This window comes from Pinus tabuliformis, chromosome 7 (genome assembly GCF_031772625.1).
Source record: "Pinus tabuliformis cultivar Carrire ecotype Pingquan chromosome 7, CPIR1, whole genome shotgun sequence".
In the NCBI taxonomy this organism is placed as follows: domain Eukaryota; kingdom Viridiplantae; phylum Streptophyta; class Pinopsida; order Pinales; family Pinaceae; genus Pinus; species Pinus tabuliformis.
The window spans coordinates 367,908,012-368,052,190 of record NC_142293.1 but is presented as its reverse complement, the minus strand read 5'-3'; positions in this window follow the sequence as shown (position 1 = coordinate 368,052,190).

The window sequence follows — 144,179 nt, the reverse complement described above, 5'->3', positions numbered from 1 at the left end:
GATAAGGAAAATAGATGGAAGCAAAATACCTCTTCTTGTGAATGGTCATTAGTTGAAGATATATCAGAAACAAATTTCAAGAGAGGAGTTCATTAAGATTTTCCAGAATAACTCTGAAATGAAGCTAGTGAAGAAGAATCCTTCTTCTCCACTAACTTAGCCTTTATTTTTCCTTAAAAAAATTATAAAAATAAATAAATTGTATGAGGTTGAAACCAGTCATTGATTGGCATACTTATACAGAAAATACAGGGTGAGAATCAGAGATTTCTGACATCCTATATTTTCCATTTCCTTTCTGTAATAATTAGTGACAAAAAGCTACATTAATTTGTGGTTTAGAGTTTGCAAATACATAATCTCATTCCATATCATTATGTTTTCATTTTATTTTACAGTTCCATTTCATCTCACTGTCATATTTCATTTACATTTTATTTTTTTACATATTTTACTCCATTTCACCCTATTTCACATTTTATCTTACATCTCATTCCATCTCACTGCCATAACCCATTTCTATTTCATTCTTACACTCATATTCCATAAGCCATACTTTACTTTTCCTTCTTTTCACATTCAGCAACTAATTCCATTCTGCAGCTAATCTGATTCTATAGCTACAACTTACTTATCAGCTCTGGCACAATTGTACAACTGACAAATAAATCATGAATGTGGGAAATTGAAGGATCAATTTTTGGAGACCAGCCATGCTAAAAGTACCTATGGATCAACACCAAATGAGTTATCAAGAAAAAGGTTAATTTCTAAAGGTAAAATGCAAAATTTATTTCAAACAGCAAGTTAAAAACATAATTCATGTATAATATGAATAATTGTATGTCTCCTTAACAAGTCATCATTTGATTTGACTGCCACTTCATTATACCACATCTCCACCACATCTTCCATACTCGGTACCAAACGGTCCATAATAATTTCTTCATACCACATATCCGCTACACTCTCCATACTCTATACCTAAACGGTCCCTAATAACTCCATCTGTTAATGGTTAAGACTACAATGTGACCAACTTATACATGCCTCTCCAAACCCTCACCGTCTACTTATTCCATGCAAGCCCGTAGTTCTTTTGCACCATACTCGTAGTCAGTCTATTTCATAAACTATGAGAGTAATTCTGAAGGTTAAAAAATTCTGTGAAATAGAAGCCATGGGACTCAATTTTAGGACAGAGCCAATAGGAGAAAAATATATGGAGGGATTCCCACAACTCAAGGAGATGCCACGGAAGGCTGGATGGCTCAAATTTGTTGAAAATTTTGATGGCTCCCACAAAGATATCACAAAACGTTTTGCTAGATCATTCGATGGTACAGAAGTAGAAATTGGAGACATTAAGTTTGCAATAACAGAATCCTACATAGCAAAGGCTACAAAATTGCCAAGACATGGTGAGAGATGGTTCAAAAACAAGGAATTCCACAGTGAATCATGGAAATTAATCCTTAGGAACCTAGGTATGGATGTCTCTATGTTTAGAAAAGGAATTTCTATTTCAACACTTAAAAATAAATGGAGAAGCATGCTTTTGATATTACAGAAATTCATTACCTGTGAGGGGAGATTCGAGTGCATGTATGTCTATCATATACGTTTATTGATGAACTTTCTAGAAAATGGAAACATCAACCTCCCTTTCTTCCTTCTAAATAGTTTAAGAAGGATGGCTTCAAATATACAGAAGAAAATAGAATTCGTAGACACAACCATGTACCATCATGGGTTGGTACAAATACTGGTTGAGTTTCATTTGAAAAGAATAGGAGATACTTGGGAAAATTTCTTGATAAGAAATTATTTCCAAGAGGCACTAGAATCACCTGAAGAGGGTAATGTTAGAAGGAGTAGGAGGAAGAAGACTGGTATAACCATTCAAAGCAAACCTGAGTCCTCCACATAGAAAAATGATGAAGAGCTAGTCTCTGAAAAATTGATAGAAATCAGGGAGCAAATAAAAAAAAAGGGGAAGGTGAAAAAGAAAGCTGGTGGAATTACTGGAAACAAACTAAATCTTCATTACAACAAGATGATGAACAATTAATCTCTGAAAAATTGACAGAGATGAGGAAACAAATCAAGAGAAAAGAAAAGATAGAAAAGGAGAAAAAGGGTACAAAGGAGGAGAACAGAAGCCCTCTACAACTTAGAAGGAGCTCTAGACTTAGACGTATGGTAAAGAAGGTATCATCAAAGGGAACGAAGTTCATAAATATAGAAGAAGAAACCCCAGTACCATCTCCTGATAATGTTCCATTTACACGCAGTCCTCAAAATTCTCCTGAACAGTATTTTGAAGGCAGCCCCAGGAGAGGATCTCCAGGCATAGACCCACTACAACAACAAATTTATGATTATATAGAATCACTGGAGAATAAAAGTGCCTCAATGGATCTAGAATCTTCAGCTAATACAGAATGCTCTGTCAATCTACAAGAACCTCTAACTGACTCTCTCAAACAAGAAATATATGAGTTAGAGATATTAAATAGACATATCAAGAAAGAAAATGAAACCCTGAGGGAACCAAGTAAATTGGATAAAGCTATTCATGATAATACAATACTGCACCTAGGGATATGGTACAAGAAGAATAGGAAGTTGAAGAGGAAGAATAGAAGCTTGAACAGAACAATCATCAACCTTAAATATAGGCTTCTAATGAAGAAACCCGGGATGGCAATCACTTCAAAGAGGAGCAAAAGAAGAAAATTAGATGTACTAGTAGTAGTGTCTAAACAAATGCAATAGGAAAGAAAAATTCACATTTTTTTCAAATTGCATGGGGACATGTAATGATTTCGTAGTGGGGGTATGTTGAACCTCAGTTTTACCCTCTCCTTGACAACTTTTCTCACTTCTTTCCCTCGTTTTTCCATAAGAATACAGATCCCCATCAATGATAAATGATAGATCTTGTCTTAAGGAGGGAATTAAATGATTGACATGTTATATTTTTATGTTTTGCTATTTGAATAAGTTTTTGCAAATTAGTTATAGAACGCAGCCTATTCTGTAGCAAAATGTGTATTTTATAGCTACTTCCATGGTGTGATAGGTTCCAGGTGTCAAACGAAGAAACTGTCCACATGGGCATCTCTGGAATCAGCTCCACATGAATCTAATCCTAATCACTCAGCTCAAATCGATAAGAAAGCTAGCGCAAGACCACAGTCAAAGGTGGAGTCAAACATATGAAACTCGGAAGAAATAGGACTCTTTGTCTATCCTCTCGTGGTTAATTAATAAATCCAATAGTTATGTTGTAACATTAACTTGTATCAGCCACCTGTGTTAATGGTTCTGTGCAACCATATTGCTTGAATTCAAGTCACCTGTAGCTGATCAAACATTTACATAGTCCTGTTGTGATACGTGTAGACCACCTGTAGCTAATTTTCCTCAAAGACAGTTATGAATATTTTCTTTTAAATACTGGTTGTACAAAACTGAGATTTAGAATTTCAGCTCTGTAATTTTGGACTTTTGTTCCTGTTTATAATATGAATCTATGTGTTTACCAATGATCATTTCAAAGAGCATTTTCAATTAGTTAGGAGCTCAACCCATTCAGTTATAGAGGGCCCCTGCACTGAAGAAGGCTTTTTGTTATGAAACCAGCTCAAGAAAAGATAGAAAAGAAAGATCAACGCCTTAGAATTCAGCCTCTTCGAGGGGGCAACCTCCTTTACATTACATAAATGAACAATTCTTGGATGATACAAATGACAAAACCTCCTTTCTATATATAGGAGTCTAAGGAGTCACAATATAATCCAGCCGACCTAACAATAATAATATAAAGCCACAAAAATAACAATAGAGGGATTCTATGTGGCACAGAAATAACAATATGTGGGTAATAGGGGCACAACAATATAAATAAGGGGTATAACTACAATAGTAATGGGGTAATCACTAGTATTATAGGGACCCAACATGCCCCTCTCCTTCAAAAAAGTGTTGTCCTCAACGCTTGAGCAGTTTTGGATACTTCTGCATAAAATTCTCATCCTCCCATGTGGAATCTTCAGCGGATAAGTTCTTCCACTTGATAAGATACTCTGAAATTGATCGATTTCGTAGCTGTCGAGTTCTTGTTTCTGTGACTGCTTCCGGTTCCAATATAATTTTTCCTTCTTCGTCAAGTTCTGGCAATATTGTTTGAACTGGGAGCTTGTCGCCTATAACCTTCTTTAAACATGAAACATGGAAAACTGGGTGCAATCGAGAAGCTGCAGGAAGCTCCAATTTGTATGCCATAGTACCAATCTTTTCAACCACCTTGTACGGACCATAATACTTTGGTGATAGTTTATTATCCTTCTTTGCTTGCTTTAGGGACATTTTCTTATATGGTTGTAGCCGTAGGAATACCCAATCACCTACATCAAAACTTCTTTCACTGCGATGTTGATCTGCCTGTTGTTTCATTCTATTTTGTGCCAACACGAGGTTATCCTTTAAGAGTTGGAGGACTTGTTGTTGATGTTCGATGTGATGTTCCACTGCCTGAACCTTAGAATTTTCTCTTAAATATGATGTGATTGATGGTGGTTGGTACCCATAAAGTGCCATAAATGGGGTCATTTTTGTTGCTGTATGGAAGGAAGTGTTATACCACCATTCAGCTAGAGGCAACCATTTGACCCATTGTGTCTGTTTATCAGATACAAAGCAACGAAGATATCCTTCCAAACATTTGTTTACTATCTCAGTTTGCCCATCAGATTGAGGATGATAAGATGAGCTATGAGCTAACTGAGTACCAAGACAAGAAAATAATTCTGTCCAAAAATTTCCAGTGAAAATGGGATCTCTGTCACTTACAATAATCTTTGGGTTTCCATGTAGCTTTTGAACTGTTTCCATAAATGCAGTAGAAACTGTACTGGCTTTAAATGGATGTGATAATGCACAAAGTGTGCATACTTGGTAAGTCTGTCAACTACCACCATGATGACACTCTTTCCCTCAGACTTGGGTAAACCTGTGATAAAATCCATTGAAACCTCCTCCCAACGTTGGCTTGGAATGGATAAAGGTTGTAATAGACCCGGTGTCTTAATTGTTTCAACTTTATTTTGTTGGCAAACCAAACATTCCGCCACAAACTTTTGAATATCTGATTTAAGGCCATCCCAAAAAAATTCCTTCTTAACCCTGTGGTAAGTTTTTAAAAATCCTGAGTGCCCTCCTAAGGGAGAAGTGTGCAATTCCATAAGAATCTTTTGTTTTAGCTGGGAATTCTTACAGAGGTATAAGCGATCTTTGTACCATAACGAATCATTTTTCCAGCTAAATGTATCAGAAGTACTGGAATCTTGTTGTAGCTTTCGAATAAGTGCCCACACTTCTTCGTCATTCTTCCATTCCTCCTTTGCTTCGTTTATCCAATCTGGTTGGATAATAGAAATGGCACACAACAATGCTTCCATATCCTCATCCTTTCTTGAGAGTGCATCTGCCACCACATTTTGCTTCCCTTTTTTGTAGATGATTTCAAAGTCATAACCCAACATCTTTGTGACCCACTTTTGTTGCTCTTCAGAGGATAATCTTTGTTCTAAAAAGTATTTAAGGCTATCATGATCCGTTTTTACCTTGAAGTGTCTTCCCATTAGGTAGGGTCGCCATTTCTTAAGTGCATGGAGTATTGCCAACATTTCCTTCTCATAAATAGCTTTGCTTAAAAACTTTCCCTTGATTGGACGACTTTCAAAAGCAATGGGTCTTTCATCTTGCATTAGAACAGCACCAATTCCATTTCCTGAAGCATCACATTCCACAATAAAGGTTTTTGTGAAGTCCGGTGTAGCTAAGACTGGTGCTTGGCACATTGCCTCTTTAAGATGTTTAAAGGCCTTTGTTGCTTCCGGAGTCCATGAAAATGAATCTTTCTTCAATAATGTTGTTAGAGGTGCTGCTATTCTCCCATAATTCTTAACAAACTTGCGATAATACCCTGTCAACCCAAGAAATCCTCGCAGATGCTTTATGGATGTGGGGATTTTCCATTCCTTAATGGCTTTAATTTTGCTAGGGTCTACCTTAACTCCTTCATGAGATACAATATGACCCAAATATTCCACCTCCTGGACTCCAAAGAAACATTTGGATCTTTTTGCATATAATTGTTTCTCCTCCAATAGTTGTAGCACCTTGTCAACATGTTCAACATGATCCTTCCAAGACTTGCTGTAGATTAGTATATCATCAAAAAATACTAACACAAATTTTCTAAGGAATGGTTTGAAAATTGAATTCATCAAACCTTGAAATGTTGAAGGTGCATTGGTAAGGCCAAAAGGCATGACCAAAAATTCATAATGACCCTCATGAGTTCTAAATGCTGTTTTCGGAATGTCTTCAATCTTCATTCTGATTTGATGATATCCTGAACGAAGATCCAACTTGGTGAAGTAAATTGATCCATGCAATTCATCCAGTAATTCATCAATGACAGGAATGGGGAACTTATCTTTAATAGTGAGCTTGTTGAGCTCCCTATAATCTGGACACATGCGCCATGATCCATCCTTCTTGTGCACCAATACTACTGGAGCTGAGAAAGAACTTTGACTCGGTTGAATTATACCAGCCTCTAGCATTTCTGCAACCATACGTTCAATTTCACTTTTTTGGACATATGGATATCTGTACGGCCTGATGTTTGGAGGAACACTTCCTGGAATCAGATGAATAGCATGATCATGATCACGCATAGGTGGGAGACCTTTGGGAGTCTCAAATACCTTGGAATGATTGTCCAGGACTTTTTGGAGATCTGGAGAAATAGATGATTCCAATGTGGAAACATCTAGCGAACATAATTGTGCAATTACACCTCTTTGCTCCTTTTTTAGAAGCTTTGTCATGCCATTAGAGCTGATTATCTTTCCTGGTTTCCCTGCAATACCCCTTAATTCAACTTCCTTTCCTTCCACAGAAAATTTCATGAAAAGTTCTTGAAAATTAAAAGCTATTGTACCCAAGGATTGTAGCCATTGGACTCCTAGTACAACATCAGCACCTCCCATTGGAATGGAAAGCATTGGGCTAGTCAATACATATTCTCCCATGGATAGCTTGATATTATGGCACTTTCCAGAACAATTTATTGTTCCTCCATTTGCAATCATCACTTGACACTCTGGTGCTGGATATAGGAAGCAATTCAATTCTTTTGCTACCCTACAATGAATAAAATTGTGGGTGCTTCCTGAATCAATCAACACTATTACCTTTTTCTTCTTGATTTGTCCTTCTATCTTGATGGTTTGAGGAGTGGTAATTCCTGCCAATGCATTACAAGATATGGTCGGATTTATTTGTTCTTCATCTAGGCTTTGTTCCTGGAATATATCCTCTTCTTTTGACCTTTCTTGCTCCTTTTCTTCTTCCTCTTCACAATCTATGTAGAATAATTTCTTCTCAGCACACTTATGACCTTTTGTGTATTTGCTATCACAATTGTAACAAAGCCCTTTTGCTCTTTTTTCTTCCAATTGTTGTGGTGTCAACCTTGTAGGTTGTGGAAGACTATGGGCAACAACACTTCCGTCTTTATAGTTGTGAATGGTATGCTTCCTAGTTGCCATAATTTTGCTTTCCATTTTTCTTGCTAACCTGAATGCCTTCTCTAATGAATCAGGTTCCCAAAGGCGCACATCATGTTGGATATTATCCTTTAAAGACCCTATGAACACATCAATCCTATGCTCCTCTGGAATATCTTTTACCCTTATGTTCAATTTTTGGAACTCCTCAATGTGCTCCATTATTGAACCCTTTTGTTTGAGACTTATCAATTGGCTAAAAAAAGTGTTGCTTTTTGTATCCTCATAATGTGCTATCAATTCTTCCGTAAAAATTGCCCAAGTGATAAATTGTTTACGAGAACAAAGCCATTGATACCATACAAACTGATTTGGTTCCAAATATAAAGTTGCCATACGTACCTTTTGTGTGTTTTGCACATTATTGAGATCGAAGAATTGCTCCATCTGTAATATCCATGTGGCGGGATCCTTGCCATCAAACTTCCTCATATCGATTTTTGGAACATGGTGAGTCTTCGATCCAACATTAGAGTCTATGGAATCATGATTAACATTTCTTTTGTTCTCATCATGAGTTTCCTTTAGTACTCTTTCACCCTTAGTGACCATTTCTTGTAGCAACTTATCCATCTTATCATCCATGCCATCAATTTTAGCGTCCATGCCATTCACCTTAGCTTCCATGCCATCCATCTTAGATTCTACACCTTTCTTTAAACCGTCCATCTTAGCTTCTACATCTTTCCTTAAACCATCCATTTTAGATTCTGTTGCTTTTTGTGCAAGTGACACTTGTTGCACTTGTTCTTGTAATTTTGATATATCATATAGCATTTCTTCTTCTTCTTCATGAGTCATGCTAGAGCTTTCAGGTTCCTTACTAGGTGTTTGCATTTTCTTTCCTCGGGGCATCGGTTACCGATAATAATTCTCTAATATGCCCTTTGAATTCCTTCAAAATAAATTTTCAAACCAAGCTTAAGCAAAAATTAAAGAAAATCTACACACCTTTTTTCACTTTGTAGGAGCTCGATATTGCCTCCAATGTATCTCTGTACTTTCTGATTATCTAGTTCTGAATTTATGCCCTGTAGCAGCCCTCTGTGTCCTCTTTCCAATGCCACAAGTCTGACCCAAATTGGATTCTCCAAAGAAGAGTTATGTGAAATCTCCCACAGTGACTTGATTATAGACTAGTTCAGTAGAGCGAACTTGTACGATGTGCCACGTGTCACTATTTCAACCTTTGACTCTAAAAAATATATAAAAGAAAACTACAGTCCGTCCTCTTTCTGTACCTTCTTATGAAATTTTAATCCGATGCTTAGAAAGAAATTTATGACGATTTTCCCTAGGTCACCTGTTTTCAGTGTAATTCAGGAGTCTGCAAAAAGACCAACTTCCTCAGATCATATCTCCGAAAATATCGTGCGAAAAACTCTGAAATTCGGACCCAAGGTTCAGCGCAACTTCTTCTCAAATGGGTTTTTTTTTCGACTTCTGAAACGTCACAGAAAAAAAGTTATAGCGAAAATTCCACGATGACCTGTTTGGAGCAGCGAAACCCTAGAATCCAAAGCTCTGATACCAAATGTTATGAAACCAGCTCAAGAAAAGATAGAAAAGAAAGATCAACGCCTTAGAATTCAGCCTCTTCGAGGGGGAAACCTCCTTTACATTACATAAATAAACAATTCTTGGATGTTACAAATGACAAAACCTCCTTTCTATATATAGGAGTCTAAGGAGTCACAATATAATCCAGCCGACCTAACAATAATAATATAAAGCCACAAAAATAATAATAGAGGGATTCTATGGGGCACAAAAATAACAATATGGGGGTAATAGGGGCACAACAATATAAATAAGGGGTATAACTACAATAGTAATGGGGTAATCACTAATATTATAGGGGCCCAACAGTTTTTTTCATTTGTTTTCTGTTCAGTTTTAATTTGACCATTTACTTTTAACAGTGTTTCTAACTTAGGTTGATTTCTTCTAGTTTGATTTCCTTTAGTTTTGATCAGTAGCATAATGTTAGAATTCAATTGTGCAGTCTTCTTTCTCCAATCCATTTCATAAAGGAAATGAGTTTGTTTCTAAACAAAGTAAGGTTGAAAGTAATGAGAATGCATTGCTCACTAGTTTACTCACTATTTTATTTATTTATTTTCTAGTTCACATTGTCACTGCACTGTGTTAACGAATGTTTTTGATCACCATTTCAAGCTGATTCCCATACTAAACTAAATGTTTAAACATTCACTTTACACAATGGTTGAAACCAATCAGTTACTTTCTGCATGTTTTATTTTGTTCTCTAGATCATAAAGTACAAAAAGTTTCTTGTATTCCATCTCAAGAAGGTCGTCTTTCAAAATTGAAGGTTAAAGTAACTAGAAGTAATTTAGTTAATTTAATTCTCTATATTTATTTCAACATGCCTTACAACTTCACCTTTTAATTTTAAGAATTTGACTCATGACTTAGGATTAATGACAAGATAGTACATATGCTCTGTTTTACCTTCTTTTAACCTAGATTTTGACTAGTCTTAAGCTCTTGGTTCACCTTTAGGAAGTTTAGATTCAGTTTCTCCTAGTTTAGTTTGTATCTCATTAGGAATCATAGAACAACAACCCCCAAAACAATATAAAAATATAAAACAACGAAGTAGGAAGGGTTAACTAAGGACATATAGTGCACTACACTTCATCAGCTTACAAACCTCGGTTGATAATTCATGCAAACAATTTAGGATACTAAATTGACTAAAAAACTTCCCATGGAGACTCGAGACAATATGGTATCAAAATCCCTCAAGGATAATCCATCTCACCTTCACTACACACTTCTTCCACTTAGCCAACTCTTGTGCATTAGCTATAGTTGGTTTTGGGATTTCTTGATCAATGAAATCTTTCAAGTCATTGTCTTCTAATACAGCTTCCATTCTATCCTTCTGTGTTATTTAATTTGAGATGCCTTCCAAGGCATACACGAGTCTCAAGCCATAAAATGCCATTGACCAACCTGAAGTATGAGATGAATTCGATTTGCACCTGCAACCCCGAACTTCAAACTTCGAATTCTCTTCTCAGTATTTTGTTCACAGGTCCGTTAACCTTTTCTTTGATACCATGTAGAAATTCTGACTATAGATTAACTTGATAATGCAATATAACTAAAGAAAAATACATTAATCTACTTCTACAATCAAACTTGCCGAAGATTAGCAGAATTGAGCAAGATCAAGCTGAACACATATAATGAGAAGAAGAATCAATGCACATGAAACACAAAAGAATGCTCAGGGGAAAGCCTCAGCAAAAAACCCCACTATCTATATTATCATACAAGTTGGAAATTTCTCAGAATTACACAAAGCCTTAGCTCTCACAGTTAGCCAGCTCTCAGTACAATCCTCAAAGATGATCACAGGAAAAATAGACTTCTCATAAGTCTTCCACACCGTCGTCCAAGCTCCTATTTCCTTGCGCATTTCTCCTGGGTGATCCTCTTGTTACCAAGTGTAACACTAATCACTCACACTGATCTCACACCTTCTAAAACTCTACAATCCTCAAGGAAAGAATTCCTTCTGCATGCATGAGTTTTCCTTATAGGAAAATACATGCAACTTATAGTACAATATCCCTGTCTTTAATCTCAACTGGGTCTTTCTCAGAATAGACATGCATGAGTTAATGATGAGAAAATATTAAGTTATTTGGAGTAAACTAGTTGGATGCATGCATGCATTAATTGACTGAACTCACAATTAGTTCCTCAAATAGTTTGGAACTAATTTAACTGGACTTAACTTAGTAAACTGAGCTAACTAATTACAACTCAAATATAACTCAACCTTAGCTCCTTAATTAAGGGATAATCTCCTTAATTCAAGGGATAATTGTTGCATGACTTCAGAAGGACTTCTAACTTGAATTTCTCCAACTAATTAACTCAAGATGAATTAATTAATTATTTTTCAAGTAGCTAGTGAGACTAAATTCAAGGACAAATTAAAATTGGAATTGTTCACTAGTTTCAATCCCACTTCTTCACCCCTGTGAGCATCACCCGATGCAATGAGTGCTAAGTGAACAATTCAAAAATCATGAGAAATTAGTCAGTTACGACTACCTCTCATGGAAATGGTCATACGTTAATGACTTACTTAACGCAGTTGAATCCCCAAAAAAAAACGATATCTAATATAATGCACTGTGTAAACCCCTAATACTTAAATTCAAAAAGAGTGAAGGGATCTCTACTTGAATGGTTCATGACGCACAATACTTGCTAAGGTTTTGCAAATGGGGTAGCAAGCTAAGTGGGCTTGATTGTGGGGAAAACTCCACAGTTAAGCGTGCTTGAGCCAGAGGAGATCTGGGATGGGTGACCTCCCGGGAAGTCCTGGTTACCGGGTGCAAGCCCCGGAAGTGACGATTGACGCTATGTGATTCATTTCACTAGTTTGAATCCCACTTCTTCACCCCTGTGAGCATCACCCGATGCAATGAGTGCTAAGTGAACAATTCAAAAATCATGAGAAATTAGTCAGTTACGGCTACCTCTCATGGAAATGGTCATACGTTAATGACTTACTTAACGCAGTTGAATCCCAAAAAAAAAACGATATCTAATATAATGCACTGCCTAAACCCCTAATACTGGAATATTCTTGTTGCCACATTTCAACATATTCTTGGATTCAGTTTCATTTTTACACAAGCTTGAAATGAAAAACTATGTTTGGATTCCGATTCATGTTTACACAAGCTTGAAATGAAAAATTATGCTTGGATTCATTTACATGCCCCCAAGATGATGATTCGATTCTACGTGCAAGCCCCCCAAGCTTCATAACATTCACCTAAGTAGACTACTCATGGCTACTAGGTGGATGGAATGAAGGTTCATTTACAAGATCAAGTGAAAGACTCAAATGGGATTTTACGAGATCTAATCAAATACTCAAATTGGAACTTTGTTCCAGGGGACCTTGTTTCATTTTTTAATGAGCTTGACACAAGCCAAGGAACTATGCTTTGGGACCTGTTTCATTTTTTTAATGAGGTTGACACAGTAAAAGAACTATTCTGATATTCCTTGTTTCAATTTTTAACGAGGTTGACATAAGACCAGGAACTATCCTGATGCTCTTTGTTTCACTTTTTAACGAGGTTGACACAAGACCAAGAACTATCCTCGTATTTTTTATTTTACTTTTTAATGAGCTTGACACAAGACAAGGAACTATGCTCATACCCATTGTTTCATTTTTTAACGAGGTTAACAAAAGACCATGAACTATCCTCATATTCCTTGATCATGACCCATAAGAGGTCATGACTTCCAAGAGGTTCTCATCAGATGGGAGAATAATGCTCTGGAAGGGATACACAGCAAGGTATCCATTAGAGGGATATGGTTCCAATGACCCCAGTACATAATGCACAACATCATGGAATTGATCGTCAGTTGATGTAGGCATGGAATGGGTTGCCACATAATTGACCCATGGCAGGGAAGATACCATTGGGACAAAAGGACCATTTACGTACGATATACTTACGTATGTGGAATGAGGTATCACACTCAGAATGTATCGCAAATAATTAACAATAGCTGCTATGTTTTACGATGCCGCAACACATTTCTACCCTAGAACCTCTAAATGTTATTCGTTAGGTGACAATGCTCCATTAGGTTAATTGAGATAACTTTTAAGTTGATCTTGATTAAGAGTTTGTCTTTCAGGTTCACCGCATGATGTGTTTGAAATTCCTAGAATGCAACTATAATGAGAAACATTATTTTCATTTGATTGGTACAATGAAAACCTTAACTACAAAGGATAGAACAATCAGAATTTTTAATCAAAGAGCAAAGAGCACATCTAATGCAATTTCCCTAAACTATTCCTATGAGCACACACAAAACCTCTAATTGCATAATGCAAGTTTTTATGTTCAATTCCCTTAATGCTGAGATGAAGAAAAGGAAACAATGAACATACAATCAATCAATATTTTGCAAGAACTAAGAATTTATGACCATTCCTTTTCGAAAGAAATGAAGACTTTATGGCACTTTCTTTTTAGCAAAAATTAATTGACTATAAGCTAACTTTGTCAATGAATTGATAATGATAAAGAAATAATTTAAGAAACACTAAACAATCAAGGCCAAAGTAGGGCTAGGAAGATAAATTCAAGTTGATTTCAAAACCACAAACATCATTGATCTTTCAGTAATCAACAAGAGAAGAAACTTTGGAAAAATTAGACCAAAGGTGGGTTTTTTAGCCTAGAAGGAATCAGCGCAGGCCAAAGAGGGAGATAGTGCGCTATAATGCACTGTCTCTAAGGGAGGGGTTGCTTTGCAGTGCACTGCGTCAAGACTAACACTGCGCTAGTGCCAGAGAGTCAATTCAAGGGACATTCAAGCACAATTTTTGACTAAAAACACTTCAAGAAGACTGAAATAAGATCAATAAAGCTAAGAAAATTCTACTAGGGTGTGATATGATGAGGGTAAGACACCAAGAATGATAGTCATTCCCCAGTATGGTCACCAATTCGTTACATAGAAGTTGCATCTATGGATAAACACATCCTCCCTAGGTGGGTGACTACACCTAGAACAACAAAATGAAAGTAGTTTAATCTTTTCTTATAGAAGATAAATGAGATGGAAGAACTTATTTGTTGCGTTTTGCTTCCTAAATATCTTTCAAATCGCTCTCGTCGCTCCCACTTGAACTAAATCATATCAAAAGGTACCTGCATTAAGAGGAACAGAAACAAGAAATGATTAATGTGACATGAAACTATCAACTATAAAACAATGGAATCGAATACACTGAAACACATAATCATCATAGATATGAGCAATCATATGAGAAAAGGCATAAGCTCTTTATTAAGGTATAAGGAAGAGTATCACCCAATACAGTTCGATCTTGTGCCACTCCTCTAGCTTTAGTTCAACCCTCACCACATCAAAAGCACACAACTCCAGCGACATAACATTGCCTAACATAAACTCAATCCTCAAATCAACAAAATTTCCTTAGAAACTTCAGATTCTAGACCCCTTGATCACCATGATGAGTGCTCAATTTATAGGAAATGGAGGTGGTTTTGTCATAAATGAGGGTATTGAATGGCTTTCCAATCTTGGAGTTAGTTTCCATGGAGCAATGGATGAGAGGATAGGAGGTTAATGGATCCTTAGCCTATCCAATTTCGAGCTCATAGGAGGGGATAAGAGATGAGAACATTATAGAATCATCTAGAGTGAAGGAATATTCCGAGAACCCTATGCAAATTTCGCTCAATCTCGCCCAGCGTAGGATAAAGAGGGCCTAAGTGCACTTCAGTGCAGGGCATAGTGGGCTTGCCTACTCTGCAGCACACTGTCTCAAGGCTTGGGCTACGCTGGTGTCCCAAGGAGGCATTTCAAGAAGGCTTCAGGCCAGGAAAATTACATATAAAGAAGCATTCAATGAGTTGACTGGTCTAGGGCATGTAACAACTGAATTAGGGTTTAATGAGCCCTAAAAGTACTAATTTGAATGTCGGGAGTAATGTGCCCAAATAGGCCTCTAACACCATTTTTGGAGTAAAAAAGTAAAAAGATTAAAAAATAATAAAATAATAAAACTACTTTTTCAACTTATCTCCTTGATGTTTTAGTCAAATTTTGGGTGGGGGTACCCATTTGATGCAAAATTTTATTCCTCATCCTAGTGGTACCCATGTTGCTAATGGCAGAAGTGTCCTTACACACGTAATTTTATTAATCAGGAAAAAAACAATTACGTATTTGATTTTTCAAGAGTTTACACCCGAACAACCAAACACTCTTGCAATGAGCTATTTATAAGCTCAATGTCCTAACTACCTCTAATTATGGATCACTTATTAAATAACAAGTGTCCATTTACAATAAATGCTATTCAAAACAACTAGCTAACAAATCTCCTAAAATAGAGCCTAAGATACGACACATTTGGAGAGTCATATCTTGCTACAGCAATATACTAATTCTAAATGTCTGCATTAATTAATTAAACATTCTAGAATAATAATTATTAATTTAATATCTTAAAGTAATAATTATTTTATTCCAACTTTATAACCTATGATAATATTTTATTTTTGGATCATCTAACATTCCCCCCTATGATCCAAAGATACATTACAACAGATACCAAGTTCACACCTGAACTTAGTAAATTTTATTCTGCCAAGTGGTTTCGTGAAAATGTCAGAGATCCGATCTTCAGAAGGACAGTAAACTGGCTTGAGGACATCTTTGGCAATGAGAGATTTTATATGATGATACTTGGTGTCCACATGCTTTGTCTTTGAATTAAAAACTGGGTTCTTGGCAAGTTTGATGGCTGACTGGTTGTTAATAAATAATGATGTAGCTTCTGCCTGAGAAATGCTTAAGTCCTGCAAAATTCTGCGCATCCAAACAATTTCCCATGCTGCTTCCCATGCTGAAATGTACTCTACTTCTACTGAAGAATTGGCCATTGTAGCTTGTTTCTTACAACTCCAAGATACTGTTGTTGACCACATGTTCATTAAATAACCTAATGTTGATGCTCGATCATCAATACTTCCAGCAAAGTCGGCATCAGAATATCCACCAAGTACAAAGTTCTTAGTCTTTGTGTAAAGAAGACCAAAATCTTTTGTGCCTTTGATATATTGAAGAACTCTTTTGGCTGCATTCCAGTGGCTGTCTTGTGGTTCCTGCATAAAACTTGAAAGAATACTGACTGTATAAGGTAGATCTGGATGAGTATTTGTCAAATAAATCAAGCTGCCAATCAACCATCTGTAAGTTGTACTGTCCACCTTTTCCCTCCCTTCAAATTTTGGAAGTTTCAAGTTTTGTTCCATGGGGGTGAGAACAGGCTTGCAATCCTGCATGCCAAAGAGCTAAAGAACCTCTGCTGCATACTTACTCTGAGAAATGAAAATATGATGTGGACATTGGAAGACTTCAACTCCAAGATAGTAGTGAAGTAATCCCAAATCTATCATTTTAAAACCTGCATGTAACTCCTTTTTCACTTGTGCAATATGATCATCATGGTTGCTTGTAATGATCAAATCATCTACATACATAACAAGAATTACCAGATATTTTCCTTGTTGTCGCACATACAAAGTATCATCAGATTCACTTCAATGAAAAGCAACTTTCTTAAAGTATTCATCCATCTTTGCATACCAAGCTCGGGGAGCTTGTTTTAATCCATATAAAGCCTTAATCAATTTGTAGATTTTATGTTCCTGCCCTTCAATTTCAAAACCCGGTGGTTGTGTCATATACACTTCTTCCTGTAAATCCTCGTTGAGAAAATCACTTTTCACATCCATTTGATGAAATTTCCATCCTTTCTGAGTGGCCAGTGCAAGTGTTAATCGGATGGTGTTCCACTTAGCTGTAGGAGAAAAAGTTTCCTCATAATCAATGCCTTCCTACTACGCAAAACCTTTTGCGACAAGTAGTGATTTATACTTTTCAAGTTCTCCCTTCTGTTATACTTAATTATGTAAACCCATTTGCATCCTATGGGTTTAACATTTGATGGACAATCAACAAGTTTCCAAGTGTTTTTATCAATTACTACTTGATATTCTTCAACCATAGCCTATTTCCATTCTTTATGTTTACTGCTTCTTTGTATGTGGAAGGTTCAATAAAATCATTTGCTATCAAGGCAAAATTTCCTTCACTTATATGTGCCCTTCTGGTGCCTGTTTTATTCTACTCATCAAGCTTTACATATTTCAAAAGTTGAACTGCCCATTTTGGTAGTTGGTGCTCACTTGTTTGCAATTCTGAAAAGTCTCCATCATTGTAAAGAGGATTAATATAAATTGATCTTCTTTGTTCAGGTGAAGAGTCTGGAGAATCACTGTCAGAAGAACTGTTGCTGCTTGGAGCTACAGATGAACTGCTAGAAGATCCAGATGATGTTTTTGAAGTAGATGGACTGGATGACTCATCTTCAGAGGAAGGAAAATCAAGTTCGTACCAATTTGGTGAAGTTGGTTGACTTTGCATTTTTCCTTTTCTTTTACTGCCCTTAGTTTCTAACTTTTGAAGAAGACTTTCGATTTCTTTAGCACTCTTACTTTCTATTTCATCAAAGATTACATCCCTACTCACAATAAACTTTCCATTGGTCAAAAGACAATACCCTTTCTTCTCATCAGAATAGCCAATCATTGTGCATTTCAAACTTCTTGAGTGAAGCTTAGTTCGTTTTTCTTTCAAAACTAAGGCATAAAATATTGATCCAAAAACTCTAAGATGTTTAACTCGAGGTTTGAAACCAAACCAAGCTTCATAAGGTGTGATTCTGTCTAAAGAAGCAATTGGAGATCTGTTTCTTAAGTAGACAGCTGTATGTATTGCTTCTGCCCAATATGTTGGACTTAACCTCTTGAAAGTTAACATGGATCTCACCATTCCTAACAAGGTGCGATTCATTCTTTCAACTACTCCATTTTGCTGTGGAGTGTAAACATTAGTAAGATGTCGTCTTATACCATTTTCACTGCAATAAGTTTTGAATTCATTTGAAGTGAATTCTCCCCCATTATCTGTCCTAAGAGTACCTATCTTTTCTTTGACTTCATTTTCAACAAGTTGGCGAAAAATTTTAAACTTCTCAAATGCTTCTAACTTGTTCTTCAAGAAGTAAACCCAAGTCATTTTGCTGAAATCATCAATGAATAGTAAGAAATATTTGCAACCACCAAAGGAAGTTTGGAGTGGTCCACAAACATCACTGTGAACTAGTTGTAAGCCTGTTTGCATGCGATGAACTTGTTGGAAAACTTTCTCGACTTTGTTTAACATAAATGCAAGCCTCACATTTTGCATTTTCCCTTTTGAAAGTGGGAAGTCCTTTAACCATTCCTTGTTTCTACAATTGAGAAATACTCTCAAAATTTAAATTTCCATATCTTACATGCCATAGTCTGATAGGTAAAATTCCTATAGTGACTGCCCCTGCAAAATCAGAATGCCTTGGAATAACTGTCCCTTTCATCCTTAATAGTTTTCCATCTTCATAACATGTCATGATAGTTTTCAAGCTTTGTTTGACTGAATTAATCTTGACTAAACCATCTTCCATAATTACCTGATGTCCTGCTTGTCGAATCATGACTAAAGAGAGAAATTTTTTCTTAACAGTTGGTACATACCATATATTGGAAATCATTTTTTCTACAATGCCAGCGAGAAAAAATTTAACTGCTCCTTTTCCATAAGGAGTATGTTTTGTATCATCAACAAGAAAAATGGAATTAAGTTGGAAATCTTGAAAATTCCAAAAAAAAATCATGTCAACAAGTCATGTGCTGAGTTGCCCCTGAATCCAAGATCCACACATCTTCATAATCACTTCTAAGATGGGATGAAAGTTGTGATGCTGGCGAGGAAGTAAAAACATATTCTGAGTTATCATCATCTTGATCATTTGGAAATTGCGCTGAGTGTTGCTGAAACTTAGGAATTTTATTAAGAGATGTTTGACAATCTTCAGCATAATGGCCAACTTTGTTACATCTTTGACACACAATTTGACCTAAGTCTCTTCCTCTTCCTGAAGATTTTCCTCTGCCTCTGCTTTGACTTCTATTTTGAGATTGTCCTCTACCTTGATTATTATTTCCTTGTCCTTGAAAATTGCCTCTTCCTTGAAAATTACTCCTTCATGAATTGTTGCCTGCATTAAAGTTGTTTCCTCTACTTTGGCTTCGACCTCAACTTTGTACATTATGTGCTACTTGATTCTGATTGAAATTCCCTCTCCCTCTGCCTTGAGAACTGTCTGTTGATGATTTAGTAGTGCTGGCCTTTGTGAAAAAAACATCTGCACCAACTTTCTTCTTCTTCCCAAAGGTTTTATCATGTTAGGTCAACATTTCATAGAGATCATCAAACTTTAGTTTCTCTAATTTCCCAGTCAATTGTAGAGTCTCCAAAAAATGCATGTAGGAAGAAGGAAGTCCAGCAATTACAATTGTTACCATAAAACTATCATCTATTGCTGGAAAACCAACGTTAATGATTTCTTGCCTAATATTCTTAAGTCTTGAAATATATTCAACAACATCACCTCCTTCAGTCAATTTTTGTTGCAAAAATTTTAATTGTATATCAACTTTTTTTGATTCAGGCTGAGTATCAAAGAGGTCTTTAAAAGTTTTCACAGTAGACCATGCATCTGTAGCACTTTCTACATGGACATACATTTCATCATTGACAGAAGATTTAATAAGAGCTAAGGCTTTGACATTCTTAACTTCCCATTTTTCTAGTGTAGCTGCATTTGTGGGTTTATTTGGCTTAATATCTCCATCACATATACCCTACCATAATTCATTATAAATGAGAGTGATTTTGACGAGGCGGTGCCATGTTTTATAGGATTTTGTACCTTTAAGTTTGTCGGAATCAGAGAACAAATTAATTAACTTGGACATTGTAGTGTTGAAGCTTCGCACCAAGAATCAAAAAAATGTCAAGATGGGCAACAAAACACACAACACACTATGCAAAAAAAAATGATCTATCCGGGCTTGGCCTTGACCCTCATATAGTCATTGAAGTAGGAGAAAAATGACTGAGCTTTGCACTTGGCTCTAGTCAATTTCTCAAAAATTACAAGGTAACTTTCAAAATTTGACTTTTAAAATGATGCTCTTGCAAAACTTGGTAAAAAAAAGTTAGCCCCCCTCAAAGTAAAATTACTTTGAGTTACACTTATCCCTTCAAAAAATTACAATTGAAATCTCCTTATTACTCCAAAAATTTACAAATCACCTTATTACTCCAGAAACAATAAATTCCCAAAATTAAAAAATCACCAGATCTCTCCAAAATACAATATGCATTATATTACAAAAAAAAGCTTTATGATCCAAGCTGACAGGCTTCACTCTGGCTTCTTGCTGACAGGCTTCTTACTGGCAGGCTGCCTCACTCTGGCTTCTTTCTCTTTCCATAACCTCTGCACACATTGCATAATTCGATCTATAGTTCTCAACTGGAATTAATGTATGTTTGGGATTTAACTTGCAAGAATGACATGTTTTAATCAATGCAACATTCCAACGCAGGTAGGATATCAACGCAAAGAGCAATAGCAAGAGTTTTTACAACACTCCATTCAATCGACGCTTCAACATTGTATTGACCACCAACAACACAAAACCCAACGCACAGAAAATTGACTATGCATGGAATTTTAACACAGTGTTTCAGGGATTATACGCACTAACAGTAATTGAAAATAATACCAACAAAATTTTTGGTTGAACCACTGAAATCCAAACTACCATTGCGTTATTTAACCACTAAACGATGTCAACTGGTCGTGCTACCTTGTTCAACTTCAAATGTGCAAAGTTCCAAACCTTGTTATATTTCCTTCATTTCCAATACCTAGCCCACACATGGAGGTCGATTTATTTATGCCCATCACATGATTTGTAGAGGACAAGGGTCCAAGCTATAATGTTTACAGCGGTGCCAATGGGTACCTTATTGTTACACATTCAATCGAGGGCACTAATTGAGAACTCTGTGGCTCCGATAAGAGAAATTATGAGAAATTACATTGAGGTTTCACGTAAGGCACCTGCGCAAATCACAGATCCATTTTCTCTCCACGATCGATTCCCCTTGATCGTGTTTAGCAGTGAACCCTATCAGTATATCCTCAACACATTATTCGCTGACTCCCCTGCACAAACTACAAGCTCCTTCAATGCAGATTAAACTCAGACTTCAATACAAATTTCCAATGTAAACTGGTCATTAAAATACAATGTCACAGACTACATTACGAATTTAGAATTGAATGCAATCTACATTAGAAATATGTGTCTATTTCCGCAGCCTTGAAGGGGGGATCGAGCTGTCCACGCTCTGACCAGGAATCGAAGGAACAGGTCCGAAATGTGTTATTTAAATGGGTTAGGCATTCAATTTTACAGTGCGTGATGGCAGCAGTAATTCTTACAATTTATTTCCAGATTTAAAGAAAACTAAAATCACTAAAATAATAAAATTTCTCTTCATTTGAACATAAAACTGGACAAATTCATACCAATCATTCGCTGATCAATTTAATGGAGTTTTCCAAAAACTTGTAGAGTTGGAATCTCCTCCTCACATCCACTGCAACATTACCAGAGCTCTGATACCAAAATAATGGAAAAAGTGTCCTGAGACACGTAATTTTATTAATTAGAAAAAAACAATTACATATTTGATTTTGCAAGAGTTTACACCCGAACAACCAAAAACTCTTGCAATGAGCTATTTATAAGCTCAATTTCCTAACTACCTCTAATTATGGTTCGCTTATTAAATAACAAGTGTCCATTTACAATAAATGTTATTCGAAACAACTAGCTAACAAATCTCCTAAAATAGAGCCTAAGATACAATACATTTGGAGAGTCATATCTTGTTACAACAATATACTAATTCTAAATGTTTCCATTAAATAATTAAAAATTCTAGAATAATAATTATTAATTTAATATCTTAAATTAATAATTATTTTATTCCAACTTTATAACCTATGATAATATTTTATTTTTGGATCATCTAACAGTTGCATACGTTCGATGGACCCTTCTACATGCAAAATGAGAAATACATAAAACAACGTGATTGCAAACATGTTTTCCATGTATTTCTCATTTTTGCTGTAGCAGGGTCCATTGAAAGTATGAAACGTGGGTAATCCCTGGATGAGGAATCAAATTATGCATCCAATGAGTGTTTCCTCTCAAAATTTGAGTAAACCCATAGGGAGATAAGTTGAAAATATGAGTTAAAAAATAGTTTTTCTTTTTTCCCTCTAAAATTTGATGATGTAATCTAATCTTATTTTATTATTTCCACTATTATTTTATAAATTCCTTAGGAGGCCCATTTTAGACCTCAAAACTCCCCTAATGTGTTCTAGTAATTACATTCAACCATCCTTGGTAATTTAATTCTCACCTGAAAATTGCACTATTGGAAATACAGATACCATCAGTATTTGTTTTCCTGATAGTTGTATTTCAATTGGATTACTGTAAATACTAACTATGCTCAAGAAATTTCCTTTTTCACTACTTGTTGTATGTTTTTAATGATATTAATACTTCTTAATCTCCTCTTTTCATTTTCTATCTATGCCTATATATGTCACATTGACTTATCTTTGATCATCATATTGTATTCTCCTCTCTTACTTAATCAATTTTCTTAGAAACATATAGAATTTTCTCAATTTCCAAATTACATTCTTACTTATCTTACTGTGAGAACCTATAATAGATTATGTGTGTTACCCAAAATTAGGTAGCATTAACTATATAATATTACTATTTCCCATTGTCACTTATTAATGATTCCTACATCTGATAGATTTATTATGCATTTCCAACATATTCCAGCCTTCATTTCTCCTATCGAAAATGTGTCCAACACACCTATATTGTTAAGATACACATTTTCCACAGCATATTTTATGGATTTGAGTGACTCTCTTCACTCTTTAACATTTGGTGCCTTCTATTCCTGACCTTTCAGCCTTACTCAAGACTGTAAGTATAATAAATTTAGCATGGCACATCCACTTTTGGTCAAAATTCCAACAATTTTTTTTATAGTTATATTTATTTATATCAAACAATGAGACATGCTTCCCTAGTACTAGTAGTAAAAGAAAATTCTCTAATCACCTTATGATTATAGAGATTGGATCATATCATCTAATTAGACAGATCCCTAATCAGTCAGAAAGAATAAGGATTATCATATTTAAGTTTTATATAAGAAATAAGAAGTTGTACTTGTATAATTTGGAATATGTGTGAATTAACTTCGTCTTAGTATAGCATGTATCTCCCATGTCATTGTAATCAATTTCATATATTTTCAAGTTTATCTCTGCGATCTTCTCAAAAACATTGCATCTATGGGTTTTTATTTAAAACTTTGGAGCTGAGTTCGATTTATTGCCTATAACATTTCTTAAATCTTAGTTTCCTTGTTCTTATACTAGTAATGGTCAATTGGTAGTGACAAGATAAATACTTTGTGAAAATACATTAACAATATTGTTTTCATCCAATCCTGACATCTTCACTCTATGCGTATATAGTAAGTGTAAAGATTCTCTTCCATGGTTTGTTGTATTATTTGCAATTTTGTTTCAAAGCTTTTCCATTTGATTAGATTAATATGGTAATTTAATCTTCTACTAGATTCACAATAACAAGTTCGAATCCCACAAAAATTTTATGACCCCTTTTCCTTAAAATTGATACTCAAGCCATGATTCTTTAACAGTTATGTGTTGGTCCGTTTACTTATTTTCTTATCAAGCTTATAATTTCTGCATTGATTTTGTACTAACTTTTAGTACCTTCATACTTGCTTAGTTCTCCTAGACATCAGTTTTACAATTTTCTCAGCATATATAACACATATTTACTAATTCTTTCACATAAGTTAATCAACCCATTTTCATGATTGTTATATCTCACCCATACTTCTAACATAAAATACTTCACCACAATCTTTTATCCGACAGATTTGAACTCCAACCTCTATTTATAAGGCTAGTTTTCAATAGAAATCCAACTAACCCTCTTTACCTTGTTATCTCAATACTTAGCTCACTGCTTATTAAAAGTATTTTTACTATATTTTACAACCCAAATGAAAATATATGTTGTTTAATACACCATGTCTTCCAAAGCCATGTATTTTTACAGCACTTCAAAGAAATATTGTTTAGTCTTTCAATTATGGGTTGAGATTCATCTTGAGTAAACCCTCCTTGTTGTTTAATTATGTATCTGATGTTGACTAAAATCTGCAATCCTTCCCTTTTAACTTTTATCTGCCAGGGTATTATATGTTAAAGAACATGTGTTCCATGTGTTTTTTTTAAGAATAAGGTGTGGAAATAAGTTTACTATCTCGTCACTTCCTTTTAGCCAACCTATGACCACAGGAGGTTCTCAATAAATCTTCATCTTAAGGAACCCCTTTTCTGAATGCCAATCATAATAAGGACTTAAGTAAGGCAGAATGTAACTTCACCAAAAACCAATCTAAAATGATTATTAGTGCCTCTGCTCAAACTTCCTTTGAAACCAACGCAATGGTCAATCCATGGACTGCCCTTACAAAAGGAGAACAACGAACTATTGTGGAACTTCAATAGGGCTTATCCAGTCACCTTCACAGGCTTGGATAAGTTTTTATATTCCAAAAAAAAAAAATTAATAGCCCATCTATTGGGTTTCCTAACTCTAAAATGGTATTCTTGCTGGTTATAAAATTGTCCCATCACTATTTAGGAAACCAAATTTCTTTGGCATCTAGGTGCATCTCTCCATTTGTGCTTCGTCTATAATTAAGAGCTGGATTATTTTTCCTTTCATCCATCACCCATGATATCTACTATAGGATATCTTTCTTACCCCATCTTATGATAGCACCCATTAGGCCCGGGAGTTGAGCCTAGGCTCTGATACCATCTGTCATATACCAGGAAATTCTTTCTTTTTTATTAGTATTAATATCTTTAATTTTTAGCATAAATATTAATTGAATACTCTTATCGTAAAAGGATTTTTTTATACCCTCTTTAAATATTATATGCCACTATTGATTTAATATAATTGTCGGTTCCTTATCCTCTAATTGAACAACTTAATATTGGACAAGTTACAAGGGTAAAATTACAAAATGTAGGGGATTACGTGTACTTATCATATATGCAAAGTTTGGCACTTGTACATGGATGTTTCTCTATTCTATGGTTTCCATCATATGTTAATTTATTCTTGATGTCCTTTCCATATGAATTTTCTTCGACCTTATTTAGGCGCACCGAGGAGGGTTAATCCTTCCACACAACTACCTAACAACCCATCTGCCAACCCATCTTATATGTTTCGTCCCATAAGTGGTTTCTACCATGTTGGTCCTTGTCACATGGGGGTCATGTGACAACCTTAATCGCATTGGGACTGCAGTAGGTAGTATACAAATGACTGGGAGAAGAGGGTGCTTCATCAATGGTCACAATTGATATGTATAACCCTAGATGGATTTTAACCCTAATTACTATCTCATTGCATCTTTTCAGTTGCACTTTATCCATTTCGTTATATCGCCTCTTTGTTTGTTGTTCCTTCTTTGTGCCTTATCTTTGGCAATAACACCAATGCCCTTGTACCCACAAATTTCACTTTCATTTACCATCTGCATGGCTGGTGTCTCTATAGGTAAACTACTATTTATTTTTAACGTAGATTGTTCCCTATGACCTTTGATTTCGATCTTATGGTGTGTGAATCTTACTATCTTGTTCATTGCTTAAAGATTAAATATTTAGTCCAATTACGCTCTCAGAAGTTTCAGTCTCTATCCTCCGGTGGAGAGTCAGTTACAAGGGTGTGTTTTCTTAGTTTTATGTTGAGGTAAGTTCTTCACATAAATGAAATTAAAGTGGATATTCTTTCACAACTTCCTGAATTATTACCATATCTACTCCCTGTGTGTAATCTAAAGGTAAGATGAATTTGATGCCCACCCCCTACTCCATGGTCTCCATTTCCTGAGAAGGAAAAGGTAAAATATTGGGTTCGTACCCCGATAATGTTTCCTAAGTTGCTTTTATTTATACTGTATTCACTATTGGATATCATCTCGTCGTACACCAGTTATACTGTGATCGTTTCCAGGTCTCTACATGGTTTATTATTCCTAATCATTATTGTCATAAATTCACTTCCTCAGGGATGATACGAGTTTCCCCTAGGTAATATCGAGTTTGTAAATATCTACAGTGCCGGCTAAATAGAATTCCCTTTTACTATTGCATCACCCTTATTTTACCTTGTCTTATTTGCCCTGCTTCTCCTTTTCTCTCTAATTTCGACATGGTAAATGTATGGCTCTGGAATGCATTTGGGGAATACTTGCTTCCCTCCTCCCAGATACTCTACAACTCAAAGCTAAGGTTTCATCTTCTATTTTTTTTTTTTTAGAATTTTATACTTTAATCATATTTTCATCTGTTCCTGCAACATTTTAAACGATGACATTTTTGTCTAAGGTATTGTCTCTCTGTTTCACAGGTATTTTCTCTTTTAATTTTTACTTCACCCTATTTACAAAAAGCAAGGGTCAACATCATCTTGATAGTCAACATTTCCTCTGGCTTATAGGTTTTTCACATATCCATCTTATGCTCAAATTGTGTGCATGTACTAAGGTGTTGTACTATGCAAAGTGTATTTGTGACGTGCGACCCCCACTACACAATTCCTGGAAGATGGTAGCCATTAAGTTTTTTAGTATATTATGTATATTCATTGTGCTTTTTACAGTCTACTACACTGGTTTTTTGGTCCGGTCTAAAAAAATTAGATATTGATTGTCCCCTTTTTTCCTTTTGGGTTCGCATCACTAGTGACCCATCTCTCTTAGATTCAAATTCGACACTATAGTGGCTCCCAACAGGTCTTTCATCCCACGTTTTAATCATTTCGTAGTAGCACTAAGGATAGTGTGCTTGTAAATGTTTTCATATCCTATTTATTTAGGAACGTCAGTGACTATGGTTGGCCTATAACATGTTTCAAGCCTTTTCCAATTTTTTTGAAGTTGAATGACAATGATAGAAGTTGGTTCCTACCTTATTATATGTGTCGGCACACATATAGTATCTATTTTCAACACGTATTGTGTGTCATTTCTAAAAGGATATTTGAATTTGCGATTTTTTAAGGTTTATGATGCTAGTAGTTATCCATGCTTATATTTCATTGCTATTATACATTGTCTCTATCATTAATTTGCAAAGAGAGTTTTAATGGTTTATAGATATTTCATGAATTCCTTTATATCATTCCCATCTCTTTTAAAATTTTCTAGCAGTGAGTTTCCTTGTGCTATAGATTCACTATTTGTTTCCTCTCAAATGTACTCCTGAGCATATCAATTTAATCGTGCATGCATTTCAAATGAAAAAACTATGGAATAAATCAACTAATTTCCTGTGATTTCTTTTTGGTATTTAATGTCAAACAAGCTAAATCTTTATTTTCGAAGAGATGCATCCTATATTGGTATGGACATTACCTTGACCACTGTACTTAATTTTATATGTTACATTAATTTACAACACATTAGTTTCTCTATTTTTCATTTGTCTACCTCTTGCACACTTGATTAATAGTCAACATGTGGTAAATTTTTCTCATACAATATAAAAATATGACATGCATCTATTATAATCTACGCCTGACATATTGGATTCACCTCCAAATTTTTGTTGTCCTGCAACAACTAAACTACTAAAAGAATATTGTTTTGCAATCTCACACCCAGTTACAATTTCTACACAGCAAAAATTTACATTAGGAAAAAAGTTTCCCCATAGCTAAGTATTCAATAAAAAAGATTATTAAATTCCATGCATCTCGATCTACATTGATGAGTCCATTGGTTTCTAATAGGTCTGTAAAAATTGTCTATACACAACTTCACCCACATCTATACATAACGTGAAATATGCCAACAATGTTAATAATTTTTAACACACAAAACGATCTACTGTAAATAGTTATAGTTTTATAGCAAAAAAAAATTGAATCACTAAAAATAAATGAAGAAAATTCTTACAATTGTAGATAATCCCACCAGAAAAACGTTAATAGTTGTGCACTTGATAACTCGTACTTGATCACCACCCAACCTGGAACTGCAGCCTCTCATTTCACCCCCAAACAAAGATATCCTTGCTTGGATATCAACAATCCTTGTTGATCTCTTCAGTAGGTATTTAATACATTTCTTTCATGATAAAGTTTTCGTTAGCGGTGTCCTACTTTTGTGGAATTTTTTATCCACTTTCCTAGGATTTTCTCTCCTGTGGTGCTTTTAGGATTTTCTAAGTTTAGCATCTTTCCCTAGCTAAGAGAAATAATGGATCTTTCTCTCCCATGTATTAAGCTCATATAGAATTTTATTTAGAACTCTTATCATGAAATAATTATCCAATCTCATTTACCTATGAGATTGTATTTTTTGTTTTGGCAAGAATCTCTTTTCTAGGTGTTTCATTCCAAAGTATTCCGTACCCCTTCTACTTATCTATTTATTCAAATTATTTATTTTCATAACATATCCATGTCTTTCCATAGCCTTTTACCATTATGCCCATTGACACAATGTTGTCTTAAATAATTCATTACATCCACGGAGAGATATTACATTTTCTCTTTCTGATTTCTCCACATGAAATTATTTGATATTGTAACTTTTAAGTGTAATTATATATTTACTTCTAATAATTATTGGTCAATAGAGTTAGTATCTATTTAAAAATTCTATTCATAGTTTGTAGGAGGATGTTAGAACTAAAAAGAGTCATAGGAGGCAACAAATTCTCTCAAAATACACATTAAAAGGGTATAAAAATGAAATATTTTCTCAACTACATGATCAGGTTAGTTTTTCTACTTTAAAGCAATAGTTTATGTATAAATATATACTCTATTTTATTAGATAAATAATTGTTTCAACCATAATTTTGATTATGATGTGTAATGATATGTAATCTCCCGTTCCCATTTTACTATTTATAAAAATAAGTATGTCCATAATTGGATTGGTTATGAGTAGTTTATGAATCATTCTATAGTTTATCGAATGATTTTTTCCAAGTATTCGGTTAGAGTATGTTCCTTTTTTTCTTTATATTTTTACTCTTGGAAAATAAATTACCCTAATTCCTTTTGTTTTTCCTAGTATTTTTACTTTAAAGCATTATTTTTAAAGCTCTTTTTTATTTAATGTAAAGAAAGAGTTGTGTAAATTATTAAATTTACAAAAGTTTTTAAATTACAATGTAAATTGAGATTATCCATAATGTTGAGGCTTTTTTCCTTTTGGTTTCTCCACATGAAATTATTGGATCTTGTCACTTTTACTTGTTTAAGGTGTAATTATATATTTGGTTGTAATTATTATTGGCGAGTACAATTTGACAAATTCTCTCAAAATACACATTAAAATGATATAAAATTGAAAAAAATCTCATTTACATCATCCAGTTAGTTTCTTTATTTTCTCATTTACATCATCAAGTTAGTTTCTATATATACTCTATTTTATTAGATAAATAACAATCTCAACCATAATTCTGATTTTGATCTGTAATAATATGTAATCTCCTGTTCCCAATTTACTATGTATAAAAATATGTGTGTCCATAATTGGATTGGTTATGAGTATTTTATGCATTCTTTTGTAGTTTATGCAATGATACCTTACAAACATTCACTTAGTGTATGTTCATTTAGTTATCAATCTCAATAATAATTGGATTGAGGAAATTATCATTAGTTGATATATTTTAATTAATAATTGATGCATTATAACTAGTATATATAGATATTACTAACCCTAATTTAAACTATTTGTAATTGTCTATGATACAGACTTAGTTCAAAATGTAGAGAATCCTTTAATTGATGGAAATTATGAATAATTCTATAAAGGCTCAAAGCAAAGATATTATAAATTAATGGACGTTTTCCTAATGTGTTTAAATGTTGTTGTAGATATCGATGCAAAGTGGTAAAGAACCAATCGTAAACTATCATGGGGCTTCTAATGAAAGACCTTAAAGACAAGGTCATATCTTCTAGGAAAGATTTAGTCTGGATTGAAGTATATGGAATGAACAATAGTATTGATTTGATTGCAAAAACACCTTTATATAGACTTCCCAAATTTATTAAAGTAGAGGAGATGAATCCATAATCTCCTTGTACTTTCACCTACCAAAAAATGAAATGCCCAAGCTCAAGTTCTTCCATGCAATATGAGGTGTAAGTATGTTATGCATGCATTATTTATATGTTGGTATTAATTAGGTTTTATTAATTGTTTTATGTATTTACATTTCAAAAAAAAATAATCCAATTATGCTTTCCCATATGGCCCTGAGGAAAAATAAGGAGAATAAAAAACGAAAGGAAATGCCTCATTGGTGAAAAGGAAAGGATGCCAATGTCATTTCAATGTAGGGGTACAAAGCTGAGAGATAAAGTTTTTAACATACAACATGTATGAGCATAAGGATGTGGAAGGATTGCCCCTTCATGGCCAACATGACACTTCAAGTGATGCTAGCACTCTAAATAAGCGAAGGCTTTCAAGGGACGTGCTTTCTGATGTAGAAGATTGTTTTCCTAGAAGTTCCTATTGATTTAATGTGTAAAATGCACATTTTTAAATATGTGGATATGGATGAGGAAAGTCAAGATAGGGACTTCTTCTTGTCTAGGAAATATGTTTTCATCATCTATAATCATCTAATGGAAGGAAACTATCAATTGCACAAAAAAGATGAAATGAGTGAACCTTTGGTATAAAAAAACAACAAGATTCTTTTTTATTTTACCAAAATCCCAATGGTGGAGAGATCCATTTTATAGATGGAAGTCAAACAAAGTGGATGTTGGAGACCATGGTTAATTTATCCCATAATAACTCAATATCCATCGATTCAACTTTAAATAAAAATAAATATGGGGTATATATATTTTCAATGTTTGATTTAGCTAAATAATTTGATTTGTAGTGATTTAATATGATTGATGACCTAAACTTCACTTAATATGTTTTTGAAATATGAAGTATTAGCTATACTGTTGGGTCCCTATCATACTAGTGATTACCCCATTACTATTGTAGTTATACCCCTTATTTATATTGTTGTGCCCCTATTACCCCCATATTGTTATTTATGTGCCCCAGAGAATCCCTCTATTGTTATTTTTGTGGCTTTATATTATTATTGTTAGGTCGGCTGGATTATATTGTGACTCCTTAGACTCCTATATATAGAAAGGAGGTTTTGTCATTTGTATCATCCAAGAATTGTTCATTTATGTAATGTAAAGGAGGTTGCCCCCTCGAAGAGGCTGAATTCTAAGGCGTTGATCTTTCTTTTCTATCTTTTCTTGAGTTGGTTTCATAACATTTGGTATCAGAGCTTTGGATTTTAGGGTTTCGCTGCTCCAAACAGGTCATCGTGGCATTTTCGCTATAACTTTTTCTTTGTGACATTTCAGAAGTCGCAAAAAAACCCATTTGAGAAGAAATCGTGCTGAACCTTGGGTCCGAATTTCAGATCTTTTCGCGCGATATTTGCGGAGATATGATCTGAGGAAGTTGGTCTTTTTGCAGACTCCTGAATTACATTCAAAACAGGTGACCTAGGGAAAATCGTCATAACTTTCTCTCTGGGGATCGGATTGAAATTTCGTAAGAAGGTACAGAAAGAGGATGGACTGTAGTTTCTTGTATATCATTTTCAGAACCAAAGGTCGAAAATTGTACACGTGGCACTTCATACAAGTTCACTCTTCTGGAAAGGTCTATAATCAAGTCATCTTGGGAGATTGTGCATAACTCTTTCTTGGAGAATCCAATTTGGATCAGACTGGTGGCATTGGAAAGAGGACACAGAGAGCTACTACAGGTCATGATTGAAGAACTAGATGATTGGAAAGTACAGAGATACATCAGAGGCAATATCAAGCTCCTACAAAGTGAAAAAAGGTGTGTAGATTTTTTTAAATTTTTGCTTAAGCTTGGTTTGAAAATTTATTTTGAAGGAATTCAAAGGGCATAGTAGAGCATTATTATCGGTAACTGATGCCCCGAGGAAAGAAAATGCAAACACCTAGTAAGGAACCTGAAAGCTCTAGCATGACTCATGAAGAAGAGGAAGAAATGCAACATGATATATCAAAATTACAAGACCAATTGCAACAATTGTCCCTTGCACAAAAAGGAACAGAATCTAAGATGGATGGTTTAAAGAAAGATGTAGAAGCTAAGATGGATGGTTTAAAGAAAGGTGTAGAAGCTAAGATGGACTGTTTAAAGAAAGGCGTAGAAGCTAAGATGGATGGCATGGAAGCTAAGGTGAATGGCATGGATTCTAAAATTGATGGCATGGATGATAAGATGGAACAATTGAAGATAAATATGAATAAGTTGCTACAAGAAATGGTCACTAAGGGTGAAAGAGTACTAAAGGAAACTCATGATGAGAACAAAAGAAATGTTAATCATGATTCCATAGACTCTAATGTTGGATCGAAGACTCACCATGTTCCAAAAATCGATATGAGGAAGTTTGATGGCAAGGATCCCGCCACATGGATATTACAGATGGAGCAATTCTTCGATCTCAATAATGTGCAAAACACACAAAAGGTACGTATGGAAACTTTATATTTGGAACCAAATCAGTTTGTATGGTATCAATGGCTTTGTTCTCGTAAACAATTTATCACTTGGGCAATTTTTACGGAAGAATTGATAGCACATTATGAGGATACAAAAAGCAACACTTTTTTTAGCCAATTGATAAGTCTCAAACAAAAGGGTTCAATAATGGAGCACATTGAGGAGTTCCAAAAATTGAACATAAGGGTAAAAGATATTCCAGAGGAGCATAGGATTGATGTGTTCATAGGGTCTTTAAAGGATAATATCCAACATGATGTGCGCCTTTGGGAACCTGATTCATTAGAGAAGGCATTCAGGTTAGCAAGAAAAATGGAAAGCAAAATTATGGCAACTAGGAAGCATACCATTCACAACTATAAAGACGGAAGTGTTGTTGCCCATAGTCTTCCACAACCTACAAGGTTGACACCACAACAATTGGAAGAAAAAAGAGCAAAAGGGCTTTGTTACAATTGTGATAGCAAATACACAAAAGGTCATAAGTGTGCTGAGAAGAAATTATTCTACATAGATTGTGAAGAGGAAGAAGAAAAGGAGCAAGAAAGGTCAAAAGAAGAGGATATATTCCAGGAACAAAGCCTAGATGAAGAACAAATAAATCCGACCATATCTTGTAATGCATTGGCGGGAATTACCACTCCTCAAACCATCAAGATAGAAGGACAAATCAAGAAGAAAAAGGTAATAGTGTTGATTGATTCAGGAAGCACCCACAATTTTATTCATTGTAGGGTAGCAAAAGAATTGAATTGCTTCCTATATCCAGCACCAGAGTGTCAAGTGATGATTGCAAATGGAGGAACAATAAATTGTTCTGGAAAGTGCCATAATATCAAGCTATCCATGGGAGAATATGTATTGACTAGCCCAATGCTTTCCATTCCAATGGGAGGTGCTGATGTTGTACTAGGAGTCCAATGGCTACAATCCTTGGGTACAATAGCTTTTAATTTTCAAGAACTTTTCATGAAATTTTCTGTGGAAGGAAAGGAAGTTGAATTAAGGGGTATTGCAGGGAAACCAGGAAAGATAATCAGCTCTAATGGCATGACAAAGCTTCTAAAAAAGGAGCAAAGAGGTGTAATTGCACAATTATGTTCGCTAGATGTTTCCACATTGGAATCATCTATTTCTCCAGATCTCCAAAAAGTCCTGGACAATCATTCCAAGGTATTTGAGACTCCCAAAGGTCTCCCACCTATGCGTGATCATGATCATGCTATTCATCTGATTCCAGGAAGTGTTCCTCCAAACATCAGGCCGTACAGATATCCCTATGTCCAAAAAAGTGAAATTGAACGTATGGTTGCAGAAATGCTAGAGGCTGGTATAATTCAACCGAGTCAAAGTTCTTTCTCAGCTCCAGTAGTATTGGTGCACAAGAAGGATGGATCATGGCGCATGTGTCCAGATTATAGGGAGCTCAACAAGCTCACTATTAAAGATAAGTTCCCCATTCCTGTCATTGATGAATTACTGGATGAATTGCATGGATCAATTTACTTCACCAAGTTGGATCTTCGTTCGGGATATCATCAAATCAGAATGAAGATTGAAGACATTCCAAAAACGACATTTAGAACTCATGAGGGTCATTATGAATTTTTGGTCATGCCTTTTGGCCTTACCAATGCACCTTCAACATTTCAAGGTTTGATGAATTCAATTTTCAAACCATTCCTTAGAAAATTTGTGTTAGTATTTTTTGATGATATACTAATCTACAACAAGTCTTGGAAGGATCATGTTGACAGGGTGCTACAACTATTGGAGGAGAAACAATTATATGCAAAAAGATCCAAATGTTTCTTTGGAGTCCAGGAGGTGGAATATTTGGGTCATATTGTATCTCATGAAGGAGTTAAGGTAGACCCTAGCAAAATTAAAGCCATTAAGGAATGGAAAATCCCCACATCCATAAAGCATCTGCGAGGATTTCTTGGGTTGACAGGGTATTATCGCAAGTTTGTTAAGAATTATGGGAGAATAGCAGCACCTCTAACAACATTATTGAAGAAAGATTCATTTTCATGGACTCCGGAAGCAACAAAGGCCTTTGAACATCTTAAAGAGGCAATGTGCCAAGCACCGGTCTTAGCTACACCGGACTTCACAAAAACCTTTATTGTGGAATGTGATGCTTCAGGAAATGGAATTGGTGCTGTTCTAATGCAAGATGAAAGACCCATTGCTTTTGAAAGTCGTCCAATCAAGGGAAAGTTTTTAAGCAAAGCTATTTATGAGAAGGAAATGTTGGCAATACTCCATGCACTTAAGAAATGGCGACCCTACCTAATGGGAAGACACTTCAAGGTAAAAACGGATCATGATAGCCTTAAATACTTTTTAGAACAAAGATTATCCTCTGAAGAGCAACAAAAGTGGGTCACAAAGATGTTGGGTTATGACTTTGAAATCATCTACAAAAAAGGGAAGCAAAATGTGGTGGCAGATGCACTCTCAAGAAAGGATGAGGATGTGGAAGCATTGTTGTGTGCCATTTCTATTATCCAACCAGATTGGATAAACGAAGCAAAGGAGGAATGGAAGAATGACGAAGAAGTGTGGGCACTTATTCGAAAGCTACAACAAGATTCCAGTACTTCTGATACATTTAGCTGGAAAAATGATTCGTTATGGTACAAAGATCGCTTATACCTCTGTAAGAATTCCCAGCTAAAACAAAAGATTCTTATGGAATTGCACACTTCTCCCTTAGGAGGGCACTCAGGATTTTTAAAAACTTACCACAGGGTTAAGAAGGAATTTTTTTGGGATGGCCTTAAATCAGATATTCAAAAGTTTGTGGCGGAATGTTTGGTTTGCCAACAAAATAAAGTTGAAACAATTAAGACACCGGGTCTATTACAACCTTTATCCATTCCAAGCCAACGTTGGGAGGAGGTTTCAATGGATTTTATCACAGGTTTACCCAAGTCTGAGGGAAAGAGTGTCATCATGGTGGTAGTTGACAGACTTACCAAGTATGCACACTTTTGTGCATTATCACATCCATTTAAAGCCAGTACAGTTTCTACTGCATTTATGGAAACAGTTCAAAAGCTACATGGAAACCCAAAGATTATTGTAAGTGACAGAGATCCCATTTTCACTGGAAATTTTTGGACAGAATTATTTTCTTGTCTTGGTACTCAGTTAGCTCATAGCTCATCTTATCATCCTCAATCTGATGGGAAACTGAGATAGTAAACAAATGTTTGGAAGGATATCTTCGTTGCTTTGTATCTGATAAACAGACACAATGGGTCAAATGGTTGCCTCTGGCTGAATGGTGGTATAACACTTCCTTCCATACAACAACAAAAATGACCCCATTTATGGCACTTTATGGGTATCAACCACCATCCATCACATCATATTTAAGAGAAAATTCTAAGGTTCAGGCAGTGGAACATCACATCGAACATCAACAACAAGTCCTCCAACTCTTAAAGGATAACCTCGTGTTGGCACAAAATAGAATGAAACAACAGGCAGATCAACATCGCAGTGAAAGAAGTTTTGATGTAGGTGATTGGGTATTCCTACGGCTACAACCATATAAGCAAATGTCCCTAAAGCAAGCTAAGAAGGATAATAAATTATCACCAAAGTATTATGGTCCGTACAAGGTGTTGCAAAAGATTGGTACTATGGCATACAAATTGGAGCTTCCTGCAGCTTCTCGATTGCACCCAGTTTTCCATGTTTCATGTTTAAAGAAGGTTATAGGCGACAAGCTCCCAGTTCAAACAATATTGCCAGAACTTGACGAGGAAGGAAAAATTATATTGGAACCGGAAGCAGTCACAGAAACAAGAACTCGACAGCTACGAAATCGATCAATTTCAGAGTATCTTATCAAGTGGAAGAACTTATCCGCTGAAGATTCCACATGGGAGGATGAGAATTTTATGCAGAAGTATCCAGAACTACTCAAGCGTTGAGGACAACACTTTTTTGAAGGAGAGGGGCATGTTGGGTCCCTATAATACTAGTGATTACCCCATTACTATTGTAGTTATACCCCTTATTTATATTGTTGTGCCCCTATTACCCCCATATTGTTATTTATGTGCCCCATAGAATCCCTCTATTGTTATTTTTGTGGCTTTATATTATTATTGTTAGGTCGGCTGGATTATATTGTGACTCCTTAGACTCCTATATATAGAAAGGAGGTTTTGTCATTTGTATCATCCAAGAATTGTTCATTTATGTAATGTAAAGGAGGTTGCCCCCTTGAAGAGGCTGAATTCTAAGGCGTTGATCTTTCTTTTGTATCTTTTCTTGAGTTGGTTTCATAACATATACACACTCATGGTGTTTAATGAGTAGAAATATGGGGTGTTAGTGGCATGGGTGTTGGCATCATATAACACATCAGAAGATATTGCACTATGGTTGGAGCACCTCATGCATTGGTGTTACGAACTTCACCCTAATTGGAAATTCAATGCCTTCATTGTTAATAATGCATTACTGAAATATTTTCTTTAAGGTAACTTTCATCATCTTGTTGAAATATTTGCGCAAGGAAATAGGAGGAGCATAAGGCCAAGATTTGGATAAGTATTTTCTAGAGCAGACTCAGGAGGAAGAGTTGAGTAGTGCAGTGTAGGCTCGCCTTCGAGGATTGAAGTTGTCATTATAATAGATCAATTTTTATCATATAATATAATACAAACAGAGGAGGGGATTTTCCCAGTTGGGTTCCCTAGGAAAAATACTAATTTCATTGTGATTGAATGAATTCATGTGTTTCTATTGTATTTCCTTTGCGCAGATTCAGTCGAAGAAATTTGCGTTTATTTTTTTCAATCTGAATTCATTAGTAGCCACAAATTTTGATCTACTTCTACATGCTATCAGCACTATTGAATACTACATAGAAACTAGGTTCCAAATCAATGTCTCAAGAAAGTTTGAATAGCATATTTGTGGTGTAGGAATTTTCTTCAGTGCATGAACAATTTCCTTCTATGGATTGAGGCTTGAGTATGCATTGGAGGGAAATTCAAATTTCATAGCTTGGAAATATAGAATTGAAGTCATGTTGGATAACAATGGAGTATTGGAGTACACACAAACTGATATCCCAAAACCTGCAACATCATATGCACATTAGCTAGCAAAGTGGAACAATTATACTACAAAATCCAGGAGGATTATCCTTGAGGGAGTCAAAGACCATGTGGTTTTGAGCCTTCATCGAAAGCATACTAATTATGAAATGTAGAAAAACTCACAGACTTATTGGAAAGCAACAATGATATTAGGAAATTGGCATCAAAAGATAAGCTTAGGAACATTCAAATTCAAACAAATGGAACCATTTTTCAATACCTATACAGATTCACTTAGGTCAGAGATGAACTTGGAGGATTAGGTGACTGTGCCACCATATGAACTTATGATGTTAGTACTCCTTGGTCTTCCTAAGTCTTGGCACAACTATCAAGATTCAATTAATGGAAGAGACAAGATCCCAAATTGGGAGAGACGTTTCTTTGACTTGGTGCAGGAAGAGATTAGAAAAAAAACTAGAGATGGAGTCTCATCCATATATGGTAAGGAATAAGATTATGTTCTAGTTTGAAAAGGAAAGAATACCAAAGGAAATAAGGCCCAAGGTGGGGAAGAATCTAGCCAGAATCATGGAAAGAAGAAAGACCTTAGTAAAATTAAATGATTTCACTGCCATGACTATGGACACTGTGAAACTAACTATTCAGACAAGAAATGTAGTAAGGATCCTGTAGCAGGAGTACAATGAGATGTTATCAAATCACATTTCAAGTTTCATTTCACTGTCATTGCTTACATGTCAAGACTAGTAAGAGGGACTGAGTGGTACCTAGATTCTAGTGCTCCATATCATATGACAAGAAATAAGGGAGCTCTTCAACAGCCTCGAGGAGAAGGACCTAAAATTACTCATAGAACTTGTAGATGATGGGAGATATAGTGCCAAAGGAATTGACATTGTAACCTTTAATATGGAGTCAGGATCCCATATTCACCAAAAGAATATAATGTATGTGCCTAGCCTGAAGAAAAATCTAGTTTTTGTAATTTTACTTCAAGACGTGGATATGATGTGATGCTCATTAAGGAGAAAGCTTATTTGAAGTATGTCTCTACTGGAAAATTAAAACAAATTGGTGGTTGAGTTAAAAATATTTACAATCTAGAGTTATATTTCTCCATGCATGCAATTATACCTCCAGGAGTGAGGTGAGGTGATATAGACCTGTAGTCCAAGAGTTGCAAAGATTTGGCTAGGGCCCATAGGAGAGAAAAAACAGTTGACGTATATTATTTTCATTGATTATTACCCTTCTGACAAGGGCCCATAGTATTTAGTAGCATAAGATCAGTGTCAATTGATGTAGTCAGATATTGAGCGATAGTTGTAGGCTAGTAGCAGTCAGAGGCTTAGGAGATAGCTGTAACTCATAGACACAGTTGATTCAATATTTTAGATGTTTCTCAGTTGCATTTGTTATAGTAGCAAGAAAAAGTGTGAGATGGATTGATAATAGTATTACAGTACATTCCTATAGAGGAACAATATTAGGGTTGTGCAGAACCCATTCCTTTCTAAGTGGGAGTGTTAAATTATAGAAAGAAAAGGATTCATTTGACTTGTGCCTTATTCAAATGGAGAAAATTGAAATTCCACATCAATGGGATGACTTGAGTTGCAGTTAGTAGGAGTGACATGAAAAAGTCACTTAGTTAAGTCAGTCAATTTGATTTTGTAGGCTAACAATAGAGTTGCGCATGATTTGGTTTCTAATATCTAGCAATCTAGTGGAGTTATAATTAGTGAAACTTAGTTATTGTGGCTCTATTCATGAATAAAGTCAGTAGGAGTTCAATTTAGTAGTTTTAATTGTTGTACTAGTCAATGCTAGTCAATTTACTAAAAAAACCCTCATGGAATTCAAGATGCCTAGTTGAGTGGAGGAAAAAGGCATGAATGTATTTATTATTGTATACTAGAGATTGTATACATTTTTCATGTAGCAAGGAAGGATTTCCTCTTAGGAATTACGTAGGAAAATAGGAGGAGAAGGAGGCCAAGTTTTGGTTATGTATTCACCATAACAGACTCATGAGGAAGAGATTAATATTGCAATGTAGGTTGAGCTTCAAAGATTTGAAACTGTCATTGTAATAGATAAATTTTTCTTATCTAATATAATACAAACAGAGGAGGGTTTTTTACCAGTTGGGTTCCCTAGGAAAAAAACCTGTGATAATTATGATTGAATGATTGCATGTGTTTCTATTATATGTTTTCCTTTCCGTGGATTGAGTAGAAGAACCGTCTGTTTATTGTTTTCAGTATAAATTCATTAGCAACTAAAAATTTCAAGCTATTTCTATAATCTGGCAGGAGAATCACAAGGTGTAAAGTTATCTTATATGTTTGGCATGTACGAAGGGAATGGGTAAAAAATATGAGCAAATCAACAAGTCAAACAAAAGAAAATTATATGTTTAATGAGTTAGGTTATATCATGAAAATTGTCCTAATGACGAAATGGTTAATGCAAATGATGGGCTTTTCAACAAATTTGCAAATCAAGAGAATTAAATGGACTATTTCCACAAGAATTGGTTTTTTGATGATAAGCTTCATAAGTTCACATACTTTTCAATGAACTTTTTTTGTTACATAAAGAGGATAGATATTCACTAAATTAATGTTTTACATTTAGGGATGTGGGTGAAAAGTTGTTGAGATTTTCCACATGCTAACGAGGAGACAAACAATGTTGTGGATTCATACCATAGTTATTTGAAGATTAACTTTCAATTTGATAGAAGAAAAAAATGTGCTCTTAGGATGGATTAGTTGTTCTATGTTCTCCAAAAAAATGTTGAACCATGTTATTGGTTCAAGGAAATTTTTAAACATGAAGGATATTTGAACAACTATAAGAAAGACAAGTACTTTGAATCATTGGTGGAAAAATAAAGAAGAATTCAAAATAATGACTGCAACACTCATAAGAGCATATCTCATGTTCATTGGATGATGAGTCAAAGTAAACTCATGAAGCAATATCAGGTCACTTGGCATCACACCAATTTCATAACTTGTGGTTGTCCATGGTCTATTTGTGGAAACATTTGCAAGCATTCCATAAAGGTTGATTAGTTATATTCCTCCTTAGTGGATTGATACCCTTTACTGAATCATGATACTACACCTGATCCATTCAATGGAACTCCTAAAATAAGTACATAGGCACTAAATGAAAGCACAAATGTTATGGATAGTCATAATCTAGATGTAGATGTTGAAAAACTTCACTTGGCTAGAGAAGAGTTTTTTGGATACTTAGACTTAGTTTGAAACAATCCTCATATTAAATTGAGAAAAAATGAATAATTGACTAGTTTTCTTAAAAAATTGTTGGATGATGCCAACAATCTTAATAATATGGATTATGAATGCATTGTTGGTTTGGGTGCTTTTGAATCATCTTTGAAGAGGAAGAAAAATTTCCATAGCCCCTAAAAAAAAAGTGACAATTTGGAAATTGATTTGAATGTTTCTCCATATTAATGTGAAACCTTTCATTTTAAACACCTTAACAAGCGAGGTCATCTTAACTCCAACAATGTATTATCTATTGTCCAAGGTGAGTCCAACATTGTATCCTTTGTTTTTGCAAGTGAGTTTTTTATAGTTATGAGATCAATATGTCTTTTATTGGTATATAGTAGATCACACTTTTTGATGAATATTGTGTGGGTTTTTGTAGAAGTGAAACAACCCATTGTCATGCCTTCAAGTCAAAGACATAGAAAAATGTAGTATAATTTTAGTTTTCCTACCATTCAAGGTACATTTGATGGGACTTCCAATTGATATAATCCATATTTTTATGTTTTTATTAATTTAAATACCAATATGAATTCTATTGAGAATTTCATTGTTATATTACAGATGTAGGGGTTTCTTCTATAGATCTTCCACCCTTGGAAGATGCTTGGCTAGTTGACAACCCTCTATTTTGTGTTTTTTTAGGTTTATTCCAATCTATTTTCTTTCAATTTGTTTTTATAAGTGTATTATATGTTTTTAATGTATTACTGTTGTGTTGATTATATTTATGCCAAGTAATTATGGCATGAAAGAAACATCCTCTTCTACTATACAAATATGCACACAGGAGGGTAACAACTCCAATATTTCCTAGTTTTATAGTAACATAGCTCGTCATCATCAGTAATCCATTATAGTGAAGGAAAAAACTCATATGTAGTACTTTTTAAAATTTCCACAATATCTTGTGGTTGTGGTATACAAAAATATACATTAAGCACAAAGAAATTTTGTAACAAAATATTAACAAAAAAAGCTTCATGAAAGCATGGAATGGTTTTCTAAAATTATAACAATTGAGGCTTATTGGAAATTTTATATGTATAGCTTGATGTGAACAAAGAACATTAGTGCGATATAAATGGTACTTTTATATAAATACATCTTTGGTTTATCTTTTCATTACTTTTTTTTCAAAATTTGACATCCCATGGTTGAAATAAGATGTTTTCTACCCAACTCAGAGAAATTGAGATTCCCTCATGAATGTTGATTATGGATTTTTACTTGCAAAATTTTACTCTTGAGACTCTTTACTATGTTTCTTTCCATTATTTTCAAGGGCTTTAGTCCAATGATATTCATAATAAAGGATTATGCTTTGGAATTGTATGTATGTACTTACAACAAGAAGCAAACTTTCATTACCTAGATCAATAAAGTCAGCCCCTAATTTTGTGCACATGTTTGGATTACATAGTTATCTTTGTACACAATTTTTTCCAATAAGAAATTTTGACTTATGAATATTGGCTCATTTGGGAACTAAATAATCAACCCAAATATATGTGAAAAGTTGAGTTTTTTCATAATGATAACATTTTTTCTTCAAAAAAACTATCATGCAGAATAAATGGCCTCTAACTTCATTTTGGAATCTATTAAATGGTGTTCAACTTTACAACAACTAAAATGTGCTATATTTGAAGACATTTAATCCTTAAACAAAAAAGTCTTCCATGTAATGTATAAACATTTTTAAAAAAATATAATAAGATTCACCTCCACTTAATCATGGACATTCTTATATTTGGTTATGACTTGTCAATATTATATGCCCAAAACTATGATTCATTTCATATAACAAGATTCATCAAGATTTACCATCACTTAACCATGGAGATTCTTAAATTTAATTTCTTACAATACTATGGACCAATACCATCACATATGACATACCCAAAGAACTATAATTCATTTCATAAGACACTTCATCATGGTTAACAATCACTTAACCACGCCCTAACCCTAGAGATTCTGAAGATTCATATCTTTTGTTACAATACTATGAATCAATATAACATTTTTTAATTAATTTATTTAATATAGGAGACTTTACTTTTAACATTCAATTTAGATTAAATATTTCATCTATAACTAGGAGAATTGAGAATAAAAGAGTATTTAATATTATTTAAATTAAATCTTTGATTTATAACTACTATAGAGAATATAAGAATATTTGAGATTTATTTAAATTAATTTTTTTGATCTATAACCACTACCAACAATATAAAAATATTCTAAAATATGTGTTTCATTAAAAACAAATCAAGAAATGTACATGAAAAACATACTTAAAATTCATAAATTTAGTAATACCAATATGTAAATCATTTTAAATTCATAAAATAGATAAATAACTATTTAAATCTACTAACTTGACAACTTCCATTTGCATATCTATTTTTATCATTTTTTTATCTTTATTTAAAAAAATTAAACCATCTATTTACACACATTATCTCTAAAAAAAAATATTCACTAAAATATTAATAATGATAGGAGGAAAAAATGGTCATTTGGGATGCCTAGGTGAGCTTGCATGCAACTGACTCTTCTGTCTAGGGACTGCATGGTGGGTTAAACCTCATCCAACATCAATAAAATATCCTTTGCAGCCTTTTTCTTGTCGAATAAGACCTACCCAACAAGAGCTTATGATGCCAATATATATTTACAATGTAAATGTACTAGTTATACCTGCCATTAGTATGACCAGTGTTGGATACCCTGTCACCGATATCAATCAATATATCATTGTCAGTGAGACAATTACATTCTGCACTATCTCTGATTCATCTTGTTCAATTTCCTATTGAATGGCCTAAGGTGTGTGGTTCCTGTAGTGTTGAGCAAAGTTGGTATCCCTCGTTTGGGCATGTGAGCTTTCTTGAGACCTATGATATGCAGTATCACATCTAACCCAATCCTATTGAAAAGGAATGAAAGGAACAATGGGGAGAGTATATGACATATAAAGGTCAAGTTAGAGCATGAGTACAAAAGGAGGTAGACAGAGATCCCAAAGAAACTTAACTTTATAATAGGGATAAGAGTGGGAGGGGGTTGAAAGAATGAGCATCTCATGAAAGGAAAGAGACACAAGCATAAATGAAAAGTAACAAAACTACTAGAAAAAATCAACAGATGAAGTTGAAGGGAAAGGAAGGAGAGTTTGAGTGAAGCTTCAACCAATGAAGGAGAGGCAGAGAAAAAATCAATAACTTATAGATCCACAGCAAAGAAATAGGAAGATAAGGGAGGAAAAATCTCCAGTAAACCAAACCTAAATAATAAAATAGAAAAATCACCTGCAAAAGAAGACGATAAATGAAAAAAACCTACGCCATCAATCATCATAGTGTCATATTTAGTGTACCATTTATGGGCAGAGGATTATGTCCCATGTCCAAATTAAGCACATTAAACCATATAATATAAATCTTTCACATGAAGTGACATAACATCATGAAATGTGCAACTAGGACAATGTTAAATAACAACCATTAATCGCTAGGAGTGTGAGCCATAGATTTGATCAATCTCCATCTACGTTGGTGCATTAACACAATTCTAAAACTTGAATTGGAAATCGGTGAACCACATTTCTTGCTCATGAGTAATCACGATGGGAGTGAGAGCTTTCTAATAGTCCTTGGGGGTCATATTTCCATGTCTGAACCCATAAATACATGGTGGGCCAATGATAGTACACTCCCCCACCTTTCTCCCATCAAAAACCCTATCTGAGGATTTTTATTTTTATTTTTATTATTAAAAATATATAATTCTTTATTTCAAAAAGAATTTATTTTTTTTTTCTTTAATTTAAAAAGGAATAGTGACATTATATTTACAATGTATATGTAGACACTAAACCAAAATGGATGCTATAATAAATTCAAGTGAGACACTAAAACACCAAAACACAAGAAATAAAAAATGACTTGAAAATACAAGGTTAATCAAAGAATATTTAGTGCCACCAAGAAGCTTTCAATGAGTCAAGTATACATGATTCAACCTGTATTAAAATTAAACAAATTAATCGAAACCAAAACACCACAAACCATACATGTGTGGGTGACGTAAGAGCCACAAAGGATCCAAGTGAAAAAGAAAATGAGTGTTTCCATTATACTACCAACAAATTCTATCTAAAAAAAAATTGGAATGAAACTTGATCCAAAACTCATCATAGATTAGGCACTTAAAGGTTAAAAGAGATTAATAACCTATGAGTCTTTGTAAATAAAACTATGAAGTGAAGCCTAAACCATGATCTAAGCCATCATCTATTATTGAACCATGACCTAAGGATATTTGTAAATTAAATTGAGAAGTGAAGCTTAAATCATGACTTAAACCCTCATTTACCAATGAACCAAACAACCCTAGGAATTATAGGCCAAGAGATACCACCTAAATAAAGAATTTATAGCAAAACCTATCAATGATAATTATAAACAAAAACCACGAGTATTAACTAGCTCTCAAATTGATGAAGATTTGGAGAAAAAGACCAAAATTTCATACAATTATAATGTTGCTCATCACTAACACCCAATCCCAAGACGTTGAAAACCAGAAATTATTTTCTTTACAAGAAAGGAACCTTTATAATTGATGAAAAAACCATGAGGTCTAGACCAATTGGTTTGTGTTGGGTGTAATCCAATCAAATCAAATGTTGAAATCTCATGGAGAAGGGTTTAGGGTGGGAGCTAATGGATGGGGATAAATTCCATTCTACAAGACATCCACGTTTGATTGAGACTTGCACAATATTAATGAAAATATCCTTTAATCAGGTAAACTGATATTCAATTCATATTAGTATTGGCTTAGATCTAACATCAACATCATTTAATTAAGAAGAAAACAAAGCACCAAAAAAATTGCACAAACACATCGAAAATTAGTAGGAACAAATATCGCTAGAATGATTAGGGTCACGTGGATTTGTGAAAGAAGGATAATTGTGACTACCTCCCATTGTCAAATATGCTTAATCAATTTACTGTGCATTTTTATAAGTTTTCATTTTATAACTTAATTTTGAATTTCAATTTAATTGAAAATTTTTGTTAATTTGTTTTTCTAATGAAATCATTTAAGTTGTCAAAACTGTCACTGCAATTTAAATGCTTAGAAAATGAAAGGTACGGAGAAAGAAACATGCAAGAGACCAAACCATTTAAAAATCATAAATCAAAAGATCAAGAATAGTATATATGCACATCTCTAAGGATTTTGAAATATCCAAATCCAATTTATATTCAACTCATAGTTTGCAGGCTTGGTTAGCCTAGTAAATTGAAACCTACCAAGTCTTCCTAGTTAAAATTCAAGTAATAAAAGGATACTTGGCTGATCAAACATGATAGAATTCTACCAGAGTTTTAATTTGGATTCATCCAATTCTCATGAAGATACGACAAATTCTTCTTCTTTTAATAACATTGAATATCATAATCCTTTGTTACTATTTTCTTTATTTCCATCCTTCAAATAATGATGGTAAAGGAGAAGCAGTAGCCTTATGTTGACAATATTGGACCTACCAACGTTTAAGGGGATCTCTCTGGTAAGAATTCCCAACTAGAGCTAAGACCATTTGGAGAAGGATTCCCAACAATGCGTGGTAATGTAAGCCCTTGATCGCGGTAGCGCGCAAAGATAAGTATGGTGAATTTGGTCGAAAGCAAGTGTGTGACCTTGCAGCAAGTTAAGTGAGATGCATGGGGGTTCTAACACATGGAGGTGAAAAATTATTGTGTCCCTTAGAAGTTTGTAATATTATGCAGCTTGAAATGAACACACAAGTGGAATGACATCAAAATATGCAATGCGGAATAGTCCATAAAACAATGTGACATTTAATCCAAAAACACAACTTCAACCTGATTCATTGAATTGCATACAATATAGTTCATAAGAAAATGTGTTAGTTAAACAACATACATTGCTAAAGCAATGTGGATATTCCAACTACAATAACAACATGTCCATGAAAATGTGTTGGATCAATTATTATTATTATAAGTGAGAGTTCCATCCATACATCCACCATTGACACCCACTAGCCCCAGTAGTGGAACATTATAGTCAAGAACACTTGCTCCTCCAAACAAGTATACTCGCTCTATGTTTTGGAGAAGCCAATACTCGTCACAATACCCCCAATACTTATCTAAGCCTAAGCCTAGCCAAAATCTTGGCTCGCAAAAGCTTGTTCTATGAGTTATGAGGTTTTATTTATAACAAAGGGTGGGGTGACCCTTCACATTTCCCTCTGACTCTTTGACTACCCTCATGACTCTTCAACTTCATTACAAATAACTCATTACATTATGTAGTGATTGTTCACATTCCACTAATGACACTTGGAATTTGACTTAAAACATATTTACAAGTAATATACATTTTCCACATTTACCCATGCGAGACAAAATGGGCTATAGAAAACCTAACAAGACAAAACACTATGGCTCAAAAGTTTGGGGAAATACCAATTCAGAAACATCCACTTGATGACTCTCAGTGACGTACTGATACCAAGCTCATCACTATGCTATGGTGTCCCCATACTACTTCATAGCGTCTTTATGATAGGAGACTCTTTCCTCCATATCTTGTGGGTATATGGTCTTTAAACCCTTGTCCAACTCATCCTAAAGCATGCGCAGCATGGTCTTGACCATGGCTGGACCACCAAATTACTTCATCATGTTTTCTATGCTCATCTCCAAGTCATCAGTTGTGGCCTCTTGCCTTAGCTGTTCCATGTGCATGTCGATCTCTAGTTGGAATTGGTTCTTCTCCTTCGGTACGATGAGGGAACCAATTGACGGGATTCTTTGCATTCTCACCAGGACATCCAAGCTCTTAAAAAACCATGCATATGAAGCTTGTATGTTACTAATGAATGGGGCAAGCTACTCATAGTTTTTTATTTGCATCTAGATCTTTGCTTTGTTTTGATCTCCCTGTGGCTTCATCATCTTGGGCAAGTGAAGTGGGGATCCCTTGTATCTCTTTGTCTATTCTTACACATGGGTGATAGCAATCTATATGTCTCCAAGATTTTGGACAATATTTTTCCTCCACCACTAGAAACCAAATAGATGGACAATCACCTTATGCACGGAGAAAAATATGTCATAGAGTTTCTGCATGGTGGCCTCAAGGGTTGATACTTCAACAAGCACCATTTTCCTCATTTCTACCATTATAGATCCTACAAATAGTTCTACTTTTTGCTTGGTCGCTTGCAATCTCTTTTCCATCTATTCATTCTCTGCTAATAAGAACTGACATTTGAGTTTGTGACTCCTCTATAAGCCATAGTGGCATTGATCATGGTGACTATATGCTTCCTAACAAATAGCACTATCACCCTTTCCTTCATCAATGTAGGTGACACGTGATCATCAGGGAATTTCTTTCTCTGTGTCTGTACAATCTTCAGTTGTAGCTACTCAAATGACAGGTTGTACGCATCCATCACAGGATCAACATCAAGGAGAAAAACCTCTCCTTGCTTTCTTAGGATTGGTCCTGATATTAGAGGTGGTGGAGACTCTGGAGAGAGCTCAAATTCTCTTGGCATGAGATTGGTATCTCGGTCATGTGGCTCCTTGTTTTAGGAAGTTTTAGTGTCTACGGATAAATTCTTAAACCTCTAGACTAGTAGCTAAGTCTATAACAACAGTGCAAAGTATTCTCTACTTTCTCAATAACCAATAGATTAAATAAGACAATAAAGAAGCATACTTGAAGCTTTTGCTTACTTCTTATCTCCCTTGACCAATTATGTTGCTCCTCCCTATACTTAATCCGCTTGAAAAGTACCTACACACAGACAGAAGACAAAAACTGATCAAAGCATATGATAATGATCTATTGATTAAACATAGCATGGAATCAAGTACATAATACACATATGAAAGTATCAATGGATAATACAAGCATATGGAAAAAGCTTTGAATACTTTATTAGTAAAAGGAAGAGTTACAACCCAATTTGATTGATTCAGTATCACTCCTCCAATTCAATCCCATCCTCTCCTCATGAAAAGCAAGACATTTTGACATCATTACAATACTTGAAATTAGCTCAAGTCTCATACTAATAGCATCTCCCTATAATTCAACGATTTCCGGTTGAGCCAGCCCCTGATCACTTAGATGAGTGGTCATTTTATAGGTGAATGAATGAAGTTATGACATAAATGATGATAATGAATGCCCTCCCAAACTTAGGATTTAGTTCCATGGAGGAAGGGATGAAGGGATTGATGTTCCTTAACTCCTCCCTCATCCAATTTCGAGTCCAAAGGAGTAGATAAACTTGGGAAGCTTTTAGATGCATCCAATGGATAAGAATATTCCCAAATCCCATTGAAATTTCACTCAAATTTGCCCAATGCACCCTGGTAGTGTACTGGGCTGCACTATAGTGCACCCTGGTAGTGAACTAGGCTACACTGCAGCGCACCCTAGTAGTGTATCTACCTGCAATGATCTTCTTAGAGACAATTTTAGTATGATTTCAGTCATATAACTTCTTGGGAAGCTAGGCATCCTGATGGTTGACTTCCTTAGGGCATGTAACAACTGAATTAGGGTTTCATGGGCTCTAATGCACTGATCTATAAGATGGGAGTGATGTGACCAAAAGGATCTATAACAGTTGCCCCCTAAACCATGAAGTTGTAAATATGTATGTCGAGTGAAATGCTTTACTATGTGGACAGGAGGTTTCGAAGTAGAAGGTGATCTGCATCAACTACAATACATGTATCATGACAATTTGATTTTTTCTAATGAATTCGTTGAGGGTAGGCATACCCATGCTCAACTTATAAAATCTCATTACATGGACAAATATAGTCATCCACAGATATAGACCCATGAATGGATGACCATGAATGTAAGGTCATTGTACATTTGATTTAGTACTCCTGAAAATATCGTAGCCCAGATGGATGAAACTAGATCTGGGTTCTTCATTCTCATTCAATCATTCGCTCAAGTATAAATCTAACCATGTGAATAGATGATCTCAAGGTGAACACGGGAAGACATCGTTTGATTACCAGCCAATGATGTAAGCCATTAACAAACATGAGAGGAATCATCGATAATGATAATGACCCACAAGGTACTACAATACATTTCACATGGTGTGAATAAATGATTTGATGTCAAACACCATACAGATTCTTTCGGTCGAAGGCCAATGATGTCAACCTATCGCTGAAAGCGAGAAACCTGCCATTGATGTATGCAAGCCTCAAGGTACTGAACAGGTGTTTCTAAGTCAACTTCTTGGATAATGTGCTGATGTTGACAAGAAGTGACTCATCACAGGAGGGCCTTGGTGTATCCCACATCAACGACACGAAACAAGGTAAATGATTTTGGAGATCAAAAACAACTGACGACAAAACGTTCAGGAATGGCAGTCATGAAAATGAATGTTTACAGTATTGCAAAGGATGAAGTTTGAACTGAATGAGTTCTCGTGAACATGTTGGCGACACTAAGATGAATTGGTAGCATTGACCAAAAACAAAGAAATGGATGGTATGATAGACCAACGATGTGATAACCATCAAGCTGAATGACCCAACCCACATAGTCATGGTGATGAGGTGAAAGTGTCATGTTCAGGAGCGACTTTCTATCATAAAGTGTTTTCTGCTTTTTCCAATTTTCCCTAGTCATTGCTAACTAGTGCCTCTTTATTTTTATCAAGCGTGAGGAGGATAACATATGCTTGTTGTATAATTCCACCCTCCAGGTGAATCCATCACTATTTGATGTTTTAACGAGTCTAGCGAAGGTGAAACTCAGTCGTGTCAAGATGGACAAGTTTGTTTCTGTTTGATGTTTTGAACGAGTTTAACGACAAATATAACTCGACCCTTTTCATGTTTAGAGAGTTTGAAAAGGGACAAAGAGAAAACCCCACAATTTTTTTTGTTGTAAATTGATCTCTCAAGCCTGAAAAGCGTAAAATAATACAAGAGAGATATCATTTCCAATCCGTTAATGAGCTGGAAAGGACAAGCACTCAGCAATCTTTTCATATTTACAGAGACTGAAAAGAGCTTAAAGAGGACTCCAAGGGGGTTGATTTTTCATTTTTAATAGAGCTCGAAAAAGATATAAAAGTGTACCCTGTTTTGAGGAATGAGTGGTGTCTAGGGTAGCAATTGGTTCCGGTGATGTTGGAACTTCTCAAAACATGTTGATTTATGTGAAGAGGCTGGCTAATAAGACCACTCATTGCAACTATTCCTCAAAAATTGTAAAACAACCAAGTGAAATTGTATGATTGGCCAAAGGGATGGTGGCGATGGGATGAAAACGACCAAGGCTCATTTGAAGAAAAAGGCTGATAGAATGGAAATCACGAGGGTTAAAAATGGAAATGGGTTCATTTTTAGACAAGATTGAACCATAGGGAACTATGCTTGGATTCGGTTTCATGTTTACACAAGCTTGAAACGAACAAACTATGCTTGGATTCAGTTTCATTTTTACACAAGCTTGAAACGAACAAACTATGCTTGAGATTGGTTTACATGCCCCCAACATGATGAAAGGGAGAGCCTCTTGTAACCAGACAGAAGTCACTGCGGTGAAGCAGGAGGGTTATCCAAAACCTTTTCGACTTCGTCCAAATAGGGACAAAGGTGAATGGGGTGATTCCCTTTACATAACCTATAGGGAAACTTAACTTTACCACTAGGTGCATGCCCCCCAAGCTTCATTACATTCACCTAAGTAGACTACTCGTGGCTATCGGGTGGATGGAATGAAGGTTCGTTTACGAGATCAAGTGAAAGACTTGACTGGGATTTTACGAGATCTAATAAAAGGCTCGACTTGGAACTTGGGACCTTGTTTCATTTTTTTAATGAGCTTGACACAAGACAAGGAACTCTACTCAAATTCCTTGTTTCATTTTTTAACGAGGTTGACACAAGACCAGGAACTATCCTCATGGACCTGTTTCATTTTTTAACGAGGTTGACACAGTAAAAGAACTATCCTCATGGGCCTGTTTCATTTTTTAACGAGGTTGACAGAGTAAAATAACTATACTCATATTCCTTCTTTCCTTTTTTAATGAGGTTGATGCAAGACTATGAAATATCCTCATGCTTCTTGATCACAACTCATAAGAGGTAATGAAGGAGAGATTTTGTTCTAATGCCCCCAGTACATGTTGTACAACATCATTGAATTGATCGTTAGACAAAGTTTGCATGGATATTGGACTTTGTGAGGCTTGATGGATGGTTTCTCATCAGATGTTGCATTCAAAGCAATGGTTGCTTGGTTGCCCCTCTGCTAAATTTGCTTCTTCTTCTTATTCTTCCCTTTCTTCTTCTTCTTAGCCACCTAGTTACTAGTACCAATACTTTCACCAGGCGAAGAAGAAGAAGGGGAGGAAGAAACAACTGAGGAAGAAGGCAAAGGGTGAACTTTAGGATCAACTGGAGGTTGATTTTTTCCAGTCGGAGGTGTACTCGATTGCGAAGAAATCACGACATTTTGAACCAAGGAGGTTGAAAACAACCATATTGGCAAGCCAATGGTAAGTCTCGGTAGGGATAATGTAGCCATGTAAGGAGCACCAATATTTCCAAAAGAAGGAAAAGAATTAGGATTTCGTTCAAAATGAATTCCTTCATCGGTGAACTACAGATTTTTCGCCATATGTTTCAACCTAAGATCAACTATGGAGTGAGCATGGAGGATGTTATCCACGGTCAATTAATTTTATTTTAATCAAAGTAACATAACAAAACAAAAGAGGGGTAATCTAGGCAAAAGGTTTACTAAGCAACTATGAATTGTAGAATGCCTCTAGGGGAACCAAGAAGTACGGGCAAGAAATCTCCCTGAATTCTGTGTTTGGTGTATCACAGTTTACAAGGTGGCTGACTTGCTTACTTAAGGATGGATAGAAACCTAGAGTTCCTCCCATATATAGCCGAAGTTAAGTGGAGGCCCAGTCCATATAAGCGTTGTCTAAACCGCACGATGAGAGCATTCCCATATAGTTTACGTACTATAACACTACTCTATATACCCGAGGGTACATGGAAGAGCTAAAATATATTCACGTACATGGAATGAGGTATCACACTCAGGATATATTACAAACAAGTTAGCAACAACTGCTTTTTTTTATGACTCCAGAACACATCTCTAGCCTAGACCTCTAAATGCTTTTCATTAGGTGACAATATTCCATTAAGTAAATTCAGATAAATTTTAAGTTGATCTTCTTTAGAATTTTCCTTTCAAGTTCACCACATGATGTATATTTGCAATTCCTAAAATTCAACTATCATGATAAGAATTTTTTCCATTCAATTTAACAATGAAAATCCTTAGCTAGTAGGGATAGAGTAATCAGATTTTTGACAAAGAGAAAAGAGCACATTTAATGCAATTTCCCTAGTTATTCCTTTCAATAATTCACAAACTACAATATCTATAATGCAAAATGCATGTATTTCTTTTCTATTTCCATTAATGTGAATGAACAAAAAGGAAAACTAATGTACAATCGATCAATAAACTCTTTTCATAAAAGTGACGATTTTGCAACAATTTCTTTCAAGGAAAGGAAGACTTTACGACACTTTCATTTTCAATGAAATGAGCAATTACAAAACTTTCAATGAAAAGACTAATCATATTTACACATCAATCAATTGATCTTTCTTGAATGAAGACTTGACGACAATTCAATTTTCACAGGAAAAGACGATTTTACGACACTTTCTTTCAACAAAGATCAATCAACTATATTCTAACTTTGACTATAGACTGATAATGACAAAGAAAACATTAAAGAAACATTAATCAATCCAATCAAAGTAGGGCTAGAAAAGGAGATGAAAAACTATTTTCTGAGACATGACATCCATTTACAATCAGCAAACAAGCAATCAAAAGAATTTTGGCAGAAAATATAATTCCAAGGGTGGGAATCTAACCCTAGGAAGATTAGCGTAGGCCAAAAAGGGAGTACCTGTGTTGCAGTGCACTGTCTCTAACTAGAGGGTGCATTGTATTGCACTGTCTCTAAGGCTAGCCTGCGCTGATTCCTATGAGGCCACTCAAGAGTCATCTAACCTCAAATTTTGACCAAAATTCAATGCAAAAGGTTGACTTTCAACAAGTAAAGTATGTCAAGGTGTCTAAGGAGGTGGATAAGCTACTAGGAAAGATGATTCACTCCCCAGTGGAGTTTCCAATTTGTTTTGGGAAGTTTTAGTGTGCATGGATAAATGCTTAAACCCCTAGACTAGTAGCTAAGTCTAGAACAATAGTGCAAAGTATTCTCTACTTTCTCTATGACCAATAGATTAAATAAGACAGTAAAGAAGCCAACCTGAAGCTTCCACTTACTCCTTATCTCCCTTGACCATTCCTGTCACTCCTCTCCTTACTTAATCTGCTTGAAAGGTACCTGCACACAGACAGAAGACAAAAACTAATCAAAGCATATGATAATGATCTATTGATTAAACATAACATGGAATCAAGTACATAATACACATATGAAAGCATCAATGGACAATACAAGAATATGGAAAAATATTTGAACACTTTATTAGTAAAAGGAAGAGTTACAACCTAATTTTCTTGATTCAGTATCACTCCTCCAGTTGAATCCCATCCTCTCCTCATGACAAGCAAGACATTTTGACATCATTACAATACTTGAAATTAACTCAAATCTCATACTAATAGCATTTCCCTATAATTCAATGATTTCCAGCCCAACCAGCCCCTGATCACTTAGATGAGTGATCTTTTTATAGGTGAGTGAAGGAAGTTATGCCATAAATGGTGATAATGAATGCCCTCCCAAACTTAGTATTTAGTTCCATGGAGGAAGGGATGAAGGGATTGATGTTCCTCAACTCCTCTGTCATCTAGTTTCGAGCCCAAAGGAGTAGATAAACTTGGGAAGCTTTTAGATGCATCCAATGGATAAGAATATTCCCAAACCCTAATTAAATTTCACTCAAATTCGTCCAGTGAACCCTAGTAGTTTGTTGGGTTGCACTACAGTGCACCCTGGTAGTGAACTGGGCTACACTGTAGCGCACCCTGCTAGTGTATCTACCTGTGTTGATCTTCTTAGAGATAATTTTTGCATGATTTCAGTCATAGAACTTCTTGGGAAGCTACACATTCTGATGGTTGACTTCTTTAGGGCATGTAACAACTGAATTATGGTGTGATGGGCCCTAATGTACTAATCTATAAGATGGGAGTGATGTGCCCAAATGGATCTGTAACACTCCTGTCCCAACTTCATGTCTGTTTCTTCAACCATTTTCTCAATCTGCTGAGCAAGATCTTGATCATGCATTTCCTCACCCTCTTCTTCATTTACTTGTTTTTATAACTCCTCAACCTTTATGGGCGTAATTTTCTCTATTATCACACCTTTCCCTTCTTCCTGTTCCTGTTTCTGCTTCTCTTCCCTCTCTCTCCTTCTTAGGTCATGTTCTTCTTTCAACTTCTTCTGTGTGTCCTCCAACTTCTTCTTTCAACTTCCTTTTTGCATCCTCCAATCTTTGTTTTTCTCTCTTCCTTCATTTTGCTCTCTTTATGCATTGTTTCCTATCTTCCTCCCCTTCCAAAGATTCTTTCTCAATGAGAGGATCTTCTTTGAACTTGTAGCTTTACTCAGCCTCTAGGTTCTCAGACATCTTCCTATTACCCTTGTCCTGTGTCAGCTTTTTGCTTATTTTTGTTGTTTTTGTTGCTTCATGTGGTGCTACTACCTAGAGAGTAGCTTCCATTTTGTGGCTATACTGACTAGTTCATTGAGCTTATATTGGTTGTAACAACACTTCCAAGGGTACTCTTTTTCCCAATGACATGCCCGTGGATCTATATATAATACACCCTTGCATAGTGGTTCTTGCAAATCTCATGGGGAGCATATGGATTGTAATCTCTGGTGCTGAATTCAAACTTCACTATCTCCTTAGATTAGACATCCACATATTTTAAACTCTTAATCTTGTACAATCCAATATGCAAAGGAAGAGTAGACCCTAGTGCCTTCTTCCTCCTATGAAGCCTTACTGGTAACCTTGTGAAGATGTGATATGCGACCTCCTGCATGACCAACTTCTCCATGGCATACCTTTGTAGAACATGTAGTGGATTCTCTCCACCAAACATCCTGATGAAGGTGCCACCCTGGAGAGGCATACTAATCTGCAATGTTAAGTATTTCCTCCATCGCTTCATGGGATTGAAAGGTGGATATTTCTCAAATATCAACTTCTACACTAGGGTAATGGAATTTTCATCTAGCTTCGCCATAACTCCACTGTAGTTGCACTCGAAAAGAAAATTGAAATAAATATTGGTGGCATGCCCTTGTGGTTTCCATATCCAATCAATGCCAGAAAACTTATGTTGGGCATAGATTGCATCAAGTAAATACGCGAACAGGTAGAATATCACTTTCTCATCCTTGGGAGGATTTCGGGCATTAGTCAGATGGACTTTCAACTAATGAGCCAAGAGATCCAATCAATTGAATGGTATTCCTTCATTCACCAATTGGTCAAACACAACCACCCAATTCTCTAAAAATGTCTTTGTGTTGTCTTGACCGTATAGTCAGCATGCAAAGATGATCAAGAATTGGTAGGCCTTTCTGAGTGACTTCATCTTGTAAAAATATTTTGGTGTTGATCTAAACTTTGTTGGCTCCTTCACCCAATGCTTTATAATATCTCTAGTGTTTACAAAGTTATGGGTGGCATAGAAAAATATGTCCATGCAGTTCACCAACTAAGGTAAGTGATACATCTCATGATATTTCTATGTCCTGAAGGTAGCAAGTTGTATCCCACTCATAGTGCTCAATGTCATAGTCTCAGGATCTTTGTGTGAGACAACCCAGTGAATGATGTTTGCACATGGCAAGGATGGGTACCTGCATGCAACCTTATGTAACCGTGACCGATGGATATTAACATACACCTACAAATCCTCTAGGTCTTCCTTGAAGTTCCCTGCAAAGATATCCTTGATTTTAAGACATATTAACTTCATTCCCTTCTGAATGAACAACTAAGTGTCCGCAAAAACTGGAAAATTAACTAACACCTGCTTAATTTCTTCCTCAATGCAACTCTCGATAGTATCCTTTGGTGCATCTATCTTGGAATCCATGCTACCTGTAATTATTGGAGAGTTGCCCAACAACTGTTGTACCTCAAGAGAGAGAGGACACTCTTGGCATGAAAATATTAATGTGAAACCAAAAGAAATTCAAGAACAGATCAAACAACATATTGGGAAATTGCTGGGAAAAATTGCACAATCGTGGATCATAGAGGAGAGGGATTTCCATCTGGTTATGTACATTGCACAGTCCCAACTGCCAGTGGGGAGGTGTTGTTGATAGGAACTTTGAAATGTGCAGTTCAGTTAGGCTTAGGCCAACTGGCACTATGCATTACACAATCCCAATGGCCAAGGCTCAGGACTGGCAACTAGAACTATGCAATGTGCAGTTGGAGCCAGGCCTTGGTAGCCTCTGTTGTACCTATGAGATATTATTAGGTCAGCTACCAATTCTAGAGCATCTAAAATAATTGTTTTGGGATTTTTGTTTTAGTTTTGGAAGACCAATGAATGAAGATAGATGTAGAATTGAAAAACTTAATCCTTTGGATAATATTAATATCTCAACAAAGGGATGCTATAAATCTTTACAGAGTGATATAGATCAAATAGTGGTGAGAAGAAGATAGAAAATAATATGATTATCACAGTTTCCAGACTATAAAAAAGAACAACCATAAGTATGAAGACCTTCTAAACTATGTTCCAAAGATTCAAGGCAATATACTTAAGCTTACAAAAGATGTTGATGATTTATTGATTAGAGGGGATTAGCTAAACATATAGTTCATTAATCCATTCTCTTAATAGATGATCACTTCATGAGCTTATAGGAATAAATTGAGACACAATTATTCCTACCTTGATATCTCTATAAGTCATAAGCATATGAAGAAAAACATAATGATTGATAACTGGAAAAACTTATAGGATAACACAAACTATGTAGAACCAAATTTAGAATCCTCTTCTTTGTATTAAGGTTCTAGAAAAACTGAGTACATAAAGTGTCTAGAAAAGCTTCCTTCAAAGGTGCAACTAGGTTTAAAGTAGAATGAACAGTCATGACTTTACAAGCAATGAGTAATGAACCTTGAACATTGAACCATTAATAACTCGAGAAGGGAGTTATTTATACAATAATGAAACCAGGAAAATATCCTAAAACTGATTAAGATTTATTCTAGGAAAGGAAAGATCTTCATGCAAGAAGATAGGGGTAGCTATTCAACTGCTTCTTGCTATCCCTTTTATTCAGGTTGTGCTGGCTTTTTTTTTTGATATTTTTTCCTTTAAGCTGGTTGATTCCTTCATTTGATCTTTCATCTGATACTCTTTAAACTCTGTGAATATCCTTTGACCCTGCTGAGTAACTTTTACTGTGTTCCATTTTACCTTTACTATGCATTTCAGGTTTTTACTGTGTCTTTCATTAGTAAGATCTTCATATTTCTCTTCAAAATATAAGCAGGCTTTTTTCTTTGTAAGCCTAAAATAGAAGTTTTTACCTACAAAACACAGAAATTGTTAAGAAAACATAGGCGACAGAGAAGGAAATCAATGGCTTTATTGACCTCGAAAGGATATTGGAAGGAATCTAGAGCGTATCGAAAGGTAAAACAATGGTTTTATTGGTCGCAGAGGCTTATGGAGGCTTTACTATGTAAATGGGCGAAACAAAGCGAAAATGGTGATTTTTGCATTAAAACAGAAAAATAACTTTCTTTTTTAAATATGGCGCAAAGTGAACAGTGGTCATTTTTTCATTATGCGGGTGGTGGTTTTGGTTTTCATCACACTGCTTATGAGGCGTGGGTGGTTTTGGGGGGGGGCACCCAATATAATCTGAGCCTGACATGTAGCAAGGGGAGGTCAATGGAATACCGCTTTTTGGGTAGGTAATGCTTAGACAGAGAACCAACCCGAAAACACTGAGGGTCATTGGATTTGAATGGATTTGATCGAATGGTGGTGGAGTAAAAGAGCAACGCAGAGGTAAGAGGAAAGACCAATGGAGGGGCCCAACGCTTAATTATGGTGGTATGGGCTTTATTATGAGTTAAAAATTGAGATTAGTGGAGTTTTATGGTAAAATAGAGGTTTAGGTTGTTTCTTTGTTTAAATCATAAAAACATTTTAACAAAGAAATCCTTTGCAAAACACAGTATGGCGGACTTGAAATATTATGAATTTCGGCTGATAAATGACGTCGGGTCTGGGTTCATCACATATCGCAATCACAATTTAGTGAAGGAAGGCCCATCGCAAAGGAATGTGATAAGGGATGGATGTGATGTGGAAATAAATCATGGATAATAATGCGATCGGGTCTAGGTTCCTATCGCATATCAGACATTGCAACGGCAGAGGGTTATGTTCTAGTCGGGACTTGCAATGAGGGGCAGATGTGAAATGGAAATGGTTTATGATATATATTTGTGTTGGGTCCAGGTCCATCATGCATTGCATATCGCAATGTGGAGGAGAGTGTGTTCATGTTGAAAGGCTTGCGATCCACCGATATGCAATGTTTTATTAAATACATAGTTTTATAATAAAACTAATGGTTTCAGGTTATTTTAATAAAGGGAGTTAATATATACGGGAAAGGACTTTTAGGGGTTTAATACGTTAAGTTAGCGTTAATATGAAATATGAGTGGAAAGGGGAAAAACACTAAGTTTAATGCCTTTTCATGAGTTATTTTCTTTTTATATATACATCAATACTTAGGCTAATCATATTTTTATGGGTTTTTTGGGTAAAAGGGGATTTATTATGGGGTTTCCACTTTTCCTAGGCAAAAAAGGGGTTTTAATGGAAAATGAATGAATATGAACTGTATGAAGGTGGAAAGGGGAAATTGATAAATATAGGGATGAATGGGGACGAGGAAATTTAATTAATTGATTTTGTAGACCTTCATTTTCTTTGTGTAATTGCCTCATGGACATAGAAACATATGGTAAAACATGATAAATGTACATTTTGTCCAATCAATCAACATACTTTTGCAACCTTTCTTCTACTTACCCTTTGCTTATCCTATCATTTTTTCTTCACTTAATGGGTGTATTTAAGCTAGCAAACCCTTTTCCTTTCTATTTATTTAAAAAAAAAACAAACTATCTAATTCTACCCTTATAACATCCAAGGGCTCAGATTAAACTGATGAGAACCTTATTATTCTCTGCCTAACTCTTGATCTACCAAGATTAAACAGTTTGGCCAGATCTTTATTCTCTAATTATAACATCAAATTTAAAGCATGAGGCAGTCAAGATTAAACTATTTGACTATCATGGGTTGTGGCATTTATGACAAGCTGCACACAACCTTTATTTTGCAGAAAAGTAGTAGTGGCATTTGGACTCACTCACTTTCAGGGTTTATTTGATTTCTTTTCTTTCTAACATAACATTTTCTTTTTTTCTTGATTTTTTGAGGACATCTAACCTAACATTTTCTTTGATATGGAAATCATCATCAAGATATTTTCAAAAACATTTTATTCAATATTGTTATGTCCATATCCTAACTTAACATTTTTTCAAATATTCTATCTTATCAAAACCAAAAAATACTACAACATTGGCTCCATCTGGGGACTTCTTTCTCCTATAGAATGTAGAGAACCTGCAAATCTATGTGCCTTCTCCTTGGACTATGCAGTCCTTGCTGAAAAAATCACACTACATCTTGAAAAGTAAAAGAAAACCAGAGTATTTACAATGAAAACTATTTCAAATTCTTAGTACTAAATGTAATGTTTGAGAAACCTTAAATTTACAGGATATGTGGAATATAGCCCCTCAATATTCTGCAGCGCACAAGTGTTGTTACCCTTCACTTCAGGAATTGCTAAAGGTCCAAACCATAGATTGTCAGATTTGCCATGCTTTCATTTTTCTTCTCTCCTGGCATCCCATCTTAGAACTAGATAACCTTCCTTAAAGTCCCTTTCCCTAGCTCTTCTGTCAAACAGTGCCTTCATCTTATTCTGATATTTCTTCAATGTGTGTTGAACTTCATCTCTGCTTTCACTAAGTTCAATAATCTGATTTATTCTTCTTGAAAAATCATCAGGTTCATTTGTTGAATCCTGCAGGAATTTTAAAACAAGGAAGGCCAAATTGGTAGGGAAGATTGCATATTTCCCATAGACTAATTGAAATGGATATTTTCTTGTTGATCTCTTTGGAGTAGTTCTATTTTCCCATACTGCATAAATCAAATGTGAATCCCAACTCTTTTTATGATCAGCTAGAGTCTTTTTGATTACCTTTACCAAAATTTCGTTTGATAACTTTGCCAGGCCATTACCTTGAGGGTAGTATGGCATTGAATGATGTAACAGAATCTGGTATTTCTAGCAAAAGTCAATAATTTTAACACTATAAAAAGTTACTGCATTATCAGTGACAATTTGAGTTGGGCAACCAAATCTAGATAAGATATTCCCCTCAATAAACTTAATTACTACTGAATCAGTATCATTTCTGACTGGAATTGCTTCCACCCACTTAGTAAAGTAGTCTGTTGCAGTGAGGATGCATCTATGTTGATTACTTGAAGTAGGGTGAATCTCTCAAACAAAATCTAATCCCCATTGAGAAAAAGGTGCTAAAACTATTGATGGAAGTGGAAGAGCTGATAATTTTTGTTTACCAGCAAACATTTGACAAGGAACACAACCTATGACCTTTGCCCCTACTTGTAAGAACAATGTGGGCCAATAAAATCCTCTCCTCAGAATCTTGTATGCTGTTGCTCTCCAAGCATAATGTCCCCCACAAAATCCTGTATGAAACTGATCAATGATTCCTTCAGTTTCTGATTTTGTTAAACATAACAACAAAATATTTAGTGGATCTTTCCAATATAATTTTGCATTTATAATGCAGTACTTGACTGATTTTAACTTAAGGGTTTTACATTGGGTTTTGGAGAATGATGCTGGACACTCAAAATGGATCAAGAAATTTCCAATATCTTGTTACCAGTTTAACAAGAAGAATTTTTCATCAATGTGTATAGGACTGATCTGCTCTGAAGGAAAAGGTTCTTGTGGGTTCTTTTCTTTAGGTTGAAGGGAAGGTTCTTGTGGATTCTCCCCTTCTGCAAGGTTAGAAGGTTCTTGTGTATTCATCCTTTGTATTTCTAAAACAGAATTGATTCCAAGTACTTTGCAGTTTCATTCATCTAGAATCTTGGCTAATCCTTGACCTTTTACTAACTTGGTAGTCTTGATAGTTAGATCAAACTCTATAGTTTGAGTGATCCATCTACCTCTTTTCCCATCAGTGTCTAGTTGGGTTAGGAGAATTTTCACAACACTATTAGGGACAAGCAGTAATAGGTGAATGTAAGACATACATTCTGAATGATTTCAGGGCATGAATGAGGGCATAGGCTTGCTTCTCAATGATGTCATACTTAAGCTCAACATCTCTCATAACCTTCCTGAAAAATGCTATGGTTTAGTCATGGGAATCTTCATCTTTCTGTAATATAATCGCAGCAAGGGTTGTTTCAGAGGCAAAAGAGAAAATACTAAATGGCTTAGTATAGTCAGGGTTGGCTAAGGTGGGAGCTTCAGAGATAGCCCTTTTTATTTTTTCAAATGCATGCCTAGAAGAGGTAGTCCATTTGACTTCATGGTTATTTCGGAGAATGTCAGTTATATCTTTTACAATCTCTGCATAATTTGGAATAAATCTCCTTAGAAAATTAATCTTGCCTAGAAAAGCTTGAATCCCCTTCTTGTTTCTAGGTAAGTTCAATGTTTCAATGGCAGATACTCGTTTGGGGTCAATTACTACTCCCTCCTTTGAAATTTTATGGCCCAATAGTTTTCCTTCTTTGATAGAAAACAAGAACTTCTTAGGGTTCAATGATATTCCAAATTTTCTACACCTATCAAAAACCTTCATCAAGTGCTTTAGATGTTTCTAATCAGATTTAGAAAAAATAGTTATGTCATCAAGATAAATAACCACAAATTTATTTACCTGACCCATAAAAGCTATGTCCATAGCTCTCTGAAATGTTGCTCCATCATTGGTTAAGCCAAATGGCATCCTAGCATACATGAATGTACCCCAGGGTGTAGTAAAGGTTGTCTTTTCTTTGTATGTTGTATCAACACTCACCTGATTGTGACCTGAAAAGCCATCAAGCATAGAAAGTCCTTGTGCTCGTGAAACCATTTGAAGTAACTAATCCATTTTGGACAAAGGATAATTATCTTTTAATGATGCCTTGTTCAAATTTCTAGAATCCACATAGAGCCTTATTTCTCCATTTTTCTTTCTAACAGGAACTAGGTTTGCAACCCAATTAGAATATCTAAGAGGGAGGATGATCTGAGCATCTAGAATTTTCTTAATCTCCCTTTCTATAGTTGGTAGAAGGGCTGGATTTATCCTTCTAAGTTTCTGTTGATGAGGTTTTGCTTCTGGCTTCAAAGGAATCTTATGTTGTATTAATGGAGTAGCATAGATCTTTAAATCAACATAAGTCCAAGAAAAAGCATCCTTATAATTTTGCAGTAACTTAAGATATTGATATTTAATCTCAAGGTCTAGATATGTACATATTTTGATGTTTTTGACATCATTATCAGTTCCAATGTTAATCTCTTCTATATCATCTCCTGAAGAAATGGACTGAGGGTTTCGGAGGACATCATTTTGATCAAACAATTTTTCCAAAGGAATGAGTCCTTTTGGAATAAAATTGTTAGATAATTGAATAATGTCATGATTAGCAATTTGGGTTTTAAAATCTGAAGTATCATTTCCATCTGCATTTTCATTTATTTCAGTTCTATCTTCATCAATTTGTAGAAATGAAAAGTCATCTATTACCTGCAGAAATGATTTCAAATCTTCATCATCTTCAAATATTTGCCAATGTTTTAGATTATCTGGGATAGATGGCTGATATTTGACTTGTATCTGATAGAGTACATCAATACGATCAGGAATTTTAAAAGAGCTAGTAGAGACAACTAAGGCATCTGCATGAATATTCTGATCTCTGGGAATATGAGTCAAACTGTTAAGTTTAGGTATGTTCTATGCTAGAGAAATTTATTTAATTTCTTTTCCATATTAGAAATCACATCATAAAGTAAACTGTAGATAGAACATAAATATAAATCGTAGAATGCATGCCAAGACAAGAGGACACAAGATGTGGCGTGAGCCAAGGACAAACCCTGCAATGTGTGGGAAAACCCTTTGATCAAATCTTCTTTTATCTTCAAAGTTCAGCAGAGAAAGTGAGAGAGAGAGATAATACATTTACAACAGAATTCAATAGTTTGAATTATCTAGATCTAGCATAGATCATTTCCTATAACGATGAGATCAGTTGAAGACATTCTACTTCAACTGATTCTCCAAGGTGGCTCCTTCACCTATCATCGTGTTGCATCTTGTACATTTGTTGCACCTTACCGTGAAGCACCATAATGCAACATCATGCATCATCATGTTGCTCATGATCTTATACATCACACTACCCATATATCATGTATCATTGTGCTGCCCAAGACTGCGTTATATATATGTGCTGAGATCACACAAGATTCTTATCTCTATGCCACCGAAGTTTATATACCTAGGCAATATCACTCTATGGACACTATATATAATCCCTGATGATTGTGTTCCATTATATATATGACTGTCTACATACAATGTACGTATATGACTGTGTACTATAGCGTATGTATATAATCCACGTTCCATACATCATTAATATTACTGCATCCCATAATGAATATTCCTTGTATCATGTTGCATTCCATACAGCTATTGTCGTTTCATAATATATGACTGCGCTCTTATATGACTGCATTTACATAATGAATATGACATATATACCTACGTTCCATTATCTGTCTACATACAACTGCTATCCAATAGCATATATATATTTGTGTTCCAATATCTAGCTGCTCTTACTGCCCATATATATCATCCATGACCTAGACTGTGAGAGTATTGACCCAATACATAGCTCACAGTTGCATCCTTATGACTGCACCTAATATGTTCTAGATATTTACAACATATATATTTGCCAGCGTATATATGTCCATTTGTTGCGGATTAACCAGAGTGAATGTTGTTGCCATGATAGCGTTATATATATCAGTCTCCACATATACATAACAATGTATTGCCATGACTGTGTTGTATACATGACATGCGTATATATAACAGAGTTGAGTTTTCCGCATATACATAACAGCATACGAGTTTCCATGACTGTGTGTATATAGTGCCTTCATTACAGTGTATACTTTATGTGGATAAGGTCCTCATTACAACGTATAGATTTTCCGCTTCACGTGTAGAGACTGCAACTTTACCATATTACAGTGGCTACCCTTCATGTAACTGTGGCTACCCTTTGTGACTTGTATGAACAACATATTAGTATTAGGGCTGCATAGGGTTGTTTCCAAGAACTGTGTATAAGGAGTCATCATGAACAACGTATGAACAACATATAATTGTTTTCCATGGACTGTGTATGTGATAGCATATAAAGAGTCTTTATGCCTTACCTATAGCTGTGGTAGGGCTCCTTCCAACTGTAGCTTCACCATGAACAGTGAATAAGGTTATGACTGCGTTGGATTTATGGCAACATCAAACTAGGTCAACGTATTCCTTTTTGTGACTCTCCTACTCCAAAAACCCAAGACGTGGAGAGGAGATCACATCAAGAATGTGTGTTGAAATGCCTTCAAGTCTTCTATATTTATACTAAAACATATATGATGAATAGTCATAACATTTGGGCTTCTTGAGCCTACATAAGAGCTAGTTGGCTAGATAATAAAACCATAATCTAAATAAATTCATATCTCCATAAATACATATCGGAATCGGATGATCTTTGGATCAATCCTACAGCTCTCAACGAGAAGGATCCAATAAAAATATTAGCTACCATAAATAAGCTGACCCACTTGGAGTTTAGCCCTAGTTTTCAATTTAACACTCCCTCTCAACTAGGGAGAACTCCATCTGGTGATCCATAAGTCTGTTTGTACTATCTCTGCCATCAGTGCCCTACACTGCTTTTCCCAACTCTGCTCAGCTCTGCTATCTCTGCTATGCTCTGCTCAACTCTGTTGGCTCTGCTTGCTCTGCTCTGCTCTGCTTAGCTCTACTAGCTTTGCTCTGCTTTGCTCAGCTCTACTATCTCTGCTCAGCTCTGCTAGCTTTGCTTTGCTCTACTCAGCTCTACTCAACTCTACTCAGCTCTGCTCAGCTCTGCTCAGCTCAGCTCTGCTGGCTCTGCTCTGATCTACTTAGTTATGTTGAACTATGAAGAAGAAGAATTGTTTGAGAATATCTCATACCATTCTCCACTGACTCGAAGTCAGTCTCAGAGTGTGTACCACTAGTCCTAGACCAGTCCTGCATTGACACAAAGTTAGTCTCAGAGTATGTACCACTAGTCCCAGACCAATCTCAACCGACCCGAAGTTAGCGTCATAGTATGGTACAACTCCTACCGCTGGTCCCAGACCAGTATTGCAGGCTTAGAGAGTGTAATATTGGTCCCAGACTAGTCTCAACTGACCCGAAGTCAGCGTCATAGTATGTACCACTCTCACTGGTCCCAGACTAGTCCTACACTGACACGAAGTTAGTCTCAGAGTATGTACCACTGGTTCTAGACTAGTCTCAACTGACCCAAACTCAGCATCATAGTATGGTACAACTCCTACCACTGGTCCCAGACCAGTAACATTGATCCCAAATCAATGGAGGTCATCCTAGCATAGGGAGTATGGTAGATACAATGATGCATCCATTGGTACTACCATGGTCCCTAACTTCATTTCCCTACTCATTGATTAGATGAGAGGTACTTCCCATGAGTCCCAGACTGCACGGGTAGGATGCTTCGATAGGAGAAATAATCAATCTTGTCCTCACAGGAGAACACATCAATCCTGCTACAATCACCATGGAGAACACATCAATCTAGGTCTCACAGGAGAGTTAATCATCCTACTACAAAGGAGAGTGAATCATCCTGTTCCAAAAGAGAGCGAATCATCTTGTTCCAACGCGCACCACCAGGGGAGGGCGAGTCACCCTTTGGTTGTATGTTGCTCTAGTAAGAACCACAAGCCCCCCAGAGCTCCCAGAGCTCAATGTATGCAACATGCAGGACCCTTTTACAATGGTCTCTCGACGAATCCAAGTCATTCGGGAAAATCACAAATTTGATCTTTCCCCGGGGCTCTGACCTGTACATCAACTCAGTGTGATGGAGCCTCCTTGCTCATTGACTTACCCTATCCCAGATGATGTTTATCTGCTGGAGCAATTGATGAATACATGATTCCTCAATAATTAAATCCCACCTCTGGTTGTTACAGAGAATCATAGTGGTATTCATCATGTGTTCTCACGAAATAGTTTCCCCAGCCAGGCAACTTCATACGAGGTCATACTCGTAGTTATGTATCCGGTCTCGATGGTACTTATAACAACCGATTTCTACTTCCTACTCATCCATGATATCGAAGAAGAATCCAAAGAGAACCAACACTGAGAAGTGCTCTAGTGATCCTCCACAATGCTTGCCCAGTCAACATTCGAATAATCATGCAGTTTTCATATTTTCGGCAGTGTATCTCAATCCATGAGAGATTGTGCCCTGAAGACATCTCAGAAGATTCTAGGCACCAATCTAGTGAGGCTCAACCAAATATGAGCTCCCCGTGCTAACTGCAAGACGTATGTTTGGACGAAAGTTCACCAAGAACTTCCCCAAGTCTGGTCCAACATAACTACCATATAAATTCCTCGAGGTAGTCACAGGTTTGCAGTTTATCATTTCACATCTGGAATCCAACTCCCTCTTACTTCTGCAAGTGAGAGGGTTTGCATAAGTTGTCCTCATAAGGTGTTGGTATGATAGGTCTCTCATCTGCAACCTTCGGATGGTTTGGATTGATTTCACTCCTAGTGAATCTCAGCTTCATCAAACATCTATTGATCCTCTCATACTATGCCCGGGGTGTGTTGTTTCAAGCCATAGAGGGCTTTCTACGACCTGCATTCATGAGTTTCCTAATCATGAATCTCAAATTCCTTGGGTTGTTCCAAAGCTGTGGACTTGTGGCATGAGGGGAATGGTCCCCTTATAAGATTTTCCTTTGGTACATATCAAACATGTACCTTCATGTTCTTTTTGAATTCAAGCATCCCTGTCAACATCTGACACACAGGCCTCCTTTCCATCAATGAGTGCCACCATGAAACATTTGACTTCCATTCCCTTTTCAAGATAGCTGGCATTGGCTCCAAGTGTAATCCAACGATTGTTTCCATCTCTACCAAATTAGAGAGTGCACCCTTCTATCCGATGAAGTGCCTTGAAACACTACAATTAATATGCCTGATCCCCAAAGAATCTGAAGGAGAGGGCCAATACAAGATAACACTTCTTTATCAGAAACAATATTTGATTCTTCTTACCTGGCTTTCCTTGCTTCTTTGAAGAGTCAGTCGTGTCTTTGATGACCTGCATCTCTGTCATTCGGACACTCCTTCGCATAAGGGCCAAACTCATAACCAAGACATTTACCTTTCCATCCACCCTTAGATCCGAACTTCCCAATGAAGTGATCTTTAGGTATGCCATTGGAAACTTCCGTTGCGTCATTCTAATAACATTCTCTGCTTCAACTTCACTCTAGGTGAATTATGAGGAACCCATTGATCCTTCTGTCTTGTCCCAACTGTCTTTGATGATTGCTCTTTCACTCTTTCTTGGGCATTTTCTTCACCTCAGCTCCGATTCCATGTTAAGTTTAGGTATGTTCTATGCTAGAGCAATTTATTTAATTTCTTTTCCATATTAGCAATCACATCATAAAGTAAACTGTAGATAGAACATAAATATAAATCGTAGAATACATGCCAAGACAAGAGGACACAAGATGTGGCGCGAGCCAGGGACAAACCCCACAATGTGTCAGGAAATTCTTTGATCAAATCTTCTTTTATCTTCAAAGTTCAGTAAAGAAAGAGAGAGAGAGAGATAATACATTTACAACAGAAATCAACACTTTGACTTATCTAGATCTAGCATAGATCATTTCGTATAATGATGAAATCAGTTGAAGACATTCTGCTTCAACTGATTCTCCAAGGTGGCTTCTTCACCTATCATCATGCTGCATCTCGTCCATTTGTTGCACCTTACCATGAAGCACCATCGTGCTGCATCATGCATCATCATGCTACTCATGATCTTATACATCACACTTCCCATATATGATGTATCATTGTGCTGCCCATCATGTTGATGCCATGCTCCATGTATCATTGTGCTGCCCATCCACAATATCTCATACATCATGCTGCTGCCCAAGACTGCATTACATATATGTGCCCAAATCACACAACGTTCTTATCTCTATGCCACCAAAGTTTATATACCTAGGCAATATCACTTTATGAACATTGTATATAATCCATGATGATTGTGTTCCATTATATATATGACTGTATACACACAGCATATGTATATGACTGTGTACTATAGCATATCTATATACTCCACGTTCCATACATCATAAATATGACTGTGTCCCATAATGAATATGCCCTGTATCATGCTGCGTTCCATACAGCTACTTTCGTTCCATAATATATGACTGCGTTCTTATATGACTGCATTTACATAATGAATATGACATGTATACCTGCGTTCCATTATCTGTCTACATACAACTACTGTCCAATAGCATATATATATTTGTGTTCCAATATCTAGCTGCTCTTACTGCCCATATATATCATCTATGACCTAGACTCTAAGAGTATTGACCTAATACATAGCTCACAGTTGCGTCCTTATTACTGCACCTAATACGTTCTAGATATTTACAACGTATATATTTTCCAGCGTATATACGTTCATTTGCTGCGAATTAACCAAAGTGAATGTTGCTTCCATGACAGCATTATATATATCACCCTCCACATATACATAACAGCGTATTGCCATGACTGTGTTGTATACATGACATACGTATATATAACAACGTTTAGTTTTCCGCATATACATAACAGCGTATGAGTTTCCATGACTGTGTGTATATAGTGCCTTCATTACAGCGTATAGATTATGTGGATAAGGTCCTCATTACAGCATATAGATTTTCTGCTTAACGTGTAGAGACTGCATGGATAGGGTCTTCAAGCGTGTAGAGACTATGGCTTTACAATATTACAGCGGCTACCGTTTGTGACTTGTATGAACAACGTATTAGTATTAGGGCTGCATAGGGCTGTTTCCAAGAATTGCGTATAAGAGGTCATCATGAACAACGTATGAACAACATATAATTGTCTTCCATGAACTACATATATGATAGCATATAAAGAGTCTTTATGCCTTGCGTATAGCTGTGGTAGGGCTCCTTCCATCTGCGGCTTCACCATGAACAGCGAATAAGGTTATGACTGCGTTGGATTTAGGGCATCATCAAACTAGGTCAACGTATTCCTTTTTGTGACTCTCCTTCTCCAAAAACCCAAGACGTGGAGAGGAGATCACATCAAGAATGTGTGTTCAAATGACTTCAAGTCCTCTATATTTATACTAAAACATATATGATGAATAGTCATGACGTTTGGGCTTCTTGAGCCTATGTAAGAGTTGGTCAGCTATATAATAAAACCATAATGTAAATAAATTCATATCTCCATAAATACATATCGGAATCAGATGATCTTTGGATCAATCCTACACCTCTCAACAAGAGGGATCCAATAAAAATATCAGCTGCCATAAATAAGCTGGCCCACATGGAGTTTTGTCCGAGTTGCCAATTTAATACAAATTAAATGCATCAAAGAATTTTTCAACTGAATCCCATATTTCATTTCCGTAGGACCTAAGTCTAGGGTGCTTGGTCTGGCAAATATTTCTTACTTGCTTAACAATAAGTTCTGAATCAGTAAAAACACTTAAGTTTTGAACTTTTAAGCTTTTCGATAATTGCAATCCTAAAAGGAAAGCTTCATATTCAGCCACATTATTTGTAACTTTGAAGTATAATTTACATGACTGGGTTATATTTCTTTTTCAGGTGAAATTAAAACTACTCCAGCTCCTGCCCCTTCTTTCGTGCAAGAGTCATAAAAGAACAGTTTCCAAATATCAGTTTGGTTTGGTTCAGGACTTTAAACTACCTCTTCAACTTTGACTTGAGTTCTATTTTGGTTTGAAGTGAGTTGAAAACAACCAAAGTCTTGATCTATTGCATACATTGTATGGTTCCTTGGCAGGTCAGTCTTACAAACAATATGTACAAATCTTACCTCTCTATATAATCTTAATTGCTCTCCTCCATAAACAGGAATAGTAGCATATGACATATCCATCTGTAAAGTTCCCCCTAGTTTGGCAAAACAAGACCTAGAAAGGAGCATTCCAAACTTGGGAGGAATATCTGTGACAACAATATCAAGTACTATGCTTTTCACTGGAATTTGGGCAAGCGTGACCACTAGATCCTTGATCAATCCCAAACAGGGCACCCTTTTAGAATCAAAGGTGTACAGGTCATGGTAGGATCTAGTTATGTTGAGTTTTAAATGGTCCATGATAGATTTTGGCATAAGGTCGTGTGATACTCCTGAATCAAGCATACAATTATACAACATGGATCATTTGTTTTAAGAGTTACATAGAAAGGAGGCACTATCTCATCCATCATGTCTGAACTAGGGCCAAAAACTACTATAGGTTTTTCATCTTACAGACTTATGACATCACCTTCAGCATCAACCGAGGTATTTTGTATCCATTTTGTGACTTGGATTTTGTAACCAAGGTTTTTAGAAAGTTCTAACAATGGAATTGGGATCTTAACCCTCTCTAATTCCTTTTCAACATTAAATGTGGTCAAAATGTTTTTACCCGTTTGGGTAGTGTTAATTGACTGATCTAAGGGTTGAATAAGAGTTGTTTGAGATTCAGAAGTTTTGGTACATGGTTCAATTATTTGAGTTTCCTTTGGAGGTCTCCCAGGACCAGGCCTAGGCCTAAGATCATACCTCTTGTTTAATTCTGCAATTAAAAATTCAGAGAAAGTGTGATATTTAGAGACCTGTGAAGCTTCATGATCTTCTTGAACCTGATTTTGTTGTGAGAGAGGAATGATGACTATTTGATTGGAAGAAGAATCCATACTATTGATACCTTCAGTAATTGTCATAGTATTATCATTAGGTTGTTGGTCATCTATCAATAGAGGAGTAGGAACCTATTGATCATTGCTAGGTCTCTAAAGAATTTGTAGTGGTCGATTTCTTTTATACTGACCTTGATTTTGGTTTTGGGGTCTAGTAACTGTTTGTTGTATTGTTGTAGGTTGATTCTACATATTTGAAATCCTATTTGATAGGTTTCTAAGAAGAGATGTTATTTCATATAATTTTGAGTCTTATAATTTAGTCTTAGACTAACTAGAGGCTTCTTGAACAATTTTGAGTTTTCTTTGGGCCTTTTCTTCCTTATGTTTTAAAGAAGTTGAGGCTGCCCTATTTGCTTCTACTTCTATAGCGTTTTTTTGCATATCTTCAAGAGTTCTTGAAATTCTCTCCTGTAGCATAATAGCAAAGTCATCATCAAAAGCTTTAGAAAAACTAGACATAGTTGCTCTTACAGGGGGCTTACAATCAGTAGGCATTTTGTGATAGAGTTTATTGAATCTTTTGATAAAATCTGGTACTGGTTCACTGAAGTTCCTTTTAAGCTCTTCAAATTCTGTGAGGAAGTAAAGAGGATCCTTTTTCACACCCCATTGATTTTTAAATATGGTTGTAAGCTCTTCCCAATTTCTAATGGAAGTTGCTGGTAACTTCCTAAACCAAATCCTCACATTTCCTTCAAGTGATTGTACAAAAAATCTCATATAAATGTTTTCTTGTTCAATATTCATGTTGTCTACAAAGTCTAGGAAATCTTGAAGATGGTCCTCAGCTAAAGGAACAGTTTCTCCATTATACCTAGGAAGGTATTTTAAGTATCCAGCTGGGAATGCATCAAGGTTATTAGGTAAGACTAAAGCAGCATATCTAGCCTGTACAATAGGTCAGAAAGCCATGATAGCAAGTGGTGTATGAGGTACTTAAGGTATATGAGGTTGTCCGGGTGGAGTATGAGGTGTTTGTGTGGATGTAGAGGATGAAGAAGAAGTAGAGGAAGAAGATGGTGATTCAAGGATTGATGAAATAGTTGGAGGTGAAGAAGGAAGAGATCTCTTGAAAGACTTCAAAGGAGTCTTAAGAACTAACTTTGGGACCTATAAAGGAATACCTTATTTTGTTTCAAAGAGAGGATTGGTATATATAGAGAAGGTCTCCTCAGGTTTTTCAGAAGAAGAAGCTTCAGGTCATTGAAAAATGGAAGGAAATGGATAGGTGGTAGGGGATATGAAATCTGGGGGTTTATATTCTGGTAGATTAACACCAAAATCAGATTCAGTTTTAGGTGATCCTGGTGGTAGTGTGGGTATTGGGTGAGATTCTCATGAATGAATAAGGTATGCTGATTTAAAATCGACTCCTCTATATAGAAGTTTAGCAACCCTAGGTGATAAATGGGAGTAATCAAGATTAGATGGGATATTATTATAGGGGTCAAATGATTCTAATTATTTAGACTGCAGGACTGAAGAGGAAGAAAAATATGGTTGGTGTCCCCTTTTAGAATTGGTTTTTCTCAGAAGCCTTTCAGGATCTGATAGAGGACTAACTATGTCAACTTCTGAATGAGATCTGATATGTTTAAAAGGTGCCAGCTTGGGAGTGTGGAGTCACCTAGGTGAATGATTTTAACCTTTCTAAACCCTTTAATCACCTTTAAAGGAAAATAATGAATGAATATTGTTGTCCCAAGTGAAACTTGAAAGAAATTCGAATCCCCGGCAATGGCACCAGTCTGATGTTGTACCTCTGAGATAGTAGTAGGTTAGCTACCAATGCCAGAGCATCTAAAAAAATTGTTTTGGGATTTTTGGTTTTAGTTTTGGAAGACCAATGAATGAAGATAGATCTAGAATTGTAAAGCTTAATCCTTTGGATAATATTAATACCTCAGCAAAGGGCTGCTATAAAGCTTTACACAGTGATATAGACCAAATAGTGGTGAGAAGAAGATAGAAAATAATATGATTATCACAGTTTCCAAACTGTAAAATAGAACAATCATAAATATGAAAACCTTCTAAACTATGGTCCAAAGATTCAAGGCAATATACTTAAACTTACAAAAGATGTTGATGATTTATTAATTAGAGGGGATCAGCTAAAAAGACAGTTCATTAATCCATTCTCTTAATAGATGATCACTTCAGGAGCTTATAGGAATAAATTGAGACATAATTATTCCTACCTAGATATCTCTATAAGTCATAATCATATGAAGAAAAACATAATGATTGATAACTGGAAAAGCTTACAGGATAACACAAACTGTGTAGAACCAAATTCAAATCCTCTGCTTTGTATTAAGGTTCCAGAAAAACTAAGTACATCAAGTGTCTAGAAAAGCTTCCTTCAAAAGTGAAACTAGGTTCAAAGTAGAATGAACATTCACAACTTTAAAAGCAATGAATAATGAACCTTGAACATTGAACCATTAGTAACTCGAGAAGAGAGTTATTTATACAATAATGAAAATAGGAAAATATCCTCAAACTGATTAAGATTTATTCTAGGAAAGGAAAAATCTTCATGCAAGAAGATAGGGGTAGCTATTGAACTGCTTCTTGCTGTCCCTTTTATTCAGGTTATGTTGGCTTTGTTGTTTGATATTTTCCCCTTTAAGCTGGTTGATTCCTTCATTTGATCTTTCATTTGATACTCTTTAAACTCTGTGAATATCCTTTGACCATGCTGAGCAACTTTTACTATGTTCCTTTTTACCTTTATTGTGCATTTCAAGTTTTTAGTATTCTTTCGATAGTAAGATCTTTGTATTTGTCTTCAAACTGTAAGCAATCTTTTCTCTTTGTAAGCCTGGAACAAAAGTTTTCACCTGCAAAACACAGAAATTGTTAAGAAAACATAGGTTACAGAGAAGGACATCAATGGCTTTATTGAGCTTAAAAGGATATTGGAAGGAGTCCAGAGCGTATTGGAAGGTAAAACAATGGTTTTATTGGTCGTAGAGGCTTATGGAGGTTTTACTTTGTAAATGAGCGAAACAAAGCCAAAACGGTGATTTTTTCGTTTAAACAGAAAAACAGATTTCTTTTTGAAATATGGCGCAAAGTGAACAGTGGTCATTTTGTTGTTATGCGGGAGATGGTTTTGGTTTTCATCACACCACTTATGAGGCATGGGCAGTTTTGGGCGGGGGCACCCGATATAATCTGAGCCTGACACATAGCAAGGGGAGGTCAGTGGAATACCGCTTTTTGGGTGGGTAATGATTGGACAGAGGGCCAACCCAAAAACACTGAGGGTCATTGGATTTGAATGGATTTGATCAAACAGTGGTGGAGTGGAAGAGCAGTGTGGAGGTAAGAGGAAAGAGCAATGGAGGGACCCAACGATTAATTATGGCGGTATGGGCTTTATTAGGAGTTTAAAAAATGTGATTATTGGAGTTTTATGGTAAAATAGAGGTTTAGGTTGTTTCTTTGTTTAAATCGTAAAAACATTTTAAAAAAGAAATCCTTTGCAAAACATGGTATGGAAAACTTGAAATATTATGAATTCGAGCCGATAAATGACATTAAGTACAGGTTCATCGCATATCGCAATCGCAGTTTAGCGAAGGAAGACCCATCGCAAAGGAATGCAATAAGGGCAAGACGCTATGTGGAAATAAATCATGGATAATAATGCGATCGTATCTGGGTTCCTATCGCATAATGTAGATCACAACAGTGGAGGGTTATGTTTCAGTCAGGACTTGCAATGAGGGGCGGATGCAAAATGGCAACGGACTATGATATATATTTGCGTCGGGTCAGGGTCCATCGCACATCGCATATCGCAATGTGGAGGAGAGTGAATTCTTTTTGAAAGGCTTGTGATTCGCCGATATGCGATGTTTTATTGAATACATAGTTTTATAATAAAACTAATGGTTTCGGGTTATTTTAATAAAGGGAGTTAATATATACAGGAAAGGACTTTTAGGGGTTTAATACGCTAAGTTAGCGTTAATATGAAATATGAGTAGAAAGGGGAAAAACACTAAGTTTAATGCCTTTTCATGAGTTATTTTATTTTTATATATACATCAATACTTAGGCTAATCATATTTTTATGGGTTTTTTCGGTAAAAGGGGATTTATCACGGGGTTTTCACTTTTCCTAGGCAAGAAGGATTTTAACCTTAGGAAAAGGGGTTTTTATGGAAAATGAATGAATATGAACTGTATGAAGGTGGAAAGGGAAAATTAATAAGTATATGGATGAATGGGGATGAGGAAAGTTAATCAATTAATTTTGTAGACCTTCATTTGCTTTGTGTAATTGCTTCATGGACATAGAAACATATGGTAAAATGTGATAAATTTACATTTTTTCCAATCAATCAACATAATTCTACAACTTTTCTTCTACTTACTCTTTGCTTATCCTATCATTTTTTCTTCACTTAATGGGTGCATTTAAGCTAGCAAACCCTTTTCCTTTCTGTTTATTTAAAAAAAAAACAAACTATCTAATTCTACCCTTATAACATCCAAGGCCTCAGATTAAACTGATGAGTACCTTATTATTCTCTACCTAACCACTGATCTACCAAGATTAAAAAGTTTGGCCAGATCTTTATTCTCTAATTATAACATCAAATTTAAAGCATGAAGCGGTCAAGATTAAACTATTTGACTGTCATGGGTTTTCGCATTTATGACAAGCTGCACACAACTTTTATTTTGCAGAAAAATAGTAGTGGCATTTGGACTTGCTCACTTTTCAAGGTTTATTTGTTTTCTTTTCTTTCTAACCTAACATTTTCTTTTTGTCTTGATTTTTTAAGGACATCTAACCTAACATTTTCTTTGATATGGACATCATCATCAAGATATTTTCAAAAACATATTATTCAATATTGTTATGTCCATATCCTAACTTAACATTTTTTCAAATATTCTATCTTATCAAAACCAAAAAATGCTACAACAACCTCTATGCAATTCTTGGATACAAGACGGGGCCTTGAGATCTAGAAATGCGCAGTGCATGCCTAGGAGGAGCTAAATCTGGATCAAGGAAGCCCAGATCTGCCCAATGACAACATGAAAATGAGAAGATCTGAAGGCGGAAGTGAAGGTGGGTGCGAATCTAAGTGAGTGTTGATGCATGCAAATAAAACAAGTGCAAGAATCAATCAAACTGAAGAAAAATGAAGCGTGTGGAGAGAGGCGCCGCAATGATGGCCGTTAGTGCAAAAACTATGTTATGCATGCGATAGTTGGTAAAGGCAATGAAAAAAATTTAAAAACACTTCTACAAGCTAAAAAAAATAAAAATTCCAGCGGTTGTTCAATAAAATTGGTAAAACAACACTCTCACAAGCCAAAGAAACAAAAGTGACAGAAAAAGCAACAAAAGACTAGAAAAGAAATACTTACTCGGAAAAGTTGCGATGATCATGGTGAAGATTCATAGATGTCCTCAGGAAAGCCATAGCTCCAAGATAGAATGTGAAAATGAGCTATGGTATTGTCCATTAAATAGATTTGGTCAATTTAGGTTTTATGACACGAAGGCCAGAAATCTAGGAAAAAGCAACACTTGGCGGCAATTTCCAAAATAACTCAAGTCCAACTATGACTGCTATTAATAGATCCCTATTTTTTAGGGATTCTCTTCTCTTTTTTATTTTGTCTTTTTTGGGAAAAAGATGCCATGCATGCCTCTAGATATTGCGTAGTTACAAGAAGAACTGGGAAACTCACTAGCTCATTCATCCGACAATTAGTGAGGGAAAGCTTCTGCACAATTTCTGGGTTGAGTGGCCTAGGATACCTCTCATGCTCTACCAATTTCCTAGTTGAAGGCAAGCTATCAGGTGGCTCTGCGCAGTTTTAGAGCTAAAGGCTCACTGTTAGCTTGGATTGTGTAAATCCAAAGAGAAAGGTTGGTTTCCCTCAAGGATTGCATAGTTCACTAAGGAAAGCCTGGAATTGGGTTGAAACTAAGTCAAGGGATCAGTTTTCAAGTTAAAAAGTAAGAGAAATTTAGAAAACACAAGTAGTAAGCATAATATAAATCTCAATCCAAGAACAAGTTCTTGGGTAAGGGTAAGATGAGCTGCTATGATTTTAGAAGGGAGGCTCCAAACTAAAGCATAGGAAAAAATTTGATGGGTGGTTGTAGCCGCTACAACATTGGCAACGCAATGGTAGAACTCCAATTCTCTATATGGACCTTGTCTCGTGTAAAGTGAGTCTAACCCATTCGAAAGTGTTGTTTGATTCTTCGATTGTCATGGATTTTTCACTAGCTTGAGTTAAAGATGTAGTTCGTACCATTCTCTTTTATTGATAGAACACATACCAATCCAAGTCAACTGAGTTGTTTTGATTAGGGATGTGGGGTATATTGATGCACAAATAATATAGACTTTCAGAGTTTTGGTTTTATCTCTGGTGTTTCTCCACTGCCAGTAGGCCTCGATAGTACCCTGACAGAGTCACTTTAGGAACATAAGCATTGCTCTGCTGCCCGCAAGGTTGGATAGTACCCCAATGGAGTTACTTGATTCACCTCTCTGCACAGGAAGCCTTTCTCTTCTTTTGTCTTCATTTTATTTTTTCATTTTTCATTTTTCAAATAACTGCAGATAGGAACTTATTTATTTCATGAGGTGAAAGAGGGATCCTGACTTATTGAGAGCATAAGAGGTTGTCCCTTTAGATAACGATGTTTATATATATCTCTGACATAATTTTCAAAATTTTCTCCCTCACCTTAGTCTACCTAACTGAGTTGACAAGGTTTAACCAAAAATAGAAAACCGATTAGAGTAGGTGGTACTAGTTAAGAGTGAAAGAATTTTCATTTCACTAAGACTCACTCTGAAACGAACGTATTTTGCATCAGGGTATCATTAACTAAAAGAAACGCAAGATCTTCATAAGGAGAGGGAATAAATAGATAAACAAATTTTGATATTTGTACAAGTCCTCTTGTATTTCACCCTCCTTGTCTCAAGAAGCTAAACATGGTTTCATTGGGAAACTAATCTTAAGGGTGAAAAGAAAAAACAAACAAGAAAAGGAAAGAAGCCAAAATAGAGTAAGAAAACAAAATAGAAAGAAACACTACTCCTACTCCTAAGCTATGGGCCAACTCACATGAAGTGATATTTCCAATGTAGCCACCAACACATTGATTGACCGATGTGGGTGATGCCATGGTTAACAAGAAAACGTGAAGAAGGAAGAAAAAAAAATTGCAACAACGTTGTCTATGTATGAAGCCTCCAACGCATCAGTGATGAGATCATGTGCTTCTGGTAGAGGCTGTGAGAATTGTGAATTATATTATTTTCAATATAAACAAGAGAGTGATGAGGAGCCTAGGGTGATTCAACATATTTTTTATCAGAAGTGGAACTGACCTCAAGGCAACGAGAACCTGACCTAAACATCAGTGCGAGCTAAAGTGCCTTGACATCTTGAGGGGTTTCGACTTCATCTGAAGATGGATCATCAAATATCGGTGGCTTAGAAAGATCAACAATATGTGAATCAAAATCGTGATCAAATGAATGGGTGAAAATATCATGACATGCACAATCAGAAAATTTGAGATGGACATCGACATCCTCATGATGTGACGAATCATACAAATGGGTTGATGGAAAAAAAAAATTCACCCTCTAAATTTCTAGAAATGACAGATGAGAGGTCAGTTGGATTAAGGAAGAAATATTTTTCCTCTCCACAATCAAATGGCAAATGAAAATCCTATGTGTTATGTGAATGATCGAAAGTGGAAACATCTGGGAATAATTTTTCACAAGGAAAATCAGAAATGGGAGAATCACAGAAGATTTCAGGATAAGGTGGATGAGGTGAAAATATAAGGAGGCCATCATTCACCGCAACTTCTTGTTTAGATTCCCACACATACTCATAAAAAATGATAGCATAGGTTGGCTTCTCAACACCAACTTCATCCATAACCTGATCCTTGTGAATATCACATGTGGAATCTGGAATGGATGAACACAAGACACTAAAGTCTAAAGGATCAACAAAACCAATGGACGAATGTCAAGGGGATGAGACCACGTGAAAATAATTAGGCTTGCAGTCCAATTCGTTGTAGAAATCTAGAGCAATTGGGGTGGGAGGAGGTGATAGTTTAACAGGTGGATTAACAACTTCCCCACCTCATCTTACGAAGCTAGAGATATTTGATCAGAAGAGGACAGAGGGTCACTTGTGAACGCAACCTTATCTATCTCAGATTTAGAAGCTCTAACACTGAGGTATGCTATAAGGGGTTGGAAATATTCTAAATCTTGTTTATTTTTTGAGGATTAACAGAACAAATGGACAGAGGTCAAGGGGATGAGACCATGTGACAACCATCAGGATTTCAATCCAATTCGATGCAGAAATCCAGAGTAGATGCAGTGGGAGGATGTTAGACCCCTATACTACTAGTGTAACCCCTTATTGTTATTAGTATAACCCACTTATTATATTGATGTACCCATGTAGTGCCCATATTGTTACTATTGTGCCACATAGAAGCCCACTATTGTTATTGTTGTGCCCTACAATATTATTGTTATGTAGGCTTTGATTGTATTGGGACCACTTAGACTCCTATATATAGAAAGGAGGTATTTTCATTTGTATCATCCAAGAATTGTTCATTTATGTAATGTAAAGGAGGTTGCCCCCTCGAAGAGGCTGAATTCTAAGGCGTGGATCTCTCTTTTCTATCTTTTTGTGAGCTGGTTTCATAACATTTGGTATCAGAGCTTTGGATTCTAGGGTTTCGCTGCTCCAAACAGGTCATCGTGGCATTTTCGCTATAACCTTTTTTCTGTGACGTTTCAGAAGTCGAAAAAAAAACCCATTTGAGACGAATTGACGCTGAACCTTGGATCCGAATTTCAGATATTTTTACGCTATATTTTCAGACATATGATCTGAGGAAGTTGGTCTTTTTGCAGACTCCTGAATTACATTCAAAACAGGTGACCTGGGGAAAATCGTCATAACTTTCTTTCTGGGCATCGGATTGAAATTTCGTAACAAGGTACAGAAAGAGGACAGACTGTAGTTTCGGTTTATATATTTTTTAGAGTCAAAGGTTGAAACAGTGACACGTGGCACTCCATACAAGTTTGCTCTACTGAACTAGTATATAATCAGGTCACTGCGGGAGATTGTGCATAACTCTTTCTTGGAGAATCCAATTTGGATTATACTTGTGGAATTGGAAAGAGGACACAGAGGTCTACTATAGATCACAATTTTAGAACTTAAAGATCTGAAAGTACAGAGTTACAGTCGTTTCAAGGTAGAGCTCCTAAAATCAAGAAAAAGCAAGATGAGGAAGTTTGATGGCAAGGATCCGGTAAATTGGATACTTCAGATGGAGCAATATTTTGATATACATGGTGTACAACTGTTACAAAAGGTATGTATTGCATCTTCATATTTAGAACCAGATCAATTTTTATGGTACAAAGGGCTTTGTTCTCGTAAAAAACTTGTTACGTGGTCAATTTTCACAGAGGAAATGATAGCACATTATGAGGATACAAAGAGAAACACCTTCTTTAGAGCAACACCACAACAATTGGAAAGAGTAAAAGGTCTTTGTGACATAATGGAAAGCAAAATTATGGAAACCAGGAAGCATACCCCTCACAACTATAAAGATGGAAGTGTTGTTTCTCCCAACCTTCCACAACCTACAAGGGTTACACCACAACAATTGGAAGAAAAAAGAGAAAAAGGGCTTTGTTACAATTGTGATACAAATGCACTAAAGGTCATAGGTGTGCTAAGAAGAAATTATTTTATATAGAATATGAAGAGGAGGAAGAAAAGGATCAAGAAACATCAAAAGAAGAGGATATATGTCAGGACACCACCCCAGAGAAAGAAGAAATGAATCAGACCATATCTTGTAAAGCATTGGCAAGAATTACCACTCCTCAAACTCTCAAGATAGAAGGACATATCAAGAAGAAAAAGGTGCAAGAAGTGAAAGATCACATCGAGAAAGTAGAAATGAATCCAACCATATCTTGTAATTCAATGGACGAAATTACCACTCCTCAAACTATCAAGAAGAAAAATGTTCAAGAAGTGAAAGATCACATCGAGCATCAAGAAATGAATCCAAACATATCTTGTAAAGGAATGGAAGAAATTACCACTCCTCAAAAGATAGAAGGAGATATCAAGAAGAAAAAGGTTCAAGCAGAGAAAGATCACATCGAGCATCAACAACAAGTTCTCCAACTTTTAAAGGATAACACCACTTCGGTGCAAAATCAAATGAAACAACAGGTAGATCAACATCGTAGTGAAAAATGTTTTGATGTAGGTGATTGGGTATTTTTACTACTACATCTCAAGCAAGCTACTTATGAGAAGGAAATGTTGGCAATACTACATGCACTTAAAAAATGGCGACCTTACCGAATGGGAAGACTCTTCAAGGATGAGGATGTGGAAGCATTGTTTTGTGCTATTTATATTATCCAACCAAATTGGATAAACAAAGCAAGGGATGAATGGAAGAAGGACGAAGAAGTATGGCCACTTATTGAAAAGTTGCAAAAGGTCCCAATTCAAGCAATATTGCCAGAAATTAAAGAGGAAGGAAAAATCATATTGGAACCTGGAGCAGTCACAGAAACAAGAACCTGACAGCTACAAAATCGATCAATTTCAGAGTATCTCATCAAGTGGAAGAACTTACCCGCTGAATATTCCACATGGGAGGACAAGAATTTTATACAAAAGCATCAAGAACTACTGAAGCGTTGAGGACAACACTTTTTGAAGGAGAGGGGAATGTTAGACCCCTATACTACTAGTGTAACCCCTTATTGTTATTAGTATAACCCACTTATTATATTGATGTACCCATGTAGTGCCCATATTGTTACTATTGTGCCACATAGAAGCCCACTATTGTTATTGTTGTGCCCTACAATATTATTGTTATGTAGGCTTTGATTGTATTGGGACCACTTAGACTCCTATATATAGAAAGGAGGTATTTTCATTTGTATCATCCAAGAATTGTTCATTTATGTAATGTAAAGGAGGTTGCCCCCTCGAAGAGGCTGAATTCTAAGGCGTGGATCTCTCTTTTCTATCTTTTTGTGAGCTGGTTTCATAACAGAGGACGTGACAGTTCACCAAGTGGATTCACAACTTCCCCAGCTTGTCTTGCAGATCTAGAGATGTTCGATGAGAAGAGGACGGAGGGCCACTTGTGACAACAACCTTGTCTATCTCAGATTTAGAAGCTCTAACATTGAGGTATGCTAAGAGAGGCTCGAAAGACTCTAACTCTTTTGTATTTTTTGATATGTGAAGAAGATACTAAAATCTTTCAGTCAAAAATTTTCAATCAACTCCATCTTCTGGAAATTCAAAACAGTAATGATGGAATCGTTCATAGAAGTGCACAATAGATTCATTAGGTGCTTTTTGTAAATCTAATATTTTGTGGTTAAGTGCTTTATGGTCATAATGAAGGAAAGCATGACCTAACTCTTTGATCATCTGATTGAAAGAGTGTATAAAGGCTACGGCAAATGTGAGACACTATTGCTTAACACGTCATTCGAACGTGTAAGAGAACAAGCCAAAGGAAATGTCATCCAAGGGGACTTCATTCCTATCACAGAAACCTTGAAAGGGATTCTCTGCTTTCACCATCATATTTAAGTTGTGACAAGTCATTTATAACATCCACCGGTGCATAAAATCATGAACGTGAGAAAAGAATGATAGGGTCGATATTGTGATGTAAGTCATGAGTGATGTGTGGAGATTCAAAGTAAACTTTGAGGACTCAACTTGTCATATGGCCCTCCTTCTAGCACTAGAAATGTTGATGGTGCTAGACCTACCAACATTCGAGGGGATCTCCCTAGTAAGAAGTCCCAGCTATACCTAAAATCATTTCGAGTAGGAGTACCAATAGTGGGTGGTAATGTAGTGCCATGACCGTGGTATAGCACAGAGATAAGTGTGATGACTTTGGTTGGAAGCAAGTGTGTGACCTTGCAATGAGGCAAGTGAGATGAATGGGGGTTCTAACACACGAAGGAGAAAAAGAAGTGTGTCCCTTAGAAGCCTGTAATGACACGTAGTCTGAAAGGAACACACGAGCATAATGACATCACAAGATACAATGTGGATTAGTCCAGAAAACAAAGTGATGGGTTAATCCAACAACACACCTTCAACCAGATTCATACAATTTCATACAAAATAGTTTATAAGAAAATGTGTAAGTTAAATAATACACATTGCTAAAGAAACCAGAATATTCCAACTACAATAACAACATATACATGAAAACATGTTGGCTTACTTATTATTATTATAAGTGAGAGTTCCATCCATTCATACACCATTCACAGCCACTATACTCAATAGTGGAACATTATAGTCAAGAACACCTGCTCCTCTAAAAAATTATACTTTCTCTACAGTCTGGAGAAGCCAAGGCTCATCACAATACTCCCAATCCTTCTTTAAGCTTAATCCTAGCCAAAAGGTTGGCTCCCAAAAGCATGTTCTATGATTTATAAGGTTCTATTTATAACAAGGCGTGGGGTGACCCTTTACATTCCCCTTTGACTCTTTGACTACCCTCATGAATCTTCAACTTCTTTACAAATAACTCATTACATTACATAGTGATTGTTCACATTCCACTAATGACACTTGGAATTTCACTTACAACATATTTACAAATAATATCCATTTTCCACATGTACTCATGTGAGATAAAATAGGCTAGAGACAGCCTAACAAGTCAAAACATTATGACTCAAAATTTTGGGAAAAGACTAAATTGGAAACATCCACTTGATGACTCTCGGTGATGTACTAATACCAAGATTGGTACTATGTTATGTTGTCCCTGCTCTGCTTGATAGTGTCTTCCTGATAGTAGACTCTTGCCTCCATAGCTTCTGGCTATATGGTCTTGGAACCCTTTTCCAACTTATCCTGAATCATGTGCAACATGGTCTTGACTACGGCATGACCACCAATGTACTTCTGCATGTTTTCTACGCTCATATTCAAGTCATCGTTGATTGGCTATTGCCTTAGCTACCCCATGTACCTATCGATCTCTAGTAAGACTTGGTTTTTCTCCTTAGCTATGGTGAGGGAAACGATTGACAGGATCCTATGCATTCTCTCCATGACGTCCAAACTCTGAAAAAACCATGCATACAAAGCCAGTATGTTATTGTCAAACGGGGTGAGCTGCTCATAGTTTTGGATCTACATCCAGATATTTGCTTTGCCTAGCTCTACCTACGGTTTCATAGTATTCGAAAAGTGAACAAGGGTTGCTTTGTATCTCATTGTCCATTCTTACACATGGGCGATAATAATGTGTATGTCTCTAAGAATTTGGAAAATCTTTCTTCTTCGCTACTAGAAACCAAATATATGGACAACTGCCTTATGCACGATGAAAAATCTGTCACAGAGTTTTTGCATGGTGACTTGAAGAGTTGATACTTCATAAAGTATCACTTTCCTCATTTCTTCCATTGCGGATCCTGCAGAATTTTCTGCTTTTTGCCTGGTCTCTTGCAAGTCCTTTGCCATCTATTCATTCTCTTCTAACAAGAACTTGACATTTGAGATCGTGGCTCCTGCATAAGCCATAGTGGCATCGGCCATGGTGAAAGGATGTTTTCTAATATCAAGCACTATCAACCTTTCCTTCATAAATTCTAGTGACACATGATCATCCAGGAGGTGCTTTCCCCATGCGTGTACAATCTTATGCTGAAACTCATCAAATGACAGATTACACAAATCCATCATCGGATCATCATCAAGGAGAACAACCTCTTCTTTCTCACTCAGGACTAGTTCTGATACTGGAGGTGGTGAAGACTGTGGGGTGACCTCGTATGGTCTCGGCATGAGGTCGGTATCTTTGTCCTTTGGCTCCTGTCCCAAATCCATGTCTGTTTCTTCCACCATTTACTCAATCTGCCAAGAAATCTGTTGATCCTGCATCTTCTCACCTTCTTCTTCATACGATGGTTGTTCTGACTCCTCAACCTGTATGGCCCCAATTTTCTCTATTATCGCTCCTTTTCCTTCTTCCTGTTCCCATTTCTGCTTCTCTTCCGTCTCTTTCCTTCTTAGCTCCTTTTATTCTTTTAGCTTATTCTGTGTTTCCTGTAACTTCCTTTATGCATCCTCCAACCTTTTCTCTTCTTGCTTCCTTCATTCTGCTCTCTTTATGCATTGTTACCTCTTTGCCTTTGCTACCAAAAGTAGATTTCTCAATGAGAGAATCTTCTCTGAACTTGTAGCTTTGCTCAACCTATGGGTTCTCGAAAATATTACTCTTACCCTTGTTCAATGTTATTTTGTAGCTTATTGTTGTTGTTGTTGTTGTTACTTCCTGTGGTGTTTTTTCCTACACAACAACTTTCCATTCTGTGTCTATACTGACTAGTTCATTAATCTTGGAGAAGTTGTAACAATACCTCCAAGGGTCCTCCTCTACCCATTGACATACCCTGTGGATCCATGGATAATACACCCTGGCATAGTATTTCTTGCAAATATTGTGCGGATCATATGCATTGTAATCTTTGGTGCCGAAATCAAACTTCGCTAGATCCTTAGCTTCAGCATCCGCATATTTCAAGCTCTTAATCTTCTACAATCCAATCTGAAAAGGAAGAGAAATTAATGTTTCCTTATTCCTCCTATGTAGCCCTGCTGATAACCCTGTGGAGATGTGATATAAGACCTCTTACATGACCAACTTGTCCATGGCATACCTTGGTATAACATGCGGAGGCTTCTCTCTACTAAACGTCCCGATGAAGGTGCCACTGAGTGAGGCATACCAATCTAAAATGTTAAGTATTGCCTCCATCACTTCTTGGGACATGAAAGGTGGATATTGCTCAAAGATAAACTTGTACACTGGGGTAATGAAATGGCCAGCTAGCCTTGTCATAACTCCTTGGTAGCTACACTCAGAAAGAAACTTGCAATAAATATTGACGGCATGCTCTCGTGGTGTCCATATACAACCCATTCCAAGAAACTGATGATGAGCACAGATTGCATAAAGTAAATACACATACATGTAGAATCTTGCTTGCTCATCCTTGGATAGATTCTGGGCATTAGTCACATGGAATTTCAATCGATCAGCCAACAAATCTGACTAGCTGAATGGTCTTCTTTTATTCATCAACTGGTCCAACACAACCACCTAATTCTCTGGAAAGGTCTTTGTGTTGTCTTGACTGTATAACTAAAATGCAAAGCTGATAAAGAACTGGTAGGCCTTTCTGAGTTACTTTGTCTTGTAAACACGATTAGGTGTTGATCTAAACTTTGATGGCTCTTTCACATAGTGCTTTATATATCTCTGTTGTTTACAAAGCTATGAGTGGAATATAAAAGTGTTTCCATGTAGTTCACCGACTGAGGTAAGTGGTACACCTAATGATAGTTATCTGTCCTAAAGGTATCAAGTTGTATCCCATAAGCACTGCTTACTGTCATAGTCTATGGATTTGTGTGTGAGACAATCCAGTGGATGATGTCCGCACATGGGAAGGCGGAGTACCTCCCTACAACCTTATGTAATCCTGACCAGTGGATATTGACATACACCTATTGATCCTCTAGATATTTCTTGAAGTCGCCTACAAATATATCATTGATTTCCTACCATGTTAACTTCATTCCCTCTCAATGAATAGTTGAGTGTCTACATAAACTAGAGAATTCACTGACACTTGCTCAACTGCTTCCTTAATGCTACTCTCGAAAGTGTCCTTTGATGCAACTCTATTGGAAGTCATGTTACCTGTAACTGTTGGAGAGTTGATCAACAGCTAATTTTCCTAGAGACAAAGAGGACACTCTTCTCATGCAAATATTTGTTCAAACCAAAATCACTTCAAGAACATATCAAACAACAAACCAGGCAACTACTGTGAAGAATTGCACACTCCTGGCTCTCATAGGAGATTGACTTCTAGTTTTTTCTATGCATTATGTAGTCCCAGCTGTAATTGGGAGGTGCTACTGATTGGAATTGTAAATGTGCAGTTCAGTCAAACTTAGGCTAGCTAGGACTTTGCATTTTGGAATCCCAGTGGCCAAGGCTCGGGACTGGCTCCTGTAACTATACAATAGATAGTTGGAGCCAGGCCGTGGCATCCTTTGCACAATTCCTGGAGCCAAGGCAAGGCCTTAAGATCTAGAAATGCCCAGTGCATCCCTGGGAGGAGCTAGATCCAGGCCAAGGAAGCCCAGATCTACCCAATGGAAACATGAAAATGAGAAGATCAGAAGCGGCAAGCAAAGGTAGGTGTAGATATGAGTGAATGATGATGCATGCAAATAAAATGAGTGTAGGAATCAATCAAACTAAAGAACAATGAATCATGTGGAGAGAGTCGCCACAACGCCGACTGTTTGTACAAAAACACAGTCATGCATGCGACATTTGGGAAAGGCAATGCAAAACTTAAAACAATAGTTCTACACGCTAAAACAAATCAAAATGCTAATATTTGTTAAATAAAATGGTTAAAATAAAATGCTCATGAGAAAAAGTAACAAAGGCAACAAAAGAAGAAGCAAAAGACTAGAAAATTAAGATTTACTCAGAAAAACTACGATGACCATGCCGAAGGTTCCTAGATGTCCTCAGGAATTCCATATATCCAAGATAGAATATGAAAATGATTTGTGGCAATGTCCATTAAATAGATTTTTTCGATTTATGGTTTGTGATGCGAAGGCCAAAAATATGGTAAAAAGCAATACTTGGCTGGAGTTTCCAAAAGTAACTCAAGTGCCACTCCGACTGCTAAAAATAGGTCCCTCTTTTTTAGGGATTCTTTTCAGTTTTTATTTTTTCTTTTTCGGGAAAAAGCTTACATGCATTACCAGAGAGATTGTGTAGTTCTAGGAAGAACTGGGCAACTCACTCGCTCATGCATCGGGAATTTGTTGAGGGCAAGCTTTTGCACAATTTCTAGGTTGACTGGCCCTGACCGCCTCTCATGCTCTACGCATTTCTAAACTCAAGGCAAGTTGTCAGATGGATCTGCACAGTTTTGAAGCTAAATGCTCACTATTAGCTTGAATTACGTAACTCCTGAGAGAAAGGCTGGTTTCCCTCAAGGATTGCAAAGTTCACTGAGGCAACCTTGGAACTGGGTTGAAACCAAGTTAAGAGATCATCTTGCGAGCTAGACTGTAAGAGAAAGTTAGAAAAGACAAGCCGCAAGAAAAGATAAAGGTCAATCAAAGCACCAGTATCTGGTTCAATGTAAGATGAGATGTTGTGATTTTAGGAAGGAGGCTCCAAAACGAAGCATATGCAAAAAAATTTAGGGTGGTTGTAGCCACTATAACATCTTCCTTCCCTAAAAAACCCCAAAATCTAAAACCAGTAGATTTATTTGAATGGGAAGCCATGGGTAGATCTTTGTACTACCTCCTTTGGCATCTGAATCCAAAGTTGGTAGTGGGTTCTTGTGAAGGCTACAATGGAAATGACTTTACTCATTCTTTCTGCCTAATCTATGGTGGAGACTCCTATAAAATAAAAGTGAAGAATAGGAATTTCACCGAAGAAGCCAATGACGGGTCCTTAATTTGAACTTATAGTGAAGCCCTGCATACCTCAATTTGCAAAGGCTGTAAATTGGTCATGCATCTCAAGAGGATCCTAATTTCCAAGGGACATGAAGATATCAGTTTTTTCATTGGAAGAAAAGAGGAGGCCAAGCTTACTTCATATTCCCCTGGCACCTTTGAGATAGAGTCACCCCATGAATCCATTATAGATGCAAGGGTTGTGAATCCTAAAATGTTGGAGAACAAATAATCCCTCAAGGAGCCATCCACATCCATACCATGTGGTCTCTCCTCCTCATGTTTTTCCTTGTTCTATTTTCTGGTTCCATCTTCTCATAGGTATCCTCACACAAAATTTCTCAATGGTGAATGTTAAAAAAAAACATTAATGGATAGGATATGAATGATAAAACATGGAATTCTTTACTATTCAAAATGATATACATCTATAAGTTTTCCATGACTAATGGATCTATCTTCGAAGGTCTCTTTGATTCTAATGAATCTTCATATTCCACACCCAAAATCCTTAGTGAATTAGGTGTCAAATATTCCTCCCCCACTTAATCCAAAGGGGTGTATACAAGTCCAAGAAGAGATATATAATACAAAAATACAATAATGTACGATAGAAATTGTCTAAATGTTCTCTCTAAAATGATAGTATAAGGTGGGAGAACTTGAGATCTCAACTGGTGGAGGTTTAAGGATGACCACTAACACTGGCACACTGAGTGTAGTTCCTGGAACTCTTCTAAATATGGAAAGAAGTTGAAGTATTCTGCTAAATGAAGTGCTCCCTCTAGTTTTAAAAGGGAGACCTTTGGGTCTCAACCTAGAATTCTTAGTATAGTTCTGAGAACAATTCCAAATATGGAGAGAATTTGAAGTCTTATGCTACAGGAAGTGTCCCTAATGTTCTAAAAAGGGAGGTCTCAACCTATGATATTTTAAGGAAGGCCACCAACAAAAGGCATGCTCATGGGATTCTCTGTCTCCAGCTACAACTTTGAATCTGTGTATGGTTGCCTCTAGCTGTAGGCCTAAGCAACAGGCTCAAGTTGTGGCTCACGCTCACATGATTTATATTTGAAGCTTGTAGATGACCATCAATTCCGTCCCTCTTATGTGGAATTTTTCATCTACGGATAAACACAATTTCCTTAGGTTGGTAGCTACACCTAGAACAACAGATTTAAAGAGTTTAACCTTTCCTGATAGAAGATAAATAAGACAAGGGACCTACTTGTTATCTTTCGCTTCCCTTTGTATCCTTTGAATAGATCTTGTCACTCCTCGAACTGAATCTACTCAATAAGTACCTGCAATCATAAACAGAGGACAAAAACCAATCAAAGCAAGATATCTATCTACTATAAGCAAATGGAATCGAAAGCATTTACACATATAATCATCAGACATAAAGACAAGAATATGGGAAAAGGTGTAAACAACTTTATTACGTAGAAGGAGGAGTTAAAACCAAGAAGTATGATCCCATGTCACACATCTGGCTTGAGTTCCATCCTTCATCACACCAAAAGCACAACACTCCAGCAACATAACAATACTTGCTTACAATCTCAAACCTCACACCAACAGTATCTCCTTACAAATTCTCAAAGTCAATCCCCTGATCACTGTGATCAGTTCTCAATTTATAGGGAAATGGATGTGGTTTTGTCATAAATTGGCCATTGAATGGCTTTCTAATTTGGGAGTTAGTTTCCATGAAGGAATGGTTGAGAGGATAGGAGGTTATTTGATTCATTTCCTATCCAATTTGGAGCTCATAGGAGAGGAAAAGAGGTGGGAATATTCTAGAATGATCTAGAATGAAAGAATGTTCCCATAACCCTATGAAGATTTCGCTCAATATCGCCCAGCGCAGGTCAAAGTGTGCCTAGGTGCTCTGCAGAGTAGGCTTGAATGGGCCTAAGTGCTTTGCAGTGCATTTACCCCTGACCAAGGCTACACTGGTCCCTCAAGGAGTCATTTAAGGATGTCTTCAGGCTAGGAAACTCTCAAGAATGATGGCATTCAATGTGATGACTTGTCTAGGGGATGTAGCAACTGAATTAGGGTTTGATGAGCCCTAAAAGTACTAATGTGAATGAAGGGAGTGATGTGCCCAAATAGACCTGTAACAGTTGTCCCCTAAAGCATGAAGTCGAAAATGATAATGTCGAGTGATATGCTTTACGATGTGATGAGGAGGTTCTGAAGCAGATGGTAACCTGCATCAATTACAATACATAATATCATGACATTTTTTATTTTTTCATGAATCGCTGAGGGAAGGCATACCCATGCTCAGCATATAAAATTTCATTATATGTACATAGATAGTCGTCTACAGATATAGACCCATGATGGGATGACCATCAATGTAAAGCCATCGTACATATGATTTAGTACTCTCCTGAAATCGCAGCCCCGATGGATGAAACTAGATCCAGGATCTTCTATATCGTTCAATCGTTCACTCAAGTAGGAGTCTAACCATGTGAATATGTGATCTAAATTCAAACATGGGACACCATCTGATTGTCGGTCAATGATGTAAGTCGTTAACAGATGCGAGAGAGATCACTGATAATGACAATGATACTCAAGGTACTGTAGTATATTCTGCATGGTGTGAATGGATGTTTTGTTGTAGAACACCATAAAAAGTCTTTCGGTCGAAGACCAGTGATGTCAACCAATCGCTGAAAGAGAGAAACTTGTTGTTGGTGTATGCAAGCCCCAAGGTACTGAAAGGATGTTTCTAAGTCAACTTCTTGGATAATGTGCTGATGTCGACAAGAAGCGACTCATCGCAGGAGGGCCTTGATGTATCCCACATCAACAACATGAAATGCGTGTAATGATTTTTGGACACGAAATGTGACTGACGACACAAGGTTCAAGAATGGTGGTCATGAAAATGAAGGTCTATGAGTATTGCAAAGGATGAATTTAATTGAGTGACCCCTCTTGAACATGTCGCGACACTGAATGAATTGGAAACATTAACCCAAAATCAAAGTAATGGATGGTATGATAGATCATAGGTATGATAACCATCAAGCAGATAACCCAACCCAGGTAGTCACAGAGATGAAGTGAAAGTGTCATGTTCAAGATTGACCTGCTGCCATTAGGTGGTTTACCCCTTTTCCTATTTTCCCCAGTCATTTCTAACTAGTACCTCTTTATTTTTATTAAGCTTGAGGAGGATAACATATGCTTGTTGTATAATTCCACCCTTCGGGTGAATCCATCACTATGTGATGTTTTAACAACTCTAGCGAAGGTGAAGCTCGATCTTGTCATGATGGACAAGTTTGTCGCTATTTGACATTTTAACTAGTTTAACAACAATGAGAGCTTGGTCCATTTCATGTTTAGAGAGTTTGAAAAGGGACAAAAAGAAAACTACACAAGTTCTTTTTCATAGATTTGTCTCTCAAGTCTGAAAAAGCGTAAAATAATATGAGAGATAACCTGTTGATCATGTTCGATCAATGTATTCCTTTTTCGTAAATAATCTATCTTAGTCCATAAAAGAGTTAAACTTATACTGAGTAGATGTCATTTCCAATCCATTAATGAGTTGAAAAGGACAAGCGCTCAGCAATATTTTCATTATTCGAGAGTATGAGGAGATCTTAAAGAGGACTCCAAGGGGGTTCCTTTTTCGATGTTTAACAAAGCTCGAAAAAGAGATAAAAGTATGCTCTGTGGTCAAAGTACAATTCACAATTGTGCATGTCAAATTCACTGTATCAGCTATAAATATGTTCAAAGCAACACCAAATGGATCAAACATACCTATTTTATTGGTAAAAATAGGTAAATACTAAATTTTATTCATTTAATGATCATAAAATAAACATAAAGAAAGAATTTACCATGTTATTTGTTAGGCCCCTATACTACTAGTGTAACCCCTTTTTGTTATTAGTACAACCCCCTTATTATATTGTTGTACCCATGGAGTCCCCATATTGTTACTATTGTGCCCATAGAAGCCCACTATTATTATTATTGTGCCCTTACATTATTATTGTTATGTCGGCTCTGATTATATTATGACCCCTTAAACTCCTATATATAGAAAGGAGGTCTTGTCATTTGTATCATCTAAGAATTTTTCATTTATGTAATGTAAAGGAGGTTGCCCCCTTGAAGAGGCTTATATCTAAGGCATTCATCTATCTTTTCTATCTTTTTGTGAGCTGGTTTCATAACATTTAGTGTCATTGCTTTGGATTCTAGGGTTTTGCTGCTCCAAATAGGTCATCGTGGAATTTTCGCGATAAATTTTTTTCTACGACGTTTCAGAAGCACAAAAAAAATAATTTTATAAGAACTCGCACTGAACCTTGGCTCCGAATTTCGGAGCTTTTCACGCTATATGTGCAGAGATATGATCTGAGGAATTTGACCTTTTGGCAGACTCCCAAATTACATTCCAAACAGGTGACCTGAGGAAGATCATCATAACTTTTGTTTTGAGAATCAGATTGAAATTTAATAAGAAGTTTCAGAAAGAGGACGGACTTTAGTTTCTTGTTTATATTTTTTAGATTATAAGGTCAAAACAATGTCACGTGACACTTCATACAATTTTGCTCTTCTGAAAAGGTATATAATCAGGTAATCTTGGGAGATTGTGCATAACTCTTTCTTGGAGAATCTAAATTTGATCAGACTGGTGGCATTAGAAAGAGGATGCAGAGGGCTACTATAGGTTGCAATTTCAGAACTAGAAGAGCCTAAATTACAGAGTTATAGTCATTTCAAGATCGAGCTCCTAAAATCAAGAAAAGGTAATATGAGGAAGTTTCATGGCAAAGATCCGGTAAATTGGATACTTCAAACAGAGCAATACTTTTATCTACATGGCATACCACTGTTACAAAAGGTATGTATTGCATCTTCATATTTGAACCAGATCAATTTTTATGGTATAAAGGGCTTTGTTCTCGTAAACAACTTGTTACGTGGTCAATTTTCACGGAGGAAATAATAGCACATTATGAGGATACAAAGAGAAACACCTTCTTTAGCCAATTGATAAATATAAAAAAAAAGTGTTCAATGGTAGAGCACATTGAGGACTTTCAAAAATTGAATATCGGGGTAAATGATATTCTAGAGAAGTAAAGGATTGATGTATTCATAGGTACTTTATAGGATAACATTCAAGATGAGGTTCATCTTTGGGAACCTGATCCATTGGAGAAGGCATTTAGCTAGGCAAGAAAAATTGAAAGCAAAATTATGGAAATAAGGAATCCCACCACTCACGACTATAATTATTGAATTTTTTCTTCTCCTATCCTTCCACAACCTATAATGGTTACACCACAACAATTGGAAGAAAAAGGATAAAAATGGCTTTGTTACAATTGTGATAGCAAATACACTAAAGGTCATAAGTGTGCTGAGAAGAAACTATTTTACATAGAGTATGAATAGGAGGAAGAAAAGGATAAAGAAACATCAAAAGACGATGATATGTGCCAGGACCCAACCCTAGAGAAAGAAGAAATGAATTTGACCATATCTTGTAAAGCATTGGCAAGAATTACCACTCCTCAAACTCTCAAGATAAAAGGACATATCAAGAAGAAAAAGGTTCAAGAAGTAAAATATCACATAAAGAAGGAAGAAATGAATCCAACCATATCTTGTAATGCATTGGCCGGAATTACCATTGCTCAAACTATCCAAATAGAAGGACATATCAAGAAAAGAAATGTTCAAGAAGTGAAAGATCACATCGAGCATCAAAAAATGAATCCAATCATATCTTGTAAAGCATTGGAAGAAATTACCACTCCTCAAACTCTCAAGATAGGACATATCAAGAAGAAAAGGGTACAAGCAGTGAAAGATCACATCGAGCATCAACAAAAAGTTCTCCAACTTTTAAAGGATAAAGCCACTTTGATGCAAAATCGAAAGAAACAATAGGTAGATCAACATCGTAGTGAAAAATGTTTTTATGTAGGTGATTGGGTATTTTTACTGCTACATCTCAAGCAAGCTATTTATGAGAAGGACATGTTGGCAATACTACATGCACTTAAGAAATGGCAACCTTACCGAATGGGAAGACACTTCAAGGTAAAAATGGATCATGATAGTCTTAAATACTTTTTAGAACAACTATTATCTTTAGAAGAACAGAGAAATGGGTCACAAATATGTTGGGTTATGACATTGACATCATCTATAGAAAAGCGAAGAAAAATTTTGTTGTAGATGCACTCTCAAGAAAGGATGAGGATGTCGAAGCATTGTATTGTGCTATTCCTATTATCCAACCAGATTGGATAAATGAAGGAAGGGATGAATGGAAGAAGGACGAAGAAGTATGGCCACTCATTCAAAAGTTGCAGAAGGTCCCAATTCAAACAACATTGCGAGAACTTGAAGAGGAAGGAAAAATCATATTGGAACCTGGAGCAGTCACAGAAACAAGAACCCGACAGCTACGAAATCAATAAATTTCAAAGTATCTCATTAAGTGGAAGAACTTACCCGCTGAAGATTCCACATGGGAGGACAAGAATTTCATACAGAAGCATCAAGAACTACTCAAGCATTGAGGACAACAGTTTTCGAAGGAGAGGGGCATGTTAGGCCCCTATACTACTAGTGTAACCCCTTATTGTTATTAGTACAACCCCCTTATTATATTTTTGTACCCATGTAGTCCCCATATTGTTACTATTGTGCCCCATAGAAGCCCACTATTGTTATTATTGTTCCCTTACATTATTATTGTTATGTTGGCTCTTATTATATTATGACCCCTTAAACTCCTATATATAGAAAGGAGGTCTTTTCATTTGTATCATCTAAGAATTATTCATTTATGTAATGTAAAGGAGGTTTCCCCCTCAAAGAGGCTTATTTCTAAGGCATTCATCTATCTTTTCTATCTTTTGTTGAGCTAGTTTCATAACATTATTTTCACCATTTTACCATTCAGTTTGTCCTCTCAACTAGCTTTTGACCTCGAGCTTCAGTAGCAGATTGCAACAGATTCTGTGGATCATTTCTCATGCTGTCCGAACCAAGTATAAGATCTACCCCTTATCTTTCTTTTCATGTCATTCTTTTATAGTTTCAGGCAAATTTTTTGGGTTTTTAGGGCCCGTGGGGTTAGTATATTTTTCCCTGGGTTAAACACAACCTTCTACATCGAAAACTGCACTGCATAGCACCCAAACAGAAGGGTACCTACTCTGTAGTGCACTGTCTCCTTACTTGTGTTGGGTTGTGTTATATTCTTTCCACGACTAGCCCACGTAGTTAACCAGGGGTTTAGAAGGGGGGAGGATCCCCCCCTTTGTTGCGCCGATTGCATAGCGGGGGGAATCATAGGGGGTTTGAGGGGTGTAGGTAACCCCACTCTATGGGGTCTTGGGCAACACCCCAGAAAATTTTGTTTTTGGACCCTATATTAGGTTGGGCGTACCTACCTATGGTTTTGTGCATGATTTTCGCACATGGTTTTAGACGCGATGGTTTTCGGTCCATGGTTTTTGACGCGATGGTTTTTCGGTCCATGGTATTGGAGGCTTTAGCATGTATAAATATGTATTGTAACATTGAAAGGAACAGAATGAAAAATCAAGCTAGTAGTCCCAGTTTTGGGATCCAGGGGAAAATCTCTGTGTATATGTGTTTTATGTGTTATGCTCTTGCATTGTTTATTTTTGTGTTTTAGAATTCGTATGGAGGTAATTTTTGTATGGGGTTAAAACCTATATTTGGTATCAGAGTTGTTTTGGCTTTAGGGGGACACCTTTGTTTCTGAGGGGTTTCGCTTGGGCCTGTGGTAGACCCTGTTTAGTGGGAGATCTGCGGGATCGATTCTGGTGGTGAAAGAAGATGGCGAGCAGTGGACAGATAGAGATCAAGAAATTTAATGGTCAGAGTTTTGAGTTGTGGAAACTCAAGATGGAGGATTTGTTGGTGGATAAAGATTAGTGGATCACGGTAGATCCGGGTCTAAATGACCAGGAATTTCTGATGAAGAATGGAATAAGTTGGATCGGAAGGCAAAGAGCACAATACGATTGTGTGTCAGAATCAGTATTGTTGAATGTATCAGGGGAAGCTACGGTGAAGGCTTTGTGGGACAAGTTAGGGACTTTGTACTAATCTAAGTCTCTCGTGAATAAATTGTTCCTATAGAAAATGTTGTATAACCTGAGGATGAAAGATGGAGACTTGGTGAAACAACATCTGAATGCTTTTAATATTGTGGTAAGTCAGTCATCGTCTATTGATATCAAAATTTTAGACGAAGATAAGTGCATTAGTTTGTTGTGTTCTCTACCAGATTTGTGGGAGATTCTGGTTATTACAATAGGTAGCAATGCAACTACCTTGTAGTTTGATGAAATAGTATCATCCTTGCTGACGAAGGAGATGAGATAGAAAAATATGGAGAGCTAGAATGGTGATGCCTTGTTTGTATGAGGACGGTCCTAGAATAGAAACAAAAATAAGTCATCGAGTGGGAGATATAAATATCCAAGAAAACCTGTAAAGGTGATGTGCTGGAAATGCAGAAAGGAAGGGTACTACAAAAGGGACTATAAATCTAAAGCTCCTGACAAATGAAAAGGATTTGATGATGCACCTTCTGCAGAGGTGAAAACCACCTCAAATTAAGGTGGGGATGTGTACTTGGCTTCTTCAAGTACACATGTAGATCATGAGGCATGGTTAATTGACTTAGGTGCATCCTTTCACTTCACTCCACATAGAGAGTGTTTCTGCAAGTATGATAAATACGATGGTAGTGATGTCTTCTTAGAGATGATAGGAAGGCTAGAATCGTTGGTCACGGAAAAGTAAAGTTGAAGTTGCAAGGTGGAAGGGTTAGAACAGTTCCGGGTGTTCTACATATTCCTACATTGGCCAAAAATCTGACTTTTGTAAGAAAGCTGGATGATGCAGGTGTAAAAACAGTGTTTGAGAAGGATACCTACAAGATGGTTCAGGGAGCACTGGTATTGATGCGGGGAGTTCAGATTGGAACTCTGTACAAGCTGCAAGGTAGCACTGTTGTTGATGGGTAAAAAAGTTCTGTGGTTCCTGAAAGTGGAGCAGAAAATCTAGTGGTCTCTAGAGAGAAGACCATGTTGTAGCATCAAATGCTTGGACATATTGGAGAGAAGGGCCTTTGAATACTTCATGGTAAAGGTATGGTAGAAGGTATCAGTAATAGATCTCTGGATTTTGATTTCTGTGAAAATTGCGTATATGGGAAGCAGAATCGGTTGAGTTTCCCCTCTGGTGGTAAGAGGGAAAAACAGATATTAGAGCTTGTGCACAGTGATGTGTTTGGACCTATGAAGATTCCATCACTGGGTAAGTCTATGTACTATGTATCATTTATAGATGACTTCTCAAGGCATACATGGATATATTTCCTTAAGAAGAAATAGGAAGTCTTTGACAGGTTTAAAGAATTTAAAGCTCTGGTGGAAAACCAGACAGAGAAGAAGATACAGGTGCTGAGGATAGATAATGGTGGAGAGTTTTGTAATAAGGAATTTGAAGAATTCTGTAAGAAGTGTGGTAGAGCACGGCGGAAGACTACCCCATATACACCTCAGCAAAATGGAGTTGTAGAAAGAATGAACAAGGATTTGATGGAAAGGGCAAGAAGCATGCTTAGTCGTGGCGGGTTAGGACATGAATTCTGGGTGGAGGCGGTGGAGACTGCATGTTACCTGGTCAACAGATCACCTTCATCAGCATTCAAAGATAAGACTCTGCAAGAGGTATGGACTGGTAAGAAACCTTCTCTTTCACATCTGAGGGTATTTGGATGTGATGCATATGTACATGTTCCAAAGGAGGAAAGAACCAAGTTGGATAATAAATTTGAAAAGTGCATCTTTATTGGGTATAAGGATGGTTTAAAGGGTTATAAGCTTTGGAACCCAGTAACAAGGAAGGTTGTGCACAGCTAAGATGTGGTGTTCAAAGAGGTGAAATATTTTTATTAAACATGAAGTCCAACCAAACGAACCTAAGAAGATAGAGTTTGAGCTAAAGGAGGAAGAATCAAACTCTACAACAGAAGAGGAATCAGAAGATGAAGAGCCACAAACTCCGGGTGTGAGAATATCAGTTCGAGAAAGAAGACAACCAAAAAGGTATAGTCCATCTGCTTTTTGTTCAAATTTTGTTTTATCTATTAATGATGATGATCCCAGAACTTTGAAGGAAGCAGTAGATTCAGAGGATGAAAAACTCTGGAAAGAGGCCATGATTAAGTAAATGGCATCTTTGCACAGAAATTAGGCTTGGGATCTAGTGGAGTTGTTGGCTAGAAGGAAACCCATTGGCAGAAAATGGGTGTTCAAGAAGAAGACAAATGCAAAAGGAAAGGTGGAGAAATACAAAGCTCAGTTGGTAGCAAAAGGTTATTCCCAGGTGCTGGGAAATGATTTTGGTGATATTTTTTCTCCTGTTTCCAAGGCAACTTCTATTAGATTACTTTTATCTATTGCTGCTGATTTTGATTTTGAGGTAGAACAGATGGATGTGAAGACAACATTTCTTCATGCAGATCTGGAAGAGGAGATCTACATAAAGCAACCTGAAGGTTTTGTAGTGAAGGTTAAGAAAGAACTGGTATGCAAGTTAAAGAAGTCTCTGTATGGGTTAAAACAAACACCAAGGATGTGGCATTAGAGATTTGATACATCTATATGGGTACTTGGCTTCACCAGAAGCAAAGCAGATCACTGTGTGTATTTTAAATTAATTGGTGACCATGTTATTTATCTGGTCTTGTATGTGTATGATATATGGCTGGTTGGAAATGACAAAGAAATTATCCAGGATTTGAAGACCCAATTGTCCTCCAAATTCAACATGAAAGATCTTGGTGCTGCAAACTATATTTTGGGCATGGAAATTAAAAGAGATTAGGCAAAGAGGAAGCTCTAGTTAAACCAGAGGAAGTATGTCGAGACAATATTGTAGAGGTTGAATATGCAGGATAATAAACCGGTGAAGGTTCCTATTCCTGTAGGTGTAAAGTTATTTGCTGAACAATGTCCCAAGACACAAGAAGAGGAAGAGGATATGTCCCATGTTCCATATGAAAGTGCAGTTGGTAGCCTAATGTATGCAATAGTCTGTACTAGACCAGACATTGCACATGCAGTGGGAGTATTGAACAAGTTTATGTCAAAACCAGGGAAGGAGCATTGGACAACAATGAAGCAGGTTTTCAGGTATTTGCATGGCAGTAGTGATTATTGTTTGTGCTACTAAGGAAGACCAGGATTGGACAGAGTTTTTGATATCTATGGCTTTGTTGATGCAGATTGGGCTAGAGATCTGGATCAGAGAAGATCTGCAAGTGGGTATGTGTTTAACCTATTTGGAGGTGCAGTCAGTTGGATGAGTAAGAAACAATCTGCAGTGGCACTATCAACTACTGAGGCAGAATACATTGCAGCCACTCATGCAAGCGAGGAAGCAGTTTGGTTTTAGAGATTGTGTTCAAGTAGGGGCGAAGAACACTACATATCATTCAAAGACAAAGCACATCAATGTTCAGTATCACTTTGTGAGGGATATGATATAGAAAAAAAGGTGTTGCTGGTAAAGGTGGACATCTTGAAGAATACTACAGATGCATTAACAAAATATGTGAGTTTTGAGAAGTTCTCATGGTGTAGAGATGTAAGTTTTAACCCCGTACAGAAATTACCTGCATGAGAATTCTAAAACACAGAAAATAAACAATGCAAGAGCATAACAAATAAAACACATATACATGGAGATTTTCCCTTAGATCCCAAAACTAGGACTACCAGCTTGATTTTTAATTATGTTCCTTTCAATGTTACAATACATATTTATACATGTCGAAGCGTCCAATACCATGGACCGAAAACCATCGCATCCAAAACCATGGATCGAAAACCGTCGCGTCCAAAACCATGTGCGAAATCATGCACAAAACCATAGGTAGGTCCACCCGGACCCCATAGAGTGGGGTTACCTGCACCCCCAAACCCCCTGTGACTCCCCCTACTACACAATCGGTGCAACGAAGAGGGGGCTCCACCCCACTTCTAACCCCTCAATTAACTATGTGGGCTAGTCGTGGAAAGAATATAACACAACCCAACATTCTCCCACTTGTTGTTTTCTTTCCACAGGGGGGCACAAGAGAGCTTAGTCATTTATCCAGCCCTGCAATGCCCATTGTTTCTCTACACCAAGAGAACTTCTCAGAGCTCACAGATTTTTTCAATGCATCTACAATATTCTTCATAGTGTCCACCTTTACCGGCAACACCTTTTTGTCTTCTATCATATCCCTCACAAAGTGATACTGAACATCAATGTGATTTATCTTTGAATGACATGAAGGGTTCTTTGCCAAGAAAATTGCCACTACAGATTGTTTCTTACTCATCAAATTGACTGCACCTCCAAATAGGTTAAACACATACCCGCTTGTAGATCTTCTCTGGTCCAGATATCCAACCCAGTCCACATCAACAAAGCCACAGATATTCAAAATTCTATACAATCCTGTTCTTCCTTGGTAGCACAAACCATAATCAATAGTGCCACACAAATACCTGAAAACCCGCTTCACTGCTGTCTAGTGCTCCTTCCCTGGTTTTTACATAAACTTGCTCAATACTCCCACTACATGTGCAATGTTTGGTCTAGTACAGACCATCGCATTCATTAGTCTACCGAATACACTTTCATATGGAACATGAGACATGTCCTCTTCCTCTTCTTGTTTCTTGGGACACTGTTCAGCAAATAACTTTACACCTACACAAATAGGAACCTTCACTGATTTACTATCCTACATATTAAACCTCTATAATATTGTCTCGACATACTTCCTCTAATTTAACTAGAGCTTTGTATTTTCCTGATCTCTTTTAATTTCCATGACCAAAATATAGTTTGGAGCAACAAGATATTTCATGTCGAATTTGGAGGACAATTGGGTCTTCAAACCCTAGATAATTTCTTTGTCATTTTCAACCAGCAACATATCATGCACATACAAGACTAGATAAATAACACGGTCACCAATTAATTTAAAATATACACAGTGATCTTCTTTGCTTTTGGTGAAGCCAATTCCCCGTATAAATGTATCAAATTTCTGATACCACATCCTTGGTGACTGTTTTAACCCATACAGAGACCTCTTTAACTTGCATACCAGTTCTTTCTTACCCTTCACCATAAAGCCTTCAGATTGCTTCTTGTAGATCTCTTCTTCTAGATACCCATGAAGAAATGTTGTCTTCACATCCATCTATTCCACCTCAAAATCAAAAGCAGCAGCAACAGATAAAAGTAATCTAATAGAAGCTACCTTGGAAACAGGAGAAAAAATATCACCAAAATCAATTCCCGGCACCTGGGAATAACATTTTGCTACCAACCAGGCTTTGTATTTCTCCACCTTTCCTTCTACATTTGTCTTCTTCTTGAACACCCATTTGCTACCAATGGGTTTCCTTCCAGCCGACAACTCCACTAGATCCCAAGCCTCATTTTTGTGCAAAAATACCATTTCATCAACCATGGCCTCTTTCCAGAGTTTTCCATCCTCTGAATCTACTACATCCTTCAGAGTTCTGGGATCATCATTAGTAATAGATAAAGCGGAATTTGAACAGAAAGCAGATGGAATATACCTTTTTGGCTTCCTTCTTCCTCAAACTGATCTTCTCACACCCAGAGTTTGTGGCTCTTCATCTTCTGATTCCTCCTATGTTGTAGAGTCTCATTCTTCGTCCTTTAGCTCAAACTCTATCTTCTCAGGTTCTTTTGGTTGGAATTCATATTTGATAACATATTTCACCTCTCTGAACACCACATCTTAGCTATACACAACCTTCCTTGTTACTGGGTTCCAAAGCTTATAACCCTTTAAACCATCCTTGTACCCAATAATGATGCACTTTTCAGATTTACTATCCAACTTGGTTCTTTTTTCCTTTGGAACATGTACATATGCATCACATCCAAATACCCCTAGATGCGAAAGAGAAGGTTTCTTACCAATCCATACCTCTTGTGGAGTCTTATCCTCCAACGCTGATGAAAACGATCTATTGACCAGGTAACATGTTGTCTCCACTACCTCTGCCTAGAATTCCTGTCCTAACCCGGCACCACTGAGCATGCTTCTACCCCTTTCCATCAATGTCTTGTTCATTCTTTCTGCAACTCCATTTTTCTCAGGTGTGTATGGAGTAGTCTTTTGCCGTGCTATACCACACTTCTTACAGAATTCTTCAAATTCCTTGCTGCAAAACTCTCCACTGTTATCTGACCTCAACACCTTTATCTTCTTCTTTGTTTGGTTTTCCACCAGAGCCTTATATTCTTTAAACCTGTCAAAGACTTTAGATTTCTTCTTAAGGAAATATATCCATGTATTCCTTGAGAATTCATCTATAAATTATACATAGTACACAAGCTTACCCAGTGAAGGAACCTTCACAGGTCCAAACATGTGCACAAGCTGTAATATATGTTTCGCCCTCTTACCACCAGAGGGGAAACTCATCCGATTCTACTTCCCATATACACAATCTTCACAAAACTCAGAATCCAAATAGATATTACTCATACCTTTTACCATACCTTTACCACGAAGTATTTGAAGGCCCTTCTCTCCATTATGTCCAAGCCTTTGATGCCACAGCATGGTCTTCTCTCTAGAGACCACTAGATTTTCTGCTCCACTTTCAGTAACCACAAAACTCTTGCACCCATCAATAACAGTGCCACCTTGGAGCTTGTACAGAGTTCCAATACGAACTCCCAACATCAATACTAGTGCTTCCCGAACCATTTTGCAGGTATCCTTCTCGAACACTATTTTCGCACCTGATCATCCAGCTTGCTTACAGAGATCAGATTTTTGGCTAATGCAGGAATATGCAGAACACCCATAAGTGTTCTAACCCTTCCACCTTGCAACTTCAACTTTACCTTTCCTCGACCAACGATTCTAGCCTTCCTGTTATCCCCCATGAATACATCACCACCATCATATTTCTCATACTCGCAGAACCACTCTCTATGGGGAGTGAAGTGAAAGGATGCACTTGAGTCAATCAGTCATGCCTCATGATCTACATGTGTACTTGAAGAAGCCAATTACACATCCCCACCTTAATCTAAGTTGGTTTTCACCTTTGCAGAAGGAGCATCATCAGATCCCTTTCCTTTATCAGGAGCTTTAGATTTATAGTTCCTTTTGTAGTGGCCTTCCTTTCCGCATTTCCAACAAACCACCTTTATAGGTTTTCCTGGAGATTTAGATCTCCCACTCGATGACTTATTTTTGTTTCTGTTTTGGGACCGTCCTCGTACAGACAAGGCATCACCATTCTGGCTCTCCATATTTTTCCTTCTCATCTACTCCATCAGCAAGGATGACACTATTTCATCAAACTACAAGGTAGTTGCATTGCTACCTATTGCAATAACCAGACTATCCCACGAATCTGGTACAGAACAAAACAAAATGATGCACTTATCTTCATTTGAAATTTTAATATGAATAGATGATAATTGACTTACCATAATATTAAATGCATTTAGATTCTCTGTCACCATGTCTCCATCTTTCATCCTCAGGTTATATAGCTTTTTCCATAGGAATAGTTTATTCACCAGAGACTTAGATTGGTAAAAAGTCCCTAATTTGTCCCACAAAGCCTTCGCCGTAGCTTCCCCTGATACATTTAGCAATACTGAATCTGAGAAACACAATCGTATTGTGCTCTTTGCCTTCCGATCCAACTTCTTCCATTCTTCATCGGACACTCCCATTGGTTTAGTACCCGGATCTACCACGATCCATTGATCTTTATCCACCAACAGATCCTCCATCTTGAGTTTCCACAACTCAAAACTCTGACCATTAAATTTATCGATCTCTATCTTTCCACTACTCGCCATCTTCTTTCACCACCAGAATTGATCTCGCAAATCTCCCACTGAACAGGGTCTACCACAGGCCCGAGCGAAACCCCTCAGCAACAAAGGTGTCCCCTTGAAGCCAAAACAACTATGATACCAAATGTAGGTTTTAACCCCGTAAAAAAATTACCTCCATATGAATTCTAAAACACAAAAAATAAACAATGCGAGAGCATAACACATAAAACACATATACACAGAGATTTTCCCCTGGATCCCAAAACTGAGACTACCAGCTTGATTTTTCATTTTGTCCTTTTCAATGTTACAATACATATTTATACATGCCTAAGAATCTAATACCATGGACTGAAAACCATCGCATCCAAAACCATCAACTGAAAACCATCGCGTCCAGAACCATGTGCCAAAATCATGCACAACACCATAGGTAGGTCCGCCCAACATAACCAAATCCCATAGAGTGGGGTTACTTGCACTCCTCAAACCCCTTGTGACTCCCCTTGCTACGTAATCAAAGCAACAAAGGCGGGTCTCCATCCCCGTTCTAACCCCCCGATTAGCTACGTGGGCTAGTATAATTATGTATTGTAACATTGAAAGGGACATAATGAAAAATCAAGCTCGTAGTCCTGGTTTTGGGATCCAAGGGAAAATCTTTGTGTATATGTGTTTTATGTGTTATGCTCTCACATTATTTATTTTCTGTGTTTTAGAATTCATATGTAGATAATTTATGTACAGGGTTAAAACCTATAGCCTGGGCTATGCTAGGGGAGTTTCACAAATTTGTTTCACCTATTTGGCCCAAAATTTCACTAATTTTTTGCATGAAATGGATCCTAACTAAGCTTATGGTTTGATTTCAGGCTTTCATTGGATCAGAATGTCCATTACTTGGTGAGAAAGAGAGCATAAATAACAAGACATGGTTGCCCTAAATGATCTCGGTACTGTTGAGTCCCTCGGAAACTATGGGTTTCTCAAATACTTCAGGTTGTCTAGAATGAAGCAACAATTAGAACTATTGCAGTTCTTACTTCATGCATGGGATCCAACGGATCAGGGTTTTCACATAAGGGACAAAGTGGTCCCTATTATGATCAATGATGTTTACTTTCTTACCAGGTTGTCGAGATGTGGTGCCCCCATTTCTCTTTCAGGATTTTCCCGTGGGGGTGAATCGGTGAGGGACTACATTCGACAGTTTTGTTGGCCAGGTACACAGCCTAGCAAGGATGGGAAAATAAACATCAAGGATGTACATGATTTTCCTTTGAGAACAATCCTTTTCACTATCGCAAAGTTGGCAGGCAATGTGACACTTCATCTAGCGAATAGATCATACATGTAGTATGCGCTTGAGTGTCTTGAGCCAACTGTATTCAACTAATGTGAGGCCGTACATTCTTCACTAAAAGAGAAACTGACAAAGGTAAAGAGTAGTAACATGAAGAATTTTAGCTATGGATCACTCTTAATTTCTTTTGCCTTAGCGAGAATTCCATTGATGCAACCTCACCATGTAACACTTGGTGTAACTAGTCCTAGAGAAACATGGATGTAGAGGTCGGTTGAATTGATGTCTAGACATGCTGGTCAGTCATCAATCACATTTTCTACTGGATTTTTCAGTTGGGTCGATCGACAACACATTGTCATTGAGGAGCATCCATACATAGGGATGGATTTTTGTGGAGATCCAAAGTTGAGTTTACCTATGGGTGCTCAATGGGGTGCTGTAGGTAGATTGCTTTTGACCAAATGTTTTTGACTTTTAAGTTTCTACAAGTTTTTGTGTTTTTGATGTTTCCAAGACTAAACTAAAACCATTTTCATGCATACAAATTTCCGTACTGTTCGACCTATGGGACATCAACAAGAGGTCGGTGGACCAACACAGAGAAATGTCGGAAGGGCAGTTCTCTAGGATTTGGATTTGACCGAGACACTAGCAGAGTTGCGGGATCATATAGAGGGGTTAACCCTCGGTATTTCGGATATTTGGATTGAGGAGTTACCTATGAGGCTGAAACGCCATACTATTGGTGTTCCTAGCCATTAGATGAGGCTATTGCACATGATAGCTTAGGATGTGACCGATTATCATGAGCATCAGTAGGTCTACTTACGATGATTTTTGTATGCATTTTGAGTTTTTAGGTCAGATGACCAAACATGTCTTGGACACAAAATTTGTAAAAACTTTAAAATTTCTACCTATTTTTACTTTCAGATTTTTTATATATGGTTATGTGAAATATTATTCAACTAATGATGTGAATTGAAAATTTAATTTTACATGTGTCGTAAATGTATGTTTAACACATAGTTTGCTAATGAATCAGTTAATGTGTTAAAGTTTCTAGAAATATGTTGATATTGAATATACTCAAAATGTCTTTCCAAAAGACGAAATCTAAGGAACATACAAAGAATAGTTTGGTTTCGATGGTATAAACCTTTTTTAGTTGTAGTAGGAGGAGTTGTGAGTCTAGCCTAATGATGATTTGGTGAATGCCAAGTGAAATGGCATTAGAGAGAAGTTTGATCAATGTGCTATACTCAGCAATATTTTTCGTAGATCGACTGATACAAATCCCATGAAAACTCAATAAATCACCACTTGGAGCGAAAATGGCCCATGCTACAAAAGATAGGTTCTGCATACTACGAATAGCACCATCGACGTAACCAACAAATGGTTCAAAGATTTTGACATCTGCAACAAATTCAAATCGGATTACTAACCACATAAAATTTCTAAAAGACACACTGACATACACACATGCAATTAAAGCATATATACAGTGATTTTACTACACTTAATTAAGAATAGTAACGTTTGAGATACAACCCATTTTGGGGCTATGACAATGGAATTCCATCATAATCAACCAACTCATGGGCACATTTTGCCAAACCACAGTTGACAATGTAAGGATCCATCCACAGTGGTTCAAATTTTCTTGCTCCTAGTTTATCAGCTTCCTGATCATAGAGCAAGACCATGTCTCCTTCTGAGAAAATGCGAGGCTTCACATTTTCATCATATTGTGCCTTGATTCATTTCTTATGTGCTTCGTTAGCCAATGCGACTTCACGATGGGTTTTGTCCAGATGGATTAGTTCAAAAGAACACACTTCTTCATCAGAAGTGTCAGGTAACATGTCAATTGTGAGTTTAAGAGATGAAATTTCACATTGTATCCGCAAGATTGCCTCCAGACCGTACACCAATTCAATTGGTTTCAATCGAGTTGCATTCCTTACCGAGGTTCGATATGCCCACAAAGTAGAGTATAGGACTAAATGCCAGTTTCTTTTATGAACCCCTATCATTCTTTGAAGCATTCGCTTCAAGACTTTGTTGATGGCCTCAACTTGTCCATTAGCTTGCGGATAATAAGGAGTAGAACTATCATGTGAAAGTCCTAACTTGGCAGTTAACTCAGTCATCATGTGATGGCAAAAATGTGACCCATGATCTATAACTATAGCCTGTGGTACACCAAACCAGTCAACCACGTAGTTGAAAAAGAAAAGTGTAGCCATATCACCACTGTTGCTTAATGTAGGCATCACCTCGGAAGATGGGAATGATGATGATAATATTCCCATGGTTCTTCTTCTATCATCATTGATTGGATGATTCCTTCATCAGTATAAAATATATGTGAAAAAGGATCAGAAGAAGTACCATATTCTAAAGAACGATCTATCCATACAATTGGCGAAGATGGATTTGGATTCGCCGCGTAAACCAGAAAAATTGATTGCTATGCAAGTTCAGTGGGGATTAGCGGCATGATTTCATTACTACTATCAACTTTAGAACTATTGGTAATCTTCCTTAAATGATATGAAGTGGAAGATATCATGTTGCAAGTCTCAAATTTTGCCACTTCCGCCATGTTTGATGGTGAAGGTATTGAAAAAGTACACATTAGGGAAGAATCCTTGAAGAGACCTACACCAATATTTTGAAAAGATAGCGAGGGTCCTTGAACTAATAGAATTCTTCCAGTAGCCTGTGAACTAGAGGTGAAGAAAGCGAGTTGATCAATAACTATGATTCTGCCTTTATGACGGAATGCAATCATACGAAAGTATGTTGAAACCACAGTAGCTGTAGCATATACCCACAATGTTCCTAGCAAAATTTTGCAGTCAAGGGGTTCGTCGACAACCCCAACTTCAACAGTTACTATTTTTCACCCTAGTTCAATTTGCAGATTACTCAATATTCCACAAGGCGTATATGTGCGACTGTCAAAATATTTTAATGTTGTTGGTGAACGTGACAAAGGCGGTGAGCCAAGTGTTTTCCAGCAATTCATTGACATAATACAAGTAGATGCCCCCTCGTCAATAATCGTTTGGTGAATAAGTTTACTCAAGGAATTTACTTAAATCAAGAATGCTAATTGTGTTGGTAACTGTGGCGTATGACCCGCATGGTTGAAAACCACAAGATTGGAATATGTTGGATCGATTCCACCAATTGCTGACAACAAAGCCTACTTCTGGGAGGGACAATTCTAAAGCACCTCAAGTGTTGACATAGTAGAAGGTGATTGAGCCAAATCTTCTACTATGTTATAGTTTTGTGCTGCTCGAGCTCGATGTTTAAATGCTGATTTATGTAGAAATCCCTTAAGCAGTTTTATTGTTAACTCTAGTGCAATAGGTGGTGGAATAGGATGAGACAAAGTCGAAGTCGAAGGATTAGGTTGATGACTGGCTTGATTATTTGATGAAGATGGTTGATTTCCATAATATTTACTTCGTGTTGACACCAAAACATCAATTTTAGGCTTAGAGGTGGATAGCATAAGCACTTGGGAAGTGGAAGCACGTCTATAACAACCATATGTGTCTCTAGGTTCGGAAAAGGTTCACTCAAAACTGCGGATGTACTAGAAGTATTAAGAAGCTTTGAGACTTCAAAGCGGTGAGGACAATCTTGCGTAAAGTGCTCATCGTTACAGATTAAACATGGGTAACGAGGTTTCCTAGCCGAAGGAGAGGAATTAGATGATTTCTCTTGAGGGGGATTATTTTGTTTCTTCTTGTTTTTCCCCTTCTTCTTGCTTCCTGGTTGCTTTTCATTCTTGCCTTTGTTAGATGACATGGTATTAATTTCAGAAGAAAGAGTGTTATCAAATGCATTTGAAGTTTGATTGGAAATGGCAAGTGTTTGACCAGATGGTCTACCTTCCATTTGTGTGCTCGAAGAACCAATCACACCGTCACCGACATGAGAGTCCTTACTCGATGGTGGTGGAGGAACAGTATAAGCTACTCTAGGTGCATTTGGGATCTTGGCATAGAGCATGCCAGACTATGTATAAATCAAGTCTAGATATTGGGCATGAGCAATTACTTTCTCTTCAGTAACAACTCCACCTTTCTCCACATCCTCGGTGATAGATAGCAACAAGGATTTTATAAACCACTTAGCTAAAAGTTGATCAGGAACGTAGGTTTTGACCATTCGACGATGACGACGCCATTCATGAATATGATTAGAGATATGAGTAGTAGTAGTCTGTTTAAAGTTGGTCAATAGTTCTGTTCCAGTTTCATATCATATGGGTAAGTGGAAGTGGGTTAAAAACGTGGTAGATAAGGATGTAAAGTTATCAAAAGAAGCTTGTGGTAACTCAATGTACAACTTCGCAGCCGGACCAGTAAGCATTCTCTGGAAAAGATGTAGTCTAACTGGATCATCATTCAAGGAGTTTGATGAACACCATAAATGAAAAGTCATGACGTGGTTGGACGGGTCTTCTCCAGGGTTTCCATTGAATTTCGGAATATCGGAAGGTGATTTATCAGGAATCACCAACCACCAAGGTGCATAAATAATTGGGTCATTAGTGAGCCGATTTAGATCTGGTAATTCCAGCCTTGCAACAAAATGCAACTATCTATTGAGGTTAAGTTGAGCATAACAAGGCTAAGATGGGATTGGCTGGGCAATAGGCCTTTTCATACCAGCATAAGGCATCTGCTACTAGTAACCTTGATAGCGATAAGTTTGTTGAGAAAATCTGGTATAAGGTGGTTGTTGAGCATCACGATACATTTTCTATTGTCCAAACCCATCATACGCTTGTTGACCAAGACCTGGGTAAACTTATTGTTGACCAAACCCAACATACACTTGTTGACCAAGTCCTAAATGAGGTTGGTACTGCTAGAATTACTGTTGTTGATATTGGGGCTGCCAAGGATGTTGAAGCAACTTTTGTTGTTGTTGATACAATGGTTGTTGATTTAACAGTTGTTGCCCACCAATTTAAGCATGACCAATTTGTGAATACACTAAACTAGTGTAAGTCCAAGTCATTCCAGTAAAAGGTAAACTGGCCTCAGGTTGTTGGACTCTAGGCACAAGTGGTTTTTGTAAAACCACTTGAGAAGGTTGAATCTATAAACCTGAAACTTGGAGGTTTGTGTTTTAAGGACCAGCTTGCACAGGTTGAGATACAACTAACTGAGCTTGTGACTGCGGTAAAGCTATAGCAACGGGAATAGTAGGTATGGATGAGACAGATTACATAGGTTGTGATGGATACACAAGCCTAGGTTGAATGGGCATTGTTGGATGCCACTAACGGACAATCATTCTAGGCTGAACTAAAGACAATGGCATACCAACATATGGTTTCCCCCGAGAGAATGGAGGATAAGGATATTATGCATATTGTTCTCCATATGGGAGTAGTCTAGTGTAAAGTAGATACATTGGATGATAACCAGATGAGCTAGCTTGATATTGACTTGATGGGTCTAGTTGTTCAGTATCCACTAATGAAGAACCAATTAAAATTCCTGTAGATGACATAGGTGAAGACCAAGGGCTAGAAGAAACACCTGAGTAGGTTGCAGATAAATATTGGTAACCTGGTGGGATGAATGGAACACCACACAAATGTGACTCAGGTGTCGTAGTAAACATTGAAGAGGTTATGGCAGAAGATTCTGTCATAGCTATAACAGATGGTTACAGTGTAGGATGTTGACTCTGCCATAGTCAAATGTCCAAATAAATTTCCGAACGAATCAATGGGTGTCTGAAAGTAATCAAGATCAAAAGGAGCAGTAAAATGAGGAGTATGAGGATACAAATAAAGTCCAGTTCCAAAATGGAATGGAGTTCTGGGTGTTTCTTCCTTGGGTTCCTCTTCTATCGAAATCAAACCAGGTGGAAGGATTTCACCATCAGGTCTGTAATAGATTTCCAGTATTTGTTCCTAAGGTAAAGGGGAAGTATCAAGAGTTACGAATGTTTGAGGATGTACCGGTCGATCTTCTTCTGGTATGGTAACAACTTTTGATTGTTCAACTTCAAGATCCAAGTGTTCCGGTAAAAGAACAACAGGTTTAGGTTGGGCTTCTTGAACAACTTTTGGTTCAGAAGTAACTTCTGATTGAACGATGATAGGTTTAGGATCAACTTTTGGTTGAACATATTCAGGTTCAGAAGTAATTTCTTGTTGAATAACTTCGAGTTGAGAATCAACTTCTTGTTGGACAACTTAGGTTATCATTTCACTAGATTTAGTTATAGTGTCCTCAGGTAATTTTGGAGATTCCACTTCAGTAACGGATGTACCAGTAATTGTAGGAGTAACTGGGGTCACAGTACTTATCTGTATAGGTGTTTCTATTAATTCAGATGAAGAACCAAAAGTTTGTGAAGTACTGGATTCAGTCAAATGAGACCTCTTTGACCAGATAGGTGTAGCTTCGAGCACTAAAGGTGGTTTACTCGATGTCCTTCTTGAACAACAGGGTAAGGGTTGATGTTCCTCCATGATTCTGATTCATTTTATTACAAAAAAATCAATAAACAAAAATGGGTAAGCTAAGCAAAAGGATTATCAAGAAACTGTGAACTGCAAAATACCTCCCAACGAACCAAGAATTACAGGCAGGAAATCTCCCCGAATGATGTTTTCAGTGTATCACAGTGTGCAAGGCAGCCGACTTGGTTACCTAAGGATGGATAGTGACCTAGTGTTTTCCTCCCATATATACCTGAAAGTACGTGGAGGCCCAATCCATGTTAGCGATGTCTAATGAAAAACCACACAGTGAGAGAATTCCTTTATACTTTACTTACTGTAACACTGCCCTATATACCCGAAGGTACGTGGATGAGCTACAATATACTGACATACGTGGAAAGAGGTATCACACTCGGAATTTATCATAGACAAGTTAGCTACAACTACTATGTTTTACGATGCCGGAACACTTCTCTAGCTTAGAACCTCTAAATGTTTTGCTTTAGGTGACAATGCTCATTTAGGTTAATTGAGATTAATTTTAAGTTGATCTTGATTAAGAATTTTCCTTTCAAGGTTCACCATGTGATGTCTTTGAAATTCCTAGAATGAAACTAATCTGATAAGAATTCTTTTCATTCAATTTGCACAATGAAAACCCTAACTAGTAGAGATAGAGAAAACAAATTCTTTTAATCAAAGAACAAAGAGCAGATCTAATGCGATTTCCCTAAACTATTCCTATGAGCACACATAAAATTTTTCAATGCACAATGCAAGTTTTTATTTTCAATTCCCTTAATGTTGATATGAACAAAAGGAAACTAATGCACATACAATCAATCAATCTTTTTGCAAGAATGAAGACTTTATGACAGTTCCTTTTCAAAAGAAATGATGACTTTTACAACACTTTATTTTGAAAAAATATTAATCGACTATAATCTAACTTTGAAAATGAATTGATAATGATAAATAAATCAATTAAGAAACACTAAACAATTAAGGCCAAAGTAGGGCTAGGAAGATAAATACAAATTGATTTCAGAGACACAACAATCATTGATCTTTCAACAAGCAAAAATAGAAGGAAATTTGGAAAAAAAACCAAGCCAAAGGTGGGATTTTTACCTAAGGAGTATCAGTGCAGCCCTCAATGGGAGACATTGCACTTCAGAGCACTGTCCTCAATCCAAGGGTGCTCTGTAGCGCTCTGTGTCCTAACCAAGCCTGTGTTGGTGCCAGAGAGGCCATTCAAGGGACTTTCAAGCACAATTTTTACTAAGAAACACTTCAAAAAGGATAAAATAAGATCAATGAAGGTAAGTAAAGTCTACTAGGGTGTACTAGGATGAATACAACCCAGAAAAATGATCATTCCCCAGTGGAGTCACCAAATTGTTATTTGAAATTTTACATCTACAGATAAACACAATTTCCCTACGTGGGTAGCTACACCTAGAACAACAAATTTAAAGAGTTTAACCTTTCCCTATAGAAGATAAATATGACAAGGGACCTACTTGTTATCTTTGGCTTCCCTTCATCTCCTTTGAATAGCTCCCATCACCCCTTCTCGAACTAAATCCACTTGATAAGTACCTGCAATCATAAACATAGGACAAAAACCAATCAAAGCAAGAGATCTATCTACTATAAGAAAATGGAATTGAAAGCATTTACACATATAATCATCATACATAAAGACAAGAATATGGGAAAAGGTGTAAACTTATTTATTAAGTAGAAGGAAGAGTTATAACCAATAAGTCCAATCCCATGTCACTCATCCAACTTGAGTTCCATCCTTCATCACACCAAAAGCACAACACTCTGGCAACATAACAATACTTGCTTACAATATCAAACATCACACCAACAGTATCTCCTTACGAATTCTCAAAGTCCAACCCTTGATCACTCTGATGAGTGCTCAATTTCTAGGGAAATGGAGGTGGTTTTGTCATAAATTGGGCATTGAATGGCTTTCCAATTTGCGAATTAGTTTCCAGGGAGGAAGCGATGAGAGGATAGGAGGTTATTTGATTCATTCCCTATCCAATTTAGAGCTCATAGGAGAGGATAAGAGGTGGGAATGTTCTATAATATCTAAAATGAAAGAATATTCCCAGAACCCTATGAAGATTTCGCTCAATCTTTCCTAGTGTAGGTCAAAGGGGGCCTAGGTGCTCTGCAGAGTAGGCTTGAATGGGCCTAAGTTCTCTACAACACATTTACCCCTGACCAAGGCTACTCTCATCCCTCGAGGAGTCATTTTAGGATGTCTTCAGGCAAGGAAACTCTCAGGAATGATGGCATTCAATGTGATGACTTGTCTAGGGCATGTAGCAACTGAATTAGGGTTTGATGAGCTGTAAAAGTACTAATCTGAATGACGGGAGTGATGTGCCCAAATAGGCTTGTAAGACTGCCTATTAGATACAAGATGAGAAGATGAAGAAAAATTAACTGCAATAATTTTCAATACTCAAGAGAAAATTATGTGATATGATCAAAATATCTTCTTCATTGTTGAAGCCCATTGCGAAGAAGCGATCCATCCAAGGTGAATATTTGTTCTTGCAAGAGTATCATTTTTGAAGCATTTTTTTGAGGGATGAGTGCGTTGACCACAATTCTTACACAGAAGAAGATTAGAACAATGATCTTTCGCATGGTCAATGCTATCACAATGTCGACATTTTATAATCTATGGTGAATGTAGACAATGAGCAAGTGATGATGAATTGTCTTGAAGAAGCCCAACACTTTGAAATTAAATATGTTTGGAGTAGTCTGGAATATGAAAGGAAACCTCCTTGTCATATCCAAGACCTATTTTGTGATTTTTGCTGATGAGATACTACCAAGGTCTAATGATTAGCTTGGGAAGCATAGGCTGAATTTCTGCATCTGCATGCAAATCTACTCTTGAAATGGCCACTAGACAAGGATCAACCTCAACTTTACTGACTTGATCACTTGATGGTTTCTAATCGGTATGTATTTCAACCTCAAATAGAGGATTGTTCTAAACAAAAATAAGTTCAAAATGATGCCTTTTCTACTATTACTCATCTTGTTGTAGTTGGAATTCGAGCTGCAAAAATTCAATCTATTCTTGTGCATTTTGTAGACAAATTCTAGTATCATATAATAATCTTACTTATTTTCACTATATCATAATCAGTGGAATGTATCAGAGTTTCTAGGAACTTTAATACCTAAAAAATTCTGGCCATTTTCTCTAGCAAACAACGCTTCTCTATGAGCAAAACCTTCCCACAACAAGCTTAATACATAAGGAAATCTCTCTAGCATAATATTTTGAACCTTTAAATAAAACTTGATTAAAGTACATGCCCAAAAATTCAAAATATATTTATTTTCTTCAAATTCCTCTATTCCACAATGCATATTTTAAAAGATCAAATATCGAATATTACTTATAACATAGTGTGGCAACTACAACTTGCAACACAATTTTGTAGCTTAAAATAAATGCTAATTATCCTAAATGAACAAGTTAGCACAACTCATAGCTTGGAGGTATGATGAAAATAAACGTGGCTCCATAGAAACTATATACTCTTCAAAGTTCTTATGTCCAATAGCTTCCGGTGACATGAAAATCCTTCAAATAATCAAATATGACTTTAAAGGTGTGAATTCAAGCAATATTCCATAAACAAATATACTCAAATGTACCCACATATGTCATCATAAGAGAAAACTACGACTTGACGAAAAAGTAAATGATGTTCTCGACTTCCAGCTCTGGCTTTGACATTGATCCTTCAATATGTTGACAATCCAAGAGATAATGCACTACAAACAGATCAAGGAACATGAACTTGTGACATCCTTTCTACAAAATAGGTAAACAACCATGAGCATAGCAAGAAACAACATGCTAGTTTGGCCAAACCTTAAATAATGTGATTTTATGCATAGAGTACACCCTTTCTTTCAAAAGTCAAAATAGTGAAAGGCAATAGTGTCTCATTCTAGTTATGAAGTGTCAAGGCCCTCTTAGCACTCTGCTTAACCGAGTGACACTATGGGGGAGCCATGAGGACAAGCACAATGGTTCCATTTGAGAACTTTTCCCAAATTTGCTAGTAATATGGTGGAGTTATAGTTATTGAAACTCAGTTATCTAAGCTCTTGGCATGAATAGAGTAAGTAGGAGTTTATTTGAGTAGTTGTAATTGTTGTTAACTCACTGATCTCTCAGTTAACTAGTCAATTTACTAAAAATATCCCTATTCATGGATGCAATTCGAATTGCCTAGTTGAGTGGAGGGAAAAAAGAATAATTGTATTTATTGTTGTATATTTTTGGGTGTACAAAGTTTGCATGTAGCTGGTGAGGAATTCTCTTGGGATTGCACAAGAAAATAAGAGCTCTTCCTATTCTTTAGGAGTAGGAATTGTGCAAGGAAATAGGAGGAAGCAGGAGACCTATTTTGGCTAAGTGTTGGCTAGAGAAGACTTAGGATGAGATCAATATTGCAGTGCATATTGAGTTTCAATGATCAATGAAGTCATTGTAATAGATCTATATTCTCATATGATATAACGAAAATAGAGGGTTTTTTCCCTGTTAGTTTCCCCTATAAAGATATTGTATTCATTGTGATTGAATGATTGCATGTGTTTCTATTGTATGTTTTCCTTTCCACATATTGAGTAGAAGAAATACATGTCTATTGATATTAGTATGATTTCATTAGCAACTACAAATTTTGAGCTATTTCTAAATGGTATCAGAGCTATTGAGAACTACATAGAAACTAGGTTCCTCATCATCTTTTAGAGAAATTTTGAATGGCATATTTGTGGTTCAAGAATTTTCTTTACTGCAAGAACAATTTATTTCTATGGAGTGGGGCTTGAGTATGCATTGGAAGGAACTTCAAATTTCATAGATTAGAAAGACAAATTGGATTTTTTTTTGGATGAACATGGAGTATTAAAGTACACACAAACTAATATTCCAAAACCAACAAAATCAGATGTACATCAACTAGCTCAATGGAAGAAAGACATAGAAACAGCCAAGAGGATTATTCTGAAGGGAGTCAAAGATCATGTGGTTTCTAATTTTCATGGTAAGGAGACTCCATTTGCAATGTGGAAAACACTCACAGATCTATTCCAAAGAAGCAATGTTGCCACGAAATTGGCATTAAGAGATAAGCTCAATAACATTTGAATGGGTAAAAATCAAACTGTTGTTCAATACCTATCCAAATTCACTTAGATGAACTTTGAGGATTAGGAGAGAATATGCCACCATCTGAACATGTGAGCTTAGCACTCCCTGGTATTTTGAAGTCATGGCACAATTGTCAGGATTCAGTTAATGGAAGATACAAGCTCCCAAATTGGGAGAGACTTTGGTCTTACTTGGTGTAGGAGGATATTAAACAAAACACTCGAGATGGTGTCTCATCCAAATCTAATGAGGAAGAAGAATTTTATCTAGTTGTAAAAGGAAAGAATGCCAAAGGCAAGAAGGCCCAAGGCAAGGCAGAATCCAGCCAAAACCATGGCAAGAAAAACTAGCTCTGTAAAATTCAATGCTTTCACTGCCATGAGTATGGACACTATGTAACCATGTGTCCACATAAGAAATCTAATAAGGAACATGTAGTAGCAATAGGACGAGATGCTCTCACATCAAAATTTGAGTTGTATTTCATCGTCATTGCTTACATGGAAAGCATAATAAGAGGGAGTGAGTGGTACCTAGACTCTGGTTCTTCATATCATATGATAAGAAATAAGGAGTTCTTCAACAGCCTAGAGGAGAAGGACCTACAATTACCCATAGATCTTGGAGATGATGAGAGATATAGTACCAAAGGGATTGGCTTTGACACCTTTAAGAGGGAGTAAGGCTCTCGTCTTCACCTAAATAATGTAATGTATGTGCTTGTTCTAAAGAAGAATCTAGTTTATATAGTCGTACTTGAGGACCGTGTATATGATGTGGTCTTCAACAACGGGGAAGCTTATCTGAAGCATGTTGTTGCTAGACAAGTAAAACAAATTGGTGTTCATGTTAAAAATATCTACAAGCTAAAGGTATATTTTTCCCTGTATGCATCTATACCTTCGGGAGTGAGGTGGGGCGATGTAGAGCCTTATTCCTAGAGTTGCAAAGATTTGGGCAGGGTCCATTGGAGAGTCGTAGCAGTTGCAGTATACTCCTCTCATGGATCATTACCCTTGCTACAGGGGCCCACAGTATTCAATAGAAAAAGGATTATTGTTAGTTGACGTAATCAGACCTTGAGCGACAGTTGCAGAGGCTAGTAGCAATCAAAAGTATAAGAGATAGTTGTTGCTCAGAGACAATTGATTCAATATTTTTGATGCTCTCAGCTGTAGTTATTGCAGTAGCAACAACAATAGCGAGAGGGAGTGTTAGTTTTTTTATAATACATTCATCCATAGGGTGTTGTGCATAACCATTTTGTTTCTAATAGGGTGTGTTAAGTTGTAGCAAGAAAAGGCTTCTTTGACTTATGCGTTAATGAAATGGAGAAATTCAATTTTCCATATCAGCAGGATGACTTGAGTTGCGGTTAGCAGGAGTGACATTGCCAAGTCACTTAGTTAAGTCAATTAATTTGAATTTTCAGGAAAGAAGTAGAGTTGTGCATGAGTTAATTGCTAAGATCTAGCGATCTAATGGAGTTATAGTTAGTGAAACTAGTTATCTGAGCTCTAGTTATGAATAGAGTCAGTAGGAGGTTAGTTGAGTATTTTTAAGTGTTGTTAACTCACTGATCTCTCAATTAACTAGTCAAATTATTAAAAATAACCCTAGTCATACATGCAATTCAAATTTCCTATTTGAGTGGAATGAAAAGGAATACTTGTATTTATTGTTGTGTATTGTTGAGTGTACAACTTGCGACAGTCGCATGTGAGGAATTCTCTTGGGATTGCGCAAGTAAATAGGAGCTCTTCCTATTCTTTAGGAGAAAGAATTGTGTAAGGAAATATGAGGAAGCAGGATGCCTATTTTGACTAAGTATTGGCCATAGTAGACTAAGGAGGAGATCAATATCGCAGTGTAGATTGAGTTTCAGGGATTGAAGCAATCATTGTAATAGATCTATATTTTCATATGATATAATACAAACACAGGAGGGGATTTTCATAGTTGTGTTCCGCAGTAAAAATACTATGTTCATTGTGATTGAATGATCGTTCTTTTATTTGTTTCTATTGTATTTTTCTTTTCCACAAATTGAGGAGAAGAAATTTGAGTCTATTAATCCAGTCTAATTTCACTAATAGCTACAAATTTCAAACTATTTCTAAAATTCCTTCATGTACCTAACATATTTAAACAGAGGTAATAACTTATACATCCATAAAATTGGAAAAAAAAAATATATTTTTAATATATATTTTTTATATTGTTGTAAAATATAATGTATTATTAATGATATATATATATATATATATATATATATGTTGGACACCTAATCCTCAATGGGTTAGTGTGGAAGCCGAATGGACAAAAGGAGTCCAAGAGACCTTGGGACGTGAAACCCAAGAGTCACATAATGTACTATAAATGTATATCTCTTGTTAATAAAAATTTTACTCTCATGATTTATCATTCATATTGTTCTTGCTCCCATGTGTGTTTAACATGGTATGAGAGCCAGTACGTTCATAATCTACTCAATCTTTTGTGAGCCACTTGTTTTTGTGTGGCCTATGTAAACCTACCCATCGATTATACGCTGGTTGTATATGTAAGATGGTGATGGCACATATATTTTGAAGACCGATTATATGCTGGTGTATATTTGCATTGGACTGATAACCTATGGTGCAATGACAACATGTGCGTTGATCCTCTCCGACTAGTTCCATGCTGTATGCATAAACTATGTTTTGTCAATGATGTGTTGAATTATTTTGAAGGCCTTAAATGCAGTATGAATTCCATTAAAAAAAAAAATACGCAAGGTCGCAAGTCTGAGATCTTTTCCTCTGTAACTTTTCTGGCATTATGTGTCATTTACTGTTGTGCAATCATTCTCCTTTGTAACGTATAGCTCGGCATTCAAATGCTACCTCTTTTGAAATGTATACCTCGACTTTGATGATCCGGACATCTACACACTAGCCTAAATTATCACCATCTGTACCTCGCTTATACCTCTACCGGTTCACTCTACTATTCTTAGCCGTCAGTTATGACATTTAGAACTAATCGTTCTCTCTGAACGGGTCAGTTATGACATTTAGAACTAATCGTTTTCTCTGAACGGGTCAGAAACGGTTCACAACTAGGAAACGTCCTCTCTACATTCATATAGCTGTCGGTTCTGCGATTCTGAGTGTAACGCACATTCCAGCTATCTGAAAATAGAGGCTTGGGTATTTTTAAAACCTGTCAACTCTGCAAAACTTGTTTGCCATTGATTTCTTTGTTGAACCTGCCTCTGCCAGCGCTGCACATCTGTCCATACTGTCAATTTTTTATAGCGTTGTCATTTCCTGTTTTAGCGCTGAGGCCTGACATGGAATCAAAGTAAAGCAGAGATCATTGAATCTGCGTTGAATGCTGAGTGGTAGATACGCCACCATCGATGAAGGTCCGAAGTTTTCCAGCTCCTGGTATGCGGTATTGAATCATATTAACGCTGCGTTTCCAGTTGAATGCGTTTGAATAATAACATTTGAATGGTTGATGGTTGATATTGCCTTGGTTTAAATCATATGAATGGTGTGTTGAATTGGTTTATGGTGAGTTGTTATTACTCCTGCGTTGAAACACGTTTATACATATGCCTGTGTTGTTGAAGCAACTCAACCGTCCCGTGGGTTTATACATATGCCCGTCCAAAATCTGTATATGCGTTGAAGCATGTTGAAGTATATATGTGATGCACATTGGTATTCTTTTGATTTGGCTGAGAAGAGTTTTGGTGAATACAAAACTGGTATATGCGTTGAACTGACATATGCGTTGATCTGTAAAATTTCGCTGCTCGACGGAATGTATGCATTCCGCAGACAATAGAATATGTGCTCGTTTGTCTAAGGATGTCTGGTTTTATTTTATAAAAGATATTTGGCCTCTTAGCTTATTTTGTTAGAAGTTGAGAATATATGAATGGTGACTGAAGTAGTAAGAGTGTTGAGAAGAGTCCATGCGTTTCGTGTTGAGAATATATGAATGGTGACGAGCACATTCCACACTAAAGAAGCGAAAGTTAAGCCGATACAGAATTATTACGCATGGTATATAGCAGCTCTGCGGTTTTATTTTTTGTTGAACGGGGTCTCGGTTCGCCAGAATCCACAACAGCCGCATAGTCACAAGTTATGTGGAGTCCAGCAAGTGTTGAAGAAGGTGAATAGTATCAATGCGCAGTTTTTTAAATCATTTGAATGGTTTTGTGCAAGACGGTTCGACTTCTGCGAATGGTGTTATGGAAAAGAATTCGGTTTCTCAGGATGGTGTGGATGAGAATGTTATTGGGCTAAGAATCAACGAGGTTTCGGGTTCAAATTGAGAAGTTTAAGAAGGTTTCGGGTTCAAATTGAGAAGTTTAAGAATTCGATTTGTTTGAAGTGGTGTCTGTATTCAGTATCATTAGTAGATAATAATGAATTCAAGATGAAATGGTTAAAGGGATGGTGTTGATGTGAGAAGAAAACCAAGATAAATGGTTGCATAGTGATCCAGAATTCTGCATTCAATATTGAATGATTCTACATGGAGCGAGTAGGCATTGATTGAATTCAAAGATGAGTGAAAGAGGTTGATGAATGCAATATGGTTGTATTGCATATCTAATAAATGAAAAATATTGTTGGCTCTTATATTCTTTAGTTCTTCTACATACGCTCTCTGTGGTGGACTGTTATATGGTTTGAAACCTTGAAGCTGCATTGAAGGGACTGTATGCTATCTCAGAAGTTGAATGAGTGTGGTTTGATGATGATACAAGGACTGTGGTGAAGAGGGAATCTATTCTTCCATTTCCTGGGCAGCGTACATCATAAACAAATGTTGAGGTGCCATTTTGGGGACTGATAATTGCATATCTACTAATTTGTGTTCGCTGACATTTAATTATCAAGTTCTATCTTCCAATCTGTTCGTTGTTTAATTAAGTTTTTGAATGAGAAAAGTCCATTATGTAGTAGCTAGCCATTGCATTTAATTTTTGAATTTGCTATTGGATAATATAAGTTTATTTGGAGACTGTTACTACATGTGGAAGCATTAAAAACAATGTACAGTGAATAAACTTACGAAAATCACCCACCGTGGAGAACATTGTGGCAAAAATCATTTGCATATCAGGGTTTATCTATTGAGATAATGGCTAGACTTGAAGATGCATTAAAGTTATTGAATATCCTAATTCATTCCACTGTTGATGGGATGGTAAAAGTCAACAAAGAAACTCTTTTTGACATTCAAACTTATTTGAAAAATGCACAAGAAAAGATCGATTTTTTGCAGCTTGAATCTCAGCTACAACAAGAAGAATTACAGCAGTGGAGTCATCATTCTGAATCTGTTTCTGTTCAGAACATTGAGACAACCACCCATCAGCAGCAAGTCAATAATGTTACAGTTCATTCAGATAAAGCAGCAGTTGTACATGCAGATGCAGAAACTCAGTCTGCACTTCCCAAGCCCATCATCAGACCTTGGGAACAGCTTGTCCACAACAAGCACAGAACCGGTCTTGGATATGACAAGGACTTGTCCTTTCATATTCCAGACTACACCAAGCCCATTCAGTTTCAGAGTGCTGGATTCATTCATGACAGTTCACCTGCTCCTCAGGACAATTCACCTCCAGCTGTTCCAGACTCTACCCCTCTTCCACAACAACAACAACAACAGATGGTGAAATGCCAACACTGTGACCGAGTTGGCCATATGAAAGATCACTGTTTTGATCTTCATCCATGTAAGCACTGTCATAAAACTAGCCATTCTTCACATAGATGCTTCAAAAACAAACGTCCTGCAAGAACAAAGATTCATCTTGGATGTATCGCTTCTTGGCAATGGGCGTCAACAGCCAAGAAGATATTCCAAACACATGTTAGAACTTGTTCCAAAGTATTGAACAGTCTTGCAGTTGAGTTTTCTCCATCATCTCACCTTGTATCTGACAGGCGGGGAAATGATGGTCATCTAGAAGCTTCAAAGCCACACCAAGCAAGCCTGAGCCACAACCTATCACACCAGTTTCAGAGTTGTAGCCAGAGACAAAGATGCCCATAAACATGCCTTCAGTTGGCAATCTGGGACACTTCCTCTAGCAGAAGACTTCAGCTTCTTGCCAGTTTCGAAAGAATTCCAGGAACAAAATTGGGGACACTTCCTCTAGCAGAAGACTCCAGCTTCTTGCCAGTTTTGGAAGAGTTCCAGGAATTGCATTAAGCATTCCAGAGTTGTTGGTCATCCTTAAACCATCATAGGTTGAGACTTCCCTTTTCAGGTTGAAGTTCTCCCTTTTATGTGGGGTGATACCTCCCTTTATTGGTTGAAGGTTTCCCTCTTCAAAACAATAGGAGCACTTCCTCTAGTAGAAGACTTCAGCTTCTTGCCAGTTTTGGAAGAGTTCCGGGAATTGCACTAAGCATTCCAGTGTTGGTGGTCATCCTTAAACCACCACCCTTTATACCAACATTTCATAGAGCACATTCAACCTAGTGCTGCCATGCATTTTTTGCACATTTTGTATTACAGCTCTCTTCTTGGACTCATACATAACCCTTCGAATTAAGGACGGGAATGTTGGACACCTAATCCTCAATGGGTTAGTGTGGAAGCCGAATGGACAAAAGGAGTCCAAGAGACCTTGGGATGTGAAACCCAAGAGTCACATAATGTACTATAAATGTATATCTCTTGTTAATAAAAATTGTACTCTCATGATTTATCATTCATATTGTTCTTGCTCCCATGTGTGTTTAACAATATATATATATATATATATGAAATTTTATTATGGTCTGAAAAGTCTTGAAACAATTTCTCATTATTATTATTATTATTATTATTTAAAAATATGATTAAAAAGATGAGGACATGGAGTAAAATATATCTTAAAATATTGGTTTTAATTTAATCTGGTTAAATAAATAAAATGACCGCATCTTTTTACCGTTAGGAATATAAAGCTTTAATTTTGTGTTGAAAGTAAGATCTTTATTTTATTATAATATTGGCAATAATAAAAATATGATTTAAAAGATGAGGGCACGAAGAAAAAATTAGTTAAATAAATAAAATGACCGGATCTTTTTGCGTTAGGAATATAAAGCTTTATTTTTGTGTTGAAAGTAGATCTTTATTTTATTATAATATTGGTAAATAAATTTATATGGTACAGATTTGTGGTTTTCTCTTTTCATATATTACCACAAGTATCAGAATAAGCGAAATGACCTTTCGACAAGATTTCGACAAAAATAGAAGGAATCGAAATAATTGAGAGTAGCCTTTGGACCAAAAAAAACATTTGGTGTTAAATTATGTATATTCTTTCAGTAGTGTAAGCTATTAAAGTAGTATTAAAAAATAAAACAAAAAGAGGACTACCAGCGTTTAACGTAAGAACCTGCGTTTTTAATTAAGCTGTGTGGTTATTGATGGATTATTATTTGAAAAGGTTATGGCCTCTTTAATAGGTTAAAAAATGTAGTTTCAACTAAAGTAAAATTTCAAAAGTTTAGCGCTGTTTTAAGTAAGCACCCATCAAACAACGTAATTTGTTGACCAGTAAACGTAAGTTTGACTTAAATTTTGCCAAACTGAGGTAATTTGGCGTAGCTTATTTTATAGATGAAATTGCCTTAATTATGTGATGAAAATGCCTTAATTGTGTGTGGTAGTGCATTGTTCAATGCCCAAAAATTTAACTAACAAATGTTTGGATTTTTGGCATATTCTCGTTTCTTTTTTTTTGGTTTGTAATTTCACTGAGCGTTATTGTCTCTATTATATTTTTCACCATTCAATCAGATTTTTCATTGTTGGACATCTAATTCGCTAAAGCTTTTGGGTGTGGAATATAAAGAGTCATTGGAGTTCAAAAAACCTTAGAAGATGAATTCAGTGGTCATGGCAAATGTATGAATGTATATCATTATGAATAGTAAAAACATTCAACATTTTATCATTCAAATCCTGTCCATTATTTTATGTTGTTTAACATAGTATCTGAGTAAGAGAATTCTATCCCTGCTCCAATTTGAGCCACTGGTTTTTTTTGTGGCCTTCCTTTGTGTATTTGTAGCCAAACTTAGGTGCTATAAAACTCTTTCAAATCTTCACTAGTCAGGGCACAAGACTTAAATTTGGCCTCTGCCAAAAAAATCCATTTTCCCATTTCTAGGCATGCTCGGCATATGTCAAATCATAAGAAACAGGTTTTTGAATTGACCATTGTTGCCGGGCTAAATGTTTGAATTGATTACCTGGTGAAACACATATCTGTGTTTTGCATTTTCTATTCCCATTTTCGAGTCACATCTCTTCTATTCTATGCATTTAGAATTACTCATGTTATGCACTTATCTCTCTCTCTCCGCAACATGCTATTCTTGACATTGTTCTTTTTGAAAGGATACTCCTTGTTGGAAAGGGTGAGAAGCTTAAACACAAATTCACACTCAAAACACACAAGTTGCATCTCTTCTGTTGATCACACTTAAATTGATTATTACAATGAACCCAAAAGGGTATTTAACCACTTTCAACTAGCAACTCACTTAAAATCTTGACATGCAACCACACACTATAAGCTCGACTATGAATTATTTCGACTTGACTCAACGCTCAGTTAACTAACTCTCTAACTTTAGTCAACTCCTCATGTAGGAGTAATTATCTTATTTTAATGCTCCGCCTTAATTACGACCACTAAACTAAGACAGACTCATAACAACTCAAACATGCCTGTAGGCCTATGTCTCAACTAGGCTTACAACACCCAAGTTTCTTCTATGAAACTCAAACACATCTTTTGCTAATGACTTAGTAAATATATCAACTAATTGATCACTAGATTTACAAGGCTTCAAGTGAACTTCTCCATTGCTCAGAAGTTCTGTAATAAAGTGATATCTAGTACCAATATGCTTGCTCTTTTGATGAAACACACTATTCTCGGATAGCGCAATCGTTGAGGTGTTGTCACAATATATTGTTGTTGATCCTTGTTGTTTTTGCTTGAGTCCATCAAATACTCTTCTTAACTAGATTACTTGACATGTTGTTGATGTTGCTGCTACATAATCTCCTTCTGTTGATGAAAGTGTCACCATGGTTTGCTTCTTATATGCGCATGAAATCACACCTGAACCAAGATGGAAGACAAAACCAAAAGTGCTCTTCCTATCATCCAAAATACCTGCAAAATCACTATCTGTGTATCCAATCAAATCATTCTTTTCTGTTTTTGCATAGATTATGCCACAATCTCTAGTTCCTGGTATGTATCTCAAAATTCTTTTTCCTGCACTCCAATGTGTGTCTTTTGGAGTCTCCATAAATATGTAAGTCAAACTCATTCCTTGCATGATATCTAGTCTTGTAGCTGTGAGTTACATGAGGCTGCCAACCAATATTTTGAATAGAGTTGGATTGACATATGCTCCTTCATCATCCTTGCTTAACTTTGTATGTGTTGCAACTAACGTTGGGACATGTTTTCAATTTTCCATCCTGAATCTTTCAACAAATCTTTAGCATATTTATTTCGACAAATAACACTTCCTTTTTCAGATTGCTCAACATCTATGCCAAGAAAATATTTCATGAGACCAAGATTTGTCATCTCAAATCATTTCATCATGGCTGCTTTAAATTCATCTAACTCAGAATCACTTGTAAAAATCATGTCATCAACATATAAGAAAACAATCAAAATCTTTCCACGCTCATTTACCTTTGTGTACAAGGTAGGCTCAATGTTGCTTCTACAAAATCCATTCTTGATCATGTAGCTATCAATTCTACTATACCAAGCTCTAGGTGCTTGCTTGAGTCCATAGAGCGCTTTCTTCAACCTATAAAATTTATCTTCATTACCTTCAACTTCATAACCTCCATGGAAATCAGTTCAAACAGAAGGTTGATTTGACAAGGTTGATTTCACATTGATTTGAGAAGGTTGATTCCACTTGTTCTATGGTATTATGGCTAGAACTGCTCTTACAGTATCTAATCTGGCTATCGAAGCAAATGTTTCTCCAAAATCTATTCCCAGTTGCTGTGATAATCCTTTTGCTACAGGTCTTGCTTTATATTTGTTAATTTCACCTTTCTCATTCAACTTTGTCTTGTACACCTACTTAACACCAATGAGATTTTTTTCCTTTGGTAAATCAATCAAATCCCATGTATCATTCTTTTCAATAGCTTCAATTTCTTCATCCATGGCTTGCACCCAATTTTCATCTCTGATTGCTTCTTCAAACGAAGAAGGTTGGAATGACAACAATGCAAAATTTGAACTAATATCCAAATCATCATAAATATATTTCATACTCCTCATCTTTCTATTACCATTGCTTGATTCATCACCTGATTGATTGTTAGGAGAACCTCGATCTTTTGATCTTCTTGAAGATCCATGTTGCTCAGAAAATGTTGGAGTCCTTGTTGGTGTGTCTCTATTTGGTGTCTTCACTTGTGATTCTTGTTGCTCCTTTTCTGCTACATCATCTTCTTCCATCAATGGCCCTTGTGCATCAATTGTTTTTTCTATACTACCATTCCACGACTGTTTTTATTTGAACACAACATCTCTTCTAATTATGGTCTTATTGGTGACAGGGTTATACAATTTGTAAGATCTTGATTGCTCACGATAACCAGTAAATATGCATTTTTCACTTTTATCATCCAATTTTCCTCTTCTCTCTTTAGGGACATGTGCATAAGCTACACATCCAAATACTTTGAGATGAGATACGTTGCAAGACATACCTGACCATGCTTGTTATGGTACTCTATTCATGACACTCTTTGTAGGAGATCTGTTGATCACATAAATAACATATGCAACTACTTCTGTCCAATACTCATTAAACAAGTTTCTTCCTTTCAACATGCTTCTTGCCATGTTCATAATTTCCATGTTCTTTCTCTCTGCTACATGATTGTGTTGTGGTGTGTACCTAGTTGTAAACTGTCTTATGATTCCATGTTATTTTCAGTAATCATGAAATTCCTTTGAGTCATATTCTCGACTAGGATGTAACCTCAATACCTTGATATGTTGATCACTTTGGTTCTCTGCTAAGGCTTTGAATTTTTTAAACCTAGAAGAAATTTTAGACTTTTGCTTTAAGAAGTAAACCCAAGTCTTTCTTCTATAGTCATTAGTGAAAGTGAAGAAGTAACTACTTCCACCAATCGAATGTGTCCTTATAGGTCCACACAAGTTTGTATGTATTATCTCAAGAGGTTTCTTTTCTCTGTATGCAACTCCCTTTGGAAAACTTTCACGATGTTTCTTTCCCAAGATGAAACACTCACAAGTACTAACAGGTTCTTTGATGGGAGGTAATCATCCTACCATATGTTTCTGTTGCAACAATATTAAACCAAAAAAGTGGAAGTGTCCAAATCAAAAGCGCCATAACCAATAATCACTAGTACATGCAACTGTAAATGAACTTACCTAGTCACTATAATTGATAACTAGAGGAAAGAGTCTCTTCCTCATCATCTGCGCCTTCACTATCAATTGCTTGCTTGGGGGCTTGTCATATATAGCACGTTCTTGACCTTGAAAGATAATTTTGTATCATTTATGTGTCAATTGACCAACATTTATCAAATTATATTTGAGACTAGGAACATAATATATCTCTAAGATTGTCTTCGACTCCCCCTGCTTGGTCAGAATGTTGACCACTGCTTTTCCATCTACATCCACAGTCTTTTCAGTCCCCAACTTTACCTCTACCTTCACAAATTGATCCAAATTTGCAACCAAATTCTTGTTGCCTATCATGTGGTTAATGCAACCACTATCTAATAGCCACACACTATCAAAAGTTTCATGCATGGTATGGCAAGCTAGGAACATGGAGTTAGTACTCTCTATAGTTACATTAGCTCTCTGGTTCCCTTGATCAGTTATCTTCATCCTGCAATCATGAGCATAGTCACCAAATTTATTGCAATAATAGCATCTCGCCTTTGACTTGTAAAATCTTTGATTATTGCTGAAGTTTATGTTGTTGCTTCCATTTTCATGTTCATGCTCTTCTCGAACATATCGCTAACCACCATACATTCTGCCTCGTCCTATGCCTCTCGATTTACATCTGCCTCGACCTCTGTCTCTTGAAATAGCAACTTGAATGTTTAAAGCAGACTCTAAAGTGGAATCATTATTTATGTCTATCCTTGCCTCATGTGATAGAAGCGATCCCATCAAATCATCAACTGTCAATGATGCCAAATCCTTGGCTTCTTCTATGGCTGCTACCACAACATGAAATTTGGTAGACAAAGATCTGAGGACCTTCTCAACCACTGTTTGATCTTTAATTTCCTCATCATAATTTTTTAACTGATTTACGACATTCGTGACCCAATTCATAAACGAATCGTTGTTCCTCTATCTCCTTCATCTACAGACATTCAAAATCTCTCCTAGCGTTCTGCAACTTAACAATATTGACTTTGGGCATACCTTTATAGCTTGTTGCAAAAGTATCCCATTCTTCCTTTGTTGAAGACGTGATCATAATCTACTGGAACACTACTCGGTCCACTCCCTGCTGGACAAACTGCAATGCTTGTGCATTCTTCTTCTTGTCTTTTGTCCATTGTTCCCTCTTTGCATTAGTGAGAGCTCGTTCTTCTGCTTCATTCTTAGGTTCTGAAAACCCAAGTTGGACATAATCCAAATATCATGAGCCTGCAATGTGGTTGCGATCTTAGTGGCTCACACATCATAATATTTCCCTATAAATGGTGGGAACTGGGGCTGGTAATTGGAGAAAACCATCTTTCTTCAAACAAACCTTAAATTTTTTTTTTTTATAAATTTGCAAAGCTCCTAAAAAAAACTCCATAGAAATAAAACAGGTATAAAAATTTAATATAAAAACTTTAAAAAAACTTTATATAATGAACTTTATGAATATCCACTCCATATAATGAACTTTATGAAAACCCACTTCTATTTTAAAAAACTTTATGAAAAAACCCCATGTGATTTATTGAGCTCGTTAACTCATTCAAACAAGGTACAACCCGCAACCCACGTGAGTCCTTTTTTAACTTTCAAACGTTGACTTCGTATTTTATCACGGCTCCACTGCATGCACCCTCTGTATTTTAGCACGTCTTGCCCACTGCCAATCAATAATAAACTACGCAATTAATCTAATTTTTGTGAGAACCGTAGTTAAACACAAATTTACACACAAAACACATTATTGATTACACTTAATTTGATTATTACAATAAATTCGATGAAGGGTATTTAACTTTTTTCAACTAGCAACTCACCTAAAATATTTTGATATACAATCACACAAGTTGACATACAACCACACACTATAAATTCAACTATGAATTATTTCGACTTAACTCAACACTCAGTTAACTGTCCCTCTAACTTTAATCAACTGGAGTAATTAACTTATTTTAATACTTCTTTGCATCCAAATGCCTCCACATAGCATGTGGACTCTTGACCTTGTTGGTCATTCTAAATTGCATGTTGGGTGCTTCCCCAACTTTTTGTACTTGATTTCGTAGCCATTACGCAAAGACTTGGGTTCCTACGGGTTGTTTTGCCAAAATGACACCATTCTAAAACTATGTAAATGTTACCTATTTGAACCATTTCTCATCCCTGCATTTCCTCTCGCACCAGTTCAATAAAGAGAGTTGCCACTATTGAAGACCATTATGTGGTTATTTTACGCTAGTGTCCGAGAGGAGATCAATAGTTTCCAAGTGCGCTTGCCGTAGACCTGCAAATTTTGGAAAAGTTCTCATATGGAATCCACTGCATCTGCCATCATGGCTCCCCCATAGTGCCGCTCAGTTAAGTAGAGTTCTAAGAGGGCCTTGACACTTCATCCATATAACGAGACACCATCGCCTTTCACTATTTTGACTTTTGAAAGAAAGGGCGTACTCTATGCATAAAATGACATTATTTAACGTTTGAACGTTTTAAATTGGGTTTTTGTTTCTTGCTATGAGCGTGGTTGTTTACCTATTTTGTTGAAAGGATGTGGTGAGTTCGTCTTCTTTGATCTGTTTGTAGTGCATCATCTCTTGGATTGCCGGCATATTGAAGGAACAACGTTGAAGCTAGAGCTAGAAGTCGAGAACACGATTTGCTTTATGGGCAAGTTGTAGTTTTCTCTCATAATTACAGTTGTGGATATATTTGCTAATGGAAATTGCTTGAATTCACACATTTAAAGTCATATTTGATTATTTGAAGGATTTCCATGTCACGGGAAGTTGTTGGACGTAAGAAATTTGAAGAGTATAGAGTTTCTTTCGAGCCACGTTTATTTACATCATACCTGCAAGCAATGAGTTGTGTTAACTTGTAGTGTAAATGAAGTTTATCTAGGATTCAAAGCAGTTATTTTAATCTACAAAATTGTGTTGCAAGTTGTAGTTGCAAAACTATGTTGTAAGTAATATTCGATATTTGATCTTTTAAATTATGCATTGTGGAATGGAGAAATTTTGAAGAAAATAAATATATTTTGAAGTTATGGGCATGTACTTAAAGTTTTATTTAAAGGTTCAAAATATTGAACTAGAAAGATTTCCTTCTATATTAATCTTGTTGTGGGAACCTTTTTCTCATAGAGAAGCCTTGTTTGCTAGAGAAAATGATAAGAATTTCTTAGGTATTAGAGCTTCTGAAAATTCTGATACATTCCACTGATATAGTGAAAATAAGTAAGAATATTTTGTCATACTAGACTTTGTCTACGAAATGCACAAGAAAAGATTGAGTTTTTGCAGCTCAAATCTCAACTATAACAAGATGAGTAATAGTAGAAAATGCATCATTATGAACTTATTGTTGTTTAGAACAATCCTCTATTTGAGGTTGAAATACATACCCATCAACATTCATGAAGTGATCAAGTGAGTAAAGGTGAGATTGATCCCTATCTAGTGCCCATTTCAAGAGCAGATTTTCATGCAGATGCCGAAATTCATGCTACACTTCCCAAGCCAATCATTAGACCTTGGGAAGAGCTCATCAACAACAAGCACAAAATAGGTCTTGGATATTACAAGGAGGTTTCCTTTCATATTCCAAAGTACTCCAAACCCATTCAATTTCAAAGTGTTGGGCTTCTTCAAAATAATTCATCTTCACCTCCTCCTCATCCACATCGCCACGGATTATCAAATGTCAACATTATGATAGAGTTTCCCATGTGAAAGATCATTTTTCTGATCTTCATTCGTGTAATTATTGTGGTCAACACACTCATTCCTCAAACAAATGCTTCAAAAAAAAATCCTCCTTCAAGAATGAAGATTCGCCTTGGATGGATTGCTTCTTAGCAATGGGATTCAACAGCGAAGAAGATATTTTGATCATATCACATAATTTGTTCTTGAGTATTGAAAAGTCTTGCAATTAAGTTTTCTTCATCTTCTCACCTTGTATCTGGTAGAGAGGGAATTGATGGTCATTTACAATATTCAAATATAAATCAAGTGAGCCTGAGCCACAACCTGAACCTGTTGCCTGAGTGTATAGCCAGAGACAATGATACCCAGATTCAAAGTTGTACCCGGAGACAAAGAATCTCATGAGCATGCCTTTTGGTTGGTGACCTTCCTTAAACCACCATAGGTTGATAACTCCCTTTTTAGGTTGAGGTTCTCCCTTTTTCTACTGGTTGAGACCCCCCTTTTCCAGGTCGATGGTTTCCCTTTTCGGAGCATTAGGGACAGTTCCTCTAGCATAAGACTTAAAATTCTAGCTCGATTTGGAATTGTTCTAAGAACTACACTAATAATTCTAGGTTGAGACCCAAAGGTCTCCATTTTCCAAACAATATTGAGCACTTCCTCTAGCAGAAGACTTCAACTTCTTGCTAGATTCAGAAGAGTCCCAGGAACTACACTAAGTGTTCCAGTGTTAGTGGTCATCCTTAAACCACCACCAGTTGAGACCTCGAGTTATTCCACCTTATACTATCATTTTAGAGAACAAATTCAACAAATTTATATCATGCATTATTTTATTTTCATATTATAGCTCTCTTCTTGGACTTGTATATACCCCTTTAGATTAAAGGGGGAATGTTAGACACCTAATTCGCTAATGGTTTTGGTGTGGAATATGAAGAATGATTAGAATCCAAGAGACCTTGGAAGATAAATCCATTAGTCATGGAAAATGTATAAATGTATATCATGTAAATAGTAAAATCATTCAAAGTTTTACCATTCATATCCTATCCATTATTTTTTTGTTTAACATTCACCATTGAGAAATTTGGTGTGAGGATACCTTTGAGAAGATGGAATTGACAAATGGAACAAGGCTAAACTCCAGGAGGAGAGACCACATGGTATGGATGTGGAAGACTCCTTGAGGGATTATGTGTTCTCCAACATTTAGGATTCACAACTCTTCCATCTATAATGGATTCATGGGGTGATTCTATCTCAAAGGTGCAAGGAGAATATGAAGGAAGCTTGACCTCCTCGTTTCTTCCAATCACGAAATTGATATCTTCACCTCCCTTGGAAATTTGGATCCTCTTGAGATGCATGACCAATTTACAAGCTTCACAAATTGAGGTATGTAGGGTTTCACTATATGCCCAACTTAAGGACCCGCCCTTGGATTCTTCATCCAAATTCCCATTCTTTACTTTTATGTTATAGGAGTCTTCACCATAGAGTAGGCAGAAAGAATGAGTAAATCCATTTCCAATGTAGCCTTCATAGGACCCCTCCACCAACTTAGATTCAGATGCCAAAGGAGGTAGGAAACAAGGTTTGGCCATGGCTTCCCATTCAAAGAATTCTACTGGTTTGAGCTTTTGGGGTTTTTTTGGGAAGGAAGGATACTGCTTCTCTTTTACGATCATTGTTTGAAGGAGGGAAATAAAGAAAATAGTAACAAAGGATTATGAGATTGAATGTTATTAAAAGAAGAAGAATCCCCTTTATCTTCATGAGAATCTGATGAATCCCAAAGCACACTATGGTAGATTTTTATTGTGTTCGATCGAACAAGTATCCTTTTATTGCTTGAATTTTGACTAAGAAGACTTGGTAGGTTTCAATTGTACAAGGCTAACCAAGCCTACAAACTATGAGTTGAATATAAATTGAATTTGGATTTTTCAAAATCTTTCAAGCTATGCATACATACTATTCTTGATCTTTGGATTTATGATTTTTAAATCGTTTGTTCACTTGAGTGTTTCATTCTCTGTGCCTTTCATTTAGTAAGAATTTAAATTACAGTAAGAGTTTTGACAAGTTAAATGCTTTCATCAACAAAACGAATTAGTGAAAATTTTAAATTAAATTGAAATTCAAAATTAAGTTATAAAATGAAAACTTATAAAAATGCAAAATAAATTGATTAAGCATATTTGAGGATGGGAGGTTGTCACAATTCTCCTGCTTTCATGGATCCATGTGACCCTAATCATTCTAGCGATATTTGTTCCTACTAATTTGCGATGAGTTTGTGCCATATTTTTGGTGCTTTTTTTTCTTCTTATTTTTTTTTTTAAATTATGTTGATGTTAGATCAAAGTCAATCCTAATATCAATCTACATAATTAAAGCATATTTTCATTAATATTTTGCAAGGCTCAATCAAACGTGGATGCCTTGTAGAATGGTATTTATCCCCAGCCATTAGCTCCCACCCATAACCTTTCTCCATGAGATTTCAACCTTTGATTTGATGGGACTAAACCCCACACAAAACAATTGATCTACACCTCATGGGTTTTTAATCACTTATAAAGGTTCCTTTTTTTATAAAAAATGATTTTCAAGTTTTCAACTTCTTGGGATTGGGTGTTAGTGATGAGCAACATTATAATTGTATGCAATTTTAGTGTTTTCCTCCAACTTTTCCTCAATTTGAGGACTAGTTAATACTCGTGATTTTTTGTTTATAATGATCATTGATAGGTTTTCTATAAATTCTTTATTGATGTGGTATATCTTGGCCTATAATCCCTAGAGTTTTTTTGTTCATTGGTAAATGAGGGTTTAAGTCATGATTTAAGCTTCACTTCTCAATGTAATTTACAAAGCTCCTTAGGTTTTTAATGTCATTGTTCACTAATAGACGAGGGCTTAGATCATGGTTTAGGCTTCACTTCACAATGTTATTACAAACCTTGATAGGTTCTTAATCTATTTGAACCTTTCAAGAGTGCCTAATATATGATGGGTTTTGGATCAAGTTGCATTCCAAAACCTTTTTTTTTATAGAGAGAAATTGTTGGCAGTTTAACGGAAACACTCATTTTCTTTGTCACTTGGATCCTTTGTGGCTCTCGGCTCACTAACCCATGTATGGTTTTTGGTGTTTGGGTTTCGATTAATTTGTTTGGTTTTAATGCAGGTTGAATCATGTATACTTTACTCATTGAAAGCTTCTTGGTAGCACTAAATAATATTTGATTAACCTTGTAGTTTCAAGTCATATTTTATTTCTTGTGTTTTGGTGTTTTAGTGTCTTGTTTGACCATCGCATACATCAGGATACTGATTGCACTTGCGTATGGAACATAGGACATGTCCTCTTCCTCTTCTTGTGTCTTGGGTCACTGTTTAGCAGATAACTTTACACTTACAGGAATAGAAACCTTCACCAGTTTACTATCCTACATTTTAAACCTTTGCAGTATTATCTTGACATACTTCCTCTGGTTTAAACGGAGCTTTCTCTTTTCCCGATATTGTTTAATTTCCATGCCTAAGATATAGTTTGTAGCACCAATATCCTTCATGTCAAATTTGGAGGACGATTGAGTCTTTAAATCCTTGATAATTTTTTGTCATTTCCAATCAGCAACGTATCATCCACATACAAGACCAGATAAATAACACGATCACCAATTAATTTAAAATACACATAGTGATTCGCTTTGCTGATGGTGAAGCCAAGTCCCCATATAAATGAATCAAATTTTTGATACCACATCCTTGGTGACTTTTTTAACTCATACAAAGACTTTTTTAACATGCATACCAGTTCTTTCTTTCCCTTCACCGCAAAGCCTTCAGATTGCCTCATGTAGATATGTTCTTCCATATCCATGTGAAGAAATGTTGTCTTCACATCCATCTGTTCTACCTCAAAATCAAAATCAGTTGTAATAGATAAAACTAATCTATTAGAAGCTACCTTGGAAACTAGAGAAAAACTATCACCAAAATCAGTTCCTGACACCTAGGAATAACCTTTTTCTACCAACCAAGCTTTGTATTTCTCCACCTTTCCTTCTGCATTCATATTTTTCTTACACACCGATTTGATTCTAATGGGTTTCCTTCCAACATGCAACTACACTAGATCCCAAACCTCATTTTTGTCCAAAGATACCATTTTCATCAACCATGGCCTCTTTCTAGAGTTTCCATCCTCTGAATCTACTGCCTCCTTGATAGTTCTAGGATCATCATCAAATAGATAAAGAAAAATTTGAACAGATAGTAGATGGACTATACCTTTTTGGCTTCCTTCTTTCTCGAATTGATCTTCTCACAACTAGAGTTTGTGGCTCTTCATCATCAGATTCTTGTTCTACAGTAGAGTCTGATTCTTCTCCCTTTACCTCAAACTCTATCTTCTCAGGTTACTTTGGTAGGAATTCATGTCTAATAACATCTTTCGCCTCTCTAAACACCATATCTTGGCTATACACAACCTTGTTTCTAGGTTCCAAAAATCATAACCTTTTAAACCATCCTTATACCCAATAAAGATGCACCTTTCATATTTATTATCCAACTTGGTTCTTTTCTCCTTTGGAACATGTACATATGCATCACAACAAAATACCCTCAGATGTGAAAGAGAGGGTTTTTTACTAGTCCATACCTGAAGTGAAGACTTATCCTCCAATGTTGATGAAGGTGAATTATTAACTAGGTAACATGCAGTCTCCACTGCCTCTGCCCAGAATTCCTAGCCTAAGCCAACACCACTGGGCATGCTTCTTTCCTTTTCCATCATTGTAATGTTCATTCTTTCTACAACTCTGTTTTGTTGAGGTGTGTATGGAGTAGTCTTCTGATATGCTATACCACACTTCTTATAGAACTCTTCAAATTCCTTCTTGCAGAACTCTCCACAATTATCTATTCTTAACACCTTTATCTTCTTATTTGTATGGTTTTCCACCAGAGCCTTAAATTCTTTAAACCTCTCAAAGACTTTAGATTTCTTCCTGAGGAAAAATATCCATGTATTCCTTGAGAAGTCATCTATAAATTATACACAGTATATATACTTACCCAGTTATGGAATCGACATAGGTCCAAACACATCACTGTGCACAAGCTCTAATATCCCTTTCACCGTCTTAGCACTAGAGGCAAAACTCACCTGATTATGCTTTCCATATACCAAATGTTCAATGAATTTGAAATCCAAAAATAAATTAGACATACCTTATAACATACCATTACCATGAGGTATTGAAAGGAACTTCTCTCTAATATGTCCAATCCTTTGATACCATAACATGGTCTTTTCTCCAGAGACCACTAGTTTTTCTACTCCACTTTCAAGAACTACAAAAGTATTACACCCATCAATAGTAGTGTTACCTAGAAGCTTGTACAAATTTCCAATCTGAACTCCCCACATCAATACCACCTCTCCCCAAGCAGTCTTACAGGTATCTTTCTCGAACATTGTTTTTACACCTGCATCATCCTTCTTGCTTACAGAAATCAGATTTCCGGCCAATGTAGGAATATGAAGAACACCCATAAGTGTTCTAATCCTTCCATATTGCCACTTTAGCTTTAATTTTCATGCGATGATTCTAGCCTTCCTATCATCCCCTAAGAAGACATCACCACCATCATATTTCTCATACTCATAGAACCACTCCCTATGGGGAGTGAAGTGAAAGGATGCACTTGAGTCAATCAACCATGCCTCATGATCTACATGTGCACTTGAAGAAGAAGCCAAGTACACATCCCCACCTTCATCTGAGGTGGGTTTCACCTCTGTAGAAGGAGCATCATCAGATCCCTTTCCTTTCTCAAGATATTTAGAGCTACAATCCTTTCTGTAGTGCCCTTCCTTTTCCAACATACCATTACAGGTTTTCCTGGAGATTTAGATCTCCCTCTAGATTTAAATTTCCCACTCGAGGAATTATTTTTGTTTCTATTATGGGACCGTCCTTGTACAAACAAGGTATCTCCATTTTGGGACTATCCTCATAAGGACAAGGCATCTCCATTCTGGGGCCATCCTCATACAAACAAGGCATCTCGTACAGACTAGTCGTGGAAAGAATATAACAAAAACCTAACATTTTTTTCATTCCTTGTTAATAGACTTGGGTTAGATGTGATACTGCATATCATAGGTCTCAAGAAATATCACATACCCAAATGAGGGATACCAACTCTGATCAACACTACATAGACCACACGCCTGAGGCCATTCAGTAGGAAATTGAATAGGATGAATGAGAGATAGTGGGGAACACCATTGTCTCACGGATAATGATATATTGATTGATATTGGTGACTTAGTACTTGTTTACGATGGCGGACCCACCAACATGTAAAGGGGATCTCCCCGGTAAGAAATCCAAATTAGACATCAGACCATTTGGTGTAGGATTCCCAGTAGTGGGTCGTACGGTAAAGCCTTGACCGCGGTGTCACAAAGAGGCAAGTAGAATAACTTTGTAAGTAGCAAGGGTGTGACTGATGCAGTGAGTCAAGGAAGGTGTATGAGAGGTTCCAACACTTAGAAGGGGGATGGAGGTGAAGGTGAGTTCCAGGTTGAAAGGGATTAGTCCCAAATCAGCTAGGAACACACAACACAAAGGACATGCGCAGCTTCCTATGGAGCAATCCACTCAGATGTGGCAGTCACATCATAGAAGGTAAGATAACATGAACAACACTCATGGATCAATCCGAGACGAGTGTGACGGTTGTTATAGCAACGTTCAAGTGAAAGGCCTATCTGATGTTTGGCAGAGTAGTCGACAGGGATAGTGACAACATTAACAACATATGAAACACATTAAAAACAAGATTCATATAATTGCATGTGAATCAATTCATAAACAAGTACGTAACTTAAACAACACATATCATTGAAGTAACCGGAGCAGTCCAACTACAATAACAACATATGCATGAAAATGTGTCGGCTCTTATTATTAAAAGAAGTGTAAGTCACAATCATACAATACATCCAAGTGAACATTTTAGCCCCAATAGTTGAATGTTACAGCCACATCCACCTGCCCCTCCAAAGAGATGTACTAGCTTTGTGCAGTGGAGAAGATAAGGCACGTTAAAATACTATCCAAGCCTTCTTCAAAATAGTCTTAGTAGAAGCTTGGCTGACCAAAAACCTTGTATAATGAGTTATGAGGGAATATTTATAGCGAAGGGTAGGGTGACCCTTGACATTCCCCTTTGTGAACGTTCAACTACCCTCATGAATCTTCACCTACTCTATGACTATTACATCCACTATTGGCACTTGACCTACACTTGACATGACTCAACATTACAATGCACATGTACTCATGTGAGCCAACATGGGTTGAAAAAGCCTTGCAAGACATTAGTGACACTCGGTCTGCTATGGTGAGACCAACTCTTTGACATGGCGGTGATGGTGAAGGTGGTGAGTTGATGCCAAGCTTGGTCATCTATAATGGTGTGCATGCACCTCATGGTGACATCTTGCTGAAGCGAATTGTTACCTCTATTGCAACTGGTGCATTGGTTCGGCCCCTTCCTCCAACTCATCTATAACATTTGCATGGTCTTCTTGGGTATGGTTGAACCCGCAACACACTGATGCAGAGTTTCTGTGCTGATCTTCAAGGGTGTACTGGTGGTCATGCACATCAACTTGCTGAAGTACATGTTCAACTCCACTTGGACTTGCTTCTTGTCTTCACCTTGGTGAGTGTGTTGAATGGGTTGGGTTGCATGTGTGAACACAATGACATGCATGCTACTGAATCTCTTGCATGCAACCAACAACACTACTCACGATGTCTACTCCATGTTAGTTGTTGGGGTGGATCTTTAACTTGTACGGCACAGTTTCATCCGTGAGTGCATGTTCTGCCCACTGTTGTTCCTGATCCTGCTGCAACTCATTCGTCTATCTGTGCAGCTTTGTGTTCCTCCTTGAGTTGCTACTTCGGCACATGCAACTCCTTCTTCATTCCATTCTTTGTATTCGTGTGACCTTCATGTCGCATCGTCGCCTCATAGCCCGAGTCTCCAAAATTGCCTTCGTTATCAATGGATTTGCTTGATCTTGCAACTTTGTTCTGCCTCTGTGTTCTCAACAACCTTCCTCTTGCATTCGCTACATTCACTGCATTCACTATGTTTGCTACATTCACTGCGTTTGCTGCATTCGGTATGCTACCTTCAGCTATCATTCATGATGTTGCTTGCTGTGATGTTGTTGCTTGATGTCCTTGTCTACGAACAACTTGATGTCTTCATGAGTAGGCAAGCTCATAGACACTTGATCGACTGCATCCCCAAGTGTGCTCTGAACGGTGTCTTCGTCTCTGCTCTCCTAGAAACCATTGTACTTGTACTGCTGAGAGGCAGATGAACACGTAAAATACCTGAAGACATGGAAACACTCATAGCAAGCAACCTTTTAGTTGAAAACCAAAATGAACATGAGAACTGACTTGCAACATACCTCGGTAATGATCATGAAGGTTGTGCAATTTCAGACGGGAGGTCGGGAGACTGAATACCAAGACTGCTCAAGGCATAGTCTGGGCTGCTGGAATACTGGAAGACTGTTGGAACTACGCAATGCACATTCCAATATGGCTACTGAATACTAGGATTGTGCAATGCACAATTCTAGCTGGGAAGGACTGTTGGCCCAGGGACAGATTTACGCAATTTCTTGAGCCAAGCAGCCACTTTCCTCTAGAAATGTACAAAACATTCCTTGAGGCCAATGCTGGGTAGGAATGCGCAAATATGGAGAGGAAGATGAGCCTACCTTCCCCAGATTGTGCAATGCAGCCTTGGTGAAGTTAGAGTCAGGCCAAGGTTGGCCCGACTTGCCAACGGGAAATCGAAAGAAACTACGACATTAAATGCATGACAACACTAAGTGATAATAGAAGTGAATAAAAATGCATGAAAAATATGAATGAAAGATTTAGCGAATAGATCAACATGCATGTGGGTGAGGCAGTTCGCTCGTTGGGCGAATGTCGGTGCAAAAGAGTTGCATGCATGCCACATCCGTGAGATAGCAACGAAAACTGAAACAGAGCTAGGACAAGCTAGTATATATGTAAACGACAACAAGCGTTCAATGAAATCAAGCAAATAGTTCTCCTACAAGCGAGAACATAAAAAGCGACAGAAATGCAGCTCAAGGCATGGGAAGCAGGCTTACCCCAAAACAATTGAGATGAATGTGCCGACTACTCCTAGATGTGATGTGGGATGTCAGAGCTACAACTTTTATCTGAGGAATGAGCTCTGCAATGTCTGATTGATGATTTTTTATAACATCAAGGCTGTGATGCACATGCCACGAATCTAGGGGAGGTGACACTTG